This window comes from Castor canadensis, chromosome 15, assembly GCF_047511655.1.
Source record: "Castor canadensis chromosome 15, mCasCan1.hap1v2, whole genome shotgun sequence".
Lineage (NCBI taxonomy): Eukaryota > Metazoa > Chordata > Mammalia > Rodentia > Castoridae > Castor > Castor canadensis.
The window spans coordinates 34,356,365-34,499,816 of NC_133400.1; the positions used below are offsets into that span (position 1 = coordinate 34,356,365).

At 50.2% G+C, this 143,452-nt stretch overlaps 2 protein-coding genes across 12 annotated transcripts in view; one reads left to right on the forward strand and one right to left on the reverse strand.

Moving 5' to 3' along the window:
- The window catches only part of Snx20 (sorting nexin 20), a 7,886-nt gene extending 842 nt beyond the window's left edge, over window positions 1–7,044 (forward strand). For 2 of the 6 annotated variants that reach the window (XM_074056016.1, XM_074056017.1), the window contains exons 2-4: window positions 1,961–2,099; window positions 3,393–3,625; window positions 5,087–7,044. In XM_074056016.1, the coding sequence (XP_073912117.1) occupies window positions 1,970–2,099; window positions 3,393–3,625; window positions 5,087–5,836 (1,113 nt within the window). In that variant the 5' untranslated portion in view covers window positions 1,961–1,969 and the 3' untranslated portion in view covers window positions 5,837–7,044. The remainder of the gene's footprint in view (window positions 1–1,960; window positions 2,100–3,392; window positions 3,626–5,086) is intronic. The other 4 variants (XM_074056018.1, XM_074056019.1, XM_020182519.2 and 1 more) reach the window with 4 other exon arrangements.
- Window positions 7,045–26,040: 18,996 nt separating this feature from the next.
- On the reverse strand, window positions 26,041–115,066 carry Nkd1 (NKD inhibitor of WNT signaling pathway 1). 6 transcript variants are annotated; one of them, XM_020182521.2, is made up of 10 exons: window positions 114,880–115,066; window positions 114,733–114,765; window positions 113,948–114,081; window positions 61,986–62,052; window positions 48,934–49,040; window positions 45,301–45,396; window positions 40,959–41,106; window positions 40,461–40,545; window positions 39,101–39,228; window positions 26,041–38,392 (listed from the first exon to the last, which is right to left on the reverse strand). In XM_020182521.2, the coding sequence occupies exons 1-10, from the start codon at window positions 114,902–114,904 to the stop codon at window positions 37,803–37,805; spliced, it is 1,413 nt and encodes a 470-aa protein (XP_020038110.1). In that variant the 5' UTR covers window positions 114,905–115,066; the 3' UTR covers window positions 26,041–37,802. The 6 variants fall into 6 exon arrangements, with proteins under 6 accessions (XP_020038110.1, XP_073912123.1, XP_073912124.1 ...); XM_074056022.1 differs by lacking the exons at window positions 114,733–114,765; window positions 114,880–115,066 and adding an exon at window positions 109,382–109,593 and having other exon boundaries at window positions 113,948–114,083; XM_074056023.1 differs by lacking the exons at window positions 114,733–114,765; window positions 114,880–115,066 and adding an exon at window positions 109,382–109,494 and having other exon boundaries at window positions 113,948–114,070.
- Window positions 115,067–143,452: the final 28,386 nt, after the last annotated feature.

Here is a 143,452-nt window from a genome sequence, read left to right on the forward strand (position 1 = left end):
GGCTCCTCCCAGAAAGCTAGCAGGGGCTCTGCTGATGGCCTGTGTGCCCATCAGAACTGGACATGGCAGGGCCCCTGAAGGAGGACATAGGTCAGGCACCTGGGAGAAAAAGTGGAGGATGTTTAAGAATGCAGAGCTGGAGGGAGTAGGAGCTGAAGCTTCTCTATCCTCTGGGCAAAGTACAGGCCTCCACGCCAGCAGCACCAACGTTTGCAGTGTTTTGTCATAAAATCTAAAAATCTTTGCTACAGAGGCTGTGAGGAGAGGAGGGAAGGGCTCAAAGTACCCTGGTGTGATGGTCACCAAAGAACTTTTGGAGCAATGGGACTGCTTTCCCATTTCACAAATAGAGAAACCAAAGCTGGTAAATAAGTGAGACGTGCAAGCTATAGCCTGCTCAGGTGTGTGCAGTCCTGGGCCATCCAGGCCCCGGCTCTGTGCTTCAGTTTGTGCATCTATACAAGGTGAGGTTGGATTGAGGGTCCCTGAAGGCACCTACTGGACAATTGCCCAGTGGCCACTTGGGAAATGCTCCAGGTTCCTTCCAACTGCTACAGCAACAGCAGCCCCTGCTCTCGCTTCAGGGGTTCAGCCCCACTGGCTTCTGCCTCCCCAGGCCAGGCCCTCAGAAGAGGGCTCTCATGTCTACATCAGGAGACCACAGGGACACCACAGGAGGGGCTTGGATCTCCCTTCCCTCTAGGGTATAGTCAGCCAGGAAGTTCAGACCTGGGAACTGGAATCAAATGTCCAGAGTTAGTCCTGGCTTTGTGTGCAGCTTCCTCAGGTCCCGGTGTAAAGGAGGTGTGGTCATTGTATCCTCTTTATTCTGAATTTCTACATCTAAGTGTTGTCCCAGCCACTTGCTCTGTCTGAGCAAATCTTTTAATTGTCTCTTTCTCTAATTTGCGCTATTTGTAATTCTATTCCAGTTTATAGTTTCATTTATAACCATTTATTTCATAACTGTTTCTCAAAGCATCTAGTGTATGCCAGATACTAAAAACAGGGACAGCTCTACAGGGCCTGGTGTGTTCAGGGCCCCAGGCTGTTCTCCACTGGGTTGGCCTGACTTAGTGCTCACACCAGCCTCATGAAGGTGGGTTCTGCTATTATGCCCAGTTTATAGGACACCACGAGAAGCTGAGTGACTTGCCATCTACCACGATACCTCATTTACTTATCTGAGTCACAGAGTTACTACATAAATTAGTGCCCAGGAGCCTACTGCCTATTCTCCCTGTTCACCTCGGGAAGGCCAGCTTGGGTTTGCGTCCAGCCCTGTGTTTGAGCCGATCACATCTCAGTTCCTTTGTCTCAAAGTGGAGACAAGAACAGTTCCTATGACAATTGTGGTGAGATTAAGCAAGAGAGCATGTTGAGGGCAGGTATATGACCAGTATATCACAGGCATTTGGGACAAATTCTGCTTTACTCATTGGTCCATTCATCAGCCTAGTCACCTTGGGGTAGACTTCAGTTTCCTTATCTGTTATTTGGGGGGGGGGAATGATAGATTTTTGTGGGTATTAAATTAGATAGGGAGTGTGAAGAACTAGGGAAGTATGAGGTGGGCATAATAAGCTATCAGTAAATGCAGACTGACAGACAGAAGCTAGGTAGAGGATACCTGCATGTAGTAATATAACATTGACATTCATCAAGACAAACCAGCATCTTTCTCCCAAGTAATCTCCAGTCATTACCTTGGCGGGAAACCACCTCACTTGAAATCAATTGTACAAGAATCCCAGAAGGGTTTGGGCCTCTTGGGAGCAGTTGGCTGGCGGAGGGGTGGACCCAGGTTTGATCTGGCAGCTAGGTGGGCAGTGTGGGCCCAGCAGGGAGACCATTGTCACTCCCTCAGCCTGCCAGCAGGAATATAATAGGTATTCCAACCCCCCAACACCCAGGACCTCCAGGAGTGGGTATTCACTGTTCTCCCTTGCACCCCTGGCAGCCTTGCATCATGGCAAGTCCTCAGCGCCCTGGGAACCCTGGCTGGATGGGACCCATAACGCAGAGCACATCAAGGACTGAGCAGGAAGCATCAGCCATGGATCCAGACCTCCCATGTCCAGGACCTAAGAGACTCTTAGGTGGGCTTGAGGTTCAGGGCTCAGGGAAGGGGACAGAGGTTCAAAGACATTTGGAGTACTTCAGTGGGTGCACCAAGCATCTACTGCTGGGCAGCCTCTTAACCTTGGTCATCCCAAGGGAGAGACAAGACAAGGATTTGGTACAGGTTGTTTACCTCAGAGGCATGGCAGGGAAAAAAGTTGTCTACCTGCGAGGCACGGCAGGGAACAGGACAGAGAGGGAGGAACGGACAAGAAGCCTGTACTTGGGATCACAGGCCTGAGTCAGGTAACTGGGGCTCATGCCAGCGGGGCCCCCTGAGTTGTCACATCTAAGGGATGAGGAAGCCAGGCAATTATCCAACAGTCTCATCCTGTGTGGGCTGAGGAGGCCTCCTAAACACGCTGCTGTGTGCCCCAGAAAGACCTCAGGGCGGCAGTCATAGTTGCTTCTTGAACCGGAAGTGTGTTCCAGAACACTGTTAGGGCACCAACCAAAGCACTGAGGATGTCAGCTGTAGCGCCATCTCCTGGCACAAATCCCTTCTTACAATCGTTTAAGACTGACCCCCTGAAGGCCTCCAGTGTTCAATCAGAGAAAGGGGAACAGATCAAACACTGTGCTGGCCTTAAAGCTCAGGAGGGAAATGTCTGGGCAGAATAATTAGAAATGACACAGAAAAACTATCAAAACAAGGAGGGTGGCTATGGCTGTAATGCCACAGGGCTGCTGAAGTGGCACGTGGGCTGCATGGACCCAGTAGACAAGGACTTCTGGAGCCTACAGTCCTTGCAGTAATGCACAAGTATTTGCATGATATGGGTGGGGAAAGCGTCTAAGCTCTCTCTAGATTCTCCAGGGGTGGTGGGGTCAAGTGAGGCTTAAGCGACACTGTTGGTTTCCAGCTGAGGAATGGGAGCATTGGATTTGAGGCAGAGGAGTAGCATTTGTGAGGAAAGGCAGTGATAAGAGAGGATGAGGAGGGGCCAGCCAGGCTGAGGCTGGCACACAACTGTCCCATAGCTGGTGTGTGATCGAGAGGTCCTTGCAGCAACCATAGAGTCTGTACTATGGAGGCCTCAGGAGCCTGGGTCCCTGATGTTAGGAGTATGGGGTTTCATAATGGTCCATCTGCAGCCGGAAGTGGGTGAGGCAACACATCCATGCTGCATTTCATAACCTAGAAACAGCTGGGAGTGATGGCTGTTGTTTGAGGTTGACGGGGTGGGTGGGTATAGCCATGTTGGGCACAGGTGTCCAGCTCATGCCCCCACTGGCCCTATAAGTGTTATAAATGCTGATTCTCACCCCAGACAGAACCAGCCATCTCCCCCAGCCCTTGCCTCTGAAGGATGCTGCCCTGGTGCAGATCCCTGAGGGGGCTGTCCTTCCAGATGACCACAGTGGCCCAAGCTCCAACTCAAGCATGACCACACGAGAGCTGCAGGAGAACTGGCAGAAGGAGAAGGGCCGCTGGAAACCCGTGAGGTTGCTCTTTGAGATCGCCTCAGCCCGCATTGAGGAGAGAAGAGTCTCCAAGTTTGTGGTAAGCTGAGATGGGGAAATGACCAGATCCCAGAGCCCCTGTCCTGCCTTCTGCCTGGCCTGGGCAAGCTTTGTGAGACCTCAGCCTTCCCACCTGTGGAATGGGTATTCATACACACTTGCAGAGGAGAAATGGGAGGTTCCATGTTTGGTCCTGGAAGGATTAGAGATGTGTGAATCACAGAAGGAAGCAGCCCAGTTCAACCTTATGTTATCAGATGTTAGTCACCTGTGTTCCTTCTTCACCAATTATATATCCTTGCATCATTTACTATGATTATTTGCTTACTTTTTCCCTTTGAATGATTTACTTTTTAAAAATACTAAATACATTTCGGTGAAAGACACATGACACAGAGGAAAAGTAATTATGAAAGTAAATACACAGAAAGCTAAGCTCTGTTATTACACTCTGGCTGGTTACCATGGTACAGAAAGCTCCGTGCTTGAGGCTGCTGTCTTTGTTAGACTGGAATTTCAGCCTGGGTTGGGAGGATGGAAGAGATAAGCTTTACCTTTCCTTTCCTTGCCACTGAGTGACAATTGCATGTTTGGCACAGTTGCCGCGGCTTCGGAGCATTAACTCATTCAATTCTCAACCCGTGCATGAGTAGGTATTATTCTTATCCTCAACTCATGTGCAAGAAGACTGAGGCTGAGAGGTTAAATTACCTGTCCAGACCACGCAGCAAGATTGGGGTGGGGCAGGAGTTAGAATCCAGACAGTCTGGAAGCACAAAGAGAACTGAAAGGGAGTAATGTTCTTGTTCAATAACATTATTTAGATGTCATGCCAGGGCACCTAAATAATGTTATACAGTAGATGGAACCAATTCCCAGGTGTTCTACACAGGACATCACAGTTGTAACCCAAGCTCACCAGTGCAGGACACAGAGGCTCAGTTTTGACAATACAAAGACAAAAGTGGCCCTTTGCACTAGCAGGTTCCTGTGCTCCTTTTCCTCTCAGATGTCTCCAGGCGCTGTGTTTGTTATCCCAGGGTTGATGCTTGCCATGAATCGTCTTTATAGCCCAGCAGAGGAAGGAAAAAGGGTAATGGGGCTAGGAGGTTGAATATGACCTTATATGTACAGTATATTCATGTATGTAAATGTAAAAAGGGTATTGGAGTGAATATGACCTTATATACATTATATGCATGTATGGAAGTGTCCAAATGAAACCCATTATTCTGTACAATTAATATATGCTAAAAATAAATAAATACACTATCCAACAAACAAAAACAGAATCACAGCCAGGCATATCCAGGCACTGCTTTAATCCCAAGGGTGGAGACAAGAGGACTGCAAATTCCAGGCCAGCCTGAACTATATTAATGAAACCCTGTCTTCACAAACAGAAAAAAAAAAAGTTTGCATATAAAGATAACCCATTTCCTGAGTGTGTTTATGATTATCCTCCTCATTGTCTTCCTTCGTGGGCGGGCTCGGGACGCAGCCAAAGGCTCTGTCCTGCTCTCCGCGCACAGGTGTACCAGATCGTGGTCATCCAGACCGGGAGCTTCGACAGCCACAAAGCGGTGGTGGAGCGGCGCTACTCCGACTTCGAGAAGATGCACAAGAGCCTCCTGAAGTCGTTCGGGGAGGAGATCGAGGACGTGGCTTTCCCCCGCAAGCACCTGACCTGCAACCTGGCGGCGGCGACGATCAGCGAGCGCGCGCGGTTGCTCAAGGACTACCTGCGCCAGCTCTACGCCATCCGCGCCGTGCGCCGCTCGCGCGACTTCGTGGACTTCCTCACGCGGCCCGAGCTGCGCGAGGCCTTCGGCTGCCTGCGCGCCGGCCAGTACGCGCGGGCGCTGGACGTCCTGGGCCGCGTGCTGCCGCTGCAGGAGAAGCTGACGGCGCACTGGCCGCCCGCTCTGGTCCCCGCGCTCTGCGCGGTGCTCGTGTGCCACCGCGACCTGGAGCGCCCCGCCGAGGCCTTCGCGGCCGGCGAGCGCGCCCTGCACTGCCTGCAAGCGCGCGAGGGCCACCGCTACTACGTCCCTCTGCTGGAAGCCATGGTCCGCCTGGCCTACGAGCTGGGCAAGGATTTAGTGTCGCTACAGGGCAGGCTGGACGACAGCCGGCTCCGGAAGCCCAGCCACGGAGGCTTCACCCTGAAAGAGCTCACTGTCCGGGAGTATCTGCCCTAAGCCAGCCCTGGGCGCCTGGGGCACAGCAGGAGATGCTGGTTCCCTACTGATGGTGGACTGATTTGGGCTTCATTTTTAACGCCAGGAGCCGTTTGGGGCTGTGACTTGCTGGATGGCTCTGGACAAACCCCTCTTTTAAGCCATACGGAATAGAGGGGCTTCTAGGACCCTATGAAGGCCCCTGTGTGTATCCTGTGTCTCTGGATGCCAGCCTTGCTTCATCTCAAAACCACAACTGCCAGAAGTTTGGAACCATGTTTATGTGAACAGCCAGAGGGCAGGTTTACGTTGCTCATCACCGGCCAAGTGCAGTCCATTTCCTTGCTGATGGCGCTCCAGCTGCCCTGGTCCTTTCTCTGCTGTATCTGCCTCTGTGTTGCTTACAAATATTCCCACCCCTTATCTGGATAGTCTAGCTCTTCCCCTTACCTTGTAGACCTCACTCAGTGAAGCAAAAGCTCACCTGTTGCTCCCCACCCCCAACCCCGAGGGTGGAGGTCATATGTGATTCTCAGAAGGGTAAAAGGCCAGAAAGCAACAGTGGCATAAGATTCTGTGGCACAGGCATTTTAAGCAAGGGACATTGACAGTGATTTCTCTGGCTGGTTTGTGGGAACACATTGTCTAGGGGTGGGTTTTCCATTCATAAGGCAACTGTTCCTATGGCTTTCCTAGGTTACATACATAGCCCCAGAAGGAAGTGGAATGATATTCAGTGGGTCATCTGGATAGAAAAGGGGCTGTATCCTCAACAGCTCCCCTTGGGAGTGGCAGTGTTCCTGTAACCTCTCTGATGGATTGGGGTGCCCTGAATGAGGTTCACACTCCAAACCCCAGGGGAGGGGGAGTCTGGACTAAGGGTTCAGGCTAGTTTAGGGCCAATATGTGTTTGAGGCTGGAACCCCTGAAGACCTGTCTGAGCTTATCAAGGTGAACTAAGAGACCATAATTTGGAAACCTTAATATGGCGCACCACTTTGACCTGGGCAGGGATCTGGTCAAGGTGGCCATCAACAAGCAATCGCCAAACTGCACCAGAACCTGTTCGACACTGACACCTTGTGGCAGTTTCTGCAGTAACCCTCTTGGGCTCTGCCCTGGAGGTGAGCAGAGACCCCTCCAGACAAAGAAAGCCTTCGCCAGGCCTCTCAATTTCTCCAGGAGAAAAACATTCAAGTAGGAGATGGTCAGACTTCTTGGAAAGCTGGGCATGTGGGAAAGTCAAGTGTTAAGTGGAAAAATAAAAGCAGTGAGTCTATTTGCAATGGTGAAGCAGCTCATACTGATTGTTACAAATTATTTTGTTAAATTTAAAATGTTCTCCATTACAAATGCACCAACTCATTAAGAAAGAAAAAATGTTCAGTGGGCTGTTTAACAGAAGATTCTGAAAAAAAAAAGCTGAGAAACCAAAGACTCGGATGCCCAGTGGAAGGGTGAATGTGAGATAACAGTTCCACTGAGGTTTGAACTTCTACACCAAAGCTTGTGTTGAACTGTAACCCCCATTGTGGAGGACCAGGGGGTGTTAAGTTAATCCAAAAGTGGTGTGTGGAGGTGGGATGCTTTTGAGGTAGTTAGATTTAGACAAGGTTGTGAGGATGGGGGTCCTATGACTGCACTAAGGACCATCTAAGAACGGGAAGAAGGACTTGCTGTCTCACCTCGTGAAACCCTGCACAGCCTGAGACTCTGCAGAGTCTAGCCCTCATCCAATACAGACTCCTGACTTTGGACCTCCAGGACCGTGAACTGAATAAATCTTTGTTCGTTAGGAATTACCCAGTCTAGGGCATCCACTTAGAGCAACAGAAAACAGACTGAGACACTTGCTATGCATACAGGGCAATGAGGACATTACCTGAATCAACCTTGACACTGGATGGAGGGAGGGAAGCCCCTGAGAATTTGGACTGCAATCTAGTACACATCCACATTTGGGGGCTGAGTGCACATACCATGATCCAAGGTAACTCCAGCAGATAGTTGTATTAAAGGAGTCTCATTGGAGGTGTGCCTGCTGCAAATGCAAATTCCCACTAAAGGAAGTCAACAAGGATTTCTTTCAGTCAATGAAGAAAGTAATGCATTAAAATGTGGGGGGAAATGCACACAAAAAGAGAAAATAGCTACACGGGATAGAAAAGACCCACAGAAGCATATAGGGGAGTCCCCATCACACCCTCAGAAGGGCTGGGCCCTACACAGTGCATGGGCCTCCCCAACAGGGGCCAGTCAACAGGGCAGCTTTGGGGTCTCAGCGCTCCTCTTCTTGGCAATGCTCGATGCTGCCCTCCCCAGTTCTTCCAACAAGTCTTGGCCCATGGGTGCACTGGAGTTGCTACAGTCATGCACCCGGGGTCCATGCACTATGGTTGTCTCATGGCCTGGGGTGACCATCATGGCCATCTCCTCCTGGCTATTCACCACAGGAGCCAGAGACTCTCCTGTTTCTTGGGTTCCTAGAACAAGTCCCAGAGCTCCTTGGGCCCCTCTTCCAGGGGGAACTGTCCTCCTGGCCCAGTGCACCCCACTGAAGCACTCACTTCTCTGCTTATCGAGCCCCTCTGCCTTGTTCCAGGAGAGTTTGGGGGTGTTGGTGGGCAGGACCAGGCCCTTTCTTCTGACTTCTCAAAGCTGGGCCCATAAGGAGAGGGGCAGAGTATCTCCTACTGAGTGAGGCCTGGGGACCAGCAGCATCAGCTTCCCCGCCACGCTTGACAGAAATGCAGACCCTCAAGACCTTCTTTCTAAACCTGCTCAATCAGAATCTGCATTTGACCCAGATCACTCTGACCCATCCCCACTGGTTCCTACCTGTACCGTCAAGCTCCAGGAGCTCAGCGTGCCTTGGAGAAAATCACCCACAGAGCCTGGGCAGGTCCCTGTCCCCATTCTTCCCCAGCCTAGCCTCTCCCTGCCCAGCTGCTCTTCCCCACAGATGCCCAGCCCAGGGCCCTGGGAGCTGTAGGTGGCAGCTCCAGGTGCAGTCTGACCACCATGTCATGACCTTACTGTGGGCACATGGTCCTGGAGCCTGGAGCCCACAGCCAATGAAAAAATGATCAGACTAACCCATCCCAATAACAGCTTTCCTCTCTCTGTCTGTTCAGACTCCTCTCCCTCTTCCTCTTTTTCTTTCACCCTCCATCTCCTCCCTCCCCGCCTTACTTTTATTTGTATGTTCATACTATTTGACTCCACCTCATTTCTATCATTTCCATATTAAAGGACCCCATCTCCAGTAACGCTTGGGACAGCTCAGATGGAGCAGAACCCTGTGGTCTCCCCTTTGGAAGGGATGGGTGTTCCCGGGAGCCCATGAGCAGGGAGGCTGCAAGTCTCTCAGTATGTACCTGGCTTCACCCATGGTGCTGCCTACCCACTTCTGTGCTGGCCACTCACAAAGGATGACACAGACACCCAGGCTCACACAGTTAACAATTGAAAGAACAGGAAACTGAGCTCAGAACTGTTCAGCCCCAATGTCACCCTTCCCTCACTGTGCCCCACCTGAAAGAGCAGAGGAGAGTCCTCTTACCCAGAAGGCTCCCTCAAAGTCATTTCACTTATCTCTGTCCACAGATGGGGAAACCAGATGGGGAGGTGACTCACTTAAGGTCACAGAGTGAGATGGGGATAGTCTGAGGCCTACACCCAAGGTGTCTGTATCAGTGTGATAAGTTCTGAACAGCATAACCCTGGGTTATTGTCCCAGGAAGCTGTGGGTTCATGCAGGCAGATTTGGGGGTACAAAGTCAAGGCAAAGTCCTAGGCCTTAGCTCTGCTCTGTAGCGCTACTCCCTAGCAGTGACTCTGCCTTCCGCCTTCCAGCTGTTAAATCAGAGCCAGTGTCATGTTGGGGTGGTGCTCCCAACATGTCCCAGCAGGCCTGTCCCCAGTGGGCCTATCCCTAGCAGGCCTCTTCTGGGTTCCCAAGCCCGTCTGCACTGGCCCACTCCTCCAAATACTGCTTTCCAACATCTTAGCTCAGTCACACACTCCTTTCCCTTTGGGACCAGTAGTGCTACCACCTGTTTTACATGGCTCCTTGCTCTTTTCCTTTTAGCAGCCTCCTTTTACTTATGCAAATTTATTTGAAAAAGAAACTTCCTATTACCACCCCAAACAGAGAGTCAGAATCATAAGGCTATAATTGGAAAGTAGATATAAAAATAAACATAATGAAACCTACTGCCAACAGTTATTGTGCCCAAACAGGCCTCTGCCCAATACAGGCTGTCGGGAATCTTGGATTATAAGAGAAAAATCAGAGACAGAGAAGCAAGTGCAGAGACCCGGTGATCAGTGAGCTGAGGCTTCTCTTCCATTCACTCAGAGTGACGGAAAAGAATTCAGGAGGACCTAAGTGTCCTACCATGTGGTCCAGACTGTCCCACACTGTCCCAGCCCACCTGGGTCTGGCCCAAGCACACTGGAAACTGCTGCCTGCTGTTTGCCTTGTGGCCTTGGTCTCCCAGTCAGCAAGTTCTAGGCCCCGCCCTGCTCACTCTCCAGCTCCTAAATTGTGGGCCTGATCTGACTTTGACTGACTGGCTTGGCAGTCAGTGCCTCATCGGGAGGTGGTGCTCAGGCTCCAGCGCCTGACTTCAACCTGATACCCAGTAAGTTGGAGGATGTGTTCTGGGCCAGTCAAAGCCTAAACCTGCAGCATGCTCTTTGATGGCTGTCTAGGTCCATCTAGCTGTGACCCCCTGGGGAGAGCAAGCAAATGCGCTTTCCCAAACAGGCCAGGCAGAGAGCCCCTCACCCCACAGGCGGCAGCAGTAGCACGGGCCTCACACTACCATCCATCCACCCCCTTGCTTCCTCAGTACAGGCCTGGGAAGAACTGGGGATACAGCAGCAATCAGGTCAGACCTGACCCCTGCCCTCCCAGGGGCAGCGTGTCAGGAGGCCACTCACAGAGCAAACAGAAGCTGGGACAGCATCATCCTTCAGCCAGGTGGCCAAAGAAGACTTCTCAGAGGAGGAGCTGTTCAAGGGAGTCACAGAAGATGTAAGGGAGCCCCAGGGTAGAGTACAATGTGGGGAGTGAGCATTTTAGGCAGAGGGAAAACAGATGCTCAGCCTCAGGCCAGAGCTGCCTCTAACCCTCAGGAATCTCAGTTAAAGTCTGTCTCTGGCTGTGCCACAGAGAAAATGGACTCCAAGAGCTAACAGAAAAAGCCTGGTATGTTTTTTTTTTTTCTATACGTGGTCCATTAGGATGACTAGATGTTACAAAGTGAATGCACTGGGGAGCTTGTGCTTGGGGCATGCAAACCTTTTGGATCACAAGAGACAAAAATCCAAGTTAACCTACAAGGAGGGAATTTATCATCTGAAAAGTCCAGACTAGAGACTCAATCTTTGTCCTCTTTCACTTTCACTTTCCCTGACAGTTAGCTGTGCTGCTCTCTGCTTTGCCTTCTCTCCTCAGGGTGACAAGATGGCTGCAGCAGCTCTGAGATCACATGCTTCTTTCTTGGCAACCAGAATACTCCCCTGCCTGGGTTGTTGTGAGGCCCCCTTACCTATAGGATATATTGGAAGCCCACCTCTGTCCTTTCCTGAGGCTGTTGGGGGTGGGGGAGCAGCTCTCTACCCACCACAATGTACAACTACAGGAGTCCAGCAGGGCACCCTTGAACAGAAATAGTTCCTGAGCATGGTGTTTTGGAATCTGCTTTTTACATTGCATTTCCCTGTAATATACAGCATCCTTGCATGCGATTTGATGATTTTACTGTGTTCTAACGTACCTGCCCACAGTCGTTTTAATCAGTAAACCTCAGCAGCACACATTCTCCTACTTCAGGGAACACTGCAAGGCCAGCCTGTGCGTGTCTTCTTGAGTTTGCACGCTCTGACAGCAGCGTTTAACGATGAGACTCCTGAATTTCTAAACACTTTTGACTCTTTCTCATTTTTCTTTTTAAATTGACAAAAAAAAAATGTGCATTTATGAATCATTAATGTAGCAGGGAGGAGGGCCAGAAAAGAAACAGGCTGTGTTCTGAGGACGAGACGGGGGAAGGGATGGCAAAGCAGGATGTAAAACTTAAAGCATTGAAACATAAAGAAGGTCACACAGCACTGAGAAAATGCAATAGCCAATGGAGTCACATGCAGCCATATGTGGGTTGAGCTTTGCTTTTCGCTTCTGTAACCTGCTTGCAGGGGTATGTAAGGTGAGACCCCTTTGTTCTCGGGGCTCAGCCTTTGGGCACGAGTCCGATGGGTCTGTGCCGCCCGGTAAACGTTGCTTCCTGCTAATCTGCCTCGCCGTCCCGTATCTCAGCTCGTAATTTCCCGCAACATTAACAATTCCGATGATTTTGGTACTACGTGTAATTTCTCTGTGCCAGGAAAGGCTCCTCCACCCGCTGGCGCGAGCTGCCATTCCTTGGGTCGTCCACAGCACCGGAGTTTCAAACTCTGTAAGTTTCAATCTTGGTCCCTTTCCGCCCGGCACTTCCGGCGCGAAGTGGGCGGGAGGCTGGGGTCCCGCCACGCACACGGCGGCCGGCAGAGGGCGCTGCCGCCCGGCGGCTCCCGACGTCCCGGCGCCCCGCACACAGAAACGAAGAGAAACCGGAGGGGCTGAAAAAAAACAGATCCCCGATTGTGCAAAGCCCGACGGGGGCCGAAACAATGCTAGAAAGAAAGGGCTTTGCTGGACAAGTGCGGATACTTTGCTGTCTCCGCAATCGCTCCCCTTTGTTAGGAGGCCTGCATGCTTCCCACTTGGGGTTCAAGTCCTCGCCTTCCCGCTTTCTGTCCCTGTCCCCGGAGGCCCCAATAGGAAGGAGGAGGCAGCTGCCCCCATCTCGATGGCCGCCGCGCCTCCTCCTCCTGCAAAGGAGACTTCAGAACAGGTCGCGTCCATCGGGGTCAGCTTCGACTGACCTCCCTCCATGCGGCAGGAGAAGCCCCTTCCCCACACGGGACAGGGGCAGGAGGCCTGCATCGCGTTGAAGGAGGAAGGAACTGGGTGCCTCCCCGGATCCCACCTAGGACCTCTTGGGGACTGACGGAGAGGGGGGGATTGCGGGGGACATCACTCTCAGGGATGCTCACTTGGTCTTCTTTCCAGTTCACTAGCAGGTACCTGACCCAGTCCAGAGACTGTCCCCAAACATGTGTTCACTGAATAAGCAAATGGAAGGAAAGAGAAAGTGGGGGGATTATATCCCTGGCTTGTTACAGTGTGAATTGGTATGGCCACTTAGCAAACCATTTGGCACATCTAAGGCTGATCGTCAACTGCCAGATGAGGGCACCACAGACCCACTGGGGGAGTGTACTCTGCAGAAGGAGAGGCAAGCTAGTGCCCCAATAGAGGGAGCTAGAATCCCAGAACAGGACTAGTCCCAGTGGTGTCCCCCCTACCTGGAGACAGCTCCTAAACCTCAGAGGCTCCTCACTGTCCCCTCCCCATGAAAACCTCCTCACTCCCAGGAAGTGATGACTACTGTCTGGACTTTAGTGTCACTCTTTCTGCTTTTGATTTTTCAATATAAGTATGAATGGATGCTGTAAATATGAGTCTAGTGTTTATTAGGCACTACTACTTTTTTGGGTAAGAGTCCCCCCAAAGCCCATGTGTTAAAGGCTTGGTACCCAGTAACCTTCTTTTTTAATTGTTCATATTTTATTTTTTTGGTAGTACTAGAGTTTGAACTTGGCTTCATGCTTGTTGGGCAGGTGCTTTACCACTTGAGCTATATCCCACGCCCAGTTGTCATTATTATTATTGTTTTGCAGTAGTGGGGTTTGAACTCAGAGCCTCGTGCTTGGTAGGCAAGCACTCTACTGCTTGAGCTATGCCCCCAGATACCACCACCAGCAGCCACCTTTAAGAGGAGGGTCTGGTGGAAGGAAGTAAGGCCACTGGGGGTTTGTCTTTGAAGGCAGTGTTAGGACCCAGCCCTCTCCCACTTCCTCTCTTGAATCCCCGCCATGAGGAAAACCATCCTGCACACTGGCACCATGATGTGCTGTCCCACCACAGAAAATAACCTTTTTCTGCTCATAAACTGATTGTCTTAGGTACTTGTGGCAGAAAACTGACTGCCACAGGTACCAAGTCCAGGGGTGGTCAGAGCTGGAACTTGAACCTGGCTTTTGGCCCAGCCTGAGCTGCCTCAGGGCTAAAGCATTGATGGGTGTGTGTGCGTGGATGAACATGAGGCCTTGGCCTAGTGAATGGTCCAGACCAACAGATGTCACTACCCAGCCGGCAGGTGCCCAGGTCCCCCAATGTGCAGGTGAAGCAGGAAGAGGGGTCAGCCATGTGGTGAGACCCTCAGAGGTGCCTGGTGCACTAACAGCGTGTGATAAGTAGTGTAGATAGCCCCAGTTCTTCATCCTGGCCTGTCATTGTTTGTCACTTTGCAGTTCTTCTCACCTGGACACCTGCTGTGGCAGAGGGATGGTGTCCTGGCTCCAAGTCTTGGCTTCAAGAGTCCTTGTGTGTTTCACTTGCCTTCTTGAGCTTCTGCCATTTTCATGAGAAGAACGTGCCAGGGTGTTCTCTGCTGGACCACATGACAAAATGACATATGGAGCTAAGCCAAAGGCAGCCGAAACAGCTGACTGCCAGCTAACTCCTAAACACAAGGGCAGCTCCATCAAGATCTGCCAACTCAGCCAGGTGATATGTGAGCACACATGGTCAATTGTTGTTGTTTGAAGCCACAGACTGTGGGGGCTGTTTGTTATGTAAAAATAGCTAATTGATACATTGTCCCTAGACAACTGTGAGGTCTGGGAACTTGTTGGAAGGACTTCCTGAAAGGAGCTGCCAGGCTGGGAAGTGACCAGTGCCAGTCTGCACAACGCCCCTGCATTCTGATTCTGGAATAGGCTAAAGCTTGTGATTTGTCCTTTCTGCCAGGACCACCGGACCCCAATGTGTGGATTGGCTCAGTGGTGTGACATTCAGAAGATGGTGGCTGCTATGGGCAAACAAGAGGCCAGGTCATTGAAAACCCTGGGCAGAAAGAAAGCTCTGAGGCAACTTCTAGGTAGGACAGAGTGAACAGCAACCACGTTTGTCACTCTGATGGAAATTCTTGGGATATATATGTTGGAGGGGACACAAAGAACCCAGTGCACATTTCAGACTTTATTTTAAAGTCAGTGTTTTCTTCAAATGAAATTTGAAACAGAAACCCAGCACATAAGACAAACAAAAACCAAGCTTCTCCCCCAATTCACTGTGGTGGTCCCATCCAGTCACTCTTCTATCAGGAAAAGAGTCTCAGAGTCACAGCAGGCATGAGTAGAGATCCAAGCCTTGAACTCAGATCTCTGGCTTCCCACCTTCTGGCCTGCTCTGTCCCAAGTGTATAGGAATAAAAATATGCATTCCAAAATGAAGACATAAACCTGATTTTTTTTTTTAATTTTAAATGGTACACTGGCTCCTCGTTTAGTCAGTAGGATACAATCATCTAGTCATCAAATTTCAGGGCCCCATTAATAGCATTTCCATGTTTAGCATGGGGTCCACTGGGGGCCCTGTGCCCCTTTCCTCGCCTTTGATGCCTCTTCTGTCAGCTGTCTGCACAGCCCTGAGTAACTGCTCCCACAGAGCACCCCACCAACCCTGTGCTCACCCCAGGGTGATGGCCAGGCTAGAGTGTCACAGACATGATGAGACACTCTGGGTCATCCTGTGGGTCAGTGAGTCATCAGAGAGGCCAGGAAGGAGTGTGGACTGGGAACTGTGCCTTGCATGTCTCTGAGTTTTGCATGCCTGGCTTTTTTTGGAAACTTCTCCCCTATGTTTTTCTTGGCAGAGACATCCCTGTCCGACTCCCCAGTCCATGTTGTTTGGGTGGGCGGAACAATTGTGGCCTCCACTTACTGGGCCTCAGTTTCTCTGCTTGTAGGGTGTATTGTTTTCCTAGGGTCACTCTAATAAATTCCCACAAACAGGAGGCTTAACACAGGCTGTGGAAGCTGGAAGGCTGAAGTCCCAGGTGTGGCAGGGCCACAGGTCTTCTGAGGTTTAAGGAAAGAATCAGTTCTTGATCTCTAACCTGACTTCTGGTAGCTTCCAGCAATCCTTGGCATTCCTTGGTTTGTGGCTGCATCCCCTGCCCTCTGCCTCTTTTTTGCATGGCCACTCCCCTCTCTGTGGGTCTAGGTTCAGGCCTCCCTCTTCTTCTAAGGACATGGGTCACTAGGTTAGGGCTCACTCTCCAGTGTGACCTCATCTTAACAACTCGGCCTCTGCAAGGTTCTATGTCCAAGTAAGGTCACCTTCACCGGTACTGGGGTAAGGAGCTTGAATGATTATTTTTAGGGAAAAAATTGAACCCGCAGTATATAACAGGAGACTGGACTAGGTTATTCAGGGCACTTGCCCACCTGGCGGTCTAGGATTTTTGTGGGATAAATCATATTCTAAAGACTGAACCAAATGCTAGTTTGTCCAGGCTTGTCTGCAGTGGTCTATTTTCACACAATCCTGAGGGCCCCATGGATCCCTGCCTGAGCCACCCTTCCTATGTCCTCTGCCCCATCAGCTGGCAGCTGGGCTTGGGTCCTCCTTGGCTCACCCTGGCTCCTGGAGTCCACCATTCAGTATACACTGGGCCCCCTCCTTTGCCTCCCTAGTCAGATGCCATCACTTGATGGCATCACTTGAAAACTACAGCATCGTCCTCCATGGTCCCATGGCTCTGCAACTTGTCTCCTTACTCTGATCTCCACGTAAGGGTGAGTAAGAGCTTTTGAAACCATCACTGGATATCTTGCTCTCCAGCCCAGGCTTCTCAGAGGCTTCCTGTCATTCTCAACATCAGACCCAACTCCTCCCCAGCCTGCACACCTGGTCTCACCTGGCCCCTGATAACCTTGCCCCGTTTCCTCCACCATCCAGGCTTTTGGCCCCCAGATCCATCCATATCTGTCCTGTGCAGGGCCTTTGGTCCTGCTGTCTTCTTGGAGGGCTCTTTCCATACCAGGCACTGTCTCAACTCAATGTCTGACACTCAGGAGACCACCTCCCTGTCAAAGGGACTTTGTCCTGCTTCCTTCCTTCCTTCCCACCTTCTTTTCTTCCCTCCTCCCTCCCTCTCTTCCTCCCTCTTTTCTTTCTTTCTTTCCTTGTGCTGGGGATGGAACCCAGGACCTGGCACATTCCAAGCAAGCACTGTACCACTGAGCTTAAACAAGAGGGTGGTGGATTCTTCGCGCTGTTTTCGGTGGGCAGTGGTACCCAGCTAGAGGTGACTGGCATGTTGCTTCTCCTGTCTTTATTTTCCTTTGTTATTTGATATTCTTATCATGGATTGACCCTGTCTTTTCATTTATGGTGGAGGCACAGGCGTTCCTTATTAAATGACAGCCATTTACATTTGGCAAAGGCAATCTGTAAAGAACAGCCAGGCCAATGGTGGCTAAGAAGGAGGTCCTGAGGGGAAGAGGGTAAGGCAATTCTGGGCCAGGTTCTGCCACAGAAGACACTGAGGTCCCAAAAGGGAGGGGACAGGTCTGGAATCACACACAGATGGATAGAATGTGAGCTCTCTGACTCTTCCCACTGGCCACCCTGTTTTACCAGCCCTTACGTGGGCTGCTGCTCTCCTTCTGGAAACACTTCCACCAACACTTCAGAGTCCCTGCCCCATTTACGACATGGAGCTGCAGGGAGATGCAGCTCACCCTCCTTGACAAGGCTCAGACAAGCAAGTCTGGCACCTGAAACCATGTTTCTGCTCTGAGCCTGCCAGCAACTGCCTTCACCACCGCTGCTCAGCAATCTCACAGGCCGCGCTTTAAATACTCTTTCTCCTTTTGCTGTGATCAAAGGAATTGCTTGTTCCCCTGATAGGTGACAAAAATCATCAGAGAGACTAATGACTTTCCCTGGGAAGGAGAAGGCAGGGTATTGGGGCTGGGCGACTTCTAGAATTTTGGAGGTGGGTGCAGAAATAAGGGTGGAAGCTACTCACACTGAGAGAAGGGATCCCCTCCCCTCAGCAGACTGATAATTTGACACCAACAGGCAATATCAGCTGGGTGGTCTCCCAGCATGCATTTCCCTTTCTCCTGGCACAGCTGCCCAATTTTGCTTTGGGCAACCAGACTTCAGGTGATGCTGACCCCACTCCAAGGCCTGGGACTGTGTGCAGAGTTCAGACCTGGCCAATAGGAATCTCGTACACTCCTGGCCACACTGACTGACTTTGAGGTGAGCACGCGAACTAATCACCACCAAAGAAGCAATCTTGGGGCCCTTTCAGACTGACTGCTGAGAGAACATTTCTCTCTGTGGCCTGCCCTGCGCAGGGAGCATCCCATTCACAGATGTCTCAGGGACCCTCTGCAGAGACAAAGGCTGAGACAGTGAAGCCAGTCCTTTTCCCATGGGCTTGCACCAAACAAGGTGGCAAGGTAACGGATGGCCACCACTTCCAACTCCCTCCATGCCCATTGGCCCACCAAGGAATCCCCATGTAGAAGCATGCCAGTCCAGGCATGTGGATAGGAGGAGAGGTTAGAACCCCAAGGGAACTTCGAGCTGATCAGACTAGGGTCCCACACCAGCCAGACCCCTGGCTGCAGCCTTCCCTGTCTCCCTAACTCCAGGTCAGGAACTCTACTTCATCTTAGTTAAGAGAGACTGGGTTCTGAGACAGTTACCTAAATCAGAATGTGGGCAGCGATTAGACACTGTAGAGGCCTGTCACATCACGGGTGTCTTTCTTGTACTCACAAAGCCCAGAACCATGTGGACATCTCTCCAGAAAGTTTTTCTTCTGTGCAGTGGCTCAGAAAACCAGGCTGCTTCTTCCGTACAGCTCTGCTGTCTCAACACAAGCTTCTAGGTGAAACAGGTAGAACCACCACAAGGGGACAAAAGGCAAAGTCTGGGCCCTTAACCTATTTCTTGTTAAAAGCATGTTATCTGTTTTTGTCTGCCTCCATCCTTGTACACTCTTTGTCATAAAACACTGCATTAGGCCACAAGGTCAGAATGTTCAGACTAGGAGCCCCTTATGTCTACCACAAATACATCACTTGTTTCCTACTGGCTTTGCTACAGATCACATTTCTGACCTGTGGATTATGATAACATTTGCACTGGTTTCTTTGCAAAACCTTTGAAGCATACTTTTGCTGAAAACACTGAGTTCTTGCTAGAGCCTTTAGATATTTGATAGATGACTAAAATGGGGTGAAAGTTTCTGCATCTCAGTCTTAAATCATGTCAGCCCCAACCTTCAAGTTAAATTCTACTCAGCTCTACATGAGGACATGTTGATCACTTGAGAAATGTTTTGTCTAAGACGACCTAGGGGCTAACTTGATCATCTGTCCATGGGGGCCAATGGTGTTTCATCTACCCTACCCTGAATGGACTTCACACTCAGTACCCACAGTTCCTTAGCCTTATCATAAGGTCCAGACCAAACAACAAGGCCAGTGCATTTAAGCAAGATGATGATGCTGGCAACAGGAAGGACTCAGCAGTCCCTGGGTGAAGTTACTGCCCATTAGCCCATCAAGGGCAAGGTCAGGATGCTTGCTCTTGAGAAGACAAACATCTTTTGAAAACATGCCATGTCCAAACTCTAGCCACTTCCCTCCCCACTCCCCCCAAGTCAACAAGAGTCTGCTGTTCTCTTTTGCTCAGTGAGCAGCAGTCTGACCCGGCTCTGGATTAGTGCTGTCTTCCTTCATTTAGGCTAAAGTCAGTCAGCTGAAGTCCCAACAAAGGACCCTTGCCTGTCTTGTTCATGATATGAAGCTTGGCCTAATCTCTATTGTTTTCGTGCCACAAGATCCTGCCATCTGGTATCACAGGGGCAGAGGGAGGTGGAAGGTCACAGACTGGTTCTACATGCTTCCTGCCAACACTGGCAGCCCAGAAGGAGCCTCATAGCTCTGTGTGCTGTGAGGGGATGGGGATCCAGACGAAGTATATAAAGAGTAGAGGATCAGCAGAAACCTCTGCTACGTACCTGTCACACACTATCTGATACAATCCATGTCCACTCTGCCACCTCCCGTGGGATCCTCCCATCCCCTACCGCACACCTGCTGAGGACGGACTCAGTGCTCTGCACTGGGTCCACCACAGGAACGTGACAGTAAGCAGCACACAGCAAAGATTGGAGGACCAAGTGCCCTAGGTCACCATTTCTGTGCAGCTTTTGGTTAACAGTACCTCCATCCCTCCCGATTTGTGACTCCAAATGCTCATATCCCATTCCTTGTGTGCTCCCATCCCAGCTTGCTTATCTGCATAATGGAATAATAAGAGATGTGTAAAGGGTGTCTAATAACAAGGACACAAGTGAGTCTCAGATTGGCAAAGTCTCACAGCCCTGGACACAGCAGCCAAGATTCAAAATCTGGGCTCAGATTCTTTGATTCAAGGTGCTACCTTGGTCCTTCTTCCTCCCCGCCGAGTGGGCCAGAACAGCAGACCTTTCCTCAGACTCTCAGAGTTTCCATGAGAAGGAGGGCTCAGGACAGAACCCTATAAGCTAAAGTGAAGGTTAGCTGGGCCTGACCTTTAGTCACCTTGGTCCCCTGGAGGCAATTTGAGCCAGTCCAGCCTGACCTCTGAGGCATCCCAGAACTGGCTCTTTACTTAAGTTGTTCTAGGTGGGCCACAGCTGCTATCCTGCTGCCTAGAACCCAGACAGAGTTAGTTCCATGCCCCTCGACACTCACTGCGCTCTCTCCACACACAGATGTGGTTGAAGAGCTTACCATGGGACGAGTGAGGTCACTACTGCCACCATTACAAACATGACCCTGAGTCACTGATTAAAACCAGGAGGGGATTTTAATCAGCCGGGGCCATATGCTGCTCATCCTAAGATGAAAGCGCAAGCACAAAGCGTCATCTCCAGAAGGATGTCGTTAAAGGAAGAGCAGAACAGCAAGTGGCATCTTTCATCATTGCAGCTGCCCCTCGCCCGCCCCACTCTCATTAGGGCTTTTGGGAACATCTGGACCCCGTCTATTAGACAGCGCTTACAATGTCATTGTGTTGGACACTGCTCCCAAGCCCACACCACTCTAAACTTCCAAACAGACAATGAATGGCTATTAATTATAGTTTTCAAATCAGCAAAATGATCCTTCATTAACGTAATTGCCTCTTCTACTTTATCAGGAAATTGTATTCTCTCTTTTCATGACTCGGCATCAGAGGCCACCCTCATGACCATTGGCGGACTGTGTAGGGTGAAGCCTGCTTGCCCCTTCCATCTCCACACCCCACATCCTCCATGAGCCAGGAGGTCACAGAGTCCTCTAGAGTGTTCCACAGGGTTGTCTGGGTAGGCGTGGGGGCTGGGTGGCTGCCATCCATGGTCCAGGTCAGGCTGGTCCCAGATTGGAGAGAACTGGACCTTGGTCAGCATGTATTGGATGACACAGGGGGACATTGTAGGTCATCGTGTTCTGCATGACTTTGGACTGCTCACTACCTGTGTCCTCACTGCCGACAGCCTAGAGATCACCCTCTTTCCCACACTAGCTGAGGGCTTGTGCCTTATTAACCCATTACAGAAATTCACAAAGTAAGATTTGTTCAGAACTGCAGAAACAGTGGGCAGCTGTGCTGGGTCTCAGACTCACTCAACTACCTCTCCAAAACAGGGCCTCCAAGGAGCATGTGATAAGCATACAGATAGCATTGCTGTTCAGGGAGGTTCGCGCCTCATCTTCTTAGTCTTGGAGGGAGCTCCCAGGCCCCACTACTCATGGGTTGTCATGTAACTTGCTTTGGCCAATGGGACGGGAGTGGCTTTGATAGCCATTGCTTCTTAAATGGTCCAGAGATGCTTAGAGAAGGAAAGGAGGAAGGGTAGGGAAGATGAGTGAGTGAGAGAGAGAGAGAGAGAGAGAGAGAAACATACAACCAACCACAGGTCATTAGCCTTTGGAGTAACCACAGGTCATTAGCCTTTGGAGTGATGGGCCAAATATCTTAGACAAATGAAAGAATCTCCAGCTTTACCTTCCTCACCTGTGAAATGGACATGAGCAAAAACTTGTCTCCCAAAGGATGAAGTGGGCAGGACTCTGCCTACAGGCCTTTGATCTCCAGTGGGATTTGGGTACTGTGACATCAGGGCACAGGGCAGGGAAGTGGCTTCTTCTCCAGCCCACTCCATGGGCTCCTGAGCCAGTGTGGTCACTCTCAGCTTTATATGGATGTAAGTCACCTGGCTTTGTTCCAAAGCTGTGTTTTAAGCCCCTTCACCTCATCTCATTGATGCGTTAAAGGTGTTACAGAGAGGCCCAGGTGCCCAGGGGACAGGTGTGATCTGGGCATGTGCAAGGGGCCTGGGAGGAGCACCTGGGTGCAGGGTCAGCTAGGGCTCCCTGGAGTAGCTGGTCTTGAAGGACAGGTATCACCATCCCATGGACCCCTGCAGTTTTGACTGTGGCTGCTAAGGATTGTCCACAAGTCCACATACAAGCAGAGTCACAGCTTGTCTTCTGATAATCCCAAGGCCTTCCCCAACCCTGCAGGAAGCGGGGGGCAGAGGTGCACTCGTAGAAGCACCCGAGACATGGTGTTGGCTTGTCACCTCCCAACTCACTCTCTAATCCCTCACTCGCTCCCTGGCATCACTCTACCAAAGTCATCTGCTCCAGGTCCTTGCCTTGGGATTCCTGGGGGAACCTAGGCTAAGACCAGAGGTAGCTGGGAGAAGGGCAAGAGCAGACAACACAGGGGAGAGGAGCAGAGTGGGAGGGACAGGAGCATCTTCCATTGTCCAAGGACAGTCAGGACCTCAGTGTGACAGGAAAGAGGCAAAGTGCAGAAAGAATGACAAGACAGGCAGGAAATGTGCAGGTGTCGGGTAGGAGGATGCTCTGCTGGAGCGGGAGCTGAGCTCTTGTCTTGGGGCTGTGGATGGTTTGCAGCAGGAAGTCAGAGTCAGGTTGGAGTGTGAACCATGCTTTCTATCTGCAGAGTGGGGAGCAGGAGGGAGCGAGGCCATGGGAGAGCTGTCTCTGGGATGGGAGGGCTGGCAGAGCTCTCTAACAAGGAGTGGCCACTGGGACAGAGGGGCTGGCAAGTTCTCTTTGGTGCAGAACCAAAAGGTGTTGGTAATTGGAGCAGGGATGAGGGAGAAGGAAGAGCCAAGGATGGAACCTGAGCTGCTGATGTGGGCTACTGGGTAGTTTGTCTCGTTGTTTGCTGAACTGGAAACAAGTTATGGGGTAGAATGGTGAGTTTGGGGGGAACGTGCAACTAGAACTCTTTGTCAGCAGTCTTGAACAAATGTCTAAAGATCAAGGCCACGGGATAGATGGCACTGCAGAAAATAAATCTACAGACAAGACAAGTGGCCAGGACTGAGCTCTGAGTCACACCACTATTAAAATGTTTCTGAATTTTGTAATAATTATAGATTCACAGGTAGTTGCAAAGATATTAAAGAGAGGTCCCATGTAACAACATATGGAGTCATTTTAAAAGGTCAGGCAAAGCTGACTGCTACAGGTGGCCCAAAGAGGCTGGAAGAAACCTGACAGGGTGTAATGTCACAAAGGCAATTTCACTTCTGATTTGGTTGGACTGCAAGTGATTGTAGTTCAAAGAAGTAAGAAATTGCTTTCTTCATTTAATAGTCTAAATGTAGGTGTCCACACCTGGAACAGAGGACCCTCCATCCTCAGGGGCCCAGACTTCTTCCAGCTACCCCATCATCTCCAGAGTATTACTCAGCCTCATGATCCAAAACTGTGGCTAGAATTCCAGCCACCATATCTGCTTTCCATGCAGCAGAATCTAAGAAGGAATAGAGAGGAAAGGAGATGATAACAAGTATAAATAAGCCATTTATAAGATGGCTTATAAGTAAGCCATCTTTAAGGTAGACTTCCAGGAGCTGCTGTTTAACACGTACGATCAAAATGTATTCCCAAAACTTAGTTGCAAGAGTCTGAGAAGCATAGCCTTCATTCTTTAACTCAAATCCAAATGTCTATTACCAAGGAAGAAGTGGAGCATGGATACAGGGAGCAACTAGCAGCCTGTGCACAGAGTCCAAGGGCAGAGGTTGCTCTGAGAGAGAGAAGTGGCATCATGAGAAACAGCTGAGAAGTCATGGAATCTAACACTGCAATAAATGTCCTCTGGGTCAAGGGACACGGCAGTCAGAGGCAACTCAATGGGGATAACGACATTGATCATCTGGCCCCAGAGCCCTTGGTTCTGAGCACTGTACTTTTTCCAGGTGGGTGGGGAGAAAGATGGAGGTGATGGAGATGAAGGTGCCAAAAAAGCATGGTGACAGGAGAGTCAGCAAGAAGTGAGGCAAGGAGAGAGAAGAGGACAGTGGGAAGCTGGCATGTCAGGAAATGCTGAGAGGGCCTGTGAGGGGCTGGAGGGGCGGTGTGCATTTTATGCCTTCTGAGGTGGGTCCACAGTGGGTTCAGGAGTGGCTGGCTATAAAGAGAGGAGGTCTTTGTCGGAGCAGAAGCTACCCAACCCAGTGCTGGGGCTTAGGCAAGTGCAGAATGCCCTGGATTTGGGTAGATGTCAGGAGGGCAGAGGTTCAGCCCCTCGAGCTCACCCACCCCCCATTAACATTCTCAAGGTCATTATGACATCTGCCCCAAAGCTCAAATGGGTCTCCACTGCATCCCAGGAAAATATCCAGACTCCTTACCTAACCCTTTGAGGCACTCCCTAGCCCCTGGCATAGACCAGGAAGTGCTCAGCTGTAAGCCACAGCAGTTTCCTATCACAGCTCTGCCATGCTCCAGCTTCGTCTTCCTGCATCAATCACTGGAGTCAGCTGGTCCCTCTTCCTGCTGCCAGCACCTGTGACTGTGCTGAAGCCACCTTCTGGTCATCAGTGCTCCTGTGCCTGAGTGTGGGAACTGCCCTGGACCCATGACTGGCAGGGGTAGATGGATAAATACCCCAGCACCCCAGCACTGAGCAGACTTTCGTTCGATTGAACTGCACGACCCACAGCTTCTGCCTCATTTTCCCGCTCACCTCCCAGTGTTCTACCTCAGAATAAACTTGCACCAAATCTTAATCTCAGGATCTTCTCCCCAGAAATGCCAAACAAGCTGTGGCTGCCAGGTGCAGTACCCAGTGATACCCCAGTGGTCCCCTTAGGACCCAGGCTTTGTGGTCTTCAGGCTGCTATTAAGATGGCTGCCACCATGACAATGTCTTAGAAGTTCCTCATCAGTCTTCTCTTCAGATGTCTTTGGCCAGAATAGAGTCACATAACTGTTCTCAACCCAGTCACTGGTAAAGTGATGGCTTTTCCAAGGCTGGATTAGACTAATCACCTATGGGCAGAAAGGGCTGGAGCACACCCCTGTCAGTCATCCTTTCCAGAATGAATAGTCCACGGTGGGTATGGGAAATAAGGCAAAAGCAGCTGCTTGACCCTCCCTGCCCAAGAGTTAGTTCTGGTTTCTTCCTGTCATGCACTCATTCCTTCCGTGAGCACATGCTGACGTGTAGTATAGCTCTCCCTCAAGGAGCTCACAGGCTAGTTGTTGGAGCAGCACGGGCCCCAGTAAGGCAGGGGCAGGGTGAAGAGGCATGACTCTGGGGATCCCCCTGACCTCTGGAATGCTCCCCTCTTTTCCCCTCAGGAGCATGCATCCCCCATAAAGCCCCTCTCCTCCAGGAGGTCTCTCCTGATTTCCCCCACACTTTGGGGATGGGGACCCATTTTGCCTCTGAGCCCCGTGGGCCTTCCAGCTGGGACACAAAACTCCGAAGTGTCCTTGTGTCCCCATTACGGGTGAGGGCTCCAAGAGACAGGACACTGTGTCCCCAGGGCTGACCTCACCCTGGGAGGAAGGCTGGTCCCATCCCAGCCCCCATGCCTGCCACACAACCTTCTTCTATGTGTCTTCCATCAGTTTCTTATTTCATAAAAATCAATTTCGGTCCCGTTTTTTCCGTATACATAAAAGACTGTGGCATCAATTAGCCTTCGTTCTTTCTCCCCTCCTTCCTTTTCCTCCTGTCTTTTTTGGAAACCTCTTTGTAGGGAAAATCTCATATTTCAGCAATTTGCATTATCCACACACTCGGCTTTGAAGTCTTAAGTTAGGGTAAGAAAGGACCCACTTATCTGCCCATAAAAAATGTTCAAAGCTTATAAATTCCCTGAAACAGATGTACATTATCATTGGATTCGCCTTCCTTTTTGCTCGAGCATGCCTAATAGAGTCTGGGCCGCCCCCTGCCCCTTCCCCGCCCCGTTAGCATCTCCTCTCCACAGAAGCCGCTCCCCACTGGGCCAGGCTGACTTCAAAGGTCCCAGGCTGTCTGTGAGAAGCAAAGCACAAAGCGGGAACACAGGGGCCTTTTAAATCCCCCACGTTTAAGTCAATATCACGCCTGCCTGGCAGAGGGACATAAGTCAGCTCTTTCCTTCCTGCCTTTAGGACCCCAATGCAAGGGAGCGCTGGAGTCATTGGCCTCTCTCTCTCTCTCTCTCTCTCTCTCTCTCTCTTTTTCCTTTTTATGCCTTCTACTTAAGGAAATGCTCTTCAACAGTCAGGAGCCATAGTGCTGATCCTACATGTAGAAAAACAAGTGAATCCTGAGTGCCTCCGTGGGAAAGGATGTCACAAACCACTTCTGTTCATGGAGTCACCATCGTTATCTTTTAATGAGATGAGGGGCCCCTCTGCAGGTTACTGTTTCCAATCCCTTCTCAGCGAAGTGAGCAGTGTAGCATCCTGTCTTCCCCTCTGGCCACCCAACCAGTTGATGCGTCTCTCAGGGTAATGAGCTCACTGCCCACCACAGCCCCCTGCCCCGCCCATCCTGGGCACACTCCTTGCTGCACTCAGCCCTGCTGACCTCCACCATTCATCCAATGGCTTTTCCTCTCTCCCACCTCAGGGCCTTTGCACAAGCTATCCCCTCTGGCTTTCCTCCTCAACCTTGCAGGTACTCCTGGGAGAGTTCCTCTCCTGCCCCCAACCTCAATCATGTTCCCCTCTGATGTCCCTTCCAATGTGTCTCCCTGAAGCTATCACAGTGCACAACAATGTGACTTTTATAGGACTACTATGCTCCTACCAGGCTGCAAGTCCATGAAGGTAGCTCCAGATGATGTCTGTTTTGCTTAGTGCTCATCATGGTTGCTGACACATAGTGGTTGATCACTAAAGACTGGAAAATATGGTGACCGGAAGACTGAAATCAGTGTGTTTAGGTGTGGCACAGGGAAAGGCCGGCTGGGCCCAAGAGGTCCCCTCTGAACCAGATTCAGGTCATTTTCTGTTCTGATTAAATCTTGCCCCAAAGTTTGATTTGGGTGGCTCCTTGCAAATGGGAAGGAGGTAGTGTAGCCACAACCCAGAGAATGACATGCAGTAACTAAACTGAAATGCCAAATCCTTCTCCAGAAGGAAGGAAGGAGGGAGGGAGAGAAGGAGAGAAGAAAGGAAGGCAAGAGTGAAGGAGGGAGGAAAGATGGCACTGAAATATCCTGGCCTGGAATTTCTGCACCAAATCAGTCACATGCTGCTTTTTGAGGACAGAGTCAGAGAAACCAAGTGAGCTTGGCTAAGAGGGCCAGGGACCCTTTTCCTCCTGAGAGGATCTTGCAGGGGAACCTGAGCCACTGGAGGTCATTCAGGGCCCCTGCTGAGAGCCCACAGGCCAGCACCACTGCCCCTTTCCTCTGTGTCCCCAGAAGGTCCTCAGAAGATTCCTGGTTTCAGTATGCACAAACGCCACCATCCCTGATGATGGAAGAATCGACAGTTCCCAATCTATTCACCAGCATGTCCCACTGCCTGTCACCATGAATGCTTTGCGCCTGACAGAAGGTTTCATGTGGGGCCTGGCTGAGGCCACTCAGGAGGCCAGGAGTGTGTGTTCAGTCAACAGACATTTGACAAGTGCCATCTGAACTGGGCCCTTGGGATTACAAACTAATCCTGAGATTATTCGGAGACCAAGATACTGCCTTATGGAAGTTGAATACCCAGAGGTGTACACAAGTACATACAGGGAACCCTCACTGCTCACATGGGCTGCATGCAAATCTGCCTGCTTGCTAACATGTACTTGTAACTCCAAAATCAGTATTTGTGGCCTTTTCATGGTATCAGTGAACACTTGTGGAGCAGCGTAGCTGTGCATTCCCAGCTGAAGTTGAACAGGGTGGCGCTCTGTCGTGCTAAACAAATGTCCCCTTCATGGTCTGTTCAGTGCCATTGTGTGGGGTTAGTAATCTTGCTGTTTCAAATGGTCCCAGGCTTATGCAGAAGTGCCATCTGGTGTTCCCGGGCACAAGGAGGCTGTGACACGCCAGCAGCACAAGCTCTGTCCTCTGTGAGATGCAGCACTGCTGGCCATGCCCAGTGTGAATGCGACATTTTCTAGTTGAACCGGGTGTCTTTAAATAATGACATGCACAAAACCAGGCTAGGCACTGCTTGGTTGGTAACAGTGTTGTGACCCATTCTGGCAAGAGTCTCACCCCGCAGATCCCCCAGGAGTGATGGCTCAGTATTTGCTAATTCAGTATTCAAGGTGACTTTATAGAATGTAACTACCAAGATGAATGAGTATAGAGTGTGGTCACTGAACTGCTCAGCATGGGAATGAGGGGACCAGGGTGCCATAGTGTGTGGGCCCTCAGCAAAGCCTCAACCCTATCCCCGGAGCTCCCTCCCTCACATTCACTGGACTGGCAGGATGATGGAAGGTGATGGAGAAGGGTTGGCCCTGGTCAGTCCTTGCCAAAGCCTACTGGCCCCCTGAAAGGGAGGGTCAACTGGCTAACAGCTTTTCTCTATTGACAGGTGTCATGCTTGTATTTAAGCCTTCCACACGTTAACTACAAGTTTGGTAAATCACTTCTGTGGGCTGTAACTCATTTTCCCCATTGGTTCCTCACAAGGCTGTCTGAGTATGTAGTAGGCACTCCATAAATGATAGACACAGTGACTTACACTTCCCAGCAATCCTTCAGCTTTGGGGTTGGGCCCAGTTCCTTGAGGACAAGGATGGACCCAGATGCAGGACAGCCAAGAATGTTCCAATAGCCTCGCTTCCCCAGAGAAGGGGCTCTCAGGTGCAGGTCCCTACCACTGCCCACCAATGGGACTCAGAACTGTCATTCCCAATGGCCCATATCAGGATGGGGGCAGAGGGACCATCTCATTGTGCAGAGTGAGACCTGGGGCCCAGAGAGGGCAGCGCCTGCCCAGGTCCACACCTCCAGTCAGGTCTATAGGAATGAAGTGGTCCCATGGAAGGGAGGAGGGAAAAACAACAGGCAGGATGGTCTTCGAGCATGTGGCAGAGATATCATGCCCCAGAAGCTGCCCCTCAGGGGGCTCTGCAGCCAGGCTAGTGCTGATGATTCAGTGCATCTTCCCCAGAGTGCTCAGGGCCACACTCTCCTAACCACAGCTACCACTTACTGACAGCTGCTGTGTGTCTCTGTGCTGAGCAGCCCACGCCCATCTGCCCATTCACTCCAGTCCTCACCAGAGCCCTGTGAGGCAGGTACAGAGAAGAAACTGTGGTAGTGACTTTCCTCATCGCCATGACTAAGTACCTGACAGAAACAACCTAAGGGAGGAAGGATGTACTTTGGCTCAATGCTTCCAGATGGTTCAGTCCATCATGGCTGGCTCTGTTGTTTGTGGGCCTGTGATGAGGTAGAGCATCATGGTGACAGAAGTATGTGATATAAGGGCTTCCTCATGTCATAGCAGACAGGAAGTAGGGAGCAGGAAGTTACCAGGGATAAGACACACCTGCAGAACCCACCCCCAGTGACCTACTTGCTCCAGCGAGGCTCCACCTCCTAAAGTCTACAGAACTTCCCAAAATAGCACCACTGTAGGCGTTAATACATGAGTCTACTGGGGACTTTCAGATTCAAACCATAACGTAAACCAAGGTGCAGAGAGAGCAAGTCACTTGCCCAAAGACACACAGCTGGTAAGTGGCAGAACCGGGATGTCAACCATGGACCACGCGGCCCATCTTAGTCAAGCCGCCGGCCTGCATTCTGTGGCCTGGCTGCTGGATTCTGTCACCTTCTCAAGCTCTATCCATGTAGAGGACCCAAGATGTCAGGTCCAGAAAATTTACAGCCATACCCTCCTGGTTCTACAGGACCTACAGCTCACGCCTGGGCTCCTCTGCCCACTCTGAGCCCGAGACCAGCAGCCTTTCTCTCCTGCCTCCAAGAGAACTGGGGGCATTCACCAGGGAGCTCAACATGGAAGAAGCCTCTCTCATATTTCTTGTCTTGCTGAAATCTCCAAGGACCCTGGAGCTGAGTCATCAGGCCCACTTTACAGAGAAACAAACTGAGGCTCCGGGGAGGCTACCGGCCCACAGTCAGCCACTCAATAGTGGCATAGCAGGAGTCCAGCCAGTCTGTGTAGATGATGCAGTTTCGACCCACTATGTCTCTGTAGGAGACTTGGGGAAGTGTCTCACCTGGGCCAGGGTCCCTCCAGCTAACTTTGCCCCACCTAAATGAAGAATATGAGTGAGGGTCTCCAGGATTCCCCCAAAGACCTCCCATGCCTGAAATATCCATCAGTCATTTTTGTCTCTGAAACTCTGTCTTGATCAGGTCCAGTTTTTAACTGACGACCCCTGAGGTTAGCTGTTAAGGGGACCCAGGGGCTGTGAGCCACAGGCCTGAGGCCAGACTAGGGAAGGGATGGGGGACAGGTGAAGGGGCTCCAGACCAGGCCAGTGAGACATGTAAGCCATTTGAAGGGGTGTACATTACTTGGTTCCTATGGATTGCTACCTGGCGGAGCTTGATCCTGGAAGGCGGGGTGGAGGATTGATCTCGTTTTCTGATTTTTATGAGAAAAGCCCCCCCGCCCCAAATCACATCTTTAGGTCTAAACTTCAGATTTTGGAAATTCGTTTGAAGTGTTTGAAACCCTGGGCTAAATGTGACATGCTGTTGGGCAAGGTACAGTCTTGGTCACCAGGGGGTTGGCTCTGAGAGTTTCTGAGTGGGCAGGGAGGCGGGTCAGAGCTCCAGGCCCCACAGCTACCTGGGGACACAGCCCTGGGCAAGTTGGCCTCAGCCCTCTCACATTCCTCTGTCATGCACCAAGAGACCCAGCACCAAGAGACACAGCTACTGGACTGGCATACCAGCCCTGAATGTGGCCACCTTGGGGCCTCAGCAACACAGCAGGACCACTGTGGCCTTGGCAGTCACGATCAGGATGGAGCCAGGTAAACCTCTCCCCAAACACCACAGATGCTATTACCCTGTGTTCTGCAGATAGACGACACTGCAGCCTGGGCTGGGCTTGGGAACAAGTATCTGTCTGGACCACACATGCCCTCTGGAATCCCTGTTTCCCGATCTCTATTGTGAGAAAAATCATTCTTGCCAGACCCCTAGCAGTTATTCAAAAGCACAATGAACATTTGACCACATCTTCATGGTTTTGGGGGAAAAACTCTAAGATGACACATGAGGACTTTTCCTTTTTTTAATTAGAGCTAAATTACAGCCTTCTGTCTATTTTAGTTTTTTTAATTTAAACAGTAAGAGACTTCAGGTTATTTTCTTTTTTAATCCATATTTAGGAAAATTGAAAGTTGTCAATGATGTGTTGCTTTCCCAAACTTTTATTTGCAGTGCTCCAGCTGGGCAGGAGGACGCCATGAATCATTAAGAATGGAGAGTGACCAACATGTATGCCCACCCCCTCCCTTTGCCTCCTTCTCTTCTTACCCCTCTTCTGTTTATTAACCACCTGTGCGCCATGACCTGAAGAAGCAGCTCCCCTCCCCAAGAGGAGTCCTGCCTGCAAGAGGCTGCAGACCAGGAGGAAGGTAACCCTCAGGCTGGTACTGAGTGCGTCTGCTAAGGTGGCTATAAGAGAAGCTGACTTGTCAGAAAAGGAAGAACTGCACAGGTCGGCTTTGATGACCTCATTCAGAATTTTGCCATCAGAAATATCTCGGAAAGTTATTTTAGTGAAGCAGGGAACATTGTAGCTCAGGTGGAATTGAGGTGACTTTCCCAGCGCTAGGGAAATCTTACAGCCATGTTCCTGCTCAGCTTGTCCCCCCTGAGTTCTGGGTGAGGCCTGGGCTCCTGGCTCAGGCTCTGGCCATTCCTCAGGACAGCTTGACCTTAGTCTTTCTTCTAAACCCCTAAGGCCCACCTCACCTATGTCACTGCCTGATGGAGGGCTAGGAAGGACCATCTGAAGGGTCTGCCCAGACCTGACCCCAAAGCAGATCCTCATAGACACAGGGCAGGGCCCCATAAGCTTGGAACCAAGCCTAGGTCTGCACTGCAGCAAAACGGTGCTGCTGGTAGCTGCACCAAGCCCTGCTCCCCAAGGCTGGCCTTGGCCCACAGGGCCCCAAGACCAAGTGCAAAGACAAGGGAAGGAAGCTTCCAAGAGCTCACTCACATCTCCCCAATTCCAGATGTCTGGCCCAGGCAGAAATCCACATCCCAGAGGTCACCTGGGGTGACCAGATGGGGCCACTCATTGGGCTTTCCAGGGTGCCCGTGATTCTATAAGGGAGGGGGGTCGGTTGGCAGAGCTAGACAGCAGGACAGTGAGGAAAAGAACTCAGCCTCCAAATGGAGAGTGTTTGAGTCCTCCAGTGCTCTGGTGTGATCATGGTTGCTTGTTCCAACATCCATGACATTTTGGAGGTCCCTAGTGAGGCTGGGTCGGGGGACTCACTCTGTCTCCCCTGCCACCTAAAGCCATCCATCCTCCCCAAGTCCCTGCTGTGCCAAGGCACAAGGTCCTGGGATTCTTACAGTGGTCTGTGGGCCCAGCTGCAACACCAGCTCCCGGGGGCAGAAAGCATGTTAAAAGCACTGGTCCCTGCACCCCATTCTCAGGCCCATCTAATCCCATCAATCCTAGGTGGATTGGGGGGTCTGCATTTACCATGCTCCCAGGGAAATTCGCCCAGCTTCTGAAGTGAAGTACTTCCCTCCAAGGGCCATCCTAGCTCATCTGCAGGGAGATGCAAGGCTCCAGGGTCTCAGCCTCTACATAGGATGTCACCTTGGGGCCTTAAACATCTTAATGCCTAGGCCACACCCTGGACCTGCAAATCAACATTCTCAGAGGTGGACCTACAGATTGGTCTCTGGAAAATTCCTCCAGCTGATTCTGAATTCAGTACTCACAGAATGAGAGTCACTGGTGTGAGCATTCTGCTCTGCCCCTCTTCTCCTCCCGAAAGTTTGGCCTATGCCGAAGCCATGCCTGGAGGGACTCACAACTAGGTAGGGACCCTCTTGTCTCCACCAGGCTCCAGGCTAGATTAGCAGGTTTCTATTGTGTGGGAGGTGGAAGCTAAAGGAAGACATCCCTATGGTCGCTGGAGTCTTGCTGGAGACAAGGTGCCTGGGGAGGCTTTGCCACTTCCTCCCAGGCCCAGCTGCTGCTACTGGAAATAGGTCTCACACTCACCCCCACCTCATTCTAGAGGAAGGAGCTGTGTATGGGTAGCCATTTGCAGGGAGATATTTTAATCAGAAAAACCAGGGTGTGAGCTTTTGGAAGAGAGGTGGGGTTTAAGGATCCACTGGCCTGGAAGGTGAGACCAAAAGCCAGGCCAGACACCCTGCGGGGTGTTACCACCAGGAGCGGCATAACTTAGTAATGGGAAGGCACCTTGGCCATGGTATTCAGATGGCCGAAGCATTCATATCAGCTCTGCAGAACACAGCACTGCCTGCATCCAGAAAAGGGGTGAGTGCAGGGCCTTTGAAGCCAGGGCAGCTGCCTGAGCAGGACTGAACTCAGGGCAACACTGCCTTGGGGCCTTTAGGCATGGGCAGTCCCTCAGGGTCTGCTGTGGAGCTGAGGATGGTAGGTAGCACTCACAGCCAGCTGGTTCAGAGCACATTTGGGGGTCCCCTTTCATTCCCCAAGTGCTGTCAAGCCTTGTAGGAGCCATTATTAATGTGGCTTCCAGAGGTGAGGTGTAGGCAGCCCCCCTCCTCCTGCCACCTCTGTGCTTGCCTTCCCTAGAGCCCAGCAATGACTTGAGAGCTGAACACTAAGAAAAGCAGGGAAGACAAAGAAACTGCTCTTGGGTATTCCCTTTGCCAAAAAGTCTAATTGGCACAGCTGACATGTTGTGCACCAGCCCCTGGCTCTTTACCCCCATGCTCCTGGAGAGATGAGAGCAGGCCCTGTCACCAAGGGCCTCCCTGAACATACCACACATCCTCGGTGCCTAGGGACAGCCACAGAAGCAGACATCCTCCGGCCAACCAGCTTGTGCCACGTGCCTGTACGTCCAAGGCTCACAAAGCCTGAGTCCTGTCCTCCGCAGCTTCTCCAGACCCAGGAGATCCCCCCCATTCCCCAAGCATCAGATCTGCAAACAGGACCAAACTTCTTACCCCACACACCTGCAGGAAAACCTTACCAAGAAGCATGACTGCCCCTTCTAGTTTGCTTTTCCTTTTCCTTCCTCTCTTATCTCCCTCCCTTCTTCTCTTCTTCCTTCAATTTCTTTTTTTTCTAGTGGTACTGGGTTTTGAACTCAGGGCCTCCCACTTGCTAGGCAGGTGCTCTACCATTTGAGCCACACCCTCATCCCTTTTTGCTTTAATTTTTTTTTTCAGGTAGGGTCTCATGCTTTGCCTAGGGCCAGCCTTGGGCTACAATCCTCTTACTATGGCCCCCTGCACATGTAGCTAGGCAGGCCACCATGACTAGCTTATTTGTTTATTGAGGTCTTGCTAACTTTTTGCTCACACTTGCCCCAAACTTCAATCCTCCAGATCTCTGTCTCCTGAGTAGCTGAGATTACAGGTGTGAGCCACCATGCAAACTCTTCCTTCAATTTCTAAATATTTGATACAATTACTTTTAGAGGTCACTAACAATAGCATCAAAATAAAAATCACACTTGAACTCAGCAGTTCTGTGTCGACACCTTCTATCACTTTCTGTCACTGGTGCTCTTGTGGGTGAACATTGAGACAAGCCATACACAAGGACCCTCCACACAGTGTGTCTGTCATAGCCCAGGATGAGAGATGACCCACAGGCCTGCCAGGAGGTGACAGTGCCTTTAAGCAGGAGAAGGCTGAGCAGCTGTTAGAGTGAGGAGGACAGAGCTCAGTGACCCAGGGGGAGGTCTCCAAATATTAGGTTGCAGAGAAAAGGGCACAAGTATGAATACTATGCTGCTCCTTGTGCAAAAATAAAAGGGTGGGGTGGGAAGGGGATTAGGCAGCCACTTCAGGGTTTTCATTCTTAAAAATAGATCTGAACGGAATCGTGCAAAATGTCAGCATTTGTAAATTCTGGCTAGGGAGCTCACAATTACTGGTAGACAATTTTCTGTTTCATACTCTGTGTTTGAAATATTTTAAAAACAAAATGTAAATGTGAAGATACTTCATATAAATGCATTTATTCTGGTAATGAAGGACAGCTAACACTTTGACAGTGATCACAGAGGGGAAAATGACTGACAGCACTGCACTTGAAGCCCCAGGTGTGAAGCCAAGGGGCTAGGACTGGAGCCTGGGCAGCTGTACTCACCACCACCACCAAACTGTGCTGACAGGTCCCAGCAGGTACCAAGAAGCAGGCACCTGAGGATGTGGGCTGGGATGGAGTGAAGCTTACTTTTACTGTACACTTTTCGTGCTATCTTAACCTTACATGCGCACATCACTATTTTTATAAGTGATTTTTGAAAGTTGCGTAAATTCCAGTTTCTGAGAAATAACAGAATCCTAACAGGTGCAGGGCAGGAGTTGGCAACAAGGGACCTCCTCTTGGCAGGTTGAGATACCACTGTCAACCAGAGGCCCCACTGTCCCATCCCTCCACATTTCCATTGTCATAGCCAGGGGGCCATGAGCCCCTCCCTTGCTGTCTTCTATACTGCCCCAGTGAACATGTGCCCCCAGATAGGCAATGGTGATTGATCCAGGGGTACCTAATGTAAGCCCAGCCAATCAGAATCCTTCACTGGGCTTCCTCTAGTGGAACGTCCTCTCCTTCTTGTGTGAGACCCAGAATGCCATGTCTGAGTCCAGAGACGCAGGGTCACAAACCAGTCTCTGCTTCATTCATACATGAGCCTGTCATCTCATCCACCTACCTACCTGCCTGCCTTCCTCCAAGTTCAGCTTGCTGGAGTTGGATCTTGACAGAAGAGGAAGCCGCAACCCCAAGCCAACCAGGGATAACACTCTCTACAGTGGTTAAGGGATCTTGTGGAATCCTAGAACCCAACACTGCCACTACTGTGTGGTCTTGTCAAGGGAGATAGTTAACCTCCCTGAGCTTCCGCTGCCTGCCCCTTATGGTTTCTCAAGGGCTTTATCAACCCAGTCCTGGAGTAAAATGAGTACAGTGACAACTAAAGCTCCCTGCCTTCAGAAGTAACTGCTTTCCAATCACATTAAAACCAAACTTGAGGTTCTGGGAAGAAGGCACCCCACTGGAGAGGCAGCAGCAGGAGGGAGGGTCCTGATTCACTCCCGGCTCCCTCCCAGAATACCCGTGTGACCCAAACCCACATGCTCCCAAGCCATCTGCTCCAGTGGCCTCATAGGACTAAGAGCAGCAAAAGTGGGTCAGGGTCCCACAGCTGACTACATTCCTTGAGTGAACATCACAGCTCCTCCAGGGTCCCCAGCTCCCCCAACCTTTTGTGGCTGAAGATGACACCTCTCCCAGCATCCAGTGCTACCCCAGATTCCGCACTCTCTCAAGAGGCTCTGCCCCGTGTTGTCAGTAACCCCTTGATTAAATGCTCCTCAAATTGCCCATAGTGAGATTGTCAGTGATTCTTTTCCTGGTCTTCCTGGGTTCTGACCAGACAAAACACTGCCCTGTTAAGGACACTGCACCAAGAGCTCAACTCTGGCTATTGTCCCCACTCCCTCCAAGCTTCTGTGCCCCAGTAGGCCTCTTTAAAGTCTGCAGACACAAAACCCCAAGAAAGGACCTCTGTCGATAGGCAAGTGCTATGGGTACCTGACAGAAATCTAGGAGGCACACTGGGTCACACCCAGGCTCAGGGAGCATCCAGAGAAGCAGACCACTGATTTCTGCATGCCAGCAAAGATACCTGAGAACGTATATTTATAGAAAGATATCGATATGGACAGGTGGCATCTACCTATAGATACAAGAAGCTGTTAAGAGAACCACAAAGATGTGTAGGTGTTTGCCACTGGTAAAACATGAGGTTTCCAACCCCTCTGCCACAGCCAACACCACACAACTGCTCCATCTTGGAAAACCATGCCTGTTTATGTGATTGGTTCCCTCTAGCAGTTTAAGGGATAGTTGTTAAACGTGGGTGCATCTTTCAAAAGCAGAGAGAAGGAGGGGCAGGAGCAGGAGAGGTGTTATTTTCATGTGGCTGCATGGCAGAAAAGATGGGGCTGGCTTGGGCCAATGTCATCGTCCCATTGGAAAGGTGGGAAAGAGAAGTCCAGGAAGGATAGCTTAGGTTGGGACATAAAAACACAACAAAACAGGGAGGTCGCATATCTGCAGTTCGCTGAAATACCCCGTAGCACATTACAGTCAGTTAAGGGCAAAATCAAACCAGAATTCACTAAGAGGTAGCAGCTGTTTGTCCTCTCCGAGATCATGAGATCTCTGAAGCCAGGCCAGGGAAGAGTGTGCTCCTGAATGGTCTGGGCTGGGGCAGAGCCTAGGCTGACAGCTCCCGTGGCACTGAGAAAAGCAGGCACATCCACATGAAACCACAATCAGGAGTCCCGAGGGAACCTCTGCCATCTACAGGCCCCTTCCAAGCCCACAGTCACTTCTTGGGTGAGTTATGCAGTCCCCACAACATATAAATAAAAGTTTAGTTCTGTGTTTCCATATATCTTCTACATGAAGGCTAACTAAATATTAGTGGAGTAACAATAATTATTAATAACAATAATCATCATAATAACAATAATTAATAGAATAATAATGCCTTGGGGCATGGGGAGGGTCCTTCATATGGCGGGTGGGTCTTGGGCAGGGACGGCTCTAGGGCTGGTAGAAGTGGTGGTAATGGTGGTGATGTTCGTGGTGGTGGTGGTGTTCATGTCTCTGGACCGCTTGCCCAGCCTGGCTCTCGTAGACCACCACTGTGGGCAGCTCCCTCACATGCTCCCGCCCCGCCATGGCACCACCTGTGGCCAGTGGTGCCTGCAGGCCCCGGCATCCTGGCTGGCTCTCCTTGGCTCGGTGCTTGTGTTTCTTGTGCCCGAGGGGAGCCAGGGTGGGAAGGAGGGCTGGGCTGGCAGCCAGATGGGCAGAGGGGGATACTGCAGGGACAGCAGGTGCCAGTGGGGGCTTGCTTCTTGCCCCTCTGGCTACGTGGCCCACACCCACATTTTTGCCCTGGGCCTTAGGGGACCTCACAAAGTGCTTGCTCCCGTCCTGGGTGCCCCGGAGTCGCTGCTGAAGCTCAGAGACCTTGGCGAATGGGGTGTCAAGAAAGTGGAAGGAGCCCGGGTCCGCACCTTGGGGCTTCCGGTGTGGGACGTGGATGGCTTCTGGCTCATGGGAGCGAGATCGAGTGGGGTTGGAGGTGCGAGGGGGCAGTTCTGACTTCTGGGCCATTGAAGGGGAGCCTAGGAACCAATTCAACAGACATTTAATGAGCACCTGCTGTATGCAGGTACTCCACCCCAGAGATGAGCCTGCCCCGAGTTCCGCCAAGACTGATAAAAGCCAGCTCCTCTTTCTCACAGCACCCACCCTCCTTTGCCAGGCTGCCTTGGAGGAAAGTTCTCTGAAGTGGAACTTTCCTGTCTGCTAACTGGGAAGAGCTCGGGCTGAAGTAAGTCTTCAAAAAGAATAGTTCCCCTCCAAGAGTGAGACACGGTAACTACGGTCAGCGGGCTGGAGAAGAATTCTAAGCATATTGATGAAATGCGGCAGGAACCCACAGAGGAATTAAATTCACATGAGGAAGGGAGAAGGAAGTGGAGGCGTGAAATTTAGCAAAAGCTCCATGGCTACGGAGGGCTGACAGACAGCAGCGTTTCCCTTGCCAAAGCAGCCAAGAGAGGTCAAAGTGGCCACAGGTACTAGGGCAGGGATGGGTTGGGGGGACAGGAAGTGATTGTTTTGTCATTCTAAGTCCTCAGATACTATTTGATCTTACTCAATTTTGTATGTGTATTACTTTCCTTTTGAAATTGTTTTTAATGTTACCTCCTCCAAAAAGCATATTTGACCTGTCCAGTAAGAGTTCCATTGTCGCTAGCCCAAGGGGGAGCAGTGGCCACCAGTCAGTCTGGCACTTCCACACCATGTCCCATGCGGGAGTCCCTTACCAGGCCCAAACTGGGAAGTGTAGTTTTCTATTCCCGCAAGATCTAAGTAGTGGTTTCTCCTCTCAATGTTCTCGTCTACGCAGTGGTGGTAGCAGCCAGACTGCTCCAGGTGGCTGTCGCCCTGGAACCTGTGGTAGGGAAGGAAGTGAATGTGTGGGCATCAGCCACCACTATTGGGTTGGGTGGCCAACAGGTTGCTGGAAGCCACTAGGACAAATGCTTGGCCTTTGACTCACTCTCCTCAGGTCCTGGGAGGAGGTGAGGGAATGACCTCTAAAGTCTGGGTCTCCATTTCCCCCCTGCCCAGGGAGATGCAGCCCACTGCCCAGCCTCCTTGGTGCTGCTGGGAAGGATGGGCAGGGACTATGAATGCACCCAAACCAAAGATGAGGTGTTATTGTTCAAAATGTAAGGATGCTCCCAAACCAGGCTTCAAACCACTGTGTCCACTGCAGGCAGGTGGCTGACCCCTGGCCTGGTTCTCCAAAACTGTTAGTTTCAGACTGTAGCATCAAAGCCTGCCCCAGAACCCAACATGGGTCCCTTCGCCATGTGTATGGGAGAGTAGGGATGGAGGGGGCACTGCCAGAGGATTCCTTTCTCCCCTAAAGGATGCTGAACTCCTGCCCCACCCCTCAGGGACATCTGCAATCTGATCTACCTCCCAGTCGTCCTCCCCATACCACCCCACTCTCCAGCCAGCCTGAATATCCTGATCCTAGCCCTCTGCCAGCCCACATAGCACCATAGCTGGGCATGCCTTCTCTCTCCCTGGGAAGAGCTGATCCTACTCCACCTAGTCCTGTTGGCACCAGGTGGGAAAACAGATCTTCACATCTGCCGTACCACCCTGACACCATCACTCAACGCTTTTCTTTAAATATTCTCTTTCTCTCTCTCCTCTCCCTCCCTCTTTGCAGAAGTGACAAAAGGGGACAGATTAACTACAGCCTCACAAGTTGTCACCCACAGTTCTGAAACCCAAAAGCCTAAAAACAAAGGTTCCTCATAACACAGGCAGCCAAGCCACCCTAAGAGACAGAAGGTCTTTGTCTCATGGGGTGTGAATGTGCACAGTAACAGCAGCATGTTTGGTCCTGGGGCACTGCCCGAACCCCTGTGCATGGGAAATGTGCCAAGGACACCCAACAAATCTGAATCCAAATCACACTGGGGCAGAAGGGTTTTTGCATGGTGGGATGAGGGCCTACAACTACTTATTTTTTTAAATTTAATTTGTGAACCTGTATAGCTGAAATGGTTGGCCCCCTACAGATAGCCTGGAACAGAGCCTCTTGCCTGGAATGCTTCAGATGTAGGTACCCAGCTGGTGCTCAATACATGCTCATGGCTGCTATACCTGAGGGGGGCTCGCTGCTTCTTCTCCCAGCTGCGCAGCTCCTCCGCAGGCTTGGTCTCTGCTCGGGGCCTTGTGCTCTGCAGGTCTGAGTCCCACCCCAGAAGCACAAGAAATACCAGATGAGTTGCCTGCTCCAGGCCCATGGCAGCTTCACAACAACTCTGTGGCAGGTCCCCAACTGAGACTAAACAGGTCTCCCAGCTGCCTGTCCTGCTCCCCGCCCCTACCAGACTCCGCAGCTGGCTCCTCACCTGCCGTACCACCCTGTCCACCACAGTCCCTGTGGTGCTCACCATGCCCATTCCCACCTTCATGGCTTTGCCTACGCGGGGCCTTCCATCTGCAATTCCCTCCCTCCTCCTCCTCCCTACCCCAGTGCCACTCCTGCCAAAGCCCACTTGTGCACAAAGCAGCTGCCCGTGCCAGCCCAGGCCCTTTCCTCCCTCCCAGGCTGGCTCAAGTTCTTCCTGAAGCGGGTGCCAACTCCATAGCCCTCACCAGTGTGATTGAGAAAGACGCTTTTCTTGCTCTGGCTCCCATCTGGGGCCACGGTAAGCTTCACCCGCAGTGTCTTGCTCGATGTCGGCGAGTGGTTCACGGAGGAATCAACTACCTCGTAGATGGTGTGCAGTAGGCTGGTGATATCCTGCATGGGAGGAAGCAGGTGCTGGCTTGGCTTCAGCCTCAGGGCACTGCCACCACTGCAGCCAAGGGTCTGGCTGATGCTGCAGTGCTGAACACCCCCCTGCTCTTCCAAGAAGGCCCAGGTGGAAATGTGGGTGTGGGAGGTTTATTTGAGGGATCCTAGGAAGCAGGAGTGAGGGAGAGGAAGAGAAACCTCAAAAGAAAAATTCAAGGAGTGGGTTATGGCCACAAACCATGGGGCTCTCTTAGGGATGGTGCAGAACCTACCCCAAGGAGCACCATTCGCAGGGGAGGGTTAAAAATGACTCTCATCCATCACTATCACTGATGCCCCAGGCTGCTACCTGCACTTCTGTGCTTTCAGGTTATCCTGCAAGGACTGAGCCATGGCCCCAGCGAGTGGGGATAGCAACACCTCAAAAGGAAAAATGGATGTGTCCCTGCTCTGGTCTGAATTGTGCCTCCTGCTATGTTCCTGTGTGGAGGCCCTAACCCCCAAAGTGCCTGTGGTTAGAGTAAGGAGTGATTATGTTGGTGACATAATGGAAGTGGGGCCTAGGATTCACTAGGGATGATGCCCTAACAGGAACAGGGAACTTAGGAACAACTTGCATCCTGAGGCTTGCTCCCTATCTCCACCATGAGGGGACACGGTGTCTGTCATGAGCAACCAAACCAGCTGGTACCTCAATCTTACTCTTCAGCCTCAGAACTGTGAGAAGATACATTTCTGGTCTTTAAGCCACCCAGTCTGTGGTACTTTGTCATGGCAGCCAAAACTGACTAAGACAGCCCTGAAAGAGAAACCTGTCTATGAGACCCTGACCAAATCACATCTTCTCTTTGGGCTCAGTTACCCCCTAAAACCAGAACAGGGTCTCCAATCCTGTTCCCTGAGGGATCTCGTCTTGAAAACTCCTGACTAGGAGTGGAAGTGTGCAGGTTCCCCTCACTAGGCCTCCCTTGGTTCTGAGCATTTGCTGAGATTGTTTGTCCAAGAGGCAGCTTCCTACTTTAAATTATGTTAGAAACTTCTGGAAAAGATGTTTTCTTTCTGTCCACCCGGCCAAAGTTATCTGCCTGGTGATTCTTCATGAGCTCAGACTAAGCCCAGATGCTCAGGCCTCCTTCATCTCCTTTTAGCTGAAGAGACAGAGGCCACCTTGGCACAGTTGTGGCCATGTAGATGTGTGATGGATGACGAGAGTAGAAGGCCATCTGGGCACTGGCCCACCCATGGTGGGTGGCAGCCGTTCAGCTCGGATGACTTGCCCTTTGACTCTGCAGGCTGAAGGTCATCTCAGAGAAGCCAGAAATTCAGAACCTTCAGAATCACTGATGTTGATGACTAATTTAATTTTTAACAAACTCTCTGGAGAACAGATCAGAACATGGGAGTGGGGAAACGACTGTGGGGCCACCAGCTTGAGACCCAGGCTGCAGGGGCTCACTCCTGGCTTACTTCACCATTGAAGCTCTGGCAAGGCCTGCAGAGGACCCCTCTTCTTCCTTCTTCCCTTCCCTAGAGCTGCTCTGCACCACCATGTTGCCTGCACTCTCTCACCACCTTCGGAAGCTATGAAGAAAGTGTCATTGGACAGATGAGGCAACCAAGGCAACCATGGTCCACCAACAGCCTCCTGCAAGTGTGTCCCACCCTCAGAAAGCCCTGCTGGCTCAGGGTCAAGGAACCAGCATGCTTTGCCATGTCCGGCTTGCCAACCAATGTCAATGACCACACAGGGTCACATACAAGGGAATAGGGGCTGCTAATTTGGATCTCAAATGTCCCCAGGGTCCATGTGGTAAAGGCTTGGTCCTCAGGATGGCACTACTGGGAGCTAGTAGAGTCTTAGAAGAGTGTGTCCGACGGGGATGTGGGACCTTCTTCTTCTTCCTCATTTTTTGCTTCCCAGCCATGAGGTGAGTGGTTTTTTCAATTAATTCCTCTCAGGATGTGCTGCCTTATTATAGCTCAAAACAGTAGGGCTAAGTGTTCCTGGTCTGGAGACTCCAATACCATGAGCCAAAATAAACCGTTTCTCTGTAAGTTGATTAGCTCAGGCATTTGTTATAGTAATGGAAAGCTGACTAACACAGGTGCCAATAAATGTCTCCTTCGTGAACAAATGCCTAAAGAAGAAACACATACTTTTTTCTGGGTTGGAGAGTTGGCCCAGACATTGGCTTCAAGCTGCAGATACAGTGAGGTGGGTCCCATCTGCTCTGGCACACAGGAATGTGTATATACAGCCCATGCCAGAAAGAATGGAGGGAACAGGATTTATGGTGGGTTTGAGGGCAAGCTTTGGGGTTAAAAATAGACCAGGGGAAACACCAAACTGGGTTCTTCAGACTCAAAGCAATGTCCCATTCCTGAACAGGAGGATGACATGATCCAGAGAACACTTGTTCCAGGCTAGGCTGGGCCACCTCTACTGGACAGCCACACTCACTTGCTGTCTCCTTCCCCTCATTACCAAAGTCATTAAGCAGGATACAAACAGAATCGGAAAGCAGTGTCGCTCTGCAGGTTTCTGCCTCCAAGGTCTCCAAGATGGGGGACAAATGCATGTAAGGCTCCTTAGCATCTTAAGCCAGAAAGGAAAAAAGGCAGCTACGAGGGGCTGGTTATCTTTACCACTGCATGTGTGACAAGACATGGAGGTGTGACCACACTCAGAGAAGCCCAGGCTGGCTGTTGCAGTAGCTGGTGAGGTTGGGTTCTGGTTGCTAATAGGATGGGATACAGGTTAGAGCTGTCAGCAGTCACCTTCTGCCTGGGGAGAGCCTGCCTGACTATAGGGAATGCAAAGGAAACAGCCATCGAGAACACCTGGTACAGAAGACAGTGGGTATCTGGATACAGCTATGTCTGAGGTCAATACCCAGACTGAACTTCAGGTTTCTTTTGTTCTTGTTACTTGCAGCAGGATGGGCTGGGGTCTGTCACTTTCATGACAGAGTCCTGAATAACTTCACATCATCAATCAGCTTTTCCCCTGACCTGTTCCAATATCCCCTCAACTGCAGCCTGGAGAAGTGGGCTTTAAAACCCCAGTCTTCCTCTGATAGCTTAAAGGCAACTTCCTACACGATCCAGAGAGCAGACAATACTCACCCTGAGTGAGTGGGGAGAGCAGACAAGATACCCATGCTTCAGTGCCTTGGGGACACCCAGGGGTCCCATGTGCTGAGCCCAAGGGGGCATGGAGCCTGGCTATACTGATCTTAGACTTCCACATAAAGGCACAGGCCTCATATATGAAAACAAGGCACAGGATGTCAGAGTGTGACAGGGAAGGAGAACGGGGGCAGAAGGAATGATCCCAAGCCTTCTGAGGCCTCCCTTATACCTGAAGTCAAATCCATGTAGCCTTCCTACCAGATCCCTGGCCACAGCTGCTTCTCTCCAGCAAGCAGCCACCATGCCAGTCTCCTTCAGTTCCTTACATGCCCTGTGTGTTCCCACTCTCCTGACCCGGGACACCCTCACTAAGGCTCTGCAACCTGCACACTGCAGAGTGAAGCTCAGCTCTATTCTGGTGCTATGCTGCCTCCTCCAACAAACCTTCCTTGGACACAGGCCAGCCGCTGCCATGCCACCCTATTTATTTCCTTCACTGATCACATCACAGCTCACGGCCCTCCCATCACTGTTTTCTGCCTCCCACATCTGGCTGTCAGAGCCACAAGGCAAGGAACTGTGTCGGTTTTGTTCCTGCTGTATCCCTAAGCCTGGTGCACAGTAGGTGCACAGCTTGCACAGATGCAAAGACACAGGCATGGAGAAGGGGTGAGAAGAACTCAGGGTCACGGCATGCAGAGGAGGAGGAGGACGAAGACAAGACTGGGCAACCATGCCTAGGGCTTGACTGTAGAGCTGCTCCTAGAGTGGAATGCTCGTCTCTGTGCCAATGACAGGAGGTGCTGTGTGGCCTTGGGTGCCCACCTCACACCCCAAGCTCCTAGGAAGGATGTAGAATAGTGAAGTGGCTTGGAGTGGCCCAGCCCAACCTCTAGATCTCCAGGACCACATAGAAAAAGAATGGGGCAAGGTTCTATGGGCCCAGGGTCTTTTTATGTGGTGGCCTGGGCTCTGTGCCTGCCCCCTACCCCTTCCCTACAAAGCATTGCCCAGGCCAAGTATAGGGGAGTCCTGGCAAGTAGCAGAAGGCAAAGTCAGGGCACTCACCTCTCGGGTGACTTTGCCATTGTTGTCAAAGTCATATAAGGTGAAGGTCCACTCCTGCCGGCTGTCCTCCTCCACTGATACATCACACTGTAGCTCCTAGACATAGACAGGCTGGTCACTGTATCAGCTGGAACAATGGTTGAGGGGTGCTGGGTGCTTAGGCCTAGAGGCCAGACCAAGGGCAGCTCGTGCCCTCCCAGACCCTGGGCAAAGGAGGAGCACAATGACCAGGAAGGAACAGAGGCCCCGGGGGGGGGTGGCAGCAGTTTTTGGGTCTTCAAAGGAAATTCAAGGGGTTCTGAGAGGTGGCTTTGTGACCTCCAAAAGGTTAAACCCGGACCTAGGCTAGAAGCTGCTGGAAGGCACCAGGGAACAGCAACATGGAAGGCCCAGGCAGGACCTTGGAATGCCTAGAATTGGTCAGCAGCAAAACATGGGCATTAAGAGCTAAAATTCCAGAGTTCACCCAAGATTCCAGCCCCTGCTTGGTCCACCACAGCTGTGGGATCCCAGGCAGATGCCGCCTTAGTTTCTCCTCCATATAAGTTACGGAAAATGACAATATCTATCCTGTAACATTATTGGGAAGATTAAACGCCCTACCCCATGGGCTCTTAAGACCCCATGCAGCTGGAGTGGACAGTCCTTGGCCTCCCTCCTCAGCACCCTGCTTTTCTGCCCTGAGGCAGCCCTGTAAAGGCAGGGATAAAACACACAGAGGTAGCCTGCACAGGAAGGGACAGATGTTGGTGGGTAGATGCCCAGCCTCCTACACCTCCATAGGACACATCTGAACACATTCTATATGCTTCATGGGGTGGGGGTGGATCCCACCGGAGCAAAGCCCCAGCTGCCAGCACCAGTGAGCCTCATGTTGACCCACCTTTCATTGCCTCCTGCCTCCCCTGGCCCCCTGCCACTTTCCTAAATACACTACCCATTCTCCATCCTTGTCTAAGAGCCACTTTAGGAGAAGTAAAGCAAAAAGAAAAGTTTATATACTGTGTGTTTGATGCACAGAAGAACCAATTCATTAATGGTAGTGGTTAGTGTTTTTGCTGTAATGATTAATCCAAGTATAAGTTCATTATCATTATCCACAGTGACCTGTGGTGTGAATCTGAGTTGGGAAGTGGTAGTTCCATCATCCATGGTCTGGACACTGAAGCTACTGAATATCATACAGTCAGTTCTAGAATAATAGCTATTTAGGGGAAATGGTTCTACACCAAGTCTTTAAGATACATAAGAGTCTATGAATACAGACCATTCTATTCCATGTCTTGCCTTATTTGACCTCTCCTTCTACCACCAGGAAACTGGCACCCGGGCTAACTCAGCTTGAGGACAGGCTCAGGAACCCCAAGAGGACAAGGATCTGGCCTAAAAGGGCTGGCAGGAGTGTGCCTGAGCAAGTGAGGATGGCATTGCGACCCCCCAGGCTGCTGTTGCTTGAAGCCTCTACAGATCTACAGTTCTGGGGCAGCCCACACTGAGTTCAAAGTCAGCCTTCCTTCAGCTGTGATAGGCTCACCTGACACCTGCTAGGGGCTACTCTGCTTTCCAAGGAAGTACTTTATGTGGTATGACACAAGCTGCAACCAGGTGCCTACACAGATGCATCACACACACACACACACACACACACACACACACACCACACACACACACATCTACACGTATGCATCACACACAATCACACACATATCTACATGTACACATCACACACACACACCACACACACACCTACACGTACGCATCACAAACACATCACACACACATCTACACACACGCATCACACACACATACATCACACACACATCGACACATATGCATCACACACATCACACACATCTACACATACGCATCACACACACATCACACAATCACACACACATCTACACATACGCATCACACACACATCACACACACACCTACACGTACGCATCACACACACATCACACACACATCTACACGTATGCATCACACACCAACTCACCTGTTTCCAGGACAGCTTTGGGTAAAGTAAGAAGCATGAGTCCAGTGACTGGCCCCATCTGTCGGATTTGGGTCTCCTTGTCCCCTACCTCCCACCTGGAGTGCACAGCAACTTCTCCTTTTGGACCATGGCTCAGTCCTTAGCAATCAGTCAGATGGATTGTGAAATAGGCATCCAGGGAGCAGGATGCCTGAGTCTGGTCTTCACTCTGCCACTAGGCTTGGCCCACAGCTCTGTCAGGCACTTAGAAGACCCTACAGGGACCCAGGTAGGCTCAGAGCAGGGTTGAGTTCCAGGCAGAAGTAGGCAGCCCTAGCCCTTCAAGTAGACAGTGCCTGTTCCCCCTCAGCTCCTGTAGGCAGGGCTCCTCATGAGTGGTCTTGCCCCCATATCCACCATCTTTGTGCAGGCCACACACACAGCTTGTGATTCCTGCACACAGTGCATGGGCTCTGTGCAGCCTCCAGGCCTTTGTTCCTACCGGTCCCTCTGCCTGATATGTCCCCTGCATCCAAGAGGCTCCCTGTGCCTCCTCCCCACTTCCTGCTCCCACACTCAGAGGTTCAGTGCTCAGCTCTGCCACTGCCCCAGGCCCTACCCGCAGACTCTCTCAGACTTGGTCAACTGATGTCACCTGACTTGGTGATGGCCTTTGTACCCCCTCATCCCTATCACATCACAGGCTGTGCAGTCTCTGGGTTTGGGTCACTCATCTGTCCCCCTGCCCACAATCCTCAGTCTACAAGGGCAAGAACCATGGTCACTTTACTGATGGGTCCCTGGCAACTGGCAGGTGCTGATCAAAGGCACCAGTGGGAAGGAGGACATGTGGCCATACCTGATGCCCTCTTGGGCACTTAGGTGCAGGAGAGCCAGATGCTCCTAGTACCCCTGAGCCAGTGTCAGCACTAACCCCACAGCCCATATAAGACCAAGACGTGAAGGGATCTTCTAAAGTCACAGCCACAGTGCAGACTCTAGAGCTATGCCCTGCAGTCTTGGGAGGACGATAAAGAAGGGAGGGCGTGAGGGTGAGACGCTGCCAGGAAGCTCCATGCAGGTGCTGGGTCTTGCCCTCAGCACTGGCTCTTTGCTCAGTGCAGGAGCTCAGTTCACTGTTGGGGGCAGGGCAGGCAGGTAGATACACTGAGAGCTCTGGGAAAACACAGTCCTATATTGACCACTGAGGCCCAGGTGGAGTCAGGGACCTGCCCATAGTCTTATGCCTCGCCTCAGCCATCCTATCTGAGGCCCCTGTCCTTCAGATCAGCCTGGGGAGTTGGAAGGGAACTCAGGAAACTGAGCCCAGAGAGTAATGTAATGGCTGCAGCAGGGCCACAGTCCTCTCTCCGCATCCACTCCCATGCTCCTCTCCTGGACTCCTGGCCCGGCCCAGGAAGATGCTCTGGCTACTACCCACTTGGACAGGCCAGAGCTGAGCTGAAAGGGGTGGGCAGTGCTGTGTCCTCGGGGACCCCAGAAGCAGCCGGAGGGATCTCCCACAAAGGGTAGCCATCCACGCAGGATGTGAAGGGCCTTCCTGCCTGGACAGACATCACCTTCCTGCCTGGCAGAGCACCATTGTGAAAACCATCTCATCTCCCCAAGGTCCAGCACCAGGAAAGGAGACTTACTTCAAATTTCAGTTGCTTCTTGGAGGCTGGGCAAGGTTCGCTGGATTTTTCCATCCTCTTCTCATCTCCGCTGCCCAGGCCGTCAGTCTTCTCAGGTGGCAGGGCCACTGTGAGGCAGGTAAGTGAAAAAGTGTGAGAGGGAAGTTCAGGTGCAGGGCAGCAGTGGTTGTGTCCCTAGGCTGGGTCTAGAGGACATCCTTGCAGAATGCTGGGCCCTTCCCACCCTGCCAGGTGACTGGGGTCCAAATCTCTCTACTCTTCAGCCGTAGTAATGCCCAAGGCTGCTCCTGGGAGCCCTCGTACTGCTCCAGGGTGCATCCACACCATCAGATTTCCACTGTGGGCCCCTTGAATCCCCCACTTGGCCCAGATAAACAGCCTGCACCGTTGGTGTCCTGGAGAGGTGTATGGGCACTTGGGGCAGAGTTAGGCCACAGAACAGGGGAGAGGGTACAGGGGAGAATTGGGAGCCCAGAGAGAGAGTGCAGGGACCATGACCATGTTCTGCTCAGCCTCACTGACTTCTCTGCTGACATTTTGGCCTCCTCAATGATGTCACCTGCTCAGGCCCAGCACACAGCACATTAGTGCTAAAGGGGAAATGACAGAAACTGAGCTCAATTGGGTTGATGAGGGGCATGTGTGTGTGTGTGAGCACATATACACCTACACACACACACACACCACACACACAGCATCTTTGGTGAGCACACCCACCCTGTGCCATGCATTTGTCCTCTGCTCACTGGGGTCCTCTTGTGCCCTTTGCCAAAGGCCACAATCCTTAGTGTCCTTCCAGGAGCAGAAGAGGATGTGAATCTCATGGCTTGCTGGCACCATTCCCTGTGTACACCTTTTGAGGTGGCAGAAGGCAGCCTTGTGCACGGTCATCCTAGACCCAGGCTATAAGGTTCCAAGTCTTGGGATGTGCCATAAGACTGCTCTGGCCCCTTCTTCTTGACAGAACGCGCTCTCGGCAACTCTCTCCGACACCTTGGGCCAGTGATTTTGTTGTTCTATTTTGCAGATAAACAAAAGAAGCATGTCTCCTACCGGCCAGTCTGCCTGAGGGCCATGTGAGGAGCTGAAATGTCCCAGACAGAAGGACACAGCTGGACTCTCTTGGGATGCCATGCATCTGGTGAAATGTGACATAGGGCAGGAACCTGGGAGGGGGCTTTGCATCTGTACCCCCACCCCATTCACTTGGGTGCAGACCAGCACCCAAGAGTACCACTGGAGTGTGACATGGGGTGCCTCCCCTGGGAAGTGGGGGCCCTTCTCCTCCACTTGCTCCTGTCCTGTGGGTCAAGCTCTCTTCCTAACAGTTGCATGCAGTGCTCCCTGTGGCACCCTGGAACTGTGGTACCATTGTGTGTACACAGAGATGGGGCAGTGAGCCTGCACAGCGCCAGGCCTCACAGTGCCAAGCGCTTGCTGTTCACAGACTCTGTTCTCACTGCAACCCTCTGAGCAGATACTGTTACGAACTCATTTTCCTGGTGGGAAAACAGAGGCATAAGAATGTTCCCGAAGGCCACAGTAGCAACTCTTTGGCCCAACACAGCAGCTCCAGCCTTCTCTTCCCCAGCGCAGTGGGCACACCCAGGGTGCCTCCAGCCCTCAGCCCACATGGCAGGGCAACAGCTCCTTAATGCCATCAGGAGCACCAGCAACCCGGGCTTCTCCCTGGTGGCTATGCAAAATGAGGCCCAAGAAGTCCAAAGCTGGAAGACCAGCTACCACCTATGGAAGCCGTGAGTCCCTGGCCCCTTCACTGCTGGGCAGGTTGCTGAACCCTACTGCTTCTGACACTGTCCATGACACAAAGTCCTGCCCCTGCTCCTCAAGAGCCAACCCTTTCATGCTGGGCACCCAGGAGAGGCCAGGCAGGTGACAAGGACAAAGACAGACAAGCAGCATGACTCCTTTGTCCAAATTCTACTGGTGCCTGGTAGGCACAGCACCCTCCACCACAGGTCCATACAGGGAACAAGGCAGGTGGCCCTCCCATCACCCCACAAGCCAGAACTCCATTCTCAGCACTGGCTGAGGCCCTCAGCTCTGGAAGTTTCCCACCTCTCTAGCAGGGGAGGCTGGGCAGCGTGGGAGTGTCCCAGCTGGGAAGGGGTATTGGGGGTTGCCTTAAACAAGTCATCTTCCACCTCCAGAGACATAATAGTAGCTCCCTCACAGGACTGCTGATTCCCAGCACAGATAGTGTGGGGACAGGAAGGTCACAGGAGAGTTCAATGAGGAAACTGCTTACTTAAACAGTGACTGGCACACAGTAAGTGCTCAATAAATGCTGCCTTTGCAAAGACTATAACTGAGCCACGAGCCCAGCTAGTAGCCCAGATCCAAATGTTCTCCCTAACTCCCAAGTGCCTACTAAAGAAGCCAGAAGTCATGACCTGCAACATCCTCTACTCATCCCTTCCAGAAGAGGGAGAAGAAGCAAGGAGAAAGGAGAAAGAAAAACAAAGCCAGATCCACCTTCAAAGCCCCTACCTCCCCCACAGAGGTCCTGCTGGAGATGCAAGCCAGCCTGGTTCATTGAAACCAAACTGCAAGTTCAAAGGGAAGTTATCAGACAAGTACCTCAGGTTCAATGTTGTCTGTCATGTTCTGCTTGATAAAACCCCAACACAAGGAACCTGTTCTCTCCAGCTCTGGAGTACCCTCCCTTCCTTTCTCCTTGCCCAGCGGTGGAGGGAGGGGAGTTGAGGGTGGTGGAAAACATCTCCCTCTACCCTTCATGTGTCTTCTCCAAAGACCAACCACATGGCCTGAATTGTCCCCTTCTCTCCAGAGGGTCCCTCATTACATCCAGACCAAAAACCATCCGGATACCCATGGGGCAGCCAGTGCTCAGCGAACCTACTAGGGCTCTCCCAGCCTCGGCTAGGCACAGACAGGCCTGTTGCTGGCCTTTAGGGTCAGGGTAGGAACAGTCAGCATCCTCTGTCTCCATCAAAGAAGGCCTTTCACCTTCTTGTGTCCCCTGCTCCAGGGCCAGAAGACATGGCAGAGAACCAACAGAAAGCCATGTAGACCCAATGCCAGAGGCAGAGACTAGGACTCTGGGCATCTTGTCTATGATCCACAGATGAACCTTCTGAAACCAAACCATGGCAGGTGGCAGCCCTGTGCAGAGTGCATCACCCCCATACATCACAGGCAGCTCCTGGGTGGGTGGCATGGATGGATGGTGCTTACTGTAGGTCACCTGAGTCACACCAGCCAAGGACAAAATGATATGTTGTTGGCACTGGAGTTCGAGTCCACCCTGTGCCTCTTATTCCTGCGTGGCCCAGCACTGTGTCTTTCTGAGAGATGGTCTCTCAGGCACCCAAGCATGCTTCAATTGCAAGGCACACTGATTGCCGGAGTCCCAACCAGTGAGAAAGTAGAAAGGAAAGCAAGGAAAAGGTTAACAGAAGAAGGAGGAAGCAAACCCTTCTACTCATCTAGCAGGCACCTGTGGGTGACATGGAGCAGCTGCAGGGAACTTATGTCTTGGGAGCCAACCCAGGCCATAGCTTGGTTTTGTAAGGAAAGTTTTACTGGGACACAGCTACACTTCTACACATTGTCTCTCGCTTCTTTCTCTCTACAACAGCAGTTTGTAAGCTTAGAGATAACAGCCCACGAAGCCTAAGATAGGTACTCTCTGGTCCTTTCCCAAAGTTTGTGGATGGCTGTTTTAGGTAAATGCAACCCTCTACCCCTACCATAGGACACGCTTGATGGTAGGGCACAAAGTGGGGTTCACCTACAACTTGCTTACTTGACTAGAAATCCTTGTATAATACATGACCTGCCCAACTATCCACAGTGGCCGTGGAGGAAGGAAGATGTCAACTCTGTTTTCTTAAAGCTGCTTCTCAGCCCAGGTGAGTCTGGGGGTGGTTTGTGGAGCTCTTTATTTTTGGAAACTACTCCCTGTCCCTCCTTACACTATGGTCACAGCCACAAGGAGTCATGGCCACCAGGAGTTGGCTCTCTGTGTTTACCAAACGCTGCCTCTCTCCATATTAGCTCCCAACCTGGCTGCTCTCCACCCCCAGCAACTGCCAGATTAAATGCATTACTTGACCATCTTCACCCGGCTCCCTTTGATGTTCCCTGCTCAAGCTTCAAAATACCTTTTGGAGGGAGATCAGACAGCATTAAACAGAATTACTAATTAATTAAGCAAAGTTAAATTTTAAACACTGTTTGTTGTGTTAGCCAAAAGCCTGAACAGAACAGACATTTTTCCTCCACTGAGATCAAAGGGAGCCTCTTCCCTCTCCCCTCCCCCAGTTTAAAAAAAGGAAAGGAGGAGGAGAGACTGAGGCACTTCGTGAAAGGCAGCAACAAAGCCGGGTATTGACTCCCACCCCTCTCCATGCCAATCAGGACCACATGCTGGGACAGCACAGTCACTTTCTGGGGACTGTTTGCCCTGGCAAATGGCAGTGACCCCTGGAGCAGGATTGCACAGCCCACCCAGCCTGAGATGCCGATGACTGGCATCACCCAAACAGCAGGGGGAGGAACAGGCTAGAAAACCAAGCAGCCCTTCCTCTTGCAGCCTCTCCCTCCCCAGCTGTGCTGGTCCAACACTACAAGCACCTTGGGATTCTTGCCCTGTGGTTGGGGTCATATGAGGTCAATGGACTCAGAGGAGCAAGCTGTGCACTGCTCAATTCTGGGGGGGCCACCATTCACAAGACAGACAATACAGACATAAGCACTGCTTACAACATTTCTCAGACAGATGGCAGGCAGGTGTAAGGAGGAGTGCCTTCTTCTAATTGGTACAAATGCATCTGAGCTGGCATGGCGGGATCTACCTCATTCAATCTAGTACTTCATTCTGTATAGCTCCTCCTGGGACCTTCGGTGGCCTCAAGGCAGCCTCTGCATCTGCACAGCCACGTGTACATTCCTTAAGTGCTGGGCCCTGCTGGCCACTGCTCCAGGGTGACCCAATGTCAGCCCGTCCCACAGGTGCACAGAGCAGAGAGCCCACCCCAATGTGCTGAGTGGTGCCAAGCCCGACAGGTGGGCAGGAGGAAGACTGGGACACAACAGACACACATCAGTCCTGCCTGCATTGGGATGGACCTGGTGGGGAAGAAGGTAGCTGAAATGTAGACGGAAATCCACACCCTGGATGATATCAGCGCATGCCAGCTTATCTTAACATGATCCAGAAACACCTGGTTGATATCAAACTTTGAAAAGAAAAGACAAATTAGAAACACAGTCATGACCAAATCAGCTCTGCTAACGCAAGACCAGAAACCACTGGCATGTCAAACTCACGGCGTATCTCTTCACACAGCTCAGTGGCAGTTCTTGGTGGCCACAGCCTAAGATTTAACACAAGCCAGAGCTTCCTTGCTGGACTTTGGATACTTGTCCCAACGTGTCCATGGCCCTTTTTCAATCGTCCACATACAGATTATCTGCTGTGGAATAGCTGCCAAGATACTTCTGAGTCCCCAACCCTCTGAGAGCAGCTGTCAAGAGGGAATGTAGATGAATTTTAATATTAGCCTGTGCCAAATATAATTAGGTGGGTAAGTCTGCTGCCAGTAAAAAGAGAAGGGTATCATGTGTGCGTCCCGGGCCAAATGGTTTCTTGCGTTATGTGCATCGGGCTCTCCTGAGGCGCGGGAGTGGGAGAGATACAGAGCTGTCGGTACTGCAGTCACATACACCGGGGGCCGCACTGGAGCTGCCGGTGGAGTTGTAGTTATACACATTATCTCGCTGTGTCCTCTTACAAATACCATGCATTTTACAACAGTAGAAGCAATGCTTAAACAAAACAAAACAAAACTGCAATCTGGGCATGGTGGAACACACCTATAATCCCAGCTACTTGGAAGGCAGAGACAGGAGGATAGTGAGTTCGAGGCCAGTCTGGGCTACATAGTGAGACTCTGTCTCAAAACAAAACAAAACTCAAAGAAAACAAGTTGATTAGGCCACTTCCCTGCTGAAAACCTCCTACTGAAGGACAAAGACAAAGGCTTCTACTTCTGCTGCAGCTGCCTCTTGGCCCCGACCTGCATGGGACGACGCTTTCTGCTTGGGGACCCCGCTGTGTCTGCGCTGTTCTCCCTGGCAGGAGCCCTCCTTCCATCTCTCTAGCTTCTGTCTCCCTTCCAGGTCTGCAGTCCAAGCTCCATTCTTGCAGAGGAGGTCTGCCATGATTACTGGACTGTGCCACATGGCTACTGTCACCACTTATGCAACTGACACTTCCCACTGTCACCAGTACACACAGCACAGTGCCTGCTGCACTGTAGGTGTGTCATCACCACTATCAACACCGTCAACACAGTCATCATCACCACTACCACCATCACTGCCATCACTACCACCATTGCAACCACCATCACCACCATCATCAGAACGAAGTGCACCAGCGGTGTTAAACCACAGCATCTGCTTTTCCTCGGAGGAGCCCAAGTGTTCCATGAAAGACTGGTCCCACTCACTCCCTCACAGGGGCCTCCAAGAACCCTCTCTCAGCCACTCTCATTCTGACAATCATGCTGGCTGCTCCTAGGTCAATACTAAGGGAGAAGCAAGTGAAGCAATGTTTCTAGGTCCTCACGTGCATGGGCCCCTTCCAAGTTGGAACAGGTGTTCGCAATGTGTACACATGACTGTATGGTTCGTGTAATGTTTTCAAAGCCAGCTGTCTTACCCTAGATCAGTTAAAACTGCTATCTCTATTCCCCATTCTGCCGCTCCTTATGGCAGGTGGTACTAGGAGAACACAGGCATTTCTGGAAATGAGCTAAGGGTAAGCCAAGTTGGTGATATATTTATGTTTGGATTTAGTGGAATGAACCACATGTATGTATATATGGTCATAAAAATGTATATTCTTAGCAGACATGGTGGTACACACCTGTATATCCTAGCACTTAAGAGGCTGAGGCAAGATGATCCCAAGTTCAAGGCTGGCCTGGGCAACACAGTGAGACTCTGTCTCAAAAATAAAGAGCCACTTCCGCCCAGCTGTACAAGAGTCAGATCTCATAAAGCCGAGATGTTCTCCACTCAGTAAAGTTAGAATCAGACTTCTGCAGGAACCACTATGTCCTGGGGGCTGTCTCTCACCTGAGACTCCCAGTGTGCAGACGGAGAAACAGGAGCTGGGGGCAGGGAGGGTCCCATGAGGGTCCCCACTGCTTCCCAGGGAAGTCCCTCCCAGACTTCCAGGGAAGCCTCAAGCTGACCCTGCAAAGCAACCAGCTGACAGCAGGGCAGAGAGAGAGAGAGGGAGATGATGAAAAGAGATAGGCTGAGAGAGTGTGCATGCATGCACGCGTGTACATGTATGTTTTGGTGTCATGGTCTGAGCTCCAGCCAGATCTTTTTAGGCAGTCCTACCCTAGGTTTTTCCACTCATGAGCCAAAATTTCAAGTGATTTTGGGTTGTGTTCCCTCAAATAGCCCAAAGAATCCTGGCTGAACTAGTCCCTCCCTTTGAGCTCCTGCTTTCTAGGAAGAATGCCCATCACAGAATCAGCAATTTAGCCCACACAGAACTCCCCAGGGTGCTCTGGCATCTCCACCCTTCCTGAGACCAGAGGGGCTGCTCAGGCTGCACCCTCCCTGCACTGCCTTCTGCTTCAGAAGCAGCTGTGGCTGAGAGAAGAGAGGGGATGGAAGGGGACACCTTCCCCCAAATGGCAGGAGGAGTGGAATGGAGTGGACACATCTGTTGGTGAGGGTGGGTACCCCAGAGAGGCAGGGACAGGGAAGAGCCTTCTGTGGACTATAATACCCAGTCCCTTCCCCTGCTCCTCCCTGCCCCAGTTACAACATGGGATGAAATTTGACTTTTACAATCTAACCCCAAGCTACTTGAAACTATTAAAACATCTTTGTATCTGACACAAGTCAGAATTTCCACTGTTCAAGCTGGGCTTTTATGAAGAACAGAAGGAGAGAAAATGTGGAGGTAAAGAAATAACAAAGTCTGCTTGTTCTCTGTCACAGGAGAAACTTAGGCTGCAACTCATGGGAGGGGTGCAATCAGCTAAGCCCCCCATGGACTATGCTCCAGGGCATCTGCCCGCCTGCCCCTCCATCTTCAAGTCCCCACTGCTCCCAGGGATCCTCTTCCTCTCAAGACTTCAGGAAGCCTCCAGCCAGCCTGAATGGACCTCCTCTACCAGGCTTGGTGGAAATGCCTAGGCCACCTCCTCCAAAGTCCTCAGTCTCCCTCCAGCCTGCTGCTCTCTAAACTCCAGGCTCCTTGTCAGGTAGACACAGCTTCCTTGGCCTCTCCACCTGGATGTTTGAGAGGCATTTCATCTCAAATGAAATCTTGTCCAAAAACAGAGGGCTTGGTCCAGCCCTGGCAACTGCCCCATTCTCCTCCCCAGTGCCTCCTTCTACCACCCTTGGCCTCCTTTCTGCTCTTCCCCAAACACCAACCTATTTCCACCTTGTGGTTTTGCTCATTCCTCCTGGCTGCGCTCCCTTTACATTCTCCCATGGCTGGCTTCTTCCTGGCACCTGCATCACAGGTAAAGTATCACTTTCTCAGAGGCCTTCTCACATTCTGAACTGGGCTTTGCCTCTTGCCAAAGCCCATTGCCAGAAATGTGCACTCATCCACTGACCTAGTTATTCACCATCCTGTCCCTCCCATGAAGGCCCGAATGGCAGGGCCCACTATCTTACTCATGGCTGTGAAACTAGGGTCCAGCAGAGCCCCAAACTGTAGCAGGTACTCAGTAAATACTGAGATATGGGACTCCATTCTGTTCTGTCTGTTGTGTGACATTGGCCAGGTCATTTCCCCTACCTGGACCTCAATTCTCCAATTACAAATGAAGTGGTCGACAGCCCTGTCAAGGGCTCCTTAGCTCTGTCATACCCAGGAGACTGGATGGACCAGCCTGGGCCCCACAGGGGATACTCAGGACCTGCCCAAGCAGCCACCTGATTTCAGTGACTTCCTAGTGTTGACATGTACTCTTTCGTGAGTATTTCATGAGCACTTACAGTATGCCAGACCATTTGCCATGTCCCAGGAGCCCAAGGAGAGATTCTAAGGGACTAGAGAAGCTCTGCACATGGGCCTTCTGTGATGGGGATGAAGTAAATATTGCAAACATGGCTGGCCCTCTGCAAGAAAACTGGACCCAAGAGACATGAACCACACCAGATCACCTACCCTGTTCCAGAGCTGGTCTTGGGGCTACCTCACTGTCCTCACAATAACCCTGAGGAAATGCACTCTGAGCAACCCCAAAGCACAGAGAAGTCAAGAGACTTGGTCAAGGTCACACAGTGGGTTGTGGCTTTAAAGCCAGCTGGGATGGATTCCTGGAGTCAGGAAAGAAGTACTTCAGGTTCAGGGCCCATGGAGGGCTGCTCAGCCCCAACACCGCTGCCCTGTGTGGCACAGCCAGCAGTTCCAGGGCCTCCACCAGGGAAACAGAGACCCTCCCCTGGCTGCCATGGCCACATGTAAGCTAAGCCAGTGGGAATGGGCAACAGGGCATGAGAGGTCTCAGCTGCCCTGGAGTTTGGAGGGGGTGGGGCTTGGCCGGAGGGAAGGACCACAGGGCTTCTGTGGCCTTTAGAGTTCTTTCTGCTGGGCAGGACCAACAGGCTGGATGGGTTCTGCAGAGTCCCTTTCCACCTTCCATGGAAGATGTGGGTAAGTGGGGAGGATGTGAGCAGAACCTGGAGGGCGAGCCTGATGAACCTGGGGTAGCAGGGTGTGAGGCAGTGAGGGGCGTAGAGAAGGGGGTGTACAAGCTCTGGTAGCTCTTCCTCTTCCTGCACTGAGTCAGGGAAAGCCTGCCACAAGCAGGACACCCTGGGACACAGTGATTCCCGAGGCCACGCAGGGTGACAACAGTCTACCAAATAGGCTGGCACTCATTTCCACCTCAGGTGGCCACTGCCTGAGGCCATGTGCAGCTGAGGAGGGGGAAGCCAGGTGGGTGCCAGAGGTAAGCAGGGGCCACAGTCCTGTCCCCAGCCCCTGCTGGGTCAGCAGAGGGAGGGTCCCTCTCCCCTCTCCCCGCCCTGCCACGCCCATGGCTCCAGCTTGGAACTTTTGATGTTTACTTTGTTCTTCCCTGAGTTCAAAAGGAGCTGGGCCAGCCCTGCACCAAGCTGCCTTAATCCTTCTCACCGCTCCCAGCTGGCCAGTTAAGGCGGCTAAGACACGGGATTAGGGCCAGCTTCACAGAACAAGGCAGGAGCTAAAGCCGTCCTCTCCTGGGATAGTTAAGACTTCTTTTTATCTTCACGCCTCAGATGGCCTCTTCGCTCCCTTAAACGGCTCTCCTACTCAACAAGAGGCAATGAACTTGGCCAACAGGAAGACAAAGAAGACATTCAGGGCTCCACTTTTTCTCTCTCACCAGGAGCACAGAGGGATGCAGCAGCCTTGGGCCAGGCAGGTGGATGGCTGTGTGTCCAGGACTCAGTAATACCTGCCTTTCACCAACCTGCCATCCATCCATAGACACATCCCTGTCCCAATGTGGACAGCCTCAGGCCACTGCACCAAGGGCAGCCAGAGAACCAAAGGCAATCACTGGGCCCAGGTCTCTTCAGTGGGTTACAGGGACCAAATGGACAAACGGGTCCAACCACCACCTGGCTCAAACCAAAGCAGCTCCATGGCTTTAGCTTTATTTACTTACTGTTTCTAGTTTTAAAGTCTGTTACTAGTTCTTAATTTTATAAGGAATGCATGGCTCTGTTCTTCTTAGATAAGTTAAAACATTAGTTGCAGATAATACTACAGCCTTCTTTGGCCACTCTTGCTGGTTTTCATTCCCTCCCCTGACAGGAAAGAGCTAATATTCCTGTCTATGGAAGGCCTCATCCACATGATGACACACAGCTGTGGTGCTGCAGGGAAACAGAACTGTCTGGCACCCTTTATGCAAAAACAGCATCATACTGTTCATATCTCTCTAAAACCTTCCAACTATTTTACATTCTGTGCTTCTGTGCAAGCTTTTGTTGAAAGAAAGAGGCTGAAAAGTTTGACAATCGACAAGCCAGTCCAAACCCTAACTGGGCAACCATGGCAGGTTAGTGGCTCCCAAACTCTTCTCTTGTCAGTGGAGGTTCCACAGTTCTTGGACACCATCAGCAGCTGGTAAGGTGCCCAGGCTGCCATCGAAGTCTGACATGCAGCCAGTGTCAGACCAGTAGTACCAACCTCCCTACCTGTCCCCAACAAAAGCTAGCCTTCGGGCACCTCATATCTACTCTCTTCTGCCAACCAATGTTTGTAAGTGCTGCCCCCCAGAGCAACGGGTTCTCCCTATGAAGTGCCTATGTCCTCCAAGTCCAGCTCCATGTTACCATTCACCATGTGACAGAGAGGGAGGCACCTGCCCAGGTTATGACAGCAAGTAGCTGTCTGCCCTGGAGAGAGCTGGGTCCACAGATCCCCTCACACCTGTTTGCAGGCAAAGACCTATTGTTTGAAGTCAGTCATGTGATTTCATACTGAGCTTTATGGACAGAAAATCTCTGAGTTTTAGTTCTAACGAGGACTCAGCAAACAACAGATAGGTGGAAAGACAGAGCAATGGATGGATGACAAATGGAAGGTGGCTGACTGGACAGGTGAGGGATGAGTATGGAACAGGTGAAGGATGGGAGGAAGAAGACGGGGATTTGTGAAAGCTGACATGTGGATGGATGAGGATAGAAGAAGAGGCAGAAGTGACTAGGGAATGGATGGATGAGGGGTAGCACTATGGATGGGTGGTGAGTGTGTTGAGTGGGGCACCAGATCCTAGAGCCTCTCCATGAGATGAGGGTGACAACTGAGGCTTGGGAGCCCAGGCAATTATGACATTCAGAACCACCGAGTCCCTGGTGCCAGTCCCAGTCCACTGCAAACCATTTCAAGAGAAACTCCACAGCCTGGACAAGGCTTTCTGTCCCCAGAACTCCTGCCCTTGACCTGGGGCATGCTCAAACCACAGCAAAACTTGACAGATGCTTGGTTACCCAGCCTGCCTCCACTTCTGGGAAGCTGAGTAGGAACCTTCCAACAGTGAATATCCAAACGTGGCATGCATATGGGTCACCCGGTGGGCGTGTTAAAATGCACATGGATTCAGCAAGCCTGGAGTGGTACCTGAGAGCCTCTATTTGTAACAGCTCTCAGGCAAATGTGGCTACCATCCTCAGGTGGCCCACGCTATCTCCAGAATCTGGCCATGTTCTCTCCTCAAGGTCCTCAATGATCCCCCAGAAACCCTTGCACCCCAGTCCCCAGCTCTCCAACCAGCTGCCTGCCCCAGCCTCAGCCTGGTCCTTCCTCTTCCAGGCTGCTCTGTTTGACAAGTCTCTTTGCAGATTCCAAATAAAAGACAGAGCACATTCCCTTCAGTCAACACGCTTGGCTACAAGAGGTCAGTGGCTCCTGAGCTGTACAGAGAGAGGCCCTTGATCCCCTTTTACAAATGTGGAGAGAAGGCTGGGAAGGTGATGAGGCCTGCCCAAAGTGAAACTGGCACACTGTAGCTGGGTCCCACCAAGTATCCCTAGCTTTCTACAGTCCAGTACTTCTCTTGAAGAAAGGGTCAGAGTGGCAGACAAGAGGGAACAGGCTGGCAAGCTGTGCATGCATGTAGACATGTGTAGTCTGTGTGCACATGTGCATGCATGCGTCTCTGTGCACGTGCCTGCAGACATGTATGTGCACATGTGTCAGTGGAGGTGCATGTGTGTGGGTGTGGGTGTGCACATGGAATGGGCACTGGAGGAAACAGAACAGCTCCCTCACACAGCATTTACTCATGGCCACCACTGCCTCCAGTGTGGCCCACACTGCTCCTTATCACTATGATGTCCCCACAGGGAGACGCCTGCTGTGACAGTTACTGAGCGCAGTGCTCCATCTGGACATGGACTCCTGAAGGGCTGCACTTCCCTCCTCCTTCCCAGCCCATCCTATTGTGAGTCATGGCATCCTTGCCTGGGCTCCGTGGGTCACTCCACACAATCAACCGTGTAGAGCAATGGGTTCCAAGTACCTTCTAGCCGGAAGTCCTCCTCCTCCTCCTCGCTGAGTGCTTCTCTGAAAATGTCGCCTGTGAGTTCCTAGGGAAAACAAGGCAGGACATTAGGGGACAGGCAGGAGCTACCTTTCTGGACACAAGAGGGGTGGTGAAGACTCAAATTCCAGTCCTCTGAGGGGTGAGATGTCTGGGATTGGCCTGGAGCACATGACAAGTTAGCCACACCTGTGCTTTGCAGAAAGAGGCTTCTCAGTCTCCTGTCCACCAGGAAACTTCCCAGGACACCATGGCTCACTTCCTCTGACAAGGTGTCCCTTTCCCCTCCAGAGCTGCCATGCAAAATCAGAGGGTGTCCTTGCCCATCCCACTCAGACAGCCGGTCCTCCCGCCTGTCACGTGACCCACATGCCTAGAGCAAGATTTGCACACACTGGCTGCCACTGGTCCTTACTTGTGTCATGCCTCAGGTCACGAGCATGACCCTGCCCATGCCTTGCTGTTTCCTTCAGAACATTCAAGATATCTGGAATGGCACCCACACGGCAGGCTCCTCATGACCAGCCAATTGTTGTCATTCAGAGCTGTCAGGTGGCCTGCAGGGGTCCATTGGTCCACAGGGTAAGAAATATTTGGGGTGTCAACAGTCTAAGGCCCCATCTATCTGACCTATCCCAGCAGGATGACTGTAGCTATGGAAGAAGCCAGACCAGGGCTTGTCAAACTAGCTTCTGTATTTATTGGTATTCTGCCAAAAAGAGTCTCGTGATCAAAGAAAAATGTTTTAGACAAAGTTAAACAAGGCCCTTCCTGTAGGACTTATCCTCTTGTCGGGGACAGATGAGACTTAGGGGGTTATGCCACCTTGTCTCTACTAATGCCCACAGTAATGCTGACAGTGCTTCTCAAACCCATAAAATGACAGGTAACAAAAAGCCCCAATGCAGCAGCTGTCACCAACTTCCCTTTGTAAAAAGAAAAAGTCTTCTCCTTGGGGAAAAAAAAAAAAATCCTGCACCTTAGATGCTTAAAGAAAAGCCAGGCCTGCCTCCTGCACCAGAGAGACAGAGTTGTGCCCAGCTGACCATGCTCACCGGCCACGGCTGGAGGTCAGCTTCCTGTTCTCTGGTTTTTTGTTTTGTTTTGTTTTAAAGACAAACAGCTCACATTCTGTGGATGAGGACAGATTCACTCTGTTCTCCTTTCAAATCACTCTAGGGCATGGCCCTCTTTCTCAATGGTGGTTAAAACGTGACCATCCAGGCTCCTGGTGCCCCACTTACTTCAAAACCAGGCTACTTTCTTCACTCTCCTCCTCTGCCAATTATTATAATCACTGAACATTTCCTCTCCTTGTAAACTGGCTGTTTGTGTTAACAGAGTCGGAGTTGACAGAGAGGCTGGGAGATGGTGACAGGAAAGAAACGCACACATAGGTAGCATCCTCAAATGGCTGGGACACCCCAGCAGCCAATTAAAGCCTGGCTTTAATGCTGGGGAGAGAGAGATGGCTGCTGCCTCCCCTAAAAGACATGCTGGCAGCACTTCCTCTGGGAGTATTGACAAGCTTCAAGGGCACCGCACAGACCCTCCATGCTGGATCCTTTGCAGAGAGGACCTCTGTTGACCTTGTCTGCTGCCCTGACCATGCCACCAGCACCAACGGCCTGTAGAAGCTCTGCGTCTTTTTATTGGCACACTCGGTGGAGGAAAGAGTCCAAATGTCACTCCTGCCAGGGCAGCAGTGGGGACCCTATACCGATACCACATGTGCTACACCTCCACCATGGCAGCTCCAGTGCGCTCAGCTGGGAGGACCACGCTCTCATAAAGCAGAGTTCTAGCAAGTTCTGGGCCCAGCCACTTACTGCTGAATAGTACCTGCTCTGTACACTGTGAGCGCTCCTTGGTACATGACTCCCTGAGCTGTGTCCACTGCAGCAGAAAGCCACCTTGTCCACTGAGCCATACAGCCCTGGGTCTGCAGTATGCAGGGCCCACGGTCCTCATGGTGAGGTCACTAGACCCAGAGGAAACATGTTGTCCCAGTTCCAGGGCCTCCCTTGTACTTGGACCTTAGTTTACTTATCTATAAAATGGGCCCAGGAGTAACCCACAGCACAATAAAACAACTGACTCTCACTGTGCATTTCCTGAGGGCCAGGCACCATGCTGGGCAATCAGTGCATCAAACAGACTCCTCCAATTATCACAACAGCCCCACTCTGTTCACCTCTCAAGGAATAAACTATTTACAAGTTGTAAAGGAAAAGATATAATCATTATCATTTCTATATACAGAAAGGGGTCCCAATCCTCAAGTACCATGCAACAGGAAAGCCAGACTACTGACAACTACCAACTACTCCTGGTGCCTAGGTGCTGTGGATGGGACCTCACGAGGACCTCCATAGAAAGGTCCTGACAGCCGTGGGTGTAAATGAAGAAGAAGCCCCAAGAGGCCAGGCAGCTCACTCCAGTCAGTCAGCTGGTGGGGGCAAAGCTAAGTTCCAGGCCAGCTCCTCAGAAGCCTAGCTCAAGGTCAGACAGTGGAAGCAGTATCTTTGTGAATATGGGAGTCAAGAAGAACAGGAGGACATGCTTTAAAAAGTGCAAGGAAAATGGCCTGGCCAGCAGCCCCAGTGGGCAGAGGGCAAGTACTCCCTCTGTGCAATAGGCTTCCGAGGCCCCCACTGTTCCCTTATGGTGTAGGGACTTGATCCATCCTCCAGCCAAGCCCCGAATGTGAGCCTGCATTGCAAGGCCCAGTGGCCAGGCCCTTGCATCATCCTGCAAGGAGGCACTTCTGGGAGCCAGGACCTGACCCCTCGGCAGCTGTGAGCCCCATGAGAACTGTGTGCAAAGGCTATGGAACTGGAACCTTGCAGACCTTGTGCCAATGCGGACTCTGCATCGCACAGATGGCATCCCTGGCTGAAGGAACTCTACCTCCTATGCCCCTCGGTATCCCATCTAAATATGGGACTAAAAACTCTGTGACATCTCAGGGTAGCTGCGAGGAGCACAGAAGCCAGTGCCCAGCCAAGTGCTCAGCCTTGTACCTGATGTGAGTGGGGCCTGACAGATCAGTAGTTACTGCTTCTGCTACCATTATTATCAAATTGCTGGGAGGCACTGAGAGACTCACGAGCCCCCAGAAACACTCACAGAATCCCAGGGACACAGTCCCAGTCTGCCCAGCACACTGTCTTCAGTGCTTTGTAATCTTCATGACATCACTGTGAGGTACTCCACAGGACTGTCATATTATGCCTACTTTACAGATGAGAAAACCAAGGCACAGAGTGGTTAAGGAACTAGCCAGAGGTCACACAGTAAGTGCCAGAGTCCACACCCTTCCTTACAAGAAGCTTACATGAGGGGTTGGTGAGGGGCTGTGACCACTCTTCATGGGCTCTTTCATTTCCATCATGCTGGCCCCCAGGCTCCTACTGACTTCCAGAACTGACAACCTCAGCCTCTGCTCCAAGTTCTGATTAAAGACTTTCTAGGTCCCCAGAACCTTAGCCCAGGGGCCTGGCTTGGTAGTCTCTTGAGACACATGGTCTAGACATGCCTCCCTCCCAAGTCTTATACTGGGTCCCAGGAGGGAGGCCAGCTCCTCTGGGCACTGGGTGTGCGGCCAGCACCAGCTCCGAGACCAGAATCGCAAAGCACAAAGCCTTATAAGGCCTCCGGGATGGGAAAACCACATCAAAGCAGGGCCTTGGGGAGCTGGCTGGCGTGGGCTGAGGATTTTCCTTTTTGTCTTTGAGACGTCATACTCCTAAACTTGGCCTCTCCCCCTACCCAGTGTCCCAGCAGGTCTGTACCAATCTTTCTGTTCTCTAAGGGCTGCCGTGAGGTTTCAAAGCCAACTCCTGGTGCCCATGGAACCAGGCGCGACATACAGATTCCAGGATGCATAGCACTGAGATGCTCAGAAGGGCAGAACACAGGCCAGCCCACAACTCTTGGACCCAAGCAGCCTGCCTAGAGTTGCCTCAAGAAAAGCCAGGCAAGCTCTCTCTCCCCAGCCCAGCCAGGCCTTCCAGGGCCTCTGTCCCATCTTGGGATACAGGGCAGGGATGTTTTGTTCCCCAGCACCCAGGTAGACCTGGCCTGGGGCCCTGGACACCCTTGGCAACTGAGTGGCAGCAACGCCACTACTTACTTCTCTGGTCTCATTTTTTCCTTCTGTAAAGTAGGGATTTAGATGTCAAAAGGGACAGAAAGAAGATGTGTAGAAAATGCCCAAGTGGCATTTGGTACAAAGTTGGGGGGCACTAAACACTGACTTATCATCCTTGTGTAGTGTTTTTCTCCAACATGTGCTGGGGGACATCTCATAGTTCATCCTTAAAATCACCTAAGATCAAACAGTCCAAACTCTCAGTGTCCACCCTGGAACCAAACTCACAGGTGCAATCCCAGGTCCATTCAAGTTCTGTAGGATTGAGGGCAAGGTGGTTCTGGCCAGCAGTCAGAACAGCAGTCAGAACCACCCTGCAGGCCAGCAGAGGATTCTGCACTGGCTCTGCATAGGGGGACACCACCACACAGTGGTTCAAAGAACGAGCCTGACCTGTCTACCCTGTAGTGCAGGAAGACAGGAGGAGCAAAAGAGCAACTATGGGGGGTTCAGCAAAGCTACCCATACAACTAGGAAACACCAAACACTCAAGGGAACATGAGGCTACTTGTACACAGGGGGATGCATGGAAAAAGATGCCCAGTGTCAACTGCAGGGAGAGGAAGGAGGCCAAAGAAGCAGAGGGCCTGTAGTCAGAAACCTCAGCCTTATCAGAATTGTTCTCACGCTCAACAGAGAGGATAGTGTCCTTCCATGTCCACAAAGCATGGATTCCAGGACCTCCCTGAGAGATACAAATCCAGGATACTCAAGACCCTTACATAAAATGGCATAGTATTTGCATAGAACCTACACAACACCCCCCCCACCCACACACACACACATTTCCTCCCCTAGACTTTAACTCATCTCTGGACTATTTATAATATCCACCATAGTGTGAACAATAGCTGTATCATTTAGGGAATGATGACAAGAAAAACAAGTGTGTACATGTTCAGAACAAACGCAATTTCCTGAATAATTTCCATTTGTAGCTGGTTGAATCTGTGGATGAGAAACCCACAGGTAGAGGACCAACTATATGTCCACGTGTTACATGCATAATTAAAACCTGACTTAACAAAGCCCCAGAAAAAAATCTGCTTTACAAAAGAGGGACCTGAGGCTCAGCCAGCAGATGAAGTAATGGGTCCCAGGTATTAGACTGAGAAAGTAGTAGGGTGGGTGAGACTATTCGGAGCTGGGCTGCCTCATATCTAGAATGAGCAGCAGGCCCAGATGAAGCTCAAGTACCCTCAGCGGCCGACCTTCTGGGGTTCCAGCCCCCAACCTCATCAGTGAGTTGATTCCTGCTCTAGAACTATACCCAGGAAAGCCAGAGCCCCATTTTCTGAATCTTTGTGGGTCCAACATGTACCTCTAACCTGAAGACAGTCTTTCTGAGCATGCAGTTTTCTTGTCACTGGGCCCCTTTCCCAGGGTTCTCTGGCCTCAGAGCCCACTCAACTCACAAGGACAGTGAACCAAAGGTGCTGGGGAGCTGCCTATCCCAGGCCAACATGCAGGCCAAATACACAAAGCTACTCATCACCAAAGGGTTCCCAGAGGCCCTGGCTCCAGTGACAAGGAGTTAAGGACGCTTTCTCGGAGACAGAAGGAAACCAAGCATCCTCCTTCTAGTGAACAGCACCAGGACCTAGACCTCACCATCTCTCCAATGTGCAGAAGTGTGGGGCAGAGCACTCAGCCCCTCCCTAGGGGACACCAACATCTGTTGCACTCACAGGCCACTCAGCAGTGACTCTTGGTTCTTCTGTCTTCTCAGCACTCATTCCTACCACAGCCAGGAAATCCTCCTGTGGGATCCTCCTCACAGGAGCTGACAGAAGGCATGCTCTCTGGGGCCAGGGCTACAACTCTGCTCTGGCTCTGGAGTTAGACACCTACCCAGTGATGGAGGCAAAGGAAGCAGAGGCCAGCACTGGATGAGCCTCAGGCTGCCATCCTGCAAGCTGGTCCCACCTGCAGGTCCTGGCCGGGTTTTCTCTGGACCTGCACCTGACACATAGTTGGAACTCAACAAATGTCTGCTGATGGACCCTGGGCCAGGCCCACCAGCCTGTCCTGCAGCACTGCAACCTGGGATGCTTACAAAAGCCACTGAGGTGCACTCATTGCTTATAGCAACTCAGGTTGAGCTTCTGTTACTTAACTAAAAACTCTGACTCCCACTACCCTGGGACCACGCCACTATCTACTAAGACTGAGGTTCATTCCTGCTACACCTGGGCCCCAGCCACAGGTAACATGTGGCCCTGCCATGTCTTCCTGCTGCATGGAGGAGGGACGCAGCTCCTGCTGCTCTCCCAGGGATGGCCTTCATCTTGGCACGTGAGGAGCAGCCTTCCAGGCTCTGACGCAGAGCAGTGATTAAAATTCCTTGCATTGCTCCTGACTATTTTTATCTGCTTGAGATATAATTCGAGAGCCCCTCACTGCACACCCAGGCCTCGGCTCCCCATGTCTGGGGCTCAGCCTGGGCTTCTGACCTGGGCTCAAGAGTCTGCTGCTAAGAAGGTGATGATCATCATGGAGGGGACAGTGGAGCTCGGAGGAGGATGTCAGGCCTGAGACCCACAGAATGCAAATGATCCCCAGAGATGGCCTTGCCCACTTTTGAGACACAGTAGCCACAGGGCAGCCATGCATCCACCAAGTGTACTCCCCAGGCTGTCGTCCTGCAAGCTGCAGCATCCATCAGCCACTGTCACAGCTTTCTCCACAGCCAGGGCCCACCCAAGATATCAAGAGCACTTACCTCTGTAAACTCTCATATTCTCATTCATTCATTCATATTCTCTCTCTCTCTCTCTTTTTACTCCGTTTTGCCATAAGCAATAAGATCAGTGAAACTATGGGTATGGGTCTTAGCTATATTCGGGGTTTTAAAATATAATTCATATTAAACAGAATCGTTAAAATATAAGATGTCCCCCACTTACCACCTCAAGTCCCCAAGTTCCAGTCCTGTTCTGGCTGGTTCTACCAGGGGGGAAGGGACAAGGGCAAGGGCACAATGCAGGAGGCCCCAGGCTCTTCTCGCCCATCCAGGTGAAGACTTTTGGTTTTGGAACATGATTTCTAAGCATGAAAGAAAAATGGCTGATGGGAAAAAATAGGCCCAAACCAACATAAAGTGGTAAATCTTGGCATTGTCCAGAATGCTCTATTGTCACAAACTGTGGGCATCTCATCACTTATTGGAGGTGACCTAGAACAGGGCAGATTGTCCAGGGCTGACCAGAGCATAGGCATGGCTATAATTTTCCTAGCAGCCTGTATTCAGAAGCCTTTCCACAGTGGCAACTAGGAGCCAATGGCCTGGGGTATGGGAGCAACTGAGGTTGTGAGGATAATGGGCTCAGTAACAGTGACTGGCACTTATGGAGGCTGTGGCACCTGTCACATGCTCTGAGCATCCAAATGTCCCCTAACTGATCACCTTACAGCCCAGGGAGTCCACTTCTAATTCAAGCCAGGAGGAAACAGAGACTGGAGGTGACATAACTTACTACAGCAGGCGGGCAGGCCTAGGTTTGAGTCCTGGCTCCTCCACTGTATGCCCTGGGACTCCACACAAATGACTGTACCTGTGTGCACCTCAGTATCCCCAACTGTTGTGAAGGGGAAGCAAGAGCTCCATAAAGCCTTCGCCTGCTGCCTGGCAGGGTCCTCATGTCCTTAGTAGGGGCAATAGCTCACTCTTTCCTCTGAGCTGGAGATTTTCATACTCTCCCCTCCAGCCTCTGTCCTCCCTAGGGTCTGCAAGGATCACAGCAAAGCTGGCCAGTCCTGTCTCAACCACCTTCAGGGGCCCCATCTTTGGTCAGCTGCCTATACTCATCCTGCCAGTTCACTACCCACCACACTGCTGACCTGCCCAGTCGCTGGCTACCACACTACACCATGAAGAACTGATAATGGCAGAGACTGAGGGGCCATAAGCACCTCTGCCTCTGCCCCCCCATGCAGCTGGGCTACTTCTACTAGCAGCTGCTGGCCTGGCTGGGCCCCAAGCCTGCTGCCAGGGTCCAGCCCATGTGCCTTGCTGAACAAGGTGGCTGTGAGCCAGGCCATTTAGGATAGACATCACTGTCATCTTCCCATTGAAGAATATAGGCTGCCTTGATGTGGGGAAGGATATGGGATCCAGCCTAGGACAGCAGCCAGCCCAGGGCATAGCCCATTGGATCTGGAGACTCCAGAAGCCTGGGCTTCCTTGCCAGCCTCAGGAGCGAGGGGTGCGGCTTCTTGGTTTTCCTAACCAAGCTATAGAGATCCTTTCTCCTTGCACAGCACCAGCTCGTCATTTTCCAGACAGGACAAGAGCACAACTGGGCCAGACTCTGGGACACACACACACACACACATATACACACACACACACACATATACACACACACACATATATGCACACACACACACACATATATACACACACATATACACACACACATATTCACACATACACACACACATATACACACATACACACATATATACACACACATATACACACACACATATACACACACACATACAAACACACATATACACACATATACACACACACACATACACACACACACACATATACACACACACACACACACACAAAGCCTGCCCCATCCATCCCGGAAATGATCTAGAGGTTACCTCCCTGCCTGCTCTGCTCTGTGCCCTGCTGGGTGGCCCTTTCGCAGCTCCCCTGTCCTCCTCCTCCTCCACGACCCAGCTCTATGAACCTAGTCTCCACTCCTCTCATAGGCGTGCGCTGTGCCCATCCTGCGGTGGGGTCTGCACCTCCTGACACCAGGGTAAATACTGATAAACAAAAGAGGTCCGGGTTCTGCCTGTGTACAGCATAGAATGTTCTGGAAGGACACACTACACTTCAGGGAATGAAGATTCTCCTATGGCTAGCCAGCTTTCTGAGCTGTTTGAATTTTCTTCTTTCTCTCCCCAAGAACACACAATGTCTTAATGCTAAAAAAAAAAAAAAAAAAAATTAATTTAAAAAAGCGTTTTCCCGTTGGGCTGGCAGAATGGCCCAAGTGATAGAGTGACCACATCAAACCACTATCTTCTCACACCAGGACCAGTGGTAATCATTTTCTTGCTCCCACCTATATCCCTACCCAACTCTCCAAAGTCTTGCCAATGTCCAACCAGCCTCCCACCCTGCAGTCTGCCCCTCACCTCCGTGACCACATCTGTTACTCCCTACTCTCTTGCTGTGCTGCAGGCATGGGGCCTCCTTGCTTGTTTCTCATGTTTAGCACATTCCCACCTCAGAGCCTTTGCACCTGCCACCCACAACCTGTCTGTTTAAAAAATGCAGCCCTCTCCCTCACAGTTCATTCCCCTGTTCCCTGCTTTGCTCTCCACGCTGGGCAGAAAAGGCATTTGAAGAGCATGTGCTAAACAACCAAAGGCAGCACTAGCTTTACTGACTCAGAGAAACATCCCTGCATTTTCCTGCAAGAAAAAAAGCAGTTGTCAAAGAGCATAGAGAAGGTGATCACAGCTGCTAAAATTCCCATGTATGTTCCCATGCATCAGGGTCAGAGGTGCACATCTGGAGAGACAGGCAGGCACCAAAATGCTCCCAGATGTTGTGCCCAGTACTGGATCGCAGGCCACTTAATCTTTTGCCATCAATATGCGAGATTGCTTCTACAGGCAGAAAGAAAAGCAGGCATTTTGAAGACAACACAACTATACAAAACAGTAATGCACACCAAACGAGTTCTAAAAGGATGAACACAGTGTCTGCTAGAAGCAGCTTGACCCACACCTGCTGAGTCTCACAACTTTGCAGTGAGCTATGTGGCTTTCTCCTTCCAGCCAGGAGGGAAGGCTGTACATTATACCCCATCACTCCCCTCCTCAGCCACACAGTACACACTGCCACAGAGCACCTGCAGACCCCACCTGCTCCTGGAGGCTCTGGCTGTACACATAGGAGGTGGGACTGCAGAACTCTTCCTTATGGTTGTATGATGCAGACAGGGCTTTGACTGGACGTCAAGCCAGGTGTCACCAGGAGCCGGGGCAGGGCAGGGGCACAACTCTCTCCTCCCTGCCCCAACTACTACCACACACCAAATTTCACTGTTCTAGCATCAAACATTTTGAGGAAGAAAAGTGTGGGGACCCTGCAGGCCTGGTCAGCAATCCACGTCAGAGGTCGAGAGTGGGCCCCTTGGGAGGAGCTTGGCCATCTGGAGAGGCTATGAGGTAGCAAGGGTTTGGGAGTAAAAAGAAATCCATGGCAGTGACATCATCCCACATACCTGAATCTCCCCAGCAACCCAGAGAGGAGGACAGTGAACATCAATCCCTTTGTAAATGGGGAGACTGGGGGTCTACAGGGAAGCAAGGCAGGGAGTGGTTGGGAGGAGCCCCTCCTCCTGGGAAGGCTGGGACCTCAGGAGGACCATGGGGCATGCAGGAGTGGAGAGTGTACCACAGCACAAGGTCCATGAGATCTTTAGACCCCAGCTGCCCTGTCAGAGGTCCCGACCTGTGAGAGCCAAAGCTCTTTTGAGGGTGTCCCCAGAAAAACGCCACCCAAAGCATTATGCTGAACACCAGGGCCTTGTGAACCTGTTGCTTCAATCTATTTGCAAACTTTAATGAGAACTGCTCAGTCCAGATGGGAAATTGAAGCCTGAAAAAGGGACAGGACTTGTCCAGGGTCACAAAGTCAAAGAGCAGCAGAGCCACAGGCAGAATCCAGAAATCCAAAGCAGGCAGCAAAGAGCCAGTAATTGACCAGCTCTCTTTAGAGAGCTGAGACAGACAGAGCCCCAGGCCCATCCAAGGCCAGGATCCAGGGCACTGAGTCAACAGGTTCAGCCCACAAGCAGGGTTCTGTGTCCAGTTTGAGCCATGTAATTCAGAGAAAGCTGTGCAAAGATCCCTAGGTTCCTGGGTTCAGCTTCTCTCACCTTCATAGTTTGCATCAGGGCCCAAGAGTGCCTGTGGCAGGCAGGATTTCCCCAACTTCTCTATGGGTCCTCTGATGGGCCCACCCCCATTTCTGAGTGCCCACCCCCACCATCGAGTGCTTTCCCTCCCAGCAGCCCACACCTGTGAAGCTTCCTCAGGCTTGCTCTGGGCCCAATCTGCAGGTTTAGAGCTGCCCCAGGTGACCCTGAGTGGAACCTGGACAAACTCAAGGCAGAATTCATACTCCAGAACTCACAGGGTCAGGCTGAGACCCAACCTGCCCTGAGACAGCACCTCTGCTTCACCTCTTCCCTTCTCTGTCCTGCTTCCTCCCTCCTTTACTGGTCTGCCCCAGGAATGTCCTTCAGAAACCACCTTCACATAATCCTAGCTTCAGACTCTGCCCTGATGGTGGTCTCCCAACTTGGCTCACTGGGTAAGGCCAAGGTCTGTACATTTCCCCCTGTGACTGAACACCCAAGATGGTTTCCCACTGAACTGCCTGCAGAGTTGGGGGAATCCTGACTTCACGGGCCAGTGAAAGTCAGCTGCTTAATCTCAGATAAACCAGGCGGAAGGCAGGTCCATCTGTGAAGGCAAAAGTCATACAGGCCACTCCAGCTCAGCACAGGGGCCCTCATGTCAGGGACAGGCCTGACTGGCAGACACAAGGAAATGGACATTTTCTGCCCCACTTCAAGACCCACCCTCCTCCCTATCTTTCAGGACCCAATTCAAGCACAGGGGGCATCTTCTGAGCATTTCAGCCCACCACTCTGAGGGCCACTTTGCAGACTACACTTTTGATAGACCAGAGGGTGAAGAATGGCTTTGTCCAGAGGGTGCCTTGGGAGCCCCCTTCCCAGCTGGCTTTCAGCATCCACTCCTTGTTCTGCAGACACTGTCCTTGGAGACATGTCCTCCACAGACCTTCCACAGGACAAAACATAGGAAACTCAGCACAGTGGAAATCAGAAACACACACATAATTATTTAGCATAAATCTAACCCATGCAAGATGTGGAATAGAGTATAACAAAAAAATTGTGTCATTTATCTGGAATTCAATCTGACCAGGACATCCTGCAGATTATCTTGTGAATCTTTCTTATACTCATCCACATGGTGTGGGTAGGACTGGTTTTTCCTCCTAGACATGAGGGTGAGAACATGACGCATCCCAGCCCCAGCCATGGGGGCTGGTCAGGGCATATGACTCAAGCCAAACCAGGGAGACCCAATCTCAGGATATCTGCTCTTGTGAACATTGTACCTCGTTACAGCAAGATTCTAGCCAAGAAAAATGCCAACAGTGAGGAAAACAGAGTGAAGAAGTGAAGAAAGAGAAAACAGGTTCTGACAACATCATTTGAGCCCCTAGATCAAACCAGGCCTGAAGCTTAATTCCCCAGGACTTTTCAATGAGATGAACCACTAAATTTCCTCTTTCTGCTTAAGCCAGTTTGAGCTTGTTTTCTGCCGTGGGCTGCTGCTGAATCCTGTTCAGTCTGTCCTCCTCTCACCGCAGCTCCATGCTGGGTACAGAGTACATGCCCCAAGAATACTTTGGTTTACCCTTCGCTGTGGAAGTCTAGGCTTTCAAGTTCAAGGTCAGTTCCAACCCAGCCCTGCCCCATCCTCACTCAAGGGCCTTGAACAACAAACTCGAGTCTCTGGAGCCTCAGCTTCCTTGGTTGAAAAACACAGACACACATCCATGTCTGGGCTACTTTGCCAGCCAGCTTCCTGTCACTATAACAAAGACCTGAGATAACCAATTTATAAAGAAAAAGATTCACTTCAGCTCCTGGTTTTAGAGGTCCAGTTTGGGATGAGGTGGAGCCAGTGCTTTGAGGCCTCTGTTGGGCATGCTGGGGGGAGGGAGGGCTGAGGTCCCACAAGCCCCCCCTTAAGGGCATGCCCCCAATTACCTAAAGACCTCTCGCTAGGACCCGCCACCTCACAACAGGCCACCATCCTGGGGACCAAGCCTTCAATCAGTGGTCCTTTATACTGATTCCAGACATAGCAGGTGCCCATAGATTTGCTGCCCAAACCAGGACACTTTTGAGAGTGAAAGGGTGTGCTATGAACAGGCCAGGACAACAGAAGCAATGAATGGTCAAGCTTAAACAGGCCAGGAGTATATTACTGACTACTGACCCCTGACCCTGGCCACTCAGCCACCTCCGCCCTCCATTTCCCACTGCCAACACCTCCATCATGCCTATACTTCCCCCATCATTGCCCTCTGCCCAGTAGGCTCTCCTCCCTCCTCTTCTTGCCACCTCCCCCTTCACTCTGCCAGCCTTAGTTGTGACGCCCTCTTGGAGAAACTGTGTAGGGCCAGCCACAGTGTGGTCCCCACAGCAGCCCTCAGCACTCTATGGATGGCAGTCTACTGCCCGGGTTGACTCACTGAGGCCAGAGACCATGGGCTCCATGGCCCGCACACCACCTGCCACATAAAGCATCCGAGAGTGAGCAGTAGACCCTCCTCTTCCTCTGCCCTGCAGGGTATTTTCTCAGTGTGTTGAGAAAAGTATCCTGGGCACAACACTCAGCAGGGACAAAGGGAACTGTGAATCATGGCATAGGGAGGGCAAGGGCCACACAAGGACCCACCCCTGATAGGCCCAGAACAGGCCGGCAATGCTCTCAGAGCCACTGGCTCCTGACCTGCTCAGCAGCATCCCTCCCACCCCCAAGCAGTGGAGGCTGTGACACACTGGCCCAGGGACAGCTTTCATTGATCTGAGGCCAAGGAGGACTGGCCCTGAGCCTGCAGCCTCTTCCAACACTAGGCCTGGCTGGCTCCTGCTCAAAACCAAGGCCAATGTCTCCTGCAGCAGGGCCACCTCCATCCTCCACAGCAGCCAAGTCACCACCCAGAATGCAAATGGAGCAGGTGCAAAGGCCTTCACCCAGGCCAGCAGCCCCCACACAACCAGACTGCTCCACTCCTGGGCAGACAGCATCCCTCAGAGAGGCTCAGCCCCACACAGCTCTCCTGGCCCATGCCAGGACAGCCTCTGCCCATTTCTTGGTTCAGCCAGCTGACAGACTGAGGTCAGCCCCTTGGCTCACACCCCAAGCCAGCCAGCACATTCCTCTCTATTTTCACAGGATCCCTCCCCTGCTCGGTCGCCCTCATGGTTCCCTATTCCCACCAACTCAAAGTCCTCTTAAGTCTTGCCCTATAAACTTCTCAGTCTTGATACTGGGTTGAAGCAAGTGTTATAGTGGAGGTAAAAGGCTGGCTTTAGAGGTGGGGTTCTGCCTCAGTTTTCCAATTTGTACAAAGGGAAGAGGAAGGGCAAGAGGGTGCCTCCAAAGGCTACCACAATCATCCATGAAGCCACAGCTCAGATAGGGTCAAGCCAGTCAGTCTTGGTCCTCATCCTGCCTCTGCAGTTGTCAGGCCACCCCAAAGGGCCATCACCCACTTAGTCACCGATCATTTCTCAGAACTGTCCATCTCAGGAGACAAAAGTCCTTCAGGGAGAAGGAAAGAACTGGGGGAACTGAGTGACTCCCTCAACCAGATTCGGCCCCAAGTGTAGCAGCCACTCCTCCGGCACCTGATACCCTGCCCCAGCTGCAGTGCCATGGGCACAGAGCAGCTCACAAGATGTCTCAGAGATGGGACCCAACAGCAGGCTCGAAATTCATTCATGTTTCAGATAAGCATTGCAAACAGAGCCTACAATTATTTTTCACAGTTTTGTGCAGGATGCGAGTTTTAGGGTGTGCAATTTTCCACATGTGGCATCAGGCAGTGCTCTAAGATTTGTGATTTTGGATTGGGTGCTCCAGCTGTTCCTGTCTGCAATGAGCAAACAGAAAATCCCAGGAAGGACCCAGCAGCTTTGGCCAGGCAATTTGCACCTCAAAAAACAATCATCACGTTCACTTTAAAATAGGCTGAGCCCTCGTAGCCATAAGCCCAAATGGTACTGAAAGGGGCAGCAGCCTGACAAGGGGCCTGGGGTGCTGGCACAATGCCCACTTTCTGAGCCTTAGTTTCCTCATCTATGGTGGGCTATGAAATCTACCTTCAGGACGGCTGTGATGAGCAAATGCAGCAGCGGTCCTCAGGCACTTGGGACAGCGGCTCGCTGGGAGCAAGAGACAAAAGTAAGTGACAGGAAATGGGGCTGACCCCAAGGAGAAGCAGCCCAGCCTGTGCCATGGGAACTTTACCTCTCCCCCTGGGAAAACCGTATCACCACACCCTCTGTTATCTGAAAAGCAAGGAGGACAGTGAGGCTGAGCCCCAGGCTCCTAGAACACAGAAGGCTGGACTAGCAGAAGTTACCGTAATCCATCCCAAGGTGGAAGGAGTGCCCCACAGATGGCTCCTACCTTCCCAGTAGTGGAGTGGCCCTGACCCAGCAGCTGTCTCCTAAGAGGTGAGCCCTCAGATGGCCCCATAAGTACAGGAGCACACAGGAAGGGCCCTGAACAGGAGGGAGGGGTCCTGCTGTGCAGAGCAGCAGAGTACAAGACCATCCACCAGGATGCAGGGCCTTTAAAAGTCTTGTATACCACAAGCAAGGCTAATACCAATGTCAAGAAAGCTGGCTGCTGCTGTTCTATATCCTCTCTACTCTGGAGTGTGTCTGAACTTTTCTATAACAAATAGTTTCTTTTAAAAAAGGGCTCAGTGGCTGGGCACTGGTGGCTCACATCTGTAATCCTAGCTATTTGGTAGGCTGAGATTAGGAGGATCACGGTTCAAAGCCAGCTCAGGCAAATAGTTTGTGAGACCCTATTTTGAAAAAAACCATCACAAAACAGGGCTGGTAGTATGATTCAAGCAGTAAAAATGCCTACCTAGCAAGCATGAGGTCCTGAGTTCAAACCCCAATGCCACCAAAAAACTTGGAAGGGGGGAGCACTCTGTGGTAGAGCATTTGCCTAGCATGTGCTCTACCTGACCCTGAGTTCCATCCCCAGCATTACAAAAAGTGTGGACTTTGTCTAACGAGCAGAGGCCAGGGTTAAAGTCAGCTGGGAGAAGTGGCAGGTCTGAGGCGCACCACAAATCAGCCAGCCAACAGCCAGGGGCTTGTGATACTGGGGTCAGAAGACCCTGGATTTGTGGTGCTGAGGTTTAAACTCAGGGTCCTGTACTTGCTGGGCAGGTGCACCACCACCAGAGCCATGCCTTCAGTCCTTTCGTTTTAGTCTGTTTTTCAGATAGAGTCTCATGCTTTTCCCCAGGTGGCCTTAGGCTGTGATCCTCCTACCTATAATTCAAAAGTGACTGGGATTACAGTTGTGAACCACCACACCCTGCCCAAAACACTAGATTTCTTTTAGACATAGTGAAGTCACAGCAAAACAGGAACAGACCAAATGACATGCCACACTGACTAAGGGCCAGATGTCACCCTAAGCACTCTATGTTTATTAACTCATTTAATTGTCAAAGTCTACCACGAGGTAGATATTGTTACTTTTCCATTCTACTGATGAGGAAACTGAGGTAGAGAGCAGTTAAGAAAGCCAAGCAAGTGACTAGACATGGCAGCCTCCCTAGGCTGTGCCCACTCACCTGGGTGCATGAGGCTGTGCTCTAACCACAAGGCCACACTGCTGCTCGACAAGCAGATCATATACAGACACAAGAAGGAAGCAAGGGTCAGCACTACAGAGGATGCCTGGCTTGGACTATTCCAAGTGCTGAGTGCTGTGAGAAGCAGGTAACTGTGGTTCTCCTGTCACTATGTCATGGTCCCAGTTGCTCATAGGAATTGAACTGAAATTGGCACCACAATCCTCCCAATTTCCACCTTCTAAGTAGCTGGGATTACAGCTATGAGCCACTATGTCTGACCTAGTCATTTATTTTGAGACAGGGTCTAGCTCTATAGCCAAGGCTGGCCTCCCAATCCTCCTGCCTTAGCCTCCCAATACTGACATTACTAGTGTGCCACCATGCCCAGTAGCTATCCTCAGGTTATAGATGAAGAAACTGAGACTCAAAGAGGCTAAGTAACTTGCTCCAGAGCACACAACTTGGGGGTGGCAAAGCTGGTTGCACAATGGTGAAAGAGTGAGAACTCAAGGGGCAGGGAAGCCTGGGGTGACCCAACAGGGGTGGAAGCACCCAGCCCCCTGCCTCTCCTGAGGGAAGCCTGCCCTCAGGGTGCCTCCTAGCAGAGAAGAACAGATGGCAGGGAGGCCCAAAGTCTCTCATTCTAGGAGCCAGAGACATCCAACAAAGGAAGGGGCCACTCAGGTGGTAAGCTCCCTGTCACAGGAAGCCCTCTGTGGCCTTAAAGGTCTGAACAGATGACATGGCCTTTTTCTAACCCTGTCACCAAGCACTACCCTCCTCTGAGATGCCTGATACCTGACACGAGTGGTCCTTAGACCACAGGTGGAGCTAACAGACCCCTGACTGGGGAGTGTGGGGAGATACCCCAAAGCAAGGAGGTGCCTCAGTGGCTCAGAGACACATACTCCTTCACCCGGAAGTCATCCCTGACCCCTCCAGGGCACCAGGACCAGGACCAACCAGACCCCACTTGCTGGCCCCTTCTGGGTTGCAGTTCTGAGCCCTGACTGGAACCTGTCTTCCACAATGTCTCAGGACAAGACTTTCTACACAGGGACACGGAGCTGGCAGGGAGGCAGAAGGACAGGGTAGCTGATCACCCTGTTGGCTCTAGAACACAATCGCCAACCTGTCACATGAATTGTCTTTTGTGAGCTCTAAGCACAGTATAAGCATTGTGTGTGGCCAACGAGGAGACAGGATAGGGATGAATGCAGAGAACTTCCTCATCGCCCAGATGGGGGTGAACTTTACTGTATCCACTAAGCAGTGCAAATACACAATGAGAGAACAGACACAGAGGGCCTGCATGTCTGCGGTGCATGAGGCACTCATGAATTAGCCGCTCCTGTCACTGGCATTGCTAATACTATCATGTCTTTGCCATTACCAACTTCTAGTTGGAGAGGAAAAAAATCTGTCACAGCCCCCAATGTCCAGCCCAGGCAGAGGCACAGAGAGCAGGGAGCAAGTTCCTGAGGTAGAAAGGCCAGGCTGGGGAAGGAGACAGGCCAGGAACAGGCAGGCCACAGGGGCAGGCTGGGGATGGGTCAGGCCAGGGAGGGAGGCAGGCCAGGAGAGAAGGGAAGAGGAATGGAGTGTCAGGGTAGAAAAGAGAGAAGGCAGACCGGGAAACAGGGGAGCAGGCAGAGGGTGGGTAGGGGGAGGCCCTGCTGGGGAAGTACAGGCCGGCTGGATCTCTTAGGCAAGAAGGCCTCCAGAGAGCCTGCTTCAAGCCTTAGAAGTCAGGCCAGCTTGTCATTCCCAGCATTCCAGCCCAAGTCCCCAGTTGGGCCTGCTGCCCAGGGAGCTCCGATTCTTCCAGAGCCTGGGATGTGCTTCCAAAGAGGCCTCCCCTCAGTTATAGCCAGAATTCCTTGGCCGGAAGGGGTCGTGTCTCCATGAGCTGACGGGGTCCAGCTGCTGGGTGCTGCTGTCCCTTCTCCCCCCCAGGCCCCATCCACTCCTGAGCAGACCAACTGGACCTGCCGGTGTCCCCACTCCTGTCAACATTAGCAGGAACACAAGGGCCTCCCTGGTCCCTCTGAGCCTGACTGGTGGCAGGTGGTACTTGTCAAAATCTCAGTTTGATGACTGGCTTCCCCATCTGCCCCCTCTGAAACCTTCTCCAGGGATGGGAACAAAATCCCACAAAGGCACAGGTTCTAAATTAATCTGTGTAGCGAAGACTACATCCGGGAACCTAGGGGCAGAGCCAAGGACTTGTTAACATCAACACACGACAGCTCTCAGCTACACAGGTGCAACAGGATGTGTGTGTTGGGGAGAGGGGCATCAAGAGGCCCCTGCTATTCACAGTCACAAAGAGAGGGCTCAGCAGGGGTCACCTGAGATGGAACACAAGAACAAAGAAAAGAGACCAGACAGCACTGGCAGCTACCAATTGCCCAAGTGCCTGTGACCTAGGGTTACTTAGATGGCTAATAGTTTAATATTCACTACCATTTACCAATTGGTCACTCTGTGCCAGACGCTATGTCACTTGCTTTACATTTGTCCTCTGTTTAAACCCTTGAAACACCCCTTCTATTATTATACTCATTTTAAAGAGAAGAAAACTGTGAGTCAAGATAAATAATGCCCAAAGTCACACACTTGGAAAGTGACAAAAATAAGCTCTGCCTGACCCTAGGGCCTGTGGGCAGGGGAAAAAACCCCCCAGCCTAGCTGTTGCTGACTGATGTCCTGATTGGCTCACACACGTCTCCCCAATCCACAGCCCTGCCCAACCAGCCCAGCCCAAATCAATAAGGCTGCTCCAACCAATCCATGGACTTGTACAGATGACAAATGGTCATTTTAAGACGCAAAGCCTTGGGGTGGTTTGGTACATAGCAACAGCCAACTAATATTCCAACTGTACTTTCTAAGAATTAACAGGGTAAATGGTTAATATGGATTGAGTATTCCTTATCTGAAATCCTTGGAACCCCAGGTGTTTTGAACTTTGGATTTTGTCTGTTTGATTTTGGATTTGGGGATATTTGCATATTCATAGTGAGACTGGGGATAGGACCCAAGTCTAACGCAATGCTCACATATGTTTCACATGTGCTTTATACACAGGCTGAAATTTTATGTAATATTTTCACCACGCCTATGTTTTATAACTGCAACTTGTCACATGAGGTTGGCTATGGAATTTTCCACCTGTAGCATCATGCTGTTGCTCAAAAACTCTCAGCTTTTGGACCATTTCCAACTTTCAACTACCAGTTAGGGATGCTCAACCCATTTCTCCTTTGAATGAGAAACAAATTTTAATCACAGGCTTTGCTTTATTTGTTTCTGTTTTTGTTTCTGGTGGTGCTGGGGCTTGAAATGAGGGCCTCACATTTGCTAAGCAGACTCTCTACCACTTGAGCCATTCTGCCAGCCAAGCTTTGCTTTAAATGAGGGATGATCAATGAGCTGGATTTAAGCCATACAGCTCCAGTCCACACCCACAAAGGGACCATGCCACAGCTACAGTTGTGGACCTGTCCATCCCAGCACACCTGTGTACTGTGTCCCTGAAGTGGAACCACCTATCCTTTTGCTGCCCTTACCTGGTTATGAGGTGGTGCTTTACTGCATGCTGCAGGCATGACATATTTCTTCCATGGCAGCCTGACATTAAGCTACACCTCTCTTTGGTTATCTGTCATATGATAGCCATCCCTAAACTTAGAGGCTTATAGCCACACTTTATTTATCTCCCACAATGCTCTGGGTGTTTGAGTCCTGCCAGGCAGTTCTGCTGCAGACAGATGAAGACTAAGGCTGCCGGCATCAGGAGCTCCACTGGGCTGGCATCCCCAAATGGTCCACTCCATGAACGAACAATCTTAGCCAGGGCAGCTGGAAGACAGGGCTTCTCTCCTGCCCGCTATCTCAGAGCCCTATCCACTCCACATGACCTCTCCATGTGGTTTCTCCAGAAGGGAGCTAGAATTCTGGATGGCAGCTCAGGGTGTCAAGCACACAAAAGCAGAAGCTTCCAGGTCTTCTTAGGTGTCCCTTCCGCTGCCTCCTACTGGTTAAAGCAATTTCGAGTCCTGCCCAGATTCAAGATAGGGAATGAAGTAAAAAGGCACACAGCCACAGCATCCACCACAACTCAGGCCTCCGACATACGGGCTAACACCCAGGCCAGTAGCTGCCCAATCCTGAAGTGGGGCAGCAGTGTACTTCCCACCCCTGTCCTCCCTGGGCAGCAAGCCTGGGTGGTGCTGTAGTAGATGCACTGAATAACCACAAGATCTGTTAGCAACAAAACCATGGACAGTTTGAGGGATGGACAATAGCAGCTGCCTGCAGATTCCAGGCCCCTACAGAGAGCCCTCCCAGAATGACCACTCACTGGCAATGCTCTCCTCCCTGCACAAACATAGGGATGCCTGGCAGGTGTGAGGCAACATGCTTTTTGCAAAAACTTCAGTCTGAAAACTGGCACCTCCAAGGTCCAGAAACCTTGGGCCAAGGGGGGCAGTGCTCTGCCACCTGGATCAGAAGTGACTGTCTTGGCTGGGCCCTGGGCACGAGCCTGAGGGACCACTAGAGAGAACAGCCCTTAGAGAGCCCTTAATTGTTTAACTAAAATCACATTCAAGGCGTAATTAGCAGACAGCTCCAAATTCATGATCTGAGGCCCATCAGCTCTAATGGGCTAATTAGTTGAGACATCCTTGGGTGGCAATGCACTCTGGCCTTCCAGAAACATCCCAGGGATCTCCTCAGATCAAGGCTGGCAGCTGGTCCAGGAGCTGCCTTACTACGGCCAGCAAAGAGGCAGACATAGTACAGGGCAAGAAACACACCTTGGAGAGAGCAGCAGACAACCTCCCCTCTGCCTCCAAGAACCCATACTTGCAATTCAGGTCCTGGATGCACACTCTTTGCGCTTGGCAGTGAGAGGCATGCTTCTGCCTCCAGAACTAGCCAGCCCTTTCAAATTAAGGCCGAGAGCAATAAAGGACATATAATGCCCACAAACACAATTCTGTCCTGCCAGGTCCACTCCACCCACCCTGCGGCTTACAGCAGTGGGAGCTGCTGCAGCCACACGTCATCCTGGATCAGAAATCTTCAGCTCTGGGAGCTCCAAAGTACCCAGAGCCGCAGACCCACAGCAGTTGCTTGCCACTCAGCCAGCTCTCCACACAAGTTGCCTTTGAGCAAGTGGCAGAGGTCCCATGGGGCAAAGAGGACTCAAAATCTCAGTGAAGAGCTGGCAGAAGACAAAGACTCAGTGGAGGCAGAGGTTCTGTCTTTGGGAGGCTCTAGTACATCTGGCGTCACAGCAGGGGAATGTGGGGAACACAATATGCACGCTGAGTGAATGCAAGAGACAGTATCCAAGCGTGAGTGTGCACCAACCCTACAGCACTGCCTCCCAAAGGGTTCCCAGGAACTTGGGAAACTAGTCATTAAATGAGAGGAACATTGACTTACACTAAAACACTACTGCACATTAGCACAATAAAGGCTCTGAGAAGTCCTGCAGTAAAGAAATTCATTTCATTAATTGCTGTATCCATTGATTCCAAAGCTTATTTTCACATGGAATCTTCATTTCCCCAGAATCTAGTAGGATAATACACTTGGGAAATACTTTCTGTAGGAAGCAATACATCAGTACAGGGCAGAGGTCACAAGCTCCAATCCCATAGGAGCTCATTTACCTGAATACATGACGTGGGCCAGGTTTAAGATTTGTGCAGGAAGCCTACCAAAACATTCTTCATCTCCATGAAGACAAATGCTCTCATTTTTTCTTAAAGAACTGCTATGGCTCATCCTTTCCCCACCACACACACACACACACACACACACACACACACACACATCTTTGTGAGCAATGTTTTCCATGAGAGAAGCAAATATTTATTTAAAAGAAATAGCTCTAAAAGAAAAAAAAGCGCAAGAGCAATGATGAAGGCAATGGGGAAAAAGTCAGAAATAGAGCTGGTGGGCACTGGAGGACACAGGCCTAGCCAGAAGCACAGCCACCTCAGCTCCAGGGGATGCTGACATGCTAAGAAGGTACACAGGGTATGGCGGTGCACATGTGTGATCCCAACCCTCAGAAATATCACAAGCTTGAGGCCAAGCCTGGGCTGCACAGTGAGCTCAAGACGAGTATGGACTATATGACAAGATCCTGTCTCAAAAACACCAAAGGCTGGGGTGTACCTCAAGTGGTAGAGCATTTGTCTAGTATTCACAAGGTCCAGGATTCCATCTCTAGCACTTAAAAAGAAAAAAGACATAGATACCAGCTTTCCCCGTTTTTAAGCAGAAGTCAGAAATGTGAACCTCTAAGTGAAATTGCACATTTTTTACTGTTGGTTCAATTTTTTTTTTTTTTTTTTGGCAATACTGGGGATTGAACTCAGAGCCTTGTGGTTGCTAGGCAGCTAGTTAGGCAGTCTACCACTTGAGCCACTCCACCAGTCCTTTGTTTCAAATTTTTTAAAACTTGAATAGGTCAAATAAAACCTTCCTACGGACATGATTTGGCCCACGAGGCTGCAATCTCTGCCAAAAGGACAGAGTGGCCCTCACTAAGGAGGTGTTGTCATCTGGTCCCCAAGCTTCTCTGGCCAGGGGACCCCTGGGAGGCCGTGTGTAGGACCTGGCACTCACTCAGCACAATGCTGCATCCCCTTCCTGCACCTCCTATGGTGCCGGGTGTCCCAAAGGCCTCCCAATGCCACAGACTCTGCCTCCGGCAGGTACCCCAGCACCAAGCCCTCTCCTCCTGGGAAGGGTGAGCTCTGAGATCAGCACAAAGTAGGAGGCCAGAGCAGCCAGTCCACCAAGGGACCCAACATGGTGTAGTGATAACACTCCAGAAGTTCCCTCTCAGAAACTACACTCATTCTCTAACTGAAAAGGACAGACACGGAAACCCCACCTGGAGACACCAACAGAAGCAGTGTGGCCCACAAAAAAAGATGTGTGCATGCAGTGGGTGAGACCACAGAGCATGTGCTCAGCAGTGGCCTTGCTAAAGCCTCCCAATGACCCGAGTACCAGCAGCCAGGGCTTCCTTTGAATGTGTGTTTATGTTTGAAGATGAGGCCCATGAATGTAAAGTGACTTCCCCCGGGGCTTACAGTGGCACCAACATTCCCAGGGGCAAACTCAGCTCCTGCCAGATGAAGTGTCACCAGATAAACTGAGATCCAGACACAGCCAGTGGCCCTGCAGCCAGGCGGCCTTTCAAGCTGCCACAAGATGGAAGGTACCCAGGCCACCAAATCACCTTTAGGGCTTGAGCCACCTTCCAGCCAAGATATCTGTTTTGGACTGGTACGTGAGTGACAAATAAAATTCTACTGTGTTGGGTCACTACAATGTCAAGATTTATTTCTACAATAACTAGGGTTAATTCACCTAAGATAGGAGCAGACATATGCAGAATTTAGACCTAAAATAATAATAATTAGTAATAATATGACGTGACTGTAAAAGGGAGACTGCAGGGAGTGGGACCAGCAGGAAAAGGGAAAGGGAAAGGCAAAGGTGAGGGTGACAGGGTGATATGATCAAAGTACATTTTATATACATGTATATATGAAATTGTTAGCAGGGGGGAGAACAGGGAAGGGTTTAAGGAAAAGTAATATAGACTAGGTAAATTTTTTCAAAGTACATTATATGCATGTATGGAAATATCACAATGAAACCTTTTTTTGTATGGCTAATTTACGACAATAAGAGAATAAAATAGGAACAGAAAGAAAGGAAAATACTGTGGATCAAGAAAAACAGTGCCCAGCAGGATGAGGAGCTCTAGGCCAAAGCAATGCAGGAAAAGCTCACCTGTTCAGTGGAATCCACCCCACCTCCTACTGCAGCCCACTGAATGCGCTCAAGGTGAAGGTCAATGTTAAGACCCCTGGGTGCTCATTATGTCTTCCTTGACCAAGTCAAGTCTTTGCTTTGCAAAGACAAATGGTACACGGTCTCTAAAATAGTCAAACTAGTAGACTAGTTGAATTGGAAAGGGGTGAGGGGTGTCAGTCGTGTGAGATAAACATGTCTTGGTGGACAATGCTGTATAGCACCCAAGCTGACAACACTGCACTGTAAACTTAATCTTTTCTAAGAGGGTAGATCTAATGTTAAGTGTTCTTATCACACAATACAATGATGATGATGATGATGATGATGATGATGATGGGGGCAGAAGGAAACTTTGGGAAGTTTCCACAGACAGACCTGTGGTGAACAGCTTCACAGATATACACTTAGCCCACTCATCAAGTTGTGTACATTAAATAAATAAGTAGGGCTTTTTACATGGCAATTAAAACTCAATAAAGTGATTTATTTTTTAAAAAAAGAATGACTTATGAAAATAATTTTAGGGAAAAACCTGTCTACCAAGGGAGTTCTGCCCACCCACCCACCCAGCAACCCTGTGAGAAGGTATTCCTAGCACCTCCACCAACAGGCTGGAGGCTAGGGGTTAGGCAGCTAAGAGGTTGGGGATTTGTCCAGGTCACAATGGTGGCAGAGGCAGAGCTGAGATTTTTACATAAGCCCTGCTTTTTCCATCAGCCCCTGGCCAGCCCCTCACGTTCTGGAACACTTCTGAAAGCCTCTTTCCCAAATCACTTCTGGCCTTGTCTTGCAGTGGGGGTAGCCTCCCCACTCTGGGCTTCATCCAGGTGGAGCCTCAGAAGCCCAGCAGGGCCTGGGACTACTAGACTAATCACTCTCCACAGGAAGCCATGAGCCAACCTGCAGGTTTTGGAGGGGTCTCTTGAACATACTCAGACTCTCACCCTAAACTCAGTCTGCTTACTGTCTCCAGCAAGGGCAGTCAGAGCCTTTCTGCCAGGCTGGGCTGTGCCCTCCTGAATGATCACCACCTGGCCAGCCTCAGTAACTCGTCTGAGTAGCTATGATCTTGTTACTCACTGGTTAGCAATATTGAAGGCAGGAATTCTTGTTCTTAGGGCCTGGCATCTCCTTTGCTGTCTAGGGAGGATGGGAGGACGTGACCAGATGTCCTCATGTCACTGGACTTTGTGGTAAGGACAGGGGCTCCTTCCAGCTCTGCCAGCCAGCCTAGGTGGGTTTCTTGGGTAAATGAGGGCAGATTAGCGTACAATCACACCTCTGAGCAAAAAAAGCAAGAGTAAGCCAAGAAGCTAGGAACTTGTAGAATATCTGAGCCCAAGCAATGGACACAGTGGGCTCTGCGGCCAACGGGTGCCCACGTGTTCCCCTAAAGCAGGTTTGCAACGTCAGTACTATAGACGCTCAGAAAGTTCTTTGCTGTGGAGCTGTCCTCTACTTTGTAGGGGAAGCATGGGAGCACCCTGCTTCTCCTACCCAGTCATGACAATGAAAAATGTACCCAGCCACTACCGAGTGTCTCACGTGCCCTGACAGCCACTGCTATACAGGGTGAACAGGGGCCATGCCAAAATCCAGGCCTGTGGGTTTCAGATCTTTCACCTCTCAAAGCTGGATTTTTATGTGCTGTGACCCCATTTTTAAATTTTGGCAACTAATTACATTCATTTTTTTGCAGTACAGAGGTAGAACCCAGGGCCTCAAACATGCTAGCCAAGCATCCCATCACCAAACTTCATTCCCAGCCCTCATTAAATTCTTTTATGCTATGAGAGCCACAAAACACATGTGCAGGTAACCAAGACTGCGAATTCCAGATGGGAAAAGGAGAAAGGAATGACCCACTTCTCAACACTGAGCCCCTGAGCTCCCAGAGACAGGCTATACTTTTACTCCACAGCCCTGGAAGAGCCCGGGATGTGAAAAGCGCATACAACAAAGACAGATAAAAAGTTCCCACTACATTGTCCCAACATCACCTGTCTGATGGCTCTTCCTTCAAACACCTTCTTCCAGGACACCAGGTCAAAAACCCAGAACCAGTTCCCTTTGTAGATGACTACCTCCCTCTCTTTCCTTTTCCCCCAGATCAATCACTCTCTGGTTGAGGGTCCTAGGGCCAGCCCTAAGCCGGTTCTGATCCATGAAGCAGCTCAAGAACTGCCCGCCTGTGAGCCAGCATCTCAACAAGGCCCCCTTCAGTGGAGCCCTTCCTACCTTCAGCCCCTAGTTAGAGCAGGTTCCAGCGAGTTTCCTCTCCCTTCTTCCAGCTGGAATCTGGGTTACTGGGGGAGGGCAGTGGAGAATCTAATAAATCTCAGAACACAGTTCTTGGCTAAAGGGAAACACACACACACCTCCTTACTGGTGTCCTGAAGCACTGGCGGCCCTCTCTGAAGAGAGCGGCCTCAGAAGTCACTATTGTGTTCAGGCTGTATTAAATCAAGCTGTGAGCAGCACCGGGTTATGCTTTTAAAGAACGCCCTGAGCCAATTCTGATGTTTAAAAGGAAAAGGGAAAAGTTTCCGAGGCTACCATAAATTCCAAGGAGAGGAAGTTTCAAACTTGGGTGTTCACAGTCTGTGGCCCCCACATGGAAACAGCTTGGTTTCGTGTATTTGGTTTTACTGTTCAAACTTTAGGGTCTTTTAACTTTTTATTTTTACAGAGCTCAGAAGAAAAGGGAGACGGAGCCATTTGCTCATTGAGTGCCAAAGAAAACCCCAACGCCTCTGTCCCAGAGCCTCTGCCTGACACGCAGGGAGGCAGGGAGACAAGGAGGGCTCTGGCCCCTGGCATACCCAGCATAGCTTCTTTGCCTGCCAGAGGCCAGGCCTGCAAGGCCAGCCACTAATTAGCTCCAACAAGATCAATTCAGGCCAAAGCTGGCCAGAAGACCAGGCATGACTGTCATTTGGCTACAGCTGGCCTCCAGCTACCAACAGCAGCAAGGGTGACAAAATGGAGACTTTCCAAAAATAAGACGAGGGCTAGCCAAGACCCATGGAATCCTAAATTTAGTCCCTAGGGGAGGATGGCTGCGTCTGCCCAGCCAGGGCACTAGTGAGTTCCAGCAGCCCTTGGAAATGTCAACCAAACCAAACAGGCCCTCCCAGGACACCTCAACCCCAGGCCCTGATGTCGAAGGTGACTCACATGCACCAGTGTCCATCCCTGGCCTCCACTGTCCAGGCACTGCACATCAGGCTTGGCAAGGCAAATCAGGTCTACTCTGCCTGGCAAGGAAACTTGAGTCCTCAAAGAAGACTCAACAGAAAGACAGAATAAGCCCAGGAGCCCAGAGTCTGGTTCTGATGACAAGTTATCACTGGACACCTAGGTGACTTGCAAGAGGGCACTTTGCTACTCAGAGCCTCAGTTTTATCATCTGTAAAGTGGGAGTTGCTGGGCATCAGTGGCTCACGCCTGTAATTCTCACTACTCAGGAGGCACAGAGCCAGGAGGATTGAGGCTCAAAGCCAGTCCTGGACAAATACTTCGCAAGACCCTATGTCAAAAAAAAAAAAAAAAAAAAAAACCCATCACAAAACAGGGCTAGTGGAGTGGCTCAAGCAGTACAGCACCAGCCTAGCAAAGCATGAAGCCCTGAGTTCAAACCTGGTTCTGCCAAAAAAAAAAAAAAAAGGAGTGACAGTTTATTTCAAAAGGACTTGAAAAGACACAGGTATATTTTAAATGTATATATATATGCATATGTATGTTTTATACATACACACATGTGCACACATGCATCATGACACATGTTAAAGAGAGCCTACTGGATTCTCCTCCCCCAATATGAGTAGTCCACAGTTGTTATTTGTGCCGGCTCAGCCCCTCCCCCCACCTGGTGGCAGCAACACTCTGATGCTCCTTTGGGGAAACCATGCCTCACTCCTGCAGCCTGGCTGAGGCACTGGCATTCTGCAGTGTTCTCAGGCACCTGACCCAGCATCACCAGGGCTGCGCAAGGTCAGTTAGTTTTCTCTCTCCCCAGTGGCTCTATGTACAAGTGGCGGAACAGCTGCCAGAAAGCCTCACTGGGAGAGGGTGCTACACATCTGCAAAGGGCCCCAGGTCCAAAGGGCCAGCAGAATGGGTCTTTTCCAGCCCTAGGCCAAGGTGAAGTCCACAGGGAGCTCCTGAGGGGCACAGAGCAGAGCCCTGATCTGACCCCAGAAAGTGCACTGTCTCCCCACCCTAGCAGCATCCCAGGGTAGGGCAGAGGGGTGCAGAAGAGCCCAACATTTCCTCATCCACCCTCCCCTGGGAATGTCTACCTGCCCCTAGGGCAACCCCAGCATAAGGAGGTCTCCATAGCAGCCCCCAGCTGTAGTCACTGGTAGCCAGTGACTGGTAGTTACTTGGTAGCCAGACAGGAAGCAAGGACACTAGGAGGACAGGGAGTGAGTGGTGCTGAAGGGGGGAGACATTCCAGACTTCTCCTTCTTGGAAGAAAAACTGGTCATAAGGGCAGCTTTATGGAGCACCCCCTCTGCAGCACACATGGGGGCTCACACAAAAGGTCCTACTGAAGTCACACATCAGCACCCAAGAGGCAGGTTCAGCTGGTGGCTTCACTTCACAGATGGGAAAACTGCTGCCTCAGGCCAGAAAAGCCACCTAAGGCTGCCTGATAGGTCACAGGTCCAGGATTCACATGTACCTGCCTCTGCTGCCCAGGCAGGTCAGCACCCTTTAACCTCAGCATCCCCCAGAAGCCAAGCCTGGCTGCCGCTCCATTCAGAGATGTGCCCATGCCCCTGGGACTATGCCACCTCGTGCTGGTTAAAGTGTGGGTACTAAGCACTCAGTTTTAGCCTTGATAGCCAGATTTCTGTTTCCCAGGGTCCCAAAATTGATCCCTGCTCAGAGCACAAAAGACAGATATGGCAAACAACTCCACCATGCCCAGCCTATGTAATATTCAAAACTAAGACAAAAAAGAAGTTCAAGACAGAAGTAACCTAGAAATGCCTAAATCCAACACCCCCCCCCCCCCCGCCCCATTCCTTATTTAACAGGGAGGACAGTGGAGGCCCAGAGTAGGAAAGGCACTTGTACAATGCATACAACAAAGCAATTTCATTCTTCAAGTATTAGTGGATGCCTGCTACGTGCCCAGCCCCATACCAGACCAGGCACTCTGGTGACAGTGGCAATAACCAGTGTTATGCCACAGAGCTGCAAAAGGTAAGCAGTCATGCAGCTGCCACATCAGTAAGTCTCTAGGTAACCAATGGCAATGACAATCACAGAAATGGAAGGAGCAGAGTGTGATGAGAAGGAACCCCAGTGAGGAGAGGAACTGGCCAGTGAGGTTCAGGGGAGACTGTAGAAATGGAGGCTGCATCCAGAACAGTGAGCAGGTAAGAGGACACAGGAGAGCATCAGGAAGTGTCTCAAGCACAGGAATTGCTTGTGCAGAGGCCCAGAGGTGGGACAAGATGGTGTGTTCCCAGGACCAGAGAGGCTAGGGCAGGGGAAGTTAGAAGGAGGGCCTTTGGGTGAGAGACAAGAAAAGGGGAGGTGGCGCTCCATCTTGCAGCCTATGGGAAGGACTTTAACATTGTCTGGGCATTGTAGGGAGGCACAGGAGAACTCCAATTGAGAGAGTGGAGTGATGGAAATGTGGGAGATAAATCCAGGGGCTGCCAGAGTCCTCCAAAGCTAATATGATAGTGGCTGAACAGTGGCGGGCAAACTTGAGATTCCCACAGTCACAGTGTTCACCTGTTGGCTGTTCAGCTGGGGAGTGGAGGAGTTAAGAACAACCCTAAGCTTCCAGCCTGAGCCCTAGGATGTGGAGAGCCTTCACTGAGCTAGGCAGGCTGAGTGCACAGGTGGATGAAGATGCCCTTTGGACCAGTCTGGGTGTTTGGGTGCATGAGCAATACCAAGAGGAGCTATCAAGTGGAGAGGACCCAGGTCTTCAAACCACTGGAAACTCCCAAGGTCCCTATCTAACCCCAAAGGCACGTACATACCCCAGTTCCACCAGCATAGGCAGAGGTCATCCTCGTCACTGTGTGGGGCTACTGTGCTCTTTCTGGTCCCTCTCCCCTCTAAGGACAGAGCCTCAGTCTCCGATCCCTCATAGAGTGATCTCAGCAGAGGGAAGGCTGCATCTGTGGGCCCCAGGCTGGGCTCAAGTTGTGACAATTCCCAAAGTCTTGAAAGGGGTTTTAATCTCTTCCCTGGCACCTTGCCCTGTCCCCCAGGGAGGAGTGGTCCAGAGCTGTCGACCTGAGCTGCTAGACAGAGACACAGCCAGCAGGGCCTGAACAAGCTCAGTGAAGGCCACTATGCCAGCCTCAGCATGGAAGCTTGGACACCTCCCAGCAGGTACAGAAACCACACCTTTGAGGCTGGGATAGGGGCTGCCTGGTTCAGACGCCCTCCAGCCATGCTCCGGCCTCAGTCCAAAGTGCTCCCTGCACCATGGTTCCCACATGAGAACCCTGAAGCCATAGATATGATCACTGCAGAAGCCAAGTACTGCCCTATGTGGCCTCCAAAGGCCATGCGCATTACACATAATGCAACATAACAATGTGAATAACATAACTGTCCTACACATTGCCCACTTTCTGTGAACCAGAGGCTGAGCTAAGTACTTCACAGGCCTCTCATTGAATCTACTCCACAGCACTGTGTGCCAGGCCCCATCCTGAGTCCCACTTTGCAGATGAGTAAACTGAAGCACAGAGCAGTAAAGGACTTGCCCAGAGGTCACACAGCTGATCAGTGGCAGGGACAGCTTCTGCATTAGGCCTGGCTGTGTCTGAACTGGAGCTGTGTTTCTCATTTTCCACTCCTACACCACCCCACCCCACACAGAGCTGATGCATACACTTATTTTTTCCAAGTCACCCCACATCAAAATTTTACTGCCACAGATATCCTGTGTATCTTTTTATGTAGTGCATATGTATCTCTACTTTACAGTTTAAAGGAATAACATTTAAAGTCTACAGAACCACTGTTACCAGTACATCCAAAATGCTGACATTTCAGAATGGTATCACTATATGTAATAAACTATAAAGTGATCAGTAGTGACTTTTACCTTCCTTTTCCCCATACTAAGGCTTTCGAATCCCCTGTGCCTTTGTAATCCGGACCAGTCATATTTCAAAGCTTATCAGCCCCAAGAGGATAGAGGCCACCATAGCAGATGGTTCCTGTGGAACTGCAACTGCCCTACTGAAGCCAGGCTGTTTTTCTTCCCAAAAACTCTCAACCAAGCTCAAGGAACTTTCTCCACCCAAGGGCCCTTCAGGGAGTTCTCACCACTCCTAACCAATAGGAGCTCAGGAGCTACTGCAGACAAGACTCCCCACTGAGAGGCTCTCCTGGAAGTACAATGAGTAAGAGCTGGTCTCCATATCCACAGGATGCATGACCACAGACTCAACCAACTGGGTTGAGGAAAGTGCACCTGTACAGAACATATACATGCTGTTTTTCTTCTCATTATTAGATAGCATTCCACTGTCCTAGGCATTCTAAGTAATCTAGAGATGATTTTAAGTATGCAGGAGGATTGTAGTTACATACAAATGGTACACAGTTTTATATAAGGGATTCAAGCGCCCATAGATTTTGGTATCTAAGGGGCATCCTAGAACCTGAGGATGCCCAGGGACTCACCAAACCCTACAGCTCACCAGTGGGAGGAGGCTCCTCCTCCCACTATTTCTTCATCCTCACACTCACACTAGAAAATGGGTTCTATTATTACCACTGCATTTTACTGATGGGGAAACTGAGGCTTGAGAGAACATGGCTCTTTCCCAGATCCCACCTATCTGACCTGGCCAACCCAAGAACATGACAGCAATGTGACAGCTGTCAGGAATGAGGAGGGCAGTGAACATAGCAGCAGCCTGAGAAGGATGAGGGAAGCAGGGCTCCCAGATAAGGAGGCCAAGGTGGCCGTGTGCATTTTCAAAGAACACAGAAGCATGGGGCAATTTGTGAAGGACAAAACAGCACCAAGAATCCAGGAAGTCAGAAAAACAGGCAAGAATTCTGGGTGCTAAGAAGCTTTCACACGAAGTCTGTGCACTGGCATTGTAGTACAGGAGTCCAGGTTCAGTCACTGAGTCATGGAAAAGCACCCACTGCCCACCCCATGGGCCATAATGCCAGCGGAATCCAACTTCCCAAAATATTTACCAGAAGGCTCTGGGCACAGACTCCATTCTATAAACTTGGATGCCATTCCCGAGCTGAAGCGATAGATCTCCCAGAGAACAAGATAAACTCTCCCTTGCATTCTAAATAATGAAAGGGAGGTGGGGAGGAGAAGGAAATAAATCAGCCCTCACCAACCCCAACTTAAAAGGGATTATAGTTGGGAGCGAGACGGGAGCAAGGATGCCGCACCCTTATCAGGCACTAGGCTGTTCCAGACACAAACAGAATCCTTGGCAGTCATGCTTCTTCCGCATCAGAAGAGGAAGCACCAGCCTTCGTGTACAAGGGTCAAACCCATCCTCCCAAGAACAGGCAGACCCATCCTCTTCCCCTATTTTCTGGGAGAGAACCATGCTTCCATGAATGAAGGCACTGAGAGGAACTTGAAGAACAAAGCCTGTAAATCTGCAAGTCACTCGCTGAGGGGACCGGAATTCAGACTCCCCACTGCAGGGGCCCACCGAACTCAGAGGTACTAGCAATAGAAGTCGTTGGTGCGTTAGTTCAGGAATGTAGATGGAGGAAGGCCTGGCCCCTACCCCACCCATCACTATCAGTGTCTTGGATGGAGTAAAGAAGAAAGCAACTAACACAGATGATCGCATTTAGTCCTCAGGATGAGCCCATAGGCAGGTGCTGATGGTATTCCAATTACCACATGTAAAAGCCAGAGTCACAGCTCTCAGCAGAGCCATCTGCAACCAAACTTCCCAGGTCTACATCTAGGCCTCCCTACTGGTACACCTGCCCCCCACTTTCCTGCTGTCTCTGCCATGTATCCCCAGAGCTCAACTCTGACCACCTCCCTCCCCTGCTCAATACCCTTAGCTTGCAAAACAAGCCCCAAGTCACCAGGGAGAGATGAAAGAAGGTGGGCACAAGCTCAGGGGCCCAGGTCTGCCTGAGGCATCTCATAGTACCCACTCCTGACTCCAGAAATGCAGCCCAGCCTCTCCACCAGTCCATCCAAGAAGCAGGCTTTCTAGCATAATATTTTCCTCCCACAGAATGTAAGAATAAAGGGCTCTTTGCTTGTCTCCTGAAATAGCTGGCTCTCACCATAAAGCAATCTTCTGCCCAGTAAAAATATTTCTGAAAAACTTGGTAACTCTATCTGCGGTTCCTTTTCTGCAAGTCAAAAACCTTAGAGAGTGAAATATGGCAGGGGCAGACATTATGACAAGCTCATGAAGTCATGTCTACCAAGGCGGTCCCTCCTGAGCACAGTGATTAATTTGCTGCTAACCACAGGGACTTTGTGTCTAATACTCTGAGAGCAAAGCACTAGCTCACATTTCTACCAGAACAATACCCACCACCCTGGCCAGGGCCCAGCCAAGCAGGCAGCAGAGCCATGGTTTGGCTTGGGGTGAGAGGAGGCAGGAAGAGGCAGAGTCTGTTGAGGTCAGGGAACCTCTGTAATGCACAGGTGAGCTGTCCCCTGTGATGTGCCCTTGGCCAGGGAATAAGCTCATAAAATAAGCAAGGAGTGTCCACCCACTAAACCACACTAACTCTAAGACACCCAGGGAAGCCAATGGAAGCTGCTCAGCCTTCCGTCTTCCCAACCGCAGGTACAGAAGGTTCATACCAAGGGGGGCTCTGAGCCAAAAGATGAGATGTCTTCTTTGAACCTCTTACCCCACCCAACAGCAATCAAGCCCCCTGCAAAGCTGCTTTAGGCCCTGAACAGATGCAGGTGGGCTTACAGGGGACCTTCTAGAATGTATCAGCAGCTCTAGAAGGCTTCTGAGGCTACCGACACATTTTCGGAGTAATACCACATGCCAAGGGACTACGTGCATTCTTACATTTAATTCTGGAGGTAACTCCAAGACAGCATTCTGCTCCCCATTTCACAGGTGAGGAAAGTAAGATAAGCCCAGGCCTGAATGAAGCCCACGTCCAAAGCTCTGTGCCCCCTTGAATTGGAAAAAGCTCCACATAGGAGGAGAGGAAGCTAGAGGATGTAATGAGGTTTTTTGGGGTTTTTTTTTAAGCCATAAAAAACTACAGCAGGAGCACTTAACCAAGGGGCTCTGGCATCCTGAGACTACAGTTGAGGACGCAGGATGTTTATCTGAAGAGGAACCACCACTGGATTCAGCTAGTCGCTAATACTGAGGGTTAGGAGCCACCATCCTACCATTAACATGGCGGTACTGGAGTTTGAACTCAGGGCCCTGTGCTTGCTAGGTGGGCACTCCACCACTTGAGCCACTCAGCCAGCTCTCCTACCATTACCATGGGCTGGGAGCTTAGAAGGAAGGCAGTGACTCATATGGGCTGCATGGAGGAGGTGGCAAACCACTAAAGCTCTTCCAATGGCAAGGAATGATTCTCCCCAAAGATTAGCTACTTTACCTGTTGGCCCTGTCCTGCCCACCCTCACCAGCTGCTGGCCGCAGCCTCATTCCAAGAGTCTTATTTCAAGGACACACCAGCTTTTGGTTCCATCTATCCTGTGTACATTCTGCAGCCTTCTCCTCACAAGTTAGTTTGTTTGTTTGGTTTGGTTTTTCCCCTGTGGTACTAGTGATTGAACCTATGCAAGAGCTCTATCACTTAGCTACACTCCCAGCCTGCTTGTTTTTGTGTTTAGAAATAGGGTCTCACTAACTTTGCCCAGGCTGGCCTTGAGCTTGTGATCCTAAGGTGGTTTCTCTTTAGAGAGGTTCAAGGAAGTGAGCATGGGCCCCACTACTCCCAGGGGCTCCAGGATCAGTTCTAGGGTGAGCCTATGACCCAGATCAGAATAACGGAAACCCACCTTGGCTTTTACTCGAACTTTCTCTTCCACCTAATAATGGAAGCCTAGACTGCTGAGAGACAAATTACCACTGTCTGGGGAGAGTCTGCCTAAGAATGAAGCCAACCCAAAAGAAACCAGAGTTGAGGACTCACATCACTGAGCTGGGACACAGTCTAAGCTCCAGGATCCAGCTGTACCTGAAGTGAGCACTGTGGTTACAGAACCCAAAAACTTCCTTTGTATAAAACAGCTGAGATGGGCTTAAAACTCAGAAGGTCCTCAGGAAGCCACTGAGAAGGTCACACCTACTTAACCGAAATCTTCCCCAGAAGCTGCCTCCCTCCTGGATTTTGAAGATACCAGCCAGGGGCAGAAACTCTGGCTTTGACAGAAATGTAGTAGAGTCACACATAAAGATCACATCAGTATATGCAGTGTGTCAGGGCACAGTGGACAGGAAGACCACACCAGAAATACATACCATTGATCTAAAGTCAACTATAGGCCAAAGCCCAGAAATGACCTGAAAGTCCAACAAGAGGAGAAACAGGCAATAAATTATAGCCCATCCTTAAAAGGGAAGGCTCAAAAGCCATGAAGAACAGCAAGATCATCTGTACAGATGTGGAACATTTCCAAGATATGCTTAAGTTTGAAAAAAAAAAGTAAGGTATAGAACCAAATGTATAAATACAGCTTAAATATTGAACTCTTGGAGATATACACAAAAGACTGTTACTCCAGAGGCACCTGCACACCCATGTTTATTGCGGCACTATTCACAATAGCCAAGTTATGGAAACAGCCAAGATGCCCCACCACTGACAAATGGATTAAGAAAATGTGGTATCTATACACAATGGAATTCTATGCAGCCATGAAGAAGAACGAAATGTTATCATTCGCTGGTAAATGGATGGAATTGGAGAACATCATTCTGAGTGAGGTTAGCCTGGCCCAAAAGACCAAAAATCCTATGTTCTCCCTCATATGTGGACATTAGACCAAGGGCAAACACAACAATGGGATTGGACTTTGAGCACATGATAAAAACAAGAGCACACAAGGAAGGGGTGAGGATAGGTAAGACACCTAAAAAATTAGCTAGCATTTGTTGCCCTCAACGCAGAGAAACTAAAGCAGATACCTTAAAAGCAACTGAGGCCAATAGGAAAAGGAGAACAGTTACTAGAGAAAAGGTTAGTTCAAGAAGAATTAACCTAGAAGGTAACACCCATGCACAGGAAATCAATGTGAGTCAACTCCCTGTATAGCTATCTTTATCTCAACCAGCAAAACCCCTTGTTCCTTCCTATTATTGCTTATACTCTCGCTACAACAAAATTAGAAATAAGGGCAAAATAGTTTCTGCTGGGTATTGCGGGGGGAGAGGGAGGGGGCGGACTGGGTGGTAAGGGAGGGGGTGGGGGCAGGGGGGAGAAATGAACCAAGCCTTGTATGCACATATGAATAATAAAAGAAAAAGGAAAAAAAATATTGGGGGGGTTATATTTGTGCTTTTCTACCTAAAATAGATTTCTCAGTTATCATACAAGTACCAGTGCTACCCAATCTTGTTGGCCCAGAGGGCTTCCATTGCCTGTGCAGGGACAAGTGTATACCTACACAGGATAAGGCGAGGCAGCTCTGAAGAGGGGGCTGGGCACAGAGGTGGGAAGGCGGCTTCCTGCACACTGCACACCCTCTAGTGCTAGTTTGGATTTTTTCCTCATTTTTTATTTCTTCATCATGTGCACAGATGAATTCACCCAAAGGACAAAGCTGAGTTCCTTATTGCAGGGCAGGGGAGAAGCAAACAGAAGCTCTCTTCAAAGACATGGAGCAGCATGGCTCTGTGAAAACAGGTGATGACTGAAGATAGAGTCACTGCCCTGTCTGCAGTTGTGTTCCCTCTGGCCAAGCTACTGGGCCCTTGTAAGCCTCAGATGTTCTTTGAGCATCTGCCACGTGCCAAGCAGTACAAATGGCCCTGAGGCCACAAGGGTGAGCCACAAAGAACCTGTCCCATGGGCTTGCAGTCTGGCCTCAGTTTCCCCATAATAGCATTGGTCCTGGCCAGGTGGTTATACATGTTAAAAGCCTAACAAATCACTGAGGAAGGCTTTGCAAACCAGAAAGCCCTGGGTGAATACTAGCAGGAGAAACACTGGCCCCACTCAGAGCTGCTGCCCCCGCCTGGACAGGGAGGGGCTTTGCCTTCCAGCACCCCAGACCAGAGTCAAAGGGATGAGTCCCAACCGAGAGCTCCACAGAGGTGCCAAGCAGGATCTCCAGAGTTAAGACGGGCCGATTTGTGACATCAGAAAGGTGCTCCAATTCACTCTCTGGAAGAAAGCCTATGACCATTCCCATTCACAACATTGGGTGGCAGTGGCTGGCTACAGCTGCTGCCCTCCAAGCTTGAACAGAGCCAGGCTTCTAAGTGGGCTCTGATCAGGCCCAAGGAGGGATGAACTTAAGCTTGCTTGGGAGGGTGTGGAGAACATTCTTTCCCCACCATCTCCTGTGACTACCCCTTTGGCACCACACCTTGGATTCAGCTGACACACCTCCCCCACCAGATCAGCTTCATAGGGCTGTTTAAGTTGACATGTCAATGTACTCAAATCAAACTTATCAAATTCTCTGCTGCCACATCCCCATGCTCACAGGTGACCAACCATGGCTAATAGTCCCATGCTGGACAGCACAGACTGAGAGCAGATCCAGGAGGCCCGTCTTTTTAACACTTCCCTTCTTCCTTCCCATTCTAAGTGGCGGGGCCTGGCAGTGCTCACAGAGCAGCCAATTTTCAAGAACTCAGTGAAATTCTAAATCTACACGTCTAAGCAGCCACCAACCATGAGGGAGCAGGAAGCAAAGGGGAGACAGACCACCAATTGAGAGGTTGGCCCAAATCACAACAGTGTTGACTTCTCCGCAGGGCCACCAATGGGTCCCCACAATTCTATACCTGGGTGTTCCCTCTGCCCTCCCATTCCTGCACACTCTCATAACCTTTCCTCAGGGCTCAGCCAGCACAGCTGTCAACCAGGATAGGTTCAAACTGGGGGAGGGGAGCAGGGTCTCTGCATGAACCCAGAAGGTTCAGAAACAGGTGGTCCTTAGGCCACACCTGAATCATCCCAACCCCTCTGCTCCTCCTTCCAGTAAAACTCCTACAGGTGCCACTGTCTGTTTTCATTTCCTCATCTCTCCTCCTTTCAAATGTGTTGGATTTTGGGAAAATACAAAAACTAGCATATAATCATTTTTTGTAAAAAGTCAAATTATGTAGAAATGTATCATGTAAAAAGTAAAACTCTTCACTCCTCCGTCTTTGATAGCCTGCCTTTTCAAAAAGTACACCTTTCTCTGTGTACCTGCAAATATACAGAAACATAGGCTTGAGTAGATTTTTGCACCCAGTTGTCCCTCAGTATCCGTGGGGGATGGGTTCTAGAACACCCATAGATAACAAAATCCACCAATGCTCAGTATAAAATAGTATGGCATTTGCACAGAACCTACACACACCCTCTTGTAGATGATGCATGACACCTAACCCAAGGTAAATGCTATGCACCTGGTCACTGTGCAGCATTGTGTCAGCAATGATGACAACAATAAACTGTGGCCAGGTGCTGGTGGCTCACACCTGTAATCCTCACTACTCAGAAGGCAGAGATCAGGAGGATCACTGTTTGAAGTCAGTCCAGACAAATAGTTCACAAGACCCTATCTCTAAAAAACCCATCACAAAAATAGGGCTGGTGGAATGGCTCAAGGTGAAGGCCCTGAGTTCAAACCCCAGTACTGAAAAAAAAAAAGAAAGAAAAAAATATACACCTTGTATTTTCCTTTTTTAGTATTTTTGATGCTAGGTTGGATGGATCTACAGATGTGGAGCCTGCAGACACGGGTACTGACTGCACATAAGAGACAGGACCCCGTGTGTTGTTCCACACATGCACTAATGGCCCCTCCTGTCACCCAAGGCCCCAACTCACCTGGCTTCTACCACTTACACAGAAACCTAGGAAATGGCCGTGCCTTTGTTTACCAGCCTGTCCTCTTGTGGTATGCTTGTGAGTTGTCACCACTTCTTCATCCTTCCCAATAACGCAACCACAAATGTGTGGACTGTGTGTGCTCCCACACACACACACTGCTCAGACCCTGGTGACCCACTGCTGTCCCACCTCTGCTGTCACTTCACCAAGACAAAGCCTGCCACACAACTGTGACCACAACCCAACTGGCACCTGAATCCAATGGACACCCTGGGGTCCTTTCTTTTTATTCTGCCTCTCAGCAGCTTTCTCTCCAGACCACATCCTCTCTGGTGAGCTATGTCAATAGCCCCTAATGAATTCCACTTCCCAGTATTTATGCCCCTCTGAGGTCCCTTCCCCTAAGTCCTGGTGGACCTGTGACTTATTTTATCCAAGAGAACAAAGTGTTACCAGTTCCAGCCTGAACCTGTAGAAGGCCTGGAAGCTGTCATACTTGCAATCTTGGGAAAGCCAGACACCATGCAAAGTGGCTACCCTGAGATGGCTGTGCCATGAGGAAACCCAAGTTAGCCAGGAGGGGAGGCCACCTGGAGAGAAGTGAGGCTTCAAATACACCAGAATGTAGCTAATGCAGACAGACCCTCAACCAGGGGACCAATGGACCATGTACAAGTTGCCCTGCCATACTCTCCCCAGATTACATAATCTGTCAAATCACTAAGTTTTGGGCTTTTGTCACAGGACTTAGAAAAAGGCACTCCCTGTCCTTCAATACTGTCTGAATGAGGAGGAGCAAAGACCAGCAGGCCATGACAGGTTCCCAACAACCAAGCTAGGGTTTCAACTCAGGGCTTCTCCTAAGCACTTTACCACTTGAGCCATGCCGGCAGCCTTTTTCTTCCTTTCTTCTGTTTTTTAAAATCATTTTCTATTTCATTTTTCTATTCACGGATCACGAAATTGACTTCACAGGCCATGAATGGAGTTATAACACACAGTTTTAAAAGCTAAACAAAATTCACCTATACTGATTTAACATGGCTCTAAGATCAGACCAACCTGAATTTGTATCTTGCTGGAGTGAGAGTCCACTTCCAAGCCAAGAGCTCCTGGGCAAGTGTTAGTGGGAGTTAACAACAGCACCTACCCCACAGGGGTGCAGTGAGAACTGAGCATGCTAGGCAGCACAGCTCAGGACCTGGCATCCGCAAATACTCAGGAACAGTAGTTATGACTAACTCCTTCTTAGTAGGCACCCACTAGCCAGTAGGTGCTATGCATACCATCAGCAATTAAAAGATGCACGGAGCCTGCAGTCACAAGACAAGGACAAAGGAAGCACACACCCAGGACTTTCCAAGCCATGTGTTTCTCTGGACTTCCCAGGGGAGGGGGCAGAAGGAGAAGTCTCCAGTCCCTAATGGAAAGACAACTTTGTTCCCAATTTGACATCAACTTTTTGCTCTTGCCGTCTATCTCGATGACTGGGGAAAAACCAGTAAGTCAAGATTAAAAACTGCCTGGGAACAGGATACCTCTGGAAGCCAGATGTGCAGTGGGTGTGGGAGCTCTAATCAACACTCCCAAATCTACCTAGTGGAGCACTGCAGTGGAGGCCTTGGAGCGAGGGGCTCCAGTCTGTACAGCTTTTTGAAGTTAGAAAAATATCCTTGGCCATAACCCATTTTAGAAGTTGTGTCCTTGTCCACCTTGCCTGAGGCCTGAGGACAGAGAGGTTCAGCCTGCTAACAGGGGTCCTTTATGCTCTGCCCCTACTCAGCCAGGGCCCCAGTTCTGTACTGGAGGCCAGGTGCTCGGGCACACAGAGCAGCTAGCCAATCAGCTGCAAGATGACACTATTTCCTGGGACTGATTCTCCCCCTGCCTCCCCACCTTGCCAGAAAGGAGAGAAGCTGGAGCCCCAGGTTTGCAGCCATAGGCACAGGCTGCATATAGCAGCACTACCCAGCCCAACAGGCATGGCCCACCAGTCTGCCCTGACATCTTGGAGATCAGAGTCAGACTCCAGAAGCAGTAGAAGACTTTTCTCTGCTTCTTTCATGCGTGCCTCCTGGCCTTTGCACTTCCCACACCCTTTCACCAAACACTTCATCACCTGGCTGTCCCTACTTATTCTTTGTGTCTCAACAACTTCAATATTACTCCCTAATCCAAAGCAGAGTCCCCAGTATTCTCCTTCACCATGCTATGCTCTTCTCCTACATCACACTTGGCACACTACTCACACACTTGGTAGACATCTGGGTGGCCAATAGCAAACCATACTAGAAAGCTGCAAGAGGAGGCACCACATCTGCTTTACTTTCCAATCTGCCAACACAAACTCGTTTTGTCTTTAGAACAACTTTAGGAACTCATTTTGTCTTTAGGAACAATTCCTGTACCCACTCCACATATGTGAAAACCGAGGACCTCAGATGACCCATGGACTGACGCAACACCACCTGATGGAGAGACATAAGCTGGGACTTGCACCCAGGAAGTCTACTTGTGCAAGCCAAGCCCTAACCAACCTCCAGCACCTGCTACATGTATATAGTGGTCCTCAGCAGAGCAGCCCTGACTGTATTTTCACTGTACTTACTCCACCTGGCCTCCCTCTTCTGTCAAACTGAAACATAACGTCCTCAGGGTCCCAGCATGGAGTCTTGGCTGGGGTTGTACCCGTGTCCTGAATCTGGCTGTCCCTGGCTGGGCCAATGGATTTGGCTCAGTGAGCCTGGCTACATGATAGAGGTAGGAGCAAGGGTAAGGGCCCAACAAGAGAATGCAGGCAAAGCACTAGACATGAGTGCTGGAGGCTCATTCACGTGTCCTGTACCACTCACTTCTTGTATCTCAGCACCATCAAAACCCCCAGGTCTAAATCAGCAATCACACACCAGGCACTATTGGCCAAATACTTCATTTATCTGAAGTGCGTTCTAAAAACGTTAATTGGCTGACAATTCTTTTTTTTTTTTTTTTTTTGAGACAGGATCTTGCTGTATAGCCCAGACTGCTGGTTGCTGGTCTCTCAAGATTCTCCTGCCTCAGCCTCCCAAATGCTGAGATTAGAGGCCTGCACCACCAGGTCTAACAACAATGTTTTATATGATAAAGGTTTTACATAAAAACCCAGATGGCTGGTTTCTCTTAATGATCAGAGTGTGGCAACACCAGAGCCATATTCCCAGGTGGTTACAGTTGGCTGGGGCTGAGTGGTACTGCCTCCTTGAGGCAGGGTGTGCATCCCAAAGCACCCCTCCCAGATGTTTCCCACCCAGCATACTGCACTCAGTAATCTGACCTCTGTGGTCTCTGCAGGTCCCAGATCTTTGTCTTAGCACCTTTCCAAGCCCTTCTTGCATGCCACCTCCTTCAGAAATCCTCTCAAATCACCACAGCCCTGTGCCTGTCTTGTGGTTTTACAACATAAATAGCTAACGTGTACTACATGCTAGACAGTTGCAGTTAGTTCACAATGGGAGCCTCACAACCACACTACAGAAGCAAGAAACAGTACCATCCCTGCCTTCCAGATGCAGAAACTGAGACCCAGAGACGATTACTCTACTGCCAGCTGCTTGGCCATCCATTCCCTGCCCTCTCTGTGCTTCCCTACGCCCGAGGAAGTCAATCCCTGGGAGCCAATTCCCTGGGGCTCCTCTGCCCACTGGCTGCTGGGTTCAGCCAATGGGAGACTGACAAGGACTCAAAGGATGGGAGAGAGTTGGGGCATCATTTCCTCCCATGCCCGCACCACCTCTGTACCATGGCTCTGACTCCCTTAACCTTCCTGCCCACCGCCTCTGTCTGGCCACCCCCTTACTTCCCCTTAGCAGCCACTCCTACAAGGACCAGGGACAGCCTTTCCTCTCTGTCCCCTTTTGCTCTGAGATTGGCAAGCCTATCTGCTGTTGCTAGATCCGGAGAGCCTCAGCCCCTAGCAGGCTCCCAACTCCTGCTCGCAACTCCAGGAGCCCTGGCGGCCCTCTCAGTCAAATTATCTACAGTACATCTGTTTCTGCCACACCCTCTGCTGATATAGAGGTCAGCGCAATGCCCAGGCGCCGCAGTTTAGAACCCTGGCCTCCATGGCACTGTTTTCAGCCTTGCATCCTATTCTATCTCTCCTGGCCCCTTGCTGCCTATAGCCCTTCTCTAGATCACCCCTAGAGAAGCAAGCATGCAGACACAGGGAACCTCTCTGAACCCACAGAATAGTGTATCACTTGATTCCTCTTTATTCTCCAAAGTATTTTTACTATGACTGAGAACCCATCCCCACATTCCTCCTCCCCCACTCACCTCAGTCCTAGCTCCCATGGGCCTCTCACACATGGCCTGCCACAGATCCCCCCTGTGCTCTAAGACCTCAGCCCATAATGCAGTGAGAGGGCACCCAGGCCATGACCTCCATCAGCATCACAAACAAACTGCCCTCTCCACGCAGATGGCCTTTCCCATCTACCAATGTGCACACTGCCAGGGTTGTCCTCTGCCCCCATCCCCCACTCACCTCTGAGTCTCAGCTTCAACCAGATTTCCTCCTCTGACCCTCGTACTCACTGTTCCAGACTCAGAGTCCCCAAAGCATCTCCTAACCCTCCCTTAATATTGCCTTTACTGCTCAGTATCTATTTTTCCAAACTATGAGCCCATCTAACTTAAAAAAATCTATGCAAAGATCCAAAGTACAATATTTGCATATCAAATATACCCATATTCTAAAAGAATTCAGCTATATCCCTTGGTATCCACAGGAGAATGGGTTCCAGGATCCCCCTTCCCCCTGTGGATACCAAAATCTGCAGTGCTCTAGTGCCTTATATAAGAAGGTGCAGTATTTTCATATAACCTGCACATACTCCTCTACTTTAAATCATGTCAGTGTTACTTGTAATACCTAATAGGATGTAAATGCTATGTAAACAGTCATGGTACTGTCTTTTGGGGGGAATAATGACAAGAAGAAAGTATATTCAGTATAGACACAATTGTTTTTTAAAAAAAATTTCTATCTTTGGTTGATTGAGTCCAGGGATGCAGAACCCATGGAGATGGAGGGCTGATTCCAAAATCTATCATGTAATCAATCATGACAAAGAGGGATTTAGTTTAAGAATGCAAAGAAGTTGAACACCAAGTTATCTAGCCGTGTCTATTGACATGATCATACATCATATCAGCGAAGAAGGACTCACTCCATCAACACCCAGTAGCATTTAATAAAATTCAATAATGATTCCTGATTTTACAAATCCTAGCAAGCCAGGAGTGGAAGCAAGTTGTCTTAGGTAGATAAATAACACACATGATACCTAACAGTTATTAAAGACTGCATAGAAGACTCCAACCTAAGTGATAAGGAAAGAAAATAGATTAGGGGCACTGGCAAGAATTTGGTTGCACTCCCTCTAATTTCTGTGAGGCAAGAAGGACAAGCTATTCCTCATAGTTTCCACAACATCCTAAACACTGCGCTTAGCAGAGAAAGCAGCCAAACATTTGTGGAATGAATAAGCACTGAGATGAGGTCTAATGCCTCAAAAAGAACACAGTACCTTTTTGAAGCACATATCACAACTTAAATTGTGAAATTTGGTTTTTTTTAAATATTTATCTTTTCCTACAAAGTTGTAAATCCCATGAAAACAAGGCCTATACTCTATGACAACAGATGTACACATGGCCTCAGGTGGACACTCCATTTATTGCAAATGCATGATGTAGAGTAGAAGGCATTCAATGGACAACTGCTAAATTTGAATGACTATCCTGCCTGTCAGCTGGAGAGTTTAAGGCCCAGAGAAGGAATAATGTCATGTCACTGTGAAGCCCACCCAGGACCCTGTGGCCCTCTGGCAGGCATCAGCCACACATACATGCCACAGCTGATGTGGCTCAGCAAGTGAGAAAAGCAAAGCTCAGGCCAACGCCCCAGAGCCTACTGATCAAGTACAGCTGAGGACCAATCCCATCGCAGAGGCAGAGCCATGCTGGCTGGCCAGGGTCCATGAGTACCTCACTGAGGCTAAGAAGGACTTCAGAAAGGGAGAGATGTGAGGCTTTCCTCTCAGCATCCCGGGACTGGTGCCCATGTGGATAAACAGCCCCTCTGCTTGTCCGGACAGCCATCAAAGAATGACTTATGCCTCTGGAAGTGCGTGTTTAGAAAAGGCTCCCCGCCCTACCTGGGCTTGGCACAGGCAGCAACAGGGCCAGACTGCCCTCAGGAGCACACAGGCCTCTCCGCCAGTCCCTGCAGGAGCCCAGCCACCTTCCACGTAGCGAGTCTGAGACCAGAAAGATGCAGGCAGCTTCCCAGGATAAACGGAGCAGGGTGACATCAAAGCCTTGCATCCAGATTCAACAACTGAGGCCTTCACCTCTCTGGCATTTCTTCCAGAGTAATCTGGATTCCTACCTCACCTCTCCCTGAGATAGAATGGCAGGTATTTTATTTGGGAGAATCTGAAGTTTGTTCTTCTTGAGTGAGAGAAGGGAGGAGCAGAGCAAGAGAAAGAACGCCTGTGAGAGACAAGAGCTGCAAAAGGAACACACATGAGCAAGCTAGAGAGGGAAGGCCAAGGAGGCAGCAGCTGGAAGTGCTGCTTTGGAATCCAACAAGTGACCTAAATATTCCAAAAGTTTCTAAGTCAAAGCATAGTATGAGTCCACAGCCATGGCACGAGGGGCTCCAGGAATCCTTAGCTGGGAGATTCTGGGCTCCTAACCCATCTGTGTGACCAGTATGATGAGCTCCTGCCCTGAAGGAGGACCACCCTGCTCTCCCCTTTCTCTGAGGGGCTGCTAAGCCAGGCAAGTAGTCTCTTCCCTCAGGCACAGGCTCATTGTATTTCTGGAGCAGGGGGTATTCTCTCTGGGGTTGCTATTACTGCCTCTTGTCCCTTGTCCCTTGAGGTGCCTCCTCTGCCGTTCAGCAGCCAACCCAATTCCCCAGTCCCTAAGCTTCCACAGCTGAGCTTCTAGCCGTACAGTACAGCTGACCTCCTCCTCCAGCACTGCTTCATGGCCACCAGCCCATTCAAACAGCTGGGGTGATGCACCTAGTCCCCAACCATGACACAACCTGCTAATCAACTGCAAGAAGTGTGCTGGCAGTTGAAGCCGCAGGCTGACCTCCCACATTCCACACCTGTCCAGAGGGACAGGTAGCCAAGAACGGCCCACATGCAGGGTCTTCCAAGACTGAGCACCAGATTTCCAGACCTCACAGGCTGTAAAGCCAGTCCCCTCACAGCCAACCAGCCCACACAGAAACCTCCCAGTGCACCCATGACCCTGTTTTCAAAGAAAAGAGTGAGCCTGGGGCCTCAATCGGCCCTTCCCAGGATGCATGCGTTCCCTCCTCCCGTGCCTTCAGTCCACTGCCTATTCACAGGCCTGGTCACTTGCTGCTCCTGGTCTCCTTCAGCAGACTGGGAGTCACAGGAGGACAGGGACCACGTCTCCTTTCTCTCTGCATCCCCTGTGCCTGGCACAGTTAAGGAATTATTAGTTAATAATGAATAACAACTCTTTGTTGATAATAATTAGCTAATTAATCAATTAAATTGAGTGCCTGAAAGACCTGGTCCCACTCTTCTACTCAGGACAGACAGGTCTTGAAAAAGAAGAAACCTACAAGCAGGAATAATGGAGAGAACTCAGCTGAGAAAGGGGCAGGGATGGTGATGTAATTTCATTCATTCGTTTATTCAATAATAATAAGTGTCTATTACATGCTCTGTGGATGTTACAGGGAAGAAGTTTCCTTCAGTAGCCAATTCAGTTTAGCCTTGATATTTTAAGTGTCCAAGGGGGCAGATGTGCCTGAGCTTCCCAGTAAAAAGAGGAACACTTTCCCACCATCCCTTCTCTCCTCACCTCTGATAGGCCCACTGCATAACAGGAAGAAAGACACTGCCCCTCATCCCAAGTTCTAGGTCCTTGCTGGACACATAGTGGATGCCCCCTGGATTTGGTTTTCCTTGGGTTTCCTACAAAACATGAATGCAGACAGGTGTTCCTGACATCTAGGAAACAGAATGATCCTGAGGCCTGGCTCAGGGGGATCCAGTCTTCTTCTCAGAAAAGTTCTGAAAGAAAGACAAAGTCTCTATCAGAGACCCCATCATACAGATGCACTGAAGCAGTGGGAGATGACACCCTCGCCCACACCCACCCAAGGGACTCATGCAGAAGCACGTGGCACTTGACCCAGCTCAGGCTGTCTAAGTCACTCCTTGCTACTCCCTGGGATACAGACAGCACCCAAGCTGGGCAGCAGAGCTGGCCCTGAGTACCACAGGCAGAGGATACCCGGCATGGAGAACTCAGAGATACCAGTAAGCTGAGGCCCAATGCCTCTACCCCAAGCCTCTACCAGCCTTGAGGCAAATCATCTTTTAATTCTGAAACCCCAAATATTTAATTTATGCTCTACCTCAAATGTCAAGTCTACCTCCCGGCACATAGCTTTGAAACCACGTAAGAAGGCCTAACACTTTCCATATGGTGAAGACATGGGGCCTTTTAATTGTGCCAACTGGTATCATTCAAGGGTAATTCCCCTGGAATCCAGCATCCGGGCAGCAGCTGGGCCAGCCTCCAATCTCATCACCCAGTCCCATTCATCCCTGAGGGCTCAGCAGGACTGCACCCTCCTAATCTTCTCCAAATATCAAAATGCGCTAGGTGCCCCCTAATCAAATTACCAATGTGCCTGGCAGCTGCCTTTGATCTAGAGGGGGCCTACTGGCCCCCAGCCCCCAGCCTATTTCTGCAGGCAGCTCTACTATAAAAGAACAAAAGGGTCACACTGTGGGGGACACGGAGATTGTTTTCAATCTGGCTGGACGCACTCACACGTGCACATGTGTAAGGGGCCCCCCCACTTCTCCTTGTTGTCTTACCTCATACCTGAGTCCCCTCTGCTTCTCTACCCAGCTTTAAAGCTTTAGTTACCCACTGCATTTCCCAAACCCAATGTTTGCAGTTGTTTTTCTCTTGAAACTGCCTGTTGCTGCTTCCTGTTTTCAGTATCCTTCATTATCTCTTGAAGATTGTTACGCTAATTTTATTTTCTCATTCTGTTTAGCACATGGCCTTCTGGCATATACATGGCTCAGTCTATTCTGCTTTCAGAGTCCTCATAGGCTCCCATTTCTCATTACTGTTCTCCTACGAGCTTATGTTCTTTTGCACTTTGTCATGTACCCATGGAAAGACAGAAGCCCAGGCCTTGGCTGTGTTCCTGCAAGTGAGCCTGTACTGCAGAGGTGCAGGGGGCAGAGAGCTCTGGTATTATAATTTTTCCTTACAGGCCCCCCATTTCCATCCACATTCTACTCAAGTTGAAGAATTATCTGCCACGGATGAGAATATTTCTACACCCACTTTGCATATGAGCTGATCAAAGTGTACAAAGGTAAAATGGCTTGCATATGGCAACAAGTGAGAAGACAACAAGAGCCTGACCTCATTTACTTCTGTATTCAGGAGGACAGGCTTAGTTTAGTACCCACGTGGTCTCCTCTCACACCCCATGCCCTTATATACAATGCAGACCCACCCAGAACATTTGTTGAGCTCCTCAGACCTGCCAGGGAGGAAAAGGGCAGGCAGGGGTCCCTCCTGCTTCTGCCTGCCCTGTACCAACTCATGTCAAAGGGCTGGGCAGCTGGGCAGCACAGCCCCTCCCTGGGAATTAGTCAATGTGCTGACTATCCTGGCGGATACTCTGGTAGATAGCTTCTCTACACATGACTTTCCTTATCCTAGTGAGTGCTCAGGAAGGGAGGAAAAGTCAGTCCATACCAGCTGGCTAGCAACTCCAGAGGGTTTCAGGGAGATTAAGATTATGTCAGCAAAGTGCTTGACACACACAGCACTTAATAGTCATTATCATTGCAACAATAATAATGCTAGTTGGATAAGCCACTAATGTGTCCCCAGTCACTTTGGTGACAGGCCGGGTAAAGGAGTGGAAACAGAGATCAACCCAAACCTGGCTGGCTAGAGGCTCACTGCCAGCCCTGGAAGCCAGCAAGCAGACTTTGAGCCCACTTACTGCTCCATCCTAATGATACCAAGGAAGAACCTGCCAGTCACCCTTTGGCACCAATGGGAATCAGGGAAAAGAAACAGAACCCCATGGTGCCCCTGCTGTCCTGTCCAGTTTCAGTGTTCCCTAAATTTTGGGCATTCCATTCTCACATTCCCAACATGACTACTTGTCATGTTGTGACATGACATCACTTTTAAATTAGACTGTCTCTTTCAGTTTAGCTGCATCCTAGGAGACAATATTCACGAAATTATGAGCTTGATTTTGTTTTCTGATTTAAAAAACTAGGTACCTATTAAGATGAAAATTATTCATCCAGGTACCACCTGACATCATCTTGCAGGCCTCCTACAGTATTGCCCCACAACTTGGGCTCACCCGACTATCTTCCAGAGCAGACTCACCATCTGCACCTCTGCAGATTCAGTGCCAGGACCATCTTGGGCCTCGGCAATAGGAAGCCAGGCATCCAGGTCCCAGTTACTAAGAACAACTCCCAAGAAGCAGAGGACCCCTCTTCCGCCCCAACATCTTTGATGACTGGGCTCACCCTCCAACCACTCAACATGACAGGCTGATGGCTCTATGCCTCACATCTTCAAAAGTACTTTGAAAAACTATTTATGATCCCTCTGAGTTTCTCTGAGAGAGGGGGCAAGGGCAGGAGGGAAGAAGACAAACAAGCACCATCCCAATGCTGTCCTTAGCTGGGGAAAGAAACCCAGGCAACAAAATTCCGTGATTTCACCAAAGCCACAAACTTAAGCTGGGGCCCCCTCCCCACCCTCCCTCATTTCCCCCAATGGCAACTTTTCCTCTTGCTGGGAACACTACTATTTAATTAAAAACGACAGACTTTTGTTTTCCTCTCCTTCTTCCCTCCTCCCCCCCATCCTCCCAGACTGGATGCCAAGGAGACCTACCAAAAACATGCGGGTAACATTTGTTATGGCTTTGAAGATAAAAGTCAATTGAAGCAAGCCCTCGCTGTATTTCAAGTTTCCCCTCTAGCATGAAGCAAAAGCTGCCTGGCAGTTTAGGAAAGAAAAAAAGAGAAAGAGAGAGAAGGAGGGAGGGACTGCAAATAAATGTCATTCTGCAGGAATACTTTGTAAAAATAAACAGGCTGAGAAACCCCAAACTTGATTAATGGAAATCCACTCAGTTGGCCTCTGTCTTGAGCTGCAAATGCTTTTGTTCATATGGCTAAATTGGATCATTTTCATTGGCCTTTAAATAAATAAGTAGATCAAAAACTAGAAATGGTGAGGGAAGAAGTTTGTAGTTCTGTTTTGAAAGGGCCCCAAATGCAGTGCCCCCCACCCACCAAGTTTTGACCTTTACGACAGGATAGCAGCTCCAATTCCAAGCTAGCCAACAGATGGGGAGAGTCAGAGAAAAGAAAGCCCCAGCCAAGCAGCGGTGGAGAGAAGAGAGGAGCCTCTCCTGGACACAGAAGACACTACACACATACACAGGACACCTCCCACCACTGGCCCTGCCACTGAGCTGCCTGTGCCCACCACCCAAGCGCACACACACACACACACACACACCTGAACACTTCTCCAGCCTCTCCCCAGCCATGTCAAAACCAAAGAACTAACCAGACCTGAGACTCACTCTGTTCCCCTTCTAAGTTAAAAAAAAAAAATTAAATGTCACTTCAAAAAGTTGATTCATCCTTTGATCCTCAGCTTGCGAGAGTTCCACGCAGACCATCTGAAAGCCCCGTGCAGAGTTCTGGAGCTCACAGGACATCTGTGAACACCAGTCCCAGGCCAGGAGCTGGGGCTGGACTGTCTGTCACACTCACTGCTCCTCCTGAACAAGTCCAGCCTCTCACGAAGCCCTTGGCTGAAGGCACAGGCTACAACACAATGAGGCGCTCTCTCTCCTTGTGGACCACACAAAGGGGACGCCAGCTCTCAGTGCCCCCAAGCTCTCCACTCAGATGGCAGATGGCACTGATGAATGCCATAGACACTCACACGGAAGTGGCCAAGATCCTGGGCCAGCACAGCCCTGCCCTCCAACCCCCCCCACTCCACCCCTTCTCCTGTCTCTCCTCTCTCCAGCCCACCTCCAACCCCACGTTTGAATGCTGGCCACAAAAACTAGGTAGAAATTAGAGCCAGCCCCCAAATCCCTCCAGCACAGACCAGCTTCCCCATCACCTACGCTTGTTCCACCTCCTCACCTAGGACCTCCCCACCTGCTGGCAGCCCTCTGCCCCAAGAGGGCAGGGACAGTGTCTGCCTGACCCCTAAGGTTCCCCAAAAGCAAGGGGCACAGGTCATGCCTGTGGGATTGGGGCAGCTGAGGGTGCTACAAGTTGGTGTGGGGCTGAAAGGGAATAGGGTGGGGCAGAGTGTGGACCTTACCCGGCTGTCTCGACCAACGGTGCCTGCCAACCGAAGTTGTCGGGGTCCTGAAACGCCCCCTGGGCAGCGCTGCCTCCCGATCCACTCCTCAATGCCTTTCCGAGCCCAGGCAGCACTCACGGCGAAGCTGTCACCTGGGGCGGGGACAACAGGAAGCCCCTGAGTCTGAGCCCTCCTGACTGGACAAAAGTTACCAGAGAGCGGAGGGAGGGCGCCGCAAAGGCAAAGAGGGGTCAGCAGGGGTGGTCAAGAGCTTAGCAGAATGTGAGAGAGAAGCAAGTAATCAGTAGGAATTCAGTGAAACCTCAAGAGCAAGGATGCAAAAGGGAACAAGAGAGGAAGGTGTTACCCCGAGTGGGGCTCCGGGATCAGAAGAGGAAGCGCTGGAAGCCAGGACTGCGGAGAAGAGGGCTGAGGGTCAGGAGAGGCGGCGCAGCAGGATCAGAAGCCAAGATCTCCGGAGAAGGCGCTGGGGGCCGGAAAGAGGGGGGCCAAGGCCTTGGGGTAATGCATATGGGGACCAGAGAGCTCTAAGGATGAGGACGCAGGAGGGGGAGGGTTTTAGAATCAGAAGTGGGAGCTCGGGACTGCGGGAAAAAGGTAGGAGCGACAGAGGAAGGGGCCCCGAAGACTGCTCCGGGAGTGGGTTTGGGAGACTGGTCGCCGGGGTTGAGGGTTGGGGGTTGGGACGGCCCTGGTAATAAGACCCAGCAGGCTGGGCCATCCCGTCGCCGGTCGCGGTGCTACCCCATGCATCCCCCAGCCGGTGCCCCGCGCGCCCCTACCTTCAGGGCTTTCCCTGCGCTTGCACACAGCGGCTGCAGGCACATCGCGCGCGGCGGCGGAGTCGGAAAGAAAGGAGAGGGAGAGAGTTAGCGACCGCGGGGGGAGGACGCCAGGCAGGGGGCGGGCGCGCGGGCGAGGGCACTGACCCGGCTTGGAGTGAAGTTTCCCCATGCTGGGGGCGCTGCGGCCGGGTGTCCCTAAGCCATGCGCCCAGCCCGCGGGCCCCGCGCCTAGCCTCACTCTGCTTCTCCCGGAGCAGCCCCGCAGCCAAGCGGAGCCCGAGGAGGCGCCGAGACGCGCTCCTGCCGCCGTCGCCGCGGCCCGACTGACGCCCGGGCGCGCCGAGCCCCCAGCCCGCCGCCGCGGCCCCGCGCCTCCCCGTGCGCCCATTGGCCAGGCGCGGCGCATCAAAGGCGAGGCGGACCGCGGTGGGGCGGGGCGAGGCGGGGCCTGCGCGCCGGGGGCGGGGCGGCGCGGGAGGGGCTGGTCTCTGCATCCTGCGCGCTGTTGCGGTCTCCGGCCAGGGGCCCGGGTGGGGACCTGGTGCAGAGGCTCCGGCCAGCAGGCGAACTGGGACGGACAGCCTCTCGGTGCTGCCCTCGGTAGAACAGCCGCCTCCTCGCTTGCAGACCGCGCCTTCCCTCCGCTGTGCATTTCCCCGGAGTGGCAGGACAGGACTCAGAGGCTCCAGTTTACAGGTGGGGACACTGAGGTGGGGAGAGCCTCAATTGCTCTGGCTCAGACATCTGGTGCACCCCTGAGGCATTGCCCCTTCCCAGTCTTCCCACGCCCTGCCTGCATAAAGTGTTCGTGTATTTCCCTCCCCATGCTCCTCTGACCCTTCTAGTTTTTTATTTGGGAGTATCCCCCATCGCACCTAGGGCCAGTGTGGTCCAGCACATTCCTGGAGGCAACAGATATCCAGAAGCCACTAGTTGTCAGCCATTCGCTCGGATGTCCTCATCCAGGGGCCCGTGGGTGCCCGCCTGGGGTCGGGGCGCGCTGCCAAGCTGCACGGCCCGGAAGGGGGTAACCACTGGGTCTTTGATCTTTCTTGGTCTCCGCTCCCCGCTGCAGCTCGCCAGATCCAAGAACTTGTTTGTTTTGTCTAGAGAGGTCTCTGCGGAGGGGAGGGCGACATCAAGGGGTTCCACCCCACCTTTGTGGTTCTGAGAATGCTTGCTCTGCTGGGGACACCGTGGGCCTGTGCTCAGAAGTCCTAGTATCAAGCCGCATGGGCGTGGGAAAGAAAACCCTGAGCTCAAAGTGCAAGGTTCTGCCCTTTGGGCTGAATTCTCTATGTGAGCCTCGGTTTTATAAGCTGTGAAATGGAGAAATGCAGTTCTGCCATTTTTGCCTACTCTATAGAGCAGCACTGTCCAATAAAAATATATGATCCATGTTTATAATTTTAAAATTCCTAGCCACATTTTTAAAAAGTAAAAAGAAACAGATGAAATTAATATTGACATTTTATTTAACCCAATATATGCAAAATTAAATTTCAATGTAGAATAAGATGTGACATTCTTTGTTTTACACATGCCAGTACTTGGGAAGCTGAGGCAGGAGGGTCATGAGTTGCAGACTAGCTTGGGCTTCAAAACAAGACCCTGTCTCAAAAACAAAAACAAAACAACAAAAACACATCTGAACCCAGAGTAGCCACGTTTCAAGTGCTCTTTAGCAAGTGGCAAGTGGCTCCTGCATTGCACAGCAGAGCTCTGAACATCTGTGTGTCTCCAAGGGAACTTGGGAACTGTGTGGCCCTCCAGAGTCATAAAAATCCCATCTTCTAGCAGTGTCTTTCTTCCATCCTCCTAGTTTCTTTTTACACACCCTGTTTGGAGGAAATGAAGGCTAATCCTATAAGTAGACACATTAATGTTGTTGGCTGGGCGCTTTCATTTGAGGAATGCTGGGACTGCACAAACAGTAGTATTGTCATTTTTGTATTACATTTCTTTACCTAGTACCTATTTATATGGCAGTCCTATGTGATGCTTAGCCCTCACAACCATTTGTACTTACAGAAAGGAGGGAATGTAATAGGCTCAGAGAGGTGGAGTTATTTGCCCACAGACACACAGCTAGTCAGCGGCCCAGTTAGGAAGCAAACCCGTCTGTCAATTCCATCGCTCATGCTCATTTTCACTACATCAGGTTTTCCCAACACATTCCCATCCTAATACCCCATTATTAAAGAGAGAGTCCCCCATCTGGAAACAAGTAGTATTATTTGTGGCAGGTACTACTTTAGACACTTGAAATACTATCAGAAAACAAATGTCTGTCTTGTGGAGTTCACCCAGTACTGGATGGAAGATAGGCAAGAAACAATAAATGCAATGAATGGTAAATAGTATGGGAAGTTAGAAGGTAACTCTGCCCACAGGAGATGTTTGGCAATGTCTGACCTCTATCCATCTGGTAGAGGCCAAGGATGAAGCTAAACAGCCCACAATGCCCAGGAGAGTCCCCAACAAAGAATGTCAGTGATGGGAAACTGAGTTCTGAGCTGTAGAGAAATGAAGCAAAGTGAGCGAAAGGCCAGCAGAGGAGTGAGGCTGGCGTTTTGAGTCTCTAAGAGGGGCAACGGCCCACAGACTCCCTGAGAAGGCAGGGACTCCCTTGTGCTTGTTGTCTGTCTTTCTCGCTGGCACCCCCACTGGTGCCAGGATGCATGGAAATCAAAGCAAAACTCTTTCTCACAGTGCTTAGAAAGTTGGTTGCCTTCTTAAAACTGGCCGTGGCTTTCTTCTTTCATGAGAAAACAGTATCCCCTCTGCCCCTTGGGAATTTCTTTTTACAGTTCAAAAAGAGATAAAAGCAAGAACTAAAACTCTGCAGTTACCAGTTAGAGTCTTGGGGGAAGTAAATCCCAAATGTCCAGCCAGACACAGAGGCCCTCCTCCTCCACCTTGGGCCTGGGCTCCCAGACCAGCAGGCGCCTGGGACTTTGCTGCTGTTGACCATGACGCACTGCACACACCTGGCCCTGGGGTGAGAAGCCAGAGAGGTGGGCCTGGTGGTGGGGAAATGGTAGCTTGCTCAGGTCTCCAAGGGGGGACTCCCCAGATACCACCAGAGCACCATCTAACTGGGGTGGCTGTTTGGCCTCTGAGGGCTTCCCACCCCACAACTCACTGTCTTTTTATGTGTTTTAATAATTTATCTGTCCCATTTCTTGATCTGTATACTTACAGTGACACATCTTTTTCTTTGAAGATTTCCCATCCTTTGGGGGAGGAGAATGGGAGAGAAGGCCAGGAAGAGATAAGAGAGAGATTAGAACAAGCAACGGCATGGGACTGGAGGTTTAGTGAGGCTGGTTTTGGTGAAATCTGTCAGATGAAGAGATTTTTTTTAAAAAATTGCATTGCCCTGCTTGACTGACCCCGCCTCAAGTTAAGCCATTTGATCTGGCTCCCTTCAAATGCCACTTCCTAGAGGAAGCCCTCAGCCTTCCAGCCTAAAGAGCTTGGCTCTGGTCTGAACAGCCAGGATGTCTCCAGACTCCCTACTCCCCTACACTCCCTACATTTTTTGTGAAGAGGCCTTTGCCCTCCTGGAGACCCCCATAGGCTGGGGCTCACACCTCATGTACACCTGTGGATGTGGTGCTCAGTACTGGCCTGCCCATAGCCATAAAGGATATTGAAGGACTCAGCCCCGGGGAGTGTAGAGGTCCCTAAGATGGGAGCTGGGATATGTGAAGGGACAAATTAATTCCCAAGTCCCCACTGGTTCCTTGTAAGTCTGGAGTTTCTTCATTTCACCATTCTCTGGAAAGCTTCAGCATTGTTAAGTGGGAAACTGAAGACCTGGCTTGGGTGAGGAGGACAAAGTTCAAGGGCTCTGCGGAAGTAATGGAAATGTTGGATGCAGCAATCAGGGAGGAAAAGAGAAAGGTCTCAAGGCGAACAGAGTGTATGAGGAGAGAGTGAGAAGGAGGGGCTAAAGAAGGGGCGCACCCAGGGAGGTGGGGAGCTTTTCTGTGCAATTGGTAGGTGCCACCTGCTCTGGCCTTGTGCTGTAATCTCCCTCCACTGCTCCAAATCCTGGGTCCTAACCATATACCGGTTAGTGGCACAGGACAGAGTGAAGGAATCACAAAGACGATCCAACACAGGACACTATGAGTCACCAGAGCACTAGGCCACAGGCAGGCTTCTGAGCAGAGCCGGTCAGCAGGAGAAAGGGTGGGAGCAGCACTGGGGGGTCCTTAAGAGATGATGCAGGGCACGCTGGGCTTCCCCCGGGATGGGTCCCCCTGGACCATTCCCATGCTAAGGCAAGAAGCCCCAGAAGACAGCTACAGAATCTCCTCCATGTGTTCGTTAAATTGAGTTGAATTTTTGTGGCACCACCTGAGTGGAGGGAGCCTTGGCTCCCCAAGCCAGGCTGAGTAGCCCATCTAGTCATGGTACCATCTCCATTTCCAGACTGCTTTTACAAAAGGCAGAAAGAAACCCCTGGTTTTTTAAGCCTTTGTTTTCAGTTAAATGCAGCCAACCTACACCTGACTATAACACCCAGACTCACCATCCATAACCTCAAAGGAAGGATTAGTATTTCTCAAAAGGGGTTCCACTGAACACTGGTTTTATGAGATGCTATTATGTGAAAGAAAGGATTCTGTAGGAAACATTGGGCAGTCCTGGTTTAGCCAAAGGGAGACAGGTTCTTTCTCTGTGAGACTTGTCAGAACCTTCCCTGAGCAGCAAGTTTTGCAACTCTTTAAAAGGAGGGTATTAGAAGCAGGGTTACTTAAACTCACCAGACCTGGGAACCCTTTGGGGAAGGTCCAATGAAAACAAACGTTCATGAAACATGCTAGACCTGATAACTTCTAAGATTCTTTCCAAGTACCAAGTCCAGGGGCTGTACTAAGACTGGCAGGAAGGACAGCCCAGTGGGGACAGATTCAGCGTGGAAAGGCTCCCTGAAGAAAAACATCACCAGTGAGTGCTTTAGGATGCATTTGTTCACTTGCAGGTGCTGAGCAACAGGACACATCCTGTGGCTGAGGCTCTGTGGGGGACATCTTCAGACCACAGCTTGAGGAGTGAAATTAAAACCATCACCACAGCAAAGCTCACTGTGGATTCCTCAGGATAGTCAGCCTTCCTTCCTACCTCAGCACAGTCCTCCTCCCCTTTCCCTCCCACAAACACAGCTGCCAGGTTGTAATCACCTGACTATTTCACTCCATGATGCCACTCCCATGAGCCTGGCCAATCAGGATCTCTGTAGAATTTGAATAGAGAGGCCCAGGGCCTGGCGCAGGCACAGGGGTTGAAGCAGATGCTAGGGTCCATGTGGGCTGATGGACAGATAGGAGGAGGCAGGGGTGGGGAGTGGAGATGGAGCTATGGTTACAATCCGTATTCCCCCAAAAGTTTCACATCATGAAGGCTTTGTCCCTCCTGGTGGCATTATTGAACAATGACTGGATCATGAGGGTGCAAACCTCCTCAATGAACTGATCCATTCATGAGTTCAAACCTGAATGGACTGTTAGAATGTGGGGCCTGGTTGGAGGAAGTTAGGTTATTGGGGGCATCCTCCTGAAGGGGATACTGGAAAACATGTCCCAAGCCCCCCCTTGGCTTCTGTGATTCCTCTACTACACTCTTCCTTCACGATGCTCTGCCTCACCACAAGTCCAAAAACACGGAGCCAAGTGCTATGGACTGAAACTGAACCAAAATAAATCCTTCCTCCTTTCAATGTTGTTTATGTCAAGTATTTTGTTACAGAGACAGTAGTCTCAGATGGTGAGAGACAGACAGACAACTGTCTCCGTCCCTATTATCACCCTATTATCACCTGCGTGTTCTAGCCTTGGGTCCCCAGTTAGTTAAGCCAGTTAGTCCTCCTTTCTTGGGCAAAAGCCTTCAGGGGATGCTGTTTGCAAGCCCAGGGAAGATAAAGGGGATGTTTGGAGCATGTTGTCTGGGAGATCTGAGGTGCAGAATCAGCACTTGGATCTGTGGAGTACAGAGGCAAGCCACCACTGCCAGCAGGTGTCATAAGCATAGAGGTGTAGTGAACAGCCCGACCCTGGAGGAGGTCCCGGGGCAGTGGGTGCAGGCAGAGAGCAGAAGAGATCAGGGTAGAGCCCTGGGGCCTTCAAAGTCTAGAGGTTGCCACCTGTGCACTCATAAATTCTTCCATCACCTCTACCTCAACCCCAGCTGGTCCCATGGGTTCCCCTCCAGGAGAGCCCTGGTCCCCATACCTGCTCTCTCCCTTCCTCCCCTAGTGCCCAGGGCAGGCAGGCTCTGGGATCTGTATCTGAGCTCTCAAAGTAAGTCTTTGTTCCTGGGGCCCTGGAGATGGGTGAGACAGTGAGTGTCAGGGCATTCAGCAACCGGGACCAATGGGGTGGGTGGTGGCTCCCTCTGATGCTGGTCACAACAGGCATCCCACCCTGACTTCATCCCCTCTTTGCCTGCCTTGAACCATGCTGCACGTAGCACACAGTAGGGGCTTTAGAAAGGTCTGCTGTGGGCTGAATGGCTGAAGGAACAGGCCCATCTGGACAGAAGTTACACCATCCCCTGACCCATGGCATCCCCTGACCTGTGGCATCTCCTCCTTCCTTAACCCCTCCCCCAACCACACGTCATTTTGTTTCTTCTGACTCTGTGCCCCAAACGAGGTCACTACCACACTGCCACTCCAGTGAGGGCAGGGGGGCAGGCAGAGGCCACTGCTCCTGCCCCCCTGTCATCTTTGTCCTGGAAAACCAGGAGGAATGGTGGGAGTTCTTCTCCCTGAACTGAGGACCCTCCATTTGCATCTTTAGGCTGGGTACATCCTCCACCTGGCACCCCTTTTAACATCATCTTCTGTGACTTCTCTGAGTGACAAGTATCTTTGTACTGTGTCAGTCTTCCTGCCCCTCCCTCTCTCCCTGGATTCTAACTCTCTCTCAGGCTTCCCGGCACAAAGGGACCATTGAGAGGCAGGCTGTGGGACGCCGCCTTTGATCTGGGCTTCTAATAACATTTTGCATCCCAAAGCCAGCCAGCAGCCACTGGCTCTAGCAGGCAGGAGAGGAAGAGTGAGTCGGTAGGTGGCACCCTGGAGGCTTGGTCATGAGCGCTGGCAGTTTGGAGGACTGATCATGGATTCTCCCTTGTGAGGGACACCCATTACACAGATGCAAACCTGGCACTGTCATTAAAGGCCAAACTAAGGCTGGAGAGGTCAGTGGGCCTGCCCTGAACTCCACAGAGTTGCGGGTCACAGATTCACCCTGGGAGAGGGCAGAAAACTCAAGCAAGGGACTCAAACTGACCAGGTATCCTTGTTGGCCAATTAGATGACAAATGCTCAGCATACAAGGATAGTGGCTATCCATGCCAGCTGCCAGCTGAGAGCCCTCAGTTGCTAGAGCATCTAATTGTAGTGGAAGTCCAGCATTCTATCTGCAATTTCCCAATTTTAAAATTTTGGGTGTGGAGGTGCATGCTTGTAATTCCAGCACTCAAAAGACTCAGGCGAGAGGATCAAAAGTTCCAAGACCAGCCTGGGCTGCGTGGTGAGACCATGTCCAAAAAAAGAGTGAAGTTTTGATGCAGGAAAATGGAACTCACAGTCTTCCAGAACTTTGAAAGCTGCTTAGCAAACTCACCCCAGAGGAAACGGACCTGGGGGAGGGAGAGGACTCAGAGCAGGCCCCAGCCGCCTCCAGAAGGGGAAATAGTGGGGAGGATGCCAGACTTTTGTTGCTGCCCCACTGTAGATGCCCTTGCTGCTCTCAGGGTGATCCTGCCAGTTTCTAGGCAGATGGGCACCTGATCCCTCCACATGCCAAGGCAGAGCTGGGCACAGAGGACACAGGCAAGAATCAGACAGGACCCTGCCTACCTCAACCCAGACAGGGAGACAGAAGTGCGAGAACTAACCAACAAAGGTTAGTTAGGCAACCCCAAGAGAGAAGGGCCTGTGCTCACCATTCCCACTTCAAAGAAGAGGAAATGGGTCCTAGGAGGGTAATGGAACTTCTCAACAAAGCAGCAGAGACTTCTCTAGGTGACAAGGATCTCTAGTTTGTCAGCCAGGTTTCCTCAAGGGACCACCACTATACGCCATTCCCCAGCTACAAGATGGGTTACCAGGTTTATTCCACTTGACTCCTAGAATTGTGCTGTGTGTAGTTTGTACAACTGCACATGCCAACCCTGTGATGAAACAGACAAATCGCAACAAATGAAGCATCCATCAGGTATGTAAAACCCCAGGGGCAGAGTCCAGGAATGTGGAGGCGGGGCTTCCCCACGATCCCTCCCTCCTTGCTTCTGGTCCTTTTTCGCCCAGACCTCTGCCTGAAAGGCAGATATCCCTAGAAGCAAAGACCCTGCAGAGCAGCAGCACCTCCAGGTTCCACCATTTGCCCTCAGTATTCTCATCTGTAAATGGGAATCGTAGAGTCATCCTCACATGAGGTACTGCCAGGAAATAACCCAAACATGCCTGGAGCAGGAGAGGGATTCTAGACTAAATGAGAGCTCTGACTTCACCTGCCAGCTGGGAGACTCTGGCTGCTACTCACCATCACCCCATCTCTGCAACGGCATGCTGGGGTTCGGGCTCAGGGCGGGCTCTCAGCAGGGTTAGCCATCCTTAATGCCTTGTCAGTATAATTATCTTTGTGACCTCCCAGTGATCGAGTCATGCTCGTGCATATGACCTTCCATGGCTCCTACTTTCTTCAGGCACCCAGCCAACTCCTTCCAGGAACTCACTGGCAGCACCGCACAGCAGACCTTTCCAGTAGCATATGTGACACAGAAGCAAAGTGACAGATTCCATCCCACAGAATGGGAAGTGAGGAAGGCCACACTAACCTCTGTCCCCAGCTGCTCGTCCCTGGGAGGGATGGGGGAGCACAAGGTCCAAGGCAACCTCCACCCATTACCTTTGGGCAGAGAGTCTCATTCAAGGTCAGCCAGAGTGGTTAGCTAGTTGTTGGCCCCACCTCAACAAATAAGCCAGGTGTGGTGGTGCATGCCTGTGATCCCAGCTATGCAGAAGGTATAGGTAGGAAGATCACAACCTGAGGCCAGTCCTGGCAAAAACTGAAGACCCTATCTGAAAAATAGCCAATGCAAAAACGGCTGGTTCAGGGCTCAAGTGGTGGAGCTGCCTTGCAAGCTCAAGTCCATGAGTTCAGACCCCAGTACTACAAACAAACAACAAAAGGAAGGAAGGAAGGAAGGCCCCGGAGGACATCCAGAGACAGGGAACCTTGGCAGGCCCTCAGCCTCACAAAAATGCCTGAGGGGACTGCAAGGTGTCTCAGGGCACCTTGCAAGGGTTTCAAACAAGGGAGAGCTACAGTGCCATTCAAAGGCATGCTTCCCGAATCGACTCAACATTTTAATGCTTATGTTACATTCTGGATATCTCTAGCTCCAGATGAAAATAACTCAGATTTCAACATCTTTTTAATTACTAATAAAAGTGCCACTGTTTCTGTTCTTAAAAAAAAAAAAAAATCATGAGACATGCTGGAATTCCCAAAGCCAGTGCAGGGATGTCACTGTCCCCTCTCCTCATGCCTTGTACCCTCTGGCCAGTTCCCAGGAGGAACTGTGACCCTCTTCTCCAGGAACAGACAGGACATTTCCTTTTTGGCCTCCATTGCTATCAACACTCACTGTCCTGAGTCCTTTTCAGTGAATGCTCTGTGGGAAGCATGGCTAAGCTGACAGCTGATGTCTGCTGGGTTGATTGTGAATGTGTTGGGCAAAGGGACCACTTGCCGTTCCCTCTCAGGGACACATTAAATACCTCATGGTTAGAACCTCATCGCTAACTCTAGGTTTTGAAGCGGCCATCCTGAAAGAACCCCAGAGAGAGACTTTCTGGCACCCTCAATTCTTCTCTGGATGACCGTGTTAGTCAGTTTTCTGTTACTGTGACAAAATACCTTCTCACAGTTTTGAAGGTTTCAATCCATGGTCACTTAGCCCTGTTGCCTTGGACTTGTGGCGAGGCAGAACATCATGGTGGAACACATGGTGGAGGAAACTTCACCTCATGGCAAATGGGAAGCAGAGAGAAAGAAAGGAACTGGGGTCCCAAATATCCCCTTCAAGGGCACAGCCCCAAGTGGCAAGTGGCCTAGCTCCTCCAACTAGGCCCCACTGCCTAAAGTCTCCCCCATCTCCCAATAGCACCATGGGCTGAGCTTTTGGGAAACATTTAGAAACTAACCTGTAACAATGACTATGTTCATTCCCTCTAAATCTCTCGAGTGTGCATCCCCTCCCTCTGCACTGTACTGCCAAGGTGTGATTAATTAAAATAATTAAATTATTTGTCATTCCCCTGGGAAGCCCATGGGTCTGTGCTAGCCCTGTGACCAGGGAACCTTGTACCTTGAGGCGGTACAAGGGCCAGGCCCAACCCACAAGCAGACAAGCAGCTTTTCTTTTCTCTCTTGGAACACTCACCTCGGGAGCGTTCCCTCTCAGAACCCAGCTGCATACTGCCAGTCTAAGCCTCATGGAGAGGTCATATATGTGTGTTGTATATATGGCTGGCTTCCAAAGCCAGTCAGCAGCAGCTGCTAGCTAGCCACGGAGTGAGCCATCTTTGATGTTGGCACCAGTGGGTTGGTTCTTCGTGGACACCAATCACATGGAGCAGAACGACCCCTGGTTCAACCCCAGAGTCACAGGAGCTGATAAAAAAAAGTGTTGTTTTAAGACACACATTGCTACTTAGCAATGGTTACTAGTAATTCCAATAATTCCCAGGGTTATTTGCCATGCCCAGTACTGATCGTGTCATTCTGCTGTTCAAAGCCTCCAATGGCCTCTCACTGTCCACAGCCCAGTCCTTGTCGCATGGTGTGCACATCAGAGCCACCAGACATTCTGTGCAGATGCTTGGTATCAGAGTGTGAAAAAAAAAAGGAAAAGAAAAAAAAAGCCCTGATGTGATAGATTAAATCATTTGTCCCCAATTCTTCCTTGTCTACCTGTATCATGACTCACCGTGAGTAGAAGGGACTCTCACTATGTTGGGCGTGGCGGTGTGATTTGTTTTACTCAACTGAATATGCTTAGCGGTAACACGTGCCAGTTCCAAGCCGAGGCCTTTAAGGAGCATTGCATGTTTACAGTCCTCTCTCTTGCAGTCCTGCCTTGCCCATGAAAGACTTTGCTACAGACAGATGCAACTCCTTCAGCCTGGGTTCCAAAATGAGAAGCATACAGAACAGAACTCACGCTCACCAATACTAGTCAAGCTCATCAGTCACATTACCTGATTTGAAGACCTGTAGTGAGAAAAATCAATGTTTGTGGTTGCATGTCATTTGGCTTGTTATGCAGCATCAACAAAGTAAGTGCTGACTAATACAGCAGGTGATTCTGCAGTGCATCCCTGACTAAGAACCACTAAGCCAAAAAAAAATTCCACGGTCTAGCAGTCAAGCCTCGGTCTAACTCCCATGTGTGTGGGATCCTATCCCAGCTTCTTTAGAACCAATCAAAGTTCTGGGTGCCAACACAGAGTACAACCCTGATTAACCCTAATGGAAAAGAGACACAGAGGTGGCTATAAAATCAGACTAAGACAATGGACAGGAAGCAGGAAAAGTTAAACCGCTGGGGCCAGAAGAGGCCCCAGGTGTGATGGAGAGGAAGAGGGATAAAACCCCTCGGAATCTGCCCACTGGAGAATGGGTCCTGAAGCCACTGCTTGCTGGGAGGGACCACCAGCTCTCCTGGCTTCCTTGGAGAGGAAAGCAGCCTACTGGCCAGCGATTACAGGGAAAGAGGACAGGTCTTCAAGTCCTAAGGAGGACAGAGTCAAGGCCAGGTCATAAATCCCCGCAAACATCTCAACAGCTTCACATTCCCTATAAATATGAACTTAGTTCATGCTTACAAAGCTCTCAAACTTTTGTGCCATGTGAATGTTTTACAAGTAAATATTATAATAAATAAATAATAAAATATAGAACTCTAGGTCAGGGGACACATACAGCCCCTTTGATTGCTGTTTTCCAGTTGGGTGAATACAGTTCTTTTCAAGGCCAACTCAAAAGCCATACCTTCCCTGGTCCCTAGGTGTGAAGCAACACCTTGTCCCTAAACAGTCTAGACACACTTGGCCTTCCTGTCTCTCTGATATCAAGCAGGAGAAAGAGTCATCTGTGGACTGGGGAAGCATGCAGTCCTCTAAGTACTGACACCAGGCTCCTCACTATGGAGGTGCTCAGGAAATATGGAGGAAACACCCAAGCAAGTGGTCTGTGGCCACCCGTAAGCCCCAACCTGCCTCCCCACCCTCAAACACAGACAGCAGAAACCACCACTCCATTTCACCTGCTGCTGTGAGCCAGGGAGAGAATATGCGGCTGCCCCAGCCCAGGGTTCAGCTGGGCAAGTGCCACAGTGAAAGGCCTCCAAGTGCAAATCCCAGATTCCTTGGGCTGGGATTTTTTGTTGTTGTTGTTTCTTGAGACAGGTTCTCACTACCTAGTCCAGGCTGGCCTCAAACTCATGATCCTCCTGCCTCCACTTCCCAAGTGTTGGGATTACAGGTATGAACCACCACACTCAGCTTTGGGCTGGGATTTAAACAAACATCCCAGCTTTTGGGCTGAGCAATAGCACCTCCAGTTTTCCTGCTTGGAAGCTCTCTGTAAATCAGAGCACCAGAGCCCTAGTGGGTGAGCTCTGACCCAGAGGAGCAAGACTGCTGAGTCTTACCCCTGTGCCTGCTCGAGTCCTAACCTTGTTCTGTGAGTAAGCAAGAGCCACTGAGGACAAACAGGTGTTCTACTCACCTCTCTTCTGTCCCTTTTCTGACCCACAAGGGTCCCATTGTCAGCAGGCTGCCAGGGACCTCAACCAACAGCTAGAGTCATGGGTGTGTCAATACTCTAGTTCCCTTGCTTGCTCTGCTCATGCAACTCTGTTGAGTCCTACCTCCCTGTGGCAATGAGCCAAAATGACCCTCTGTGGGACTGTGCCTAGCCTCCCTCCCTTCCTGCCTTACTTTTTCACCTCTCACAAATCTCTTCTTGGGGCTTGCTTATGGGATTCCATCCTAAGACAGTGGAGAGAGAAGAAAATTTAAATGATAAAAATAGCCATGGCTTATTGTAACGCTCACTCTACTTCAAGATCCTTTTGTACCCTTGGTATGTTAATTGTCTCAACTATTTATATTTTTGGTGAGACTGGAGTTTGAACTCAGGGCTTCACTCTTGCAAAGCAAACTCTCTATAGCTTAAGCCACTCCTCCAGTCCATTTCACTCTGGTTATTTTCTAGATAGGGTCTGATGAACTATTTGCCCAGACTGACCTCGAACCTGGATTCTACCAATCTCAGCCTCCCAAGTAGCTAGGATTACAGGCGTGAGCCACTGGCACCTAGCTATACAAGGAATTTTTATCCTATTTTAAAGATGAAGAAATTGAGTCTCAGAGAAATTAAGTAATTTGCTCAAGGTTATGTAGTTAATAGATAATTGAGCCAAGATTTTCTAACTACTGTATGCCCTGCCACCCACTAGAAAGATGCCATCAATAAGGTGTTTACATATATCTCTGCCAATTAAAACTTGAGATAAAAACACAATCTATTAAACACACGTGAATAATGACAGCATGCACATGGAGGGGGATTGCAGGCATGGTGGGATTGCTTCTGCTCATCGAAGCCCCCCTCTTTGGCCCATTTTCTCTCCCTATCAGATAGAGTGGGCATGCAATCACAATTTCTTTCCCCAGACCTGGCCCTGGCACAGGGACGAGGGGATGGGAGATGACTGTGACAGAAACATCAGGCAGTGGACCCTTCTGTTGCTGGCATCCAGATCTGGCTCTTAGTCCTTTCCTCGGTCCACTGACAGGACCCACCCAGGATCATTCCAACAAAGCCCAAACCTCAGGTATGTCAGAGCTTGTGGCTTCTGCTTGTTGACAAACACTGTGCGTGATGGAGAAATGGGTAACGGAAGGTTGTTGAGAAAGACCCACACTAAAGATATTGAATTGGAGGGTGTATGAGCCATGCATCCCCTAAATCATGTAAGCACATTCAAGTGGGAATTTTTACAACTGACTCTAATTTGCTGTGTGTTATTGAACTCAGTGTCCTCTTTATAGAATGAGAGGGGATCTCTCTAAGGTCCCTTCCAGACCTGACATGCTCAAATGGTTGGAGAAAGCATAGGCCACTTGGCCTAGACCACATGTATAGACTGACCAGGTGAGAAGAGGCAGCCATGCCCAAGTGCTACACGGGCCTCTCTGGGCTTTTGGCCCAGCATCTCTTTGAATCTGAGAGCTACAGGTACCATATTTTGCTATTCCATTTTCCTCCCCTGATCCTACACCACTGCCATTGGAGCTGGAATGCTATGGATCCCTGGTCCCTGTTCTCCCATGTTCTTTTCAGTAATAGAATGGCCACACAGCTGGATGCTGCACTTCCAGCCTCTCTCGCAGCGAAGAGTGGCCCTGTGTGAGGAGACATGGCCCTACATGTCTTCCTACCATCTTTAGAGGTTAGAACAGAGGCACGGTGCAGAGAGCAGCTCCAGCCCTGTGCAGGGAGCAGAGAACAAGATAAGAGCCCTTAAATCACCCAACCTGACCTCCTCCCTTGGAGTATCACCTGAGAGAAAGAACCTTCTCTTGGTTTAAATGGCAGGCACTGGGGGGCTTAATGGCTTGGCCAGCACCGTGACCCATTCTTCCTCCCCTTACATCACATTCCCAGCTGCCTTCCCACCAGAGCAGAGGAGCTAACCTCCACCCAGAAGAGAGGGAAGTGAGAAGAGACACTGGGCAGGGATTAAGGAGCTCTTGCTGGACACCCCCATCTGTCCAGATACTCTATTATCTCAGAAGTTTGAATTATATCATTGGAAACAAACACACTTCATTATTTTCCTTGAAGTGACAGGCACACTTGGTTCATTTTCCAGAAACATCTGCCAATATTAGAATCTGAAGAACATCATTTCTCTGTTAGTCTCCTTTTTTTTTTTTAGCAAGTAAAATGGTGTTCGGCAAGGTGGCCTCCCAGCTCAACTACATGGGTGCTTTTCCTGTGACAACAACCCTCCCTCAGAATGCAGGAAACCTCCATGTGTGCTTCCACTCAGCTGCACCAAATGTTAAAATGGATTGTCCTCCAGAGAGAAGAAACTAACAAACTGACAAAATTTCCTGCTTCAAGGACATCTGAAGTGATTCTGTCTCCTTTTCTGGTTTTGTCCAACCGCAAAAGCAGCATCCCAGCCTGGCACATGAAACGAATGACATGGGCAGACACACCTGCTGCTGTTCTTGTGCCATCCCCACAAGCATCTATCCAGTGGAAAGGACAAGTAACATCTCAGTATTGTTAGGAAAATAGCTTTGACCTTGTGGACCTCCTGAAAGGGTCTTCAGGAACTCCAGGCCTTCACAGATCTCAGTTTGATAAGTGCCGCCTGTCACTTTGTCATAAGCACACACTCATGCACACACCCAGTACTGTCATTTGATTTTTAAAGGGCATTGGAATATCAAAAAGAGGAAGGACGTCATCTCAGAGCACATTTAGTTTTATGAACAACTCTCTGTGTTGTCCTCATTTTCTGGCCTGCCAAGGCCAGGGGGCAGATGTGGGCATGGGAGGTTGGTATTTGGCCTCCAGCCTGCCACACCCTACTTATGCCAAGGAGGGAACTTGGCCCCAGGGGGTGAGCTCCAGCAGGCATGCAGCTGGAAACCAAGCAGCTAAGCTGGGCACAGGGCCACCTCAAGAAAGACCAGCCTCCCAGAAGTACTGGGAGCAGCCTCCCAGAAGTACTGGGAGCAGAACTGCCCACAGGAGCCCCTAATGAGGTCTGCAGTGGGCGCTGAAAAGGATGGATGCTGCCATCTCCAATGAGGAGCCTGGAGAATGGGTTTATTTATTAACTAGCTGCACATGACCCTGTGTCCCATACAGACCCTGATGCTTGAACCAGGCTGGAGGACACACAGGCTCACATATGCACTGACACATATCCACAATTCACACCCCCTCCCCACGTGTTATCTACGTTCTCTCCCTTGGGCCCACAACCTCTGCTCATCACCTCACCAAGTCTACTGCCGTGGAGTCACATGTGCAGATCAGACCCCAAGGACTTCCGCAGCCACCTCAGGCAAATTCCTTCCCCACTCTGGGATTCAGTTTCCTAACTGTCTCCAAAGTCCCTGTGGTTTCAAAATCTGATGGGTCTACAACGAAAGGAGAGCAGGTTGAAAACCACCCCTCGGCCCAGGGGAGACAAGAGCATGACCATCAGGAGGCAGGCCCTGACAGGTGTCATCATGAGTACAAGCAGCTGGAACAACCTGGGACCAAGGCCCTGGGATTGCAGTGGGAAGGAGGGGACAAGTTTGGAGGTGCCAGACCTGAGGAGAGGAGCAGGGAGCAAGAACAAGCCAGGGGTGTAGGAGTCTCCATTTATGCAAGGATGGCACAAGTGGAGCACAGATTTGCCTAGAAAATTTGCAGTGACTACAATGTGGCATATACCTGCTCTCTGCCTTCTCCAAAAGAACAGGCAAAGAAATGAGCCTGCAAAGAGACAGCCAGAGAGACTGATGGAGAATTTCTGCACCAACTTTACTGGGCTATAGGGCATCCTGCTAGCTGACCAAATATGATGCTGGGTGTCTGTGTAGGAGTTTCTGAATAAGATTAAGTTAGGAATCGGTAGACTTCGTAAGGCAGACTGCCCTCCCCAACATGTATGGGCCTTGTCAATCAGTTGAAGACCCAGACTGCTTGAGCTGACATGTAGGTCCTTTGCAGCCTTCGAACTTGGACTGAAGCCTTGGCTCTTCTCAAGTCTCAATCCTGCCTAGTTTCAGCCTGGAATTTACACCATCGCAATCCTGGTTCTCAGTCTGCAGGTTGGGGGTGGAATTGCATGTTGCTTTCCTGGGACCCCTGTTTGCAGGCTGCCAAGCTTACAACTTATCAGCCTCTTTGGGGCAGGAGGCAGTTCCTTATTTTATTTATATATGGGTATCTCCTGTTGGTTCTGCTTCTCTGAAGCCCGGACTGGCAGACTCTGTGTGACAATGTGAGAGTTGCACTGGGGCCAGGGCCACCTTTGCTGGGGAAGGGGCACATGCATGGGGCTCCTGCCCTCACACTCCATCTACAGTGCATACTTGGATTCTGCCTGGCTTTTGTTTGTTTTTGTTTTTGAGGTGCTGGGGATAGAATCCAAGGCTTTGCGTGTGGTAGACAAGTGCTCTACCACTTGAGCCCCACCCCAGCGCCTGCCTGTCCTCTGTCCTCTTTCTCTGTCACTCTGTCTCTAATTATCTATGTCAGCAGGTGTGGTGGGAAACAGATGGTGGGAATGAGTTAGAAGCAAAAACAGTTTGTCAGGGGTAATGCCCTGAAAGACTCAGTAGAGGGGATGCAGACTTGGCAGGGGGAGCATGGAGCCGCAGCGCAGAGCTGACAAGGGCTCAGTCAACTCCAAAGGCCACCACTCGAGCCCCACATTGGCCCAGATGCCCTTTCCTGGCCCTGGCACCTCACTGCTCTCAGCTCTCTGAGAAGTGCACAGACTGGAAAGCTGTCTGCTGACTGCATTTCCCACAGCTGGTGGCAAGGTCTTTGTTAAAGGGAAAGTCAAGGGACGCCTGTGCACAGCTGCCACACTGAGCTTGCATGTGCATGCGTGTATTCTCCCCCTTCTCTTGGTTGGCATGTGTAGTGAATTAAATGACATCACATTTATTCATCTACAATACTGACAATATGGACGCTGGCAGGTGATATTCTCCGTGTGCTTTCAGGATGGTGACTGCAGGCCTGTCACCTACGTTACCATTTTGAGTCGCAGCCTTGATGCTGTGCAGGTAGGTGCCAATCACCACTCTCCTTTTTTCAGAGAAGGAACTATGGGCATTGAGGCTAGATGAGTTGCCCAAGTCCTCATGGATACAGGACCTGGGCCAGGGTTACAAGAGGGTGTGATGTTACTATCAGGGGCTTTGGGGGCCCAGCTGTCTAAGCTCAAATGCTCACAGCTCTGCGTCCTTGGGCAAGTGGCTTCAAGCTCACTCTAAGTCATCTTTCTCATCTGTAAAATGGAGGTGATGATGACCATAACCACCCCCGGGAGATGTAAGGATTGGTGGGTTAGTGTACATCAAGCACTAGAAACAGTGTCTGCTAAATCTACACTCAGTGCTAAATACGTGCTCCGTGTTGCATCCTGAACTAGTGACATAAGAACCTGGAGGCACAGGAGGCTCTATGTTCCCGGCTCAGGCCTTTTGTTTGGGGGACACCATTCAAACCTCCTCAAACCTCAGTTTCCTCATTTGAGAACCAGAATGGCTGCCTTATATGAAGAAAAATGGGACTGTAGAAGGAATCATTCAGCAGGCTGTAAATGACATCCCATGCAGCTGTGCAGTGCACCATCTGAGCAACCATCCTCAACTGAAATAAAACCAAGTTCGTGTTGGAAATACCACCTGTGTCTCTTCTGCGTGAACATGCATATCAACTATCAGCTTTAACTTGGATGACACACCTATGCACATTCCTGAAGCCAGTGCATATAGAGGCCGAGGAAGAATGGTGCGGGGTCTGCAAAGGTCCTTGCCCTCAAGGAACAAAGGTTTCTATCAGGAAGGAGTCCAAGCCCTGCTGTAATGCAGGCCCAGATGCCATGGGGCAGGCACCAAAGAGTGCAGCATCATCACAACAGGATAAGGAGGAGGGAAGCCAGAAAAAGAAGGGGCATCTTCCCAGAGAAGGGTCTCTGGGAACAACCTCGACTTACATGCATCAGACGAAGGAGGGGCCACTCTGTCACAAGTAGCTGTGTCTGCAAAGGCAAGGAGGCATGTGTGGCAAACAGGACTAGCCGCCCCCTCTGCATGCCCAGGAGTGCCCCCCCATTCCTGCATGATGGGATGGGGGAGGCTGAGAGAGTGCTGGCCTTGTCCCTCTCCCATACCAATTGGTTAATCCACTTCAAATGGGGCGACTCCAAGAGAATGTCGAGTGACACTATTTTTCTATTATCCTTCATTACAGCCACTTAGATCTTTTATTTTATTACAAACATTCTTTAGCCCAGTCACGGGCTGATCTCCTAATTGGAGCTGCTGCCTCCGCCCCCACTCAGATCAAAGCCGCCCTGTTTGTTTGTAGAGGATGGAGAATGAACTGTCTTGCCGGCCTTTGAACATGAAGGCCCCTTTGTGTTCCAGCTGAAGTCATCCCTGGCACTGCACCGGAGCAGGAGGAGGTGGGGGGCAGGGCCGGAATTCTGTAGCCTGGTCTGAGGCTTGGACCAGAGCTGGAGTGGGGAACATCTTTCAAAGGACACCTCAACTTCCCTGCCTAGTTCTGGGAAGGGATCTCAAACCTGCAGTCCAATGCTGATCTTACTTCACCTCCCACAGTGACTTTTTATTTAAATATTAATTCAAAGATTAAAGGATTTTAAAAAGGCTGAAAAAAACCATATCAGATACTTGACTGTTTCTTGAAGAAATAGAATGTTTCCTTTCTAATTTCTCTTTTGAAATCATAATACCTGAGCCAGGCATTGGTGGCTAGCGCATATCTATAATCCCAGCACCTGGGAGGCTGAGGCAGGAGACCCACGAGTTCAAAATCAGCCTGGGCTACATAGTGAAAGACTGTCTCAACAAAAAAATTAGAATACTTTGTAATACAGGGTCTTTGCACAAGAACAAGCAAACCCATTTTCTGAAGGCTTTTCTAGTCCTCACGCATTTGAGTTTTCCACCCTGTGCAGCCATTTTTTTTAAACTGCTACATTACTCTTGTTTCCCTAGAAGTTTTTGCTTTTATACACCTGGGCCCACCACCAAACCTCATCCCTGCCATTGGAGATAGTAGGGAGTAGGGAGGGAAATGAATGCCAAGGTTTAGCCCCAGGTCCACCAGGCTCAAAACCTTGGGCAAGTGGCTTCACTCTGGGTCCATCATGAACTGGGAAAATGTTAGACAGCTATTTCTCAGAGCCCCAGGTGTCACAAACTCCAGGGAGATCCTTGCTCAAAGAACACATCTGACCCTCTGGGCTGGACCTCCTTCTTCTGTTCCCTCCCCCTCCATACTTATACTCCCTCATCCAGTCCTCCCTTGAAATGGCCAATTGGGACATTTCACCAATTGGGACTGACACCAGGCCTAAGATAGGCCAATCAGATTCTCCCTCCTCAGGAACCAGGAGTGGGGTCCAGTTATGTGAAGCTGTATTTGCATGACCAAAACTGGACCATGGGCACGTGGGATGATAAAGTATCTGCAAGAGAAGAAGGATAAAGGCAGTGGACAAAGGAAAACAGAAACACTGAGGCCAGATGGCCCCAGAAAGCTGGGGCAGAAGCCTCAACTCCCTATGTCTAGACCTCCCTGAGATCCAGTCTCACACTAGCCCTTGCCCTCACCATCACTCTGTGTCCTGTCTATGAAGCACCACTTCCTATGTGAGGTGATTTCAGCACCAGACTGGCCCCACAGACCCAGGCTCCTCTGCAGACTCATCCACTAGACCAGCCTCCACCACCTGGCCTCCAGGCCTTCCCTGACCCAGAGACCAAGTCAGCCTGCCTGGTTGCCTGGCCAGAATGTCTGGATGGGCTGATTGGTAAAGAGCTTTCGCTGCCCAAGCCAGTCTGTAAAGACTGCAAGAGGTGCCTATTTCTGCAATGTGCATGCACTATTGCAAGATTACCAGGGTCACAAATAATCAGAAATATATGACACTGCCAAAGGAACACAATAACACACCTGTAACCAACTCTAAAGAAATGGAGAGGCCAGACATGGTGGCTAATGCCTGCAATCCCAGATATGCAATAGACAAAGATTGGGAGCATCATGGTTTGAGGCCAGTCTGGGAAAAAAAAAATGTTAGCAAGACCCCATTTCAACAAGTTGTGTATGGTGGTTCACACCTGTAATCCCAACTACACAGGAGGCATAGGTAGAAAGCTCATGGTCCAAGACTGGCCAGGGCAAAAATGCAGGATCCTATCTGAAAAAAAGGGTTGGGGACATGCTAAGTAGTAGAGCACTTGCCTAGTAAGTGTGAGGTCCTGAGTTCAAATTGCCAAAAATAAAAAGGTGGGAGGGGATTTATGAAATAACTAGTGAAGAATTTAAAATAATTATCTTAAAGAAGCCCAATGAGCTGCAAGAGGACACAGTTAGACAACTAAATGATGCGAGGGAAATGATACATGAACAAAATTAGTTGATCAACAAAGAGATGGAAACTATCATAAACAACTTCTGGAACTGAAGAACACATGGCTGAACTGAAAAACTCCACAGAGGGCTTCAATCGCTGACTCAGCCAAGCAGAGGAAAGAATCACTGAGCTCAAAGATGGTCACTAGAAATTACCTAGTCAAACAGACATAAAGAAAAGAGGATTTACAAGCTATCATTAAGCAAACTAATGTTTATAGCACAGGATCCTGGAAGGAACAGAGAGAAAGGCACAGAAAGCTTATTTTTAAAATTACAGAAAACTCCCCAAATCAGGACAGGCAAATGAGCATGCAGATCCAAAAAACCTAAAGGACCTTAAGTATAAAGCATCAGGAGATACTCACCAAGATACATTATAATCAGATTATCAAAAGGCAAAGAGAATTTTGAAAGCAGCAAGAGAAAGTGACACATCATAAACAAGGGATTTCTATAAGTCTGTCAGCATATTTCTCAGCAGAAACCTTGCAGTCCAGAAGGGAAATGGATGACATTCAAAATGCTAAAGAAAAATATGTTGTCCACCAAGAATACTATATATAGCAGAGCTTTCATTCTGAATAAGGAAAGACTTCCCTAGACAAACAACAGCTGTAAGAGTTCATCACCATTCAACCTGCCTTATAAGAAAATATTAAAGGGAGTTGTTCAAATTGGCATTAAAAGGTACTAGCAACATGAAAACATAAGCATAAAACTCACTGTGAAGATAAAAATATAATCAAAATCAGAAAGTGGTGTGTAAATCACTTTTAACTTTAGTATAAAAGTTAAAAGAACAGTGTTTAAAATAACTAACTAATACATACATAATATACAAAGGTTATAAATTGTGGCATCAAAAACACAAAATGTGTTTTGTTCTGTTTTATAGAAAATAAAATGTAGAGTTTTTAATGCAAAGTTAAGTTTTCATCAACTTTAATTAGGATATTGTATCTGTAGGACATTTTATATAAGACTCATGGTAACTACAAAGAAAACACTGTAATAGATACAGAAAAGAAAAAGATAAAAGAATTACAGTAGATCACTACATATGAAAATTCTCAAATCACTGGGCATGGCACACTTGTAATCCCAGCACTCAGGAGCCTCAAGCAGGAAGATCACAAGTTTGAGGCCAGCATGGGCTACCTGAAATCATATTTTAAAAAAATAATAATAATCCTCAAGTCATCAATGAAGACTGCAAAAAAGAAAGTAAAGAATAAAAAAGCTACAGAACAGTAAAAAAAAAAAAGAAACTAACAGAATAGCAACATTAAGTCTTTTATCTATCAATACTTACTTTAAATGTAAATGGATTAAATTCTTTAGTCAAAAGGCATAGAGTGGCTGAATGGATTAAAAAGGTAAGATTCATCTGGGTGCTGCCTACAAGAGACTCCTTTTAGCTTTAAGGACACATAGAGGTTCAAAGTAAAGGAACAGAAAAAGATATTCCATGTAAATGGCAGCCAAAAAGAGCAGGGTAGCTGTATCAGTCAGAAGAGATATTAAGTGAAAAACCATCACAAGTGACAAAGAAGGTCATTTTATAATGATAAATCAGTCAATTCATCATATGGATGCAGCAGTTGTAAATACACAGATATCCAACTTCAGACTCACTAAATATGAAAGCAAATATTAGCAGAACTAAAGAGAAAATATAGTTTATGTAAAAGCAACTGAGGCCAATAGGAGAAGGGGACCAGGAACTAGAGAAAAGATTAGATCAAAAAGAATTAACCTAAAAGGTAACACACATGCCCAGGAAATTAATGTGAGTCAACTCCCTGTATAGCTACCCTTATCTCAACCAGCAAAAACCCTTGTTCCTTCCTATTATTGCTTATACTCTCTCTTCAACACAATTAGAAATAAGGGCGAAATAGTTTCTGCTGGGCATTGAGGGGGTGGGGGGGAGAGGGAGGGGGCACAGTGGGTGGTAAGGGAGGGGGTGGGGGCAGGGGGGAGAAATGACCCAAGCCTTGTATGCACATATGAATAATAAAACAATAAAAAAGAAAATACAGTTTATGGAACTTTGATATCCTATTTTCAATAATGAATAGACATCTAGACATGAAATCAATAAGGTCCAGGAAGCAGCAGCTCACGTTTGTAATCCTAGCTACTCAGGAGGCAGAGATCAGGAGGATCGCAGCTCAAAGCCAACCCAGCAAATAGTGTGCTGGTGGAGAAAGGGCTGGAGGAGTGGCTCAAGGTGTAAGCCCTGAGTTCAAACCCCAGTACTGCCAAAAAAAATCAACAAGGAAATCACAGATTTGAATAACACTGTAGACACAATGGACCTAACAAATATATAGACTATTCATCCAGCATTTGCAAAATATACAGTCTTTCAAGTATCCACAGAATTTTCACCAGGATAGATCATATGTTAGACCACAAAACAAGTCTTCCCAGATTTTAAAAGATCAAAATTATATCTAGTATCTTTTTAAACCATAATTCTATGTAACTAGAAATCAGTAACAGGAGAAAACTTGAAAAATTTGCAATATGTGGAAATTAAAAAATACTCTCATGGCTGTGGAGTGGCTCAAGTGGTAGAGCACCTGCTTAACAAGCATGAGGCCCTGGATTCAAACCTTAGTACTGAAGGAAAAAAAAACCTCTCCTGACCAACGGGTCAAAGGAAAAAAGTCAAACTGGAAATCAAAGAAAATGTTTTGAGACAAATAAAAATGGGAACACTACATACCAAGACTTGTAGGATGCAGTCAAAGCAGTTCTAAGAGAGGTTTATAGTGATAAATGCCTACATTAAGAAAAAAAGGATAAATCAGGCACTGGATCATGCCTGTAATCCTAGCTACTAGGAGGCAGAGATCAGGAGGATCAGTGTTCAAAGCCAACCAGGGTAAATAGTTAGTCATAAGACCCTGTTTCTAAAAATCCCATTAAAAAAAAAAAGGGCTGGTGGAGTGGCTCAAGGTGTAGGCCACTCTCTCTACAACAAAATTAGAGATAAGGGCAAAATAGTTTCTGCGGGGTATTGAGGGGGGGAGCGGGAGGGGGTGGAGTGGGTGGTAAGGGAGGGGGTGGGGGCAAGGGGGAGAAATGAACCAAGCCTTGTATGCACATATGAATAATAAAAGAAAAATGAAAAAAAAAAAAAAAAGGGCTGATGGAGTGGCTCAAGGTGTAGGCCCTGAGTTCAATCCTCAGCACTGCAAAAACAAGAAAAAAAAAGGACAATATCAAATAAAACAACATAACTTCACAGCACAAGGAACTAGAAAAAATAAAAGACCAAACTAATCCCAAAGTTGGCACAGAAAGGAAATAATAATAAATCAGAGCAGAAATAAATGAAATAGACTAGTGAAACAATAGAAAGGATCAATGAGAGATTTAAAATAGGGCTACCATACAATCCAGAAATTCCACTTCCAGGTATACATTTAAATGAAATTAAATCAAGGTTCTTTCTGTTTTATTGCTGCTGTTGTTGCAGTGCTGGGGATCGAACCCAGGGCCCTGTGCCTGCTAGGCAAGTGTTCTACTGCTTCAGCTACATTCCTGGACCTGAAATCAGTTTTTTAAAGAGGTATCTGAACTCCCATGTTCATTGCAGCATTATTCACCATAGTCAAGATATGAAATCAACCTTAATGTACATCAATAGGTTATAAATAATTTATTCTTACAAATAAAGAATATGTGTGTATGAGAGAGAGAGAGAGAGAGAGAGAGAGAGAGAAACAGAGCCCAGAAGACCTTTTGCTAAGTAACATAAGCCAGGCACGGAAAGACAAATGCTACATGATCTCACTTATATGGGAATGTAGACAAGTAGACCTCATAAAGGCAGAAGGTAGAATAGTGGTTGTCACATGGTGGGGGGATGGAAGACACAGAGAAATTGTCAACAGGTACAAACTTTCATGTGGAATGAATAAATTCTGGGTATCTAATGTGTAACATGGCCACCAGAGTTAATGAAACCATGCTGTGTACTTTTAATTGCTAAGAGAGTAGATGTGCGTGTGTATCTGAGATGATGGATATGTGCATTAGTGTGTGGTAATCATTTCACAATGTATATGGACATCAAAACATCATGTTGTACGTCATAAATGTATATAATTGTTTGTCAATGATGCTGGAAAACTTAAATGAACAAGTAATTCTTTTTTCTTGTGGTACTGGGGTTTGAACTCAGGGCTTCACTCTTGCTAGGCAGGTACTCTAGCCTCCAGCCCTGGACAAGTAATTTTAAAAAATAAAACCAAATGTCTCCAAGTAGCCGCCTAGCAAGCCTGACTGGGTATCTGTGCCTGGTCACTGTTGATGGGTCCCAACCTTACCCTAGCACTGGACAAACCCTGAGGACCCCTCAGAGGCTGCAGCTGTGTCAGGTCTCCAGCCACAACTGTGAATAGGATCTTTGCTAGGGCACAAGCCTCCTTCTGGCCACTGTAGGTACTGCTATTTCCTTCTGGGGATGGCCACAGCCCTTTCCTCAGTTACTGTCCTGTTATATCTAAGGATCATAGACTTCACACACCATTTTCCACTCCCAGGAACTTAAATTTTTCTCCTCACCACCTCCTCTCCCTAAGTCTGCCACCTCCACTCAGAATCACTCTCCCTCTGCCCCTTTCCTCCAGTATGGTATAATACAGCAGATCTCAAAGCATGGCCTTGGACCAGCCACATCTGCCTCACATGGACGTTTGTTAGAATTGCCAACAGTTGGCTCCTCCTAAGACTTCCTGCATCAGATGTTTTGAGACAGAACTCAGCAGTCTGTTCAACATTCATTCCACATGGTTCTGTTCTGTGCTCAAGTGTGAGAACCATGGGCTCAGTATAATCCTTACAGTGAATTTATATTTTCAATACCAAAAGCCAAGAAGAGAGCTGTCTTGAGATGACTCAGGTTCTAGTCCCCGCTACATAGCATCCTCCTACCTGGTACTGGTAAACAAACAGCATCAAAACTCTGGGCTAGAGGAGGACAAAGGCTGGGGCCAGCGTTGTGGCGGTGTGGGTTGTGTACTGCACAGCTCTAGGAGATGTCTTTCACAAAACTACCACGGGAATGACACAGTATGGTGAAGAAGTGGGAACATCAAGCAACCAAGGGGCATAATAGATGACCTTGTGGCCATCTGAATAAGTGGGTTTGAGGGATTCAGTCCCCAGCAAGGAGCAATTGGGAAGATTGGAAGAAAAATCTGAACTCAGTCCCAGGGTGTGCTATTTATGCAGACAACACACATCATGAGTGAGACAAGGAATCCATGATTCAAGGGGTCTCAAACTCCATGACCACAGAAGCCAGGCTGGCACATGAAGAGACAGGAGCTGGTGTACCACCCTGCTCCAACTCAGCCTTATCAGACCTCCTTTCTAGAACAAATAAAACCAGAAATTCACAGTTAAATTGGAATGTCTTTAAATGTTTTAAATAGATCATGAGTTTTAAAGACTTTGCATTGTACCTGGAATTTAAAAATTACTCTCACAACCCAACTAAAAACAAAATAAGAGTTGGATGCTTCACCAAAGAAGATATACAGATGGCATAAAAGCACATGAAAAGAGACCAGCATCTTAACCATTAGCGAAATGCAAATTAGAATCACAAGACAATGCTACACTTGTACTGGGATGACTACATTACAAAAAGAAAAAGAAAAAATGGACACCACCAAGTGCCAATGAATATGTAGAGGAGCAAGAGTTCTCTTACTCTGGTGGTAGGAACGCAAAATGGCGTCACTACCTTGGAAACCATGTGGCAGTTTCTTATAAAGTTACACACACTCTTATGCTGTGACACAGCAATTCCATTCCTAAGTATTTGCCCAAGAGAAATGAAAGTTTACGTTCACACAAAAACCTGTATGTGAATGTTCTCAATGGCTTTTAGTTCTAATTACCAAAAACTAGAAACAGTTCATATGTCCCTCAACTAGGGGGAATGGATAAGCTATCAAATTGTGACATATGAGTCAAAAATAGAAAAGAACAAACTATCTACACCTGCAGCAAAATGGCTGACTCTGCAACACACTCTGCTAAGGTCAAGAACTCTGATTCAAGACTCCAGAGAACAGGATTCCATTTCCATGACATTCTGGGATGGAAAACAGATCAGTGCCTACCAGGAACTGGAGGTGGGGCAGAGACAACAAAAGGGACATGGTGGCCATTTGGGTGAGTGCAGAAATGGTCTATCTGTTGATTACAGTGATGGTCAGACTTACAGGACTGTTCATTTTAAAGGGTGAATTTCACTGCATGTGCATTATACAATAAAATTATATTTTAACAAAAATAAATGGTATAGTTAAAATCACCCTGTGGGACAAACAAAATGCCATTGCAAGTGGAGTTCAGCCTGTAGTCCGGCCTGGAGGATAGAGAGGAAGGATGGCATTTGCTGTGGCTTGGATATGAGTTCCGCCGAAGGTTCCTGTGTTAAAGGGTTAGCTGCCGCTGCAGGATCCAATCACTGAGAGATGAGTGGGTCATGAGAGCTCTGGCCTCATCAATAGGTCAATGCACTAATGGATTCAGAATTTGATGCCATTATTGGAAGGAATGATGGAAACTTTTAGGGCAGAGCCTAGTTGGTGGAAGCAGGTCACTAGGGACTGTCCTTGGGGACTGTATCTTGTCCCAGCCACCCTCCACCTCTGCTTCCTGGCCTCCATGAGGTAGTAACTTTATCCCTCCATGCCTTTCCCAACGATGCTCTGCCTCACCCCTGCCCAGAAACAACAGAGCTGGTCCACCACGGACTGAAACCTCTGAAACTGTCGTCAAAACAAACAAATCTTTCCTCCTTTTAAGTTGTTTGTGTATTTTACCACAACAAAGAAACACTGACTAACACAGTGTCTTGTCTGTTTTCTGTTTCTGAAACAAAACCTGGGATCAGGCGACTTATAAAAGACAGAAGTTTATTTGACTCAGGGTTCTGGAGGCTGAGAAGCCCAAGAGCACAGGGCTGGCATCTGGTGAGGGTCTCATGCTGCATCATAGCAGGGTAGAGGGCATCACAAGGCAAGACAGAGTAGCATGTGATGAGCAGGAGCCAGTGGCAAGTATGGCCTAGACGTCGGAGTGAGTGAGACCAGAGAGCGTTAGCCCCGAGTCCCTCAGCAGCTCCTAGGGAAAACAAGCTTACACCCTATGCCATGGTTACAAGATAGTTTTCCCTGCCAAACTCAGACAGTGAATTAAGAGGATAGAAACTTAACTCCACTATGATGTTTAAAAGTGATTAGATTAGATTATTTCATTATTTCATTGAATCCTGGTGACTTCTTAAGGAGAGAAAGAGAGATGTGATACAGCTGAAGGCAACCCTTGAAAGAATATGCAGCATGCTATTTGGTCTTCCACCATTCAAAATTGTGAGCTAAGAAAACCAC

Excerpts from the sequence above, each read along its gene's own strand:
- Nkd1 (XM_020182521.2), bottom strand. The coding sequence starts at position 114,904 with ATGGGGAAACTTCACTCCAAGCCGG. Across the intron at positions 114,082-114,732 it reads GCGCAGGGAAAGCCCTGAAG|GTGACAGCTTCGCCGTGAGT; the intron begins GTAGGGGCGCGC and ends TCCCCGCCCCAG. Across the intron at positions 39,229-40,460 it reads AAGCAGCGAGCCCCCCTCAG|GTTCCAGGGCGACAGCCACC; the intron begins GTATAGCAGCCA and ends TCCCTACCACAG.